Source organism: Myotis myotis, unplaced genomic scaffold (genome assembly GCF_014108235.1).
Source record: "Myotis myotis isolate mMyoMyo1 unplaced genomic scaffold, mMyoMyo1.p scaffold_m19_p_18, whole genome shotgun sequence".
NCBI classification, from domain to species: Eukaryota; Metazoa; Chordata; class Mammalia; order Chiroptera; family Vespertilionidae; genus Myotis; species Myotis myotis.
The window spans coordinates 27,599,596-27,711,813 of NW_023416322.1; the positions used below are offsets into that span (position 1 = coordinate 27,599,596).

Below are 112,218 nucleotides of genomic sequence, written 5' to 3' on the forward strand. Positions count from 1 at the left end.
GCGAGGATCAAATGAATGAGTAGGTACACTGCCTAAGAGCGCGTCCGGCGGACGGCCAGTGGCATCCTTGTTCATTTTTCGGGATCAGCCGTCTTGCATTTCCGCTCGGCAACCCCCGCCCTCCCTCCTCCTCGAGTAACTGGCGGGTCGGCCTCGGATGCGCTGCCAGGACCCCCCGGGATCCCCTGCGTGGCCACCTTCCCACTAACCAGCCTGAGTTTTCCCGCGTTTCTCACTGGCTCTCCTTACCCCGTGGGAGCACCCCACGTTCCCTTAGGACTAGCAAGCACCCCGTTCATTGTTCCCCCCCCCCCCCCCCGCCGTGTGTTTCCATTCTGTGTGTCACGTCTGTGTGACACCTGCAAGACGCCAACCTCTGTGTGCTGAATGCTGTTCAGAGTTCATCCATGTTCTCTATGCCTGGGAAATAACTGTTTTCAGGAAAAATTCCGCTTAGCCCAGAAAAAAAACCTTTCTGATGAGTTGATGAGAAAGGTTTCTGCTTACTCACCACAGCCGGGAATGGGAACCTAAATCCTGAGAGTTGTGAAGGGCTCGCTTTGCGGGCCCTGGGTGGAAGTTTTAGATGTAAATGGTAGGGGGTGTATAGTTTGGAGAGAGGAGGGAAACGAGCATAGGTTTGTTGGTTTGGTTAGAACCACTGGCTCGTCTCCGTTGAGGGCCCTGGGGTGAGTGGTGTGTCCCGCATTTACCCCTGGCATTAGTGGCGGTAGCCAGTTGGGCCCCCTATTAAAATACATACACAGCCCTGACCAGTTTGGCTCAGTGGATAGAGCGTCGGCCTGGGGACTCAGGGGTCCCAGGTTCGATTCCGGGCAGGGGCATGTGCCTTGGTTGCTGGACACATCCCCAGCAGGGGGTGTGCGGGAGGCAGCTGATCGATGTTTCTAACTTCTCTATCCTTCTCCCTTCCTCTCTGTAAATAATCGACAAAATATATATTTAAAAAAATAAATAAAGCCGAAACCGGTTTGGCTCAGTGGATAGAGCGTCGGCCTGCGAATGAAGGGTCCCGGGTTCGATTCCGGTCAAGGGCATGTACCTGGGTTGCGGGCATATCCCCAGTGGGAGATGTGCAGGAGGCAGCTGATCGATGTTTCTCTCTCATTGATATTTCTAACTCTCTATCTCTCTCCCTTCCTCTCTGTAAAAAAATCAATAAAATATATTAATAAATAGTAAATTGGGGGGGGGGTGTTTGTTGTTGTTGTTTTAAATATGTTTTTATTCATTTCAGAGAGTGGGGGGGAGAGGGAGAGAGAGAAACATGGGAGAGAATCATTGATCAGCTGCCTCCTGCACGCCCTCCCACTGGGGATCAAGCCCGCAACCCAGGCATGTGCCTTTGACCGGAATCGAACCCTGGACCCTTCAGTCCGCAGGCCAACGCTCTATCTACTGAGCCAAACCAGTTAGGGCTGTTGTTGTTTTTTAAATAGATTTTTGTTATTGATTTCAGAGAGGAAGGGAGAGGGGGAGAGAGAGAGAAACATCAATGATGAGAGTCATTGATCGGCTGCCTCCTGCATGCCCCCTGCTGGGGATCAAGCCCAGAACCTGGGCATGTGGCCTTGACCCGGATGTGACCAGGGCCCTTCGGTCACAGACTGATGTTCTATCCACTGAGCCAAACTGGCTAGGGTGAGGCATTACTATATCCAAACATGGAATGACTATATCTTGCAAACTGTGTTCTCATTCCACAGGACACCTGGGGGTGGGGGCACGATCAATAATTGTAAGGAGTGTGATTCTCCTTATCCAAGCAGGAAAATATGAACCCTCAAACTCTTTCCCTTTGTACATAAAGCAGTGATTGCTGCTTTTTTGGGGTCACTAGCCTTTTGAGAATCCAGTGAAAGCTATAGATCCTTTTCCCAGACAAAAGTACATTATCTCCCATTTTCTCATATACTCTCAGGGATTTCCCTTTCCTACTGAGGCCCACTCATGGATCTCAGTTATGAATCCTAGCTGTAAATACATGAATGTTTGGTTAGAGGGAAAGTGGTGGCATGATTCCAAAGTTGAAGCATGGGTTGTTTCTTAGTATACCAGGAGTTGAAGTACAATTAAAAAACTATTTTTAAAATTTATTTATTGATTTTAGAGAGGAAGGGGGAGAGAGAGAGAGAGGAACATTGTTGTTCCACTTATTCATTCATTCATTAGCTGATTCTTGTATGTGCCCTTCCTGGATCTTTGATATATTGGGACCACGGTCTAGGCCAGTGGTCGGCAAACTCATTAGTCAACAGAGCCAAATATCAACAGCACAACGATTGAAATTTCTTTTGAGAGCCAAATTTTTTAAACTTAAACTATATAGGTAGGTACATTGTTATTAACTTAATTAGGGTACTCCTAAGCTGGCCTTTGCTAAAAACGTCCTCAGCCTGATTGAGGTACGTTTGCTGAGGTCGACCCCTTCCAACTCTCCCATCCGCACTCGTCTTGTATACTTGTTTCGTCTCCTTTCGTTCATCCTCTCTATATGTCCAAACCATCTCAACATACCTTTCTCAATCCTCAACACTACATCTTCTTTCACTTCAAAGTGTTCCCTAAAATTAGCTTAATAAACTTTACTTTTGTCACCCGCGCTCGATTTGCGGACTAGCACCAACCACTGCACAATGAGACTGCTGACTGACTGGCTCACTCAACTCGTGCATGAATAGCGTGCGCTGCTATCCCGCGGCCCGCCTGTGCCGCGTCTCCCGTTGCCCGACCGACTGACACCCCCCACTTCTTCTAACTCCTCTTCTTCAAAATAGACTTGCCCAGGCTGAAAACTGACTTCTGTGCATGGGCCACGAAGCTTCAATCATACTGCATGTGCGTGCCCACACGTGGTATTTTGTGGAAGAGCCACACTCAAGGGACCAAAGGGCCACATGTGGTTCGTGAGCCACGGTTTGCCGACCACTGGTCTAGGCAAATACGCTTCCCGGCCAGTTGCTTTCATCTACATATACACCCATGAAACGTGTGTGTTTTTCTTTCCAATGGTGGGGGAATCCATAGCTTATATGCAATGGTACAATCATGAGCTGTTGTCTTTTGTTTTACCTATATTAGGCCAGAATGTAAAGCGTGAATCTGGAAGAAAAGTTCAATCTGGAAACATCAATGCCGCCAAGGTAGCATATCTTTGAAGTTGTTTTAAGTGTAATAATTTTTCCTCAGCTGCCTTCCCTAGTATTTCTGTATCTGTTTGCAGTTAGGGAGAAGGAAGCCCTCCATCTCTGAATTAGGTCTAATAGCCTTCTGATTGTAACTTTTGCACAATTCCATTGCTGCATATTGTTTTATATTCTACTAGAGGCCCAGTGCATGAAATTCGTGCAAGGGGCTCGGCCCTCACAGCCCTGGCTTTGTCCAGAAGGCCATCCAGGTGGTGGTTCTGCTCTTTGGTCTAATTAGCTCTTTATTATATAGGATTTGTGTTTGTCTCTTACTAGACTGAGTTACTTGAGGGGAAGGGCTGTATTAATTCCCTTTTGTATTCCTAATGCCATGGTAGATCCTGGATAGGTATTTAATATCTTTTGAATGAAATAGCTCTAGGTCTGATTTAGCATGGTGTGAAGGCCACTTTCATGGAAAGAAATATTAAGACATGTATTTCCATTTACCTGGACTACTGGGAAACGGAAGCTCTGGAAGGCATGTCCCCATTTTTCTTGTGAAAAGTCATTTCTTTCTACATCTACCCTGAAAGTATTCCCAAAAGGGAAAAACAAAGGACAGAATTTAGCCACAGTCATGCTATATCTAAAGAGGCTGCCAGCCCTACTTTAGAGGTGATGTGGGTTACTGATGCCCCCTTTCTTAGCACACACGCTGACATCATCCTCTGATTTGTACTTACATCTTTTTCCTTTTCTTCCTAATAGACTATTGCAGATATCATCCGAACATGTTTGGGACCCAAGTCTATGATGAAGGTAAGGTTATTTCTTATTGAAACTCATCGACTACAGATTTTCTCTTATCTGGAACACTGAAATATAACTTTTGCTTTTGTCCTAGATGCTTTTGGATCCAATGGGAGGCATTGTGATGACTAATGATGGCAATGCCATTCTTCGAGAGGTGTGACTTTTCATTATGCTTTCTAACAGTTTAATAAAATACTCAAAAAGCTATGTGTAGATGATGATGAGTAGTTTCTTAGGGCTGCTGGAACAAATTAACACAACCTGTGTGACTTAAGTAACAAAAACTTACTCTTTCATAGCCTGGCAGCTAGAAATCTGAAATCATGGTGTCATGCTCCTAAAGACTCTAGGCAAGAATCCTTCTTTGCCTTTGACCACATCCGTGGCATTCCGTGGCTTGTAAACTCGGTCTCCTTAGTTGTCATATGGCATTCTCCTGTGGCTCTTACTATAAGTACACCAGTGGTTGGGTTTAGAACCTACCGTAATATTTGTATGACCTCATCTTAAATTGTTTATTACATTTGCAATGACTCTATTTCCAAATATAGTCACATTTACAGTTGCAAGAGGGAAGGATTTCAACATGTCCTTTTGGAGGACATAATTCAACCATAACAGTGGTGCTCCCAGTAAATAAGCTATAAGTTATTGTTCTGTTCTCAAAAAACTTCAGTAGTTCAGTTGACATAATACATTTTTTCCCTAAAAAGAAAGGGACTTGGAAAGGTGATTTACTTAGATATTTTGGGGGCCACTTTTCATCTTTCAAGCTATGGTAAAACAGAGAAAAAGGGAGTAAGTATGGAAGCAAGAAGCTTAAGAATTAGGGTCAAGAAGAGTGGATGAGAAGATCTTTGAGTAGTGTTGTTTTTAGTGGCAGTCTGCATTTTTCTTTTCAGATTCAAGTTCAGCATCCAGCAGCCAAGTCCATGATTGAAATTAGCCGGACACAGGATGAAGAGGTTGGAGATGGGACCACATCAGTAATTATTCTTGGTAAGAGAAGAATGGAAGTTTGATAAGGAAAATAGGATTGAAACAGGAGATTTTTGCCAGAAATAATATCTGTCTTATTTTAAGAAGGAAATTGTTACCCATCTACTAATTACAAATATTTAAATAACATGTTGTTAATTATCCATGTATTCTCTCCAATTGAGTATAAAAGATTCATAAGTAGTATAGCATGAGCTGTGTAAATCTGGTTGAATTAAAATACAGGCGATTCTCATAAGTCACAGTAAATTATATTCTAAAAGTCACCACAAACTAAATTAGCAAATACTAAACCGTTACTCCTGGGGGAAATATGGGGTTAGGTACCTGTCAGCCTCTGGTCACATTCAACTGATAAATATATATACCTTATTTTATGTGTTTTTAATTTTGTTTTAAAGACATTTTATCTAATATTGATTTATTAACACTGAGCTCATGGCCAATAGCATTATAATTCATGCCTAAACAAAGGTAATATGTTTTTTCTATAAAGCACATCACAGTCTTCTTGCATTTAAAAACTAGACAGCACTTTAGTGCTTATATTTGGGGGCCGTTCTAAACAGTGAAATCAACAAAATGAACAAAAACATTGTACTAAATATATGACATAAAGGGAACTTGCTTACACTGAGAGCTAAAACAAGGCAGAAGATTGTCTTCTTCAACCTCACCTGGGAATGTATTCATTGAGTGATTCAAATTTCTCATCTCTGCACATGTCTGTGATTGACCATGAAAGTGATATAAATACCTATTTTGGCATTACAAATTTTAGTGAGTAGTCAAATTGAAAATGAGTCTTGATTGTTACGTTTTACTGACTAATCGTTCCACTTATAGGATCATAAAGGATCACTTCTTAAAACTTGGTATATTGCTTTTACTTATTGTATAAGTTTTAGGTTGGTGAAATTTTTATAACAGAAACATTCATTTGTATTTTATTTAAAAAATTTTTGTAATTGATTTTTAGAGAGACAGAGAGAGGAACATTGATGTGAGAGAGAAACATCAATCGGCTGCCTCCTGCACGCTCCCTTGACTGGGGATTAAACCCAAAACCTGGGTATGTGTCTTGACCGGGAATCAAACCACCACCATTTGCTGTAAGGGATGATGCTCCAACCAACTGAGCCACATCGGCCAGGGCCAGAGCATTTTTTAAAAAAATACATAATTTTATTGATTTCAGTGAAGAAGGGAGAGAGAGGGAGAGATAGAAACATCAATGATGAGAATGAATCATTGAACGGCTGCCCCCTGCATGCCCCACAATGGGGATCGAGCTTGCAATCCAGCATATGCCCTGACCAAATCAAACCATGTGACCTCCTGGTTTATAGGTCTACACTCAATCACTGAGCCATGCCGGCCAGGCCAAAAGCATTCATTTTTAAAAATCTGATTGCAGCAGCAGTGTTAGGCAATGAGGAAAGAACTATATTTTAGTGATTCCAATTTCTGGTGTTGGCTCACATGCCTAAATAATAGAGTCCTACCTGGCCACTGGACTCTATTAAAAAAATTATTATATGAACTTTTTATTTTTTTAAATATACTTTTATTGATTTCAGAGATGAAAGGAGAGGAAGAGAGAGATAGCAATATTGATGAGAAAGAATCATTGATCAGCTGCATGCCCTACCCTGCATGCCCTACCCTGAGGATTGAGCCCACAACCTGGGTGTATGCACTGACCGGGAATGGAACCCTGGCCTCCTGCTCCATAGGTGGACACTCTACCACTGAGCCACACCAGCCGGGCTATTATATGAACTTTTTAAAAGGGGACATTTTAAATTATTTCTAAATTGCCTTTGTGTACTGCATTTTGAGAATAGTGATTTGGGTGGGAAATTTACTTGTGTCACCACCAACTGATCACATCTTTAGATTAAATTCTGTTGGGGATTGGGAATTACATATGACCAGTTCTGTACTCTAAAGAAAAACTTGGAGGATGAAACAGGAAAGACTTCAGATGCTTTCTCATTTTTGGGGGTAGATGATGATCTTTAGATATCAGGCAGAATTTTCTAGCTAATAAATCTTAGTTGAATCTCCTGGAGATAATAGGTAAGTTAAGTATTCATGAATCTAGGTATCTCAGATATATGTCGCTTTAAAAAAGAAAAAAAAAGCGGCTAGCGCCATTTTGGGGCTCAGCCCATCTGGTTTTCCAGATGATCTAATCCTATATAATAAAAGCCTAATATGCTAAGTGTCCGACCATTCATTCGACCAGACGCTATGATGTGCACTGACCACCAGGGGACAGACATTCCAACCAGTAGGTTAGCTTGCTGTTGGGGTCCGGCCGATTGATACTGAGCAAGACTGGCCAAACACACCCTGGAGCCCTCCCATGGTCTCTCCCCAGCCCCAGTTGTGCACCGGTGGGGTCCCTCAGCCTAGCCTGTGGGGTTTGGGCCCAACCAGCTCTCTGACATCCCCTGAGGGGGTCCCGGATTGTGAGAGGGCACAGGCCAGGCCAAGGGACCCCACCGGTGCACGAATCTGTGCACCGGGCCTCTAGTAAAGTCATAATTCTTTTTTTTTTTTTAAATATATGTTTTATTGGTTTTTTACAGAGAGGAAGGGAGAGGGATAGAGAGTTAGAAACATTGATGAGAGAGAAACATCGATCAGCTGCCTCCTGCACACCCCCTACTGGGGATATGCCCGCAACCAAGGTACATGCCCTTGACCGGAATCGAACCTGGGACCCTTCAGTCCGCAGGCCTACGCTCTATCCACTGAGCCAAACCGGTTAGGGCAAAGTCATAATTCTTTACGAAAGGAAGGGAGAGAGGGAATTTTGCCATCACTAAAGACATCTTCTATGTTACTGTTCTATTTAATGGCATATCCTTTTTTTTTTTTAATTCTTTATTAAGGTATTACAAATGTGTCCTCATCCCCCCCTTTGGCATATCCTTTTTAAGTTAACCTTTTTTTTTGTTAATCCTCACCTGAGGATGAGGATATTTTTTCAATTGATTTTTTAATGCTTTATTTTATTTATTTATTTATTTATTAATATATTTTATTGATATTTTACAGAGAGGAAGGGAGAGAAATAGAGAGTTAGAAACATCGATGAGAGAGAAACATCGATCAGCTGCCTCCTGCACATCTCCCACCGGGGATGTGCCCGCAACCCAGGTACATGCCCTTGACCGGAATCGAACCTGGGACCTTTCAGTCCGCAAGCCGACGCTCTATCCACTGAGCCAAACCGGTTTCGGCTCAATTGATTTTTTAGAGTTGAAAGAATGGGGGGTTGGGAGGAGAAACATTGATGTGAGAGAGACTTCAATTGGTTACCTCCGGTACCTACCCTGACCAGGGCCAGGGATCAAACCTGCAACCCAAGTACGTGCCCTTGACTGGGAATCGAGCTCTGGACTCTGGTGTGCGGACTGGCACTCTAATCACCAAGACACACTGGCCAGGGCTCTAAGCTAACTTATTTGAGCATCTTGTTAAAATATTTGATTATCTTTCAGTATACATGGTGGTCACTTAGAAATTGGTACAAAGTATTAAATTCAAACATTTGAGTACATGATAAGGAGTATGCATGCAAACTTGGGCATATTTGTGTAAATTTAAAAAATTGATGCCTGTGGGCAGGTAGTATAAGCAACTTGTGAAAAACCAAATACGTTTACATTTCTCTTGTTAAATTACTTTTTTAGAAACAAGCTTTTGTATTATTTTGTGTGTGTATTAATTACAAAGTAAAGACAAATTTGAAAAGAAAGGGACATTTTACTAATAATTCCTCTTCCAGAGGGTAAATTTTGTACATTTTTTGGGTATTCTTCCAGGTGTAAGGTTTTGTGTTCTGTTTTTGTTCTTAGTACCAGCAATTTGCATCCAAGGTGTTGAAATAAGTCAATTTTCTGTTATGTGTTTTTCTTTGTTTTAGAGTTTTTGGAAAAATGTTTGCCTTTTGTTTGGAAAAAGTGATAACATATATAGTTAGATCAAGAAAATAAACCATAGGATCAATTTTTGATCATTTTATAATATGTACAATGAAGGTATTTTCTTTATTAGTTGCCTTGTACAAAGTGTACAATTTGGCATAGTATTTACAGCCAAATGGACTATTTTAGGACGAAAGGTAAGATATCTCTAGAAGCATAATGAAGTTGCCTTTATATCCAGGTACTTTTTAAAACATTATGGTGTCTGTATCCTTTTTCAGCGGGAGAGATGCTCTCTGTGGCTGAGCACTTCCTAGAGCAGCAGATGCACCCAACGGTGGTGATCAGTGCTTATCGAAAGGCATTGGATGATATGATCAACACCCTTAAGAAAATCAGGTACTACGGGAGGACCAGAAGTGGGTAGGATCAACTATGGGAGGCCTGGAAGAACGATCTGTTCTTGGGTGAAACGAAGTCCAGGTATATCACACACTGTGGTTTAACCCTTTGTATCATTTTGTGAGGAGGAACAAAGGGGAGAACAAAATGTAAAGGATAAGTGAAATAAAAGTTTTAGAAAATGGCAAAGAATACAAAGAAGCCAAATAAAAAGGAACTAGGTTTAATTCTTTGTTACATTTTGGTTACATGTTATCTTCTGGTTCCCATGTTAGGCACTATGGTGGGAAATGTGTAGTAAGTAAAGTAGACCTACCTTCTAAAAGCTTAGATTCTTTTTAAAAATATATATATATTTTTATTGATTTCAGAGAGAAAGGGAGAGAGAGAGAGAAACATCAGTGATGCGTAATGAGAGAGAATCATTGATCAGCTGCCTCGTGCATGAGCTGGCAACTCGGGCATGTGCCCTTGACCGAATTGAACCCGGGACCCTTTAGTCCACAGGCCGAGGTGCTATCCACTGAGCAAGACCAGCTAGGGTTTTGTTGCTTTTTAAAGACAGGAGTTTAACCACCTCATTCTATTTTTAATATATACATATATATATATACGTATGTATATATGTATGTGTGTGTGTGTGTGTGTGTGTGTGTGTATTTTTTTTTTTTTTTTCAGAGAGAAAGGGAGAGGAGGATAGAAACATCAATGATGAGAGAGACTCATTGATTGGCTGCCTCCTGCACACCCCCTATTGGGGATTGAGCCCACAACCCGGGCATATGCCTTGACCAGGAATTGAACTGTGACTTGGTTCATGCGGTCGACGCTCAACCACTGAGCCATACCTGCTGGGCCGAGGTTATGCATATTGATCTTAGAGAAAGAGAGAGAACCATTGAGTGACTGCTTCCTATATGCACCTCAACCGGGGACTGAACTCACAACCTAAGCATGTACCCTGACAGGGAAGCGAACCCATGACCTTGCAGTGAATGGGACTACGTTCCAAACAACTGCGCCACACCGGCCAGGGCATAGTTTAGATTCCTATGGGGAGAATAAGGAGTTAGATAACTGTAATAACAAGTTTTAAAATATCCTACCATATGCATGATTATAACTAATTCAGCCAGTATTCTAATAAAATGCTGTGGCCCTAGCCGTTTTGGCTCAGTGGCTAGCATCGGCCTGTGGACTGAAGAGTCCCAGGTTCGATTCCGGCCAAGGGCACATGCCCAGGTTTCGGACTTGATCGCTAGTAGGAGGCGTTCAAGAGGCAGCCAATCAATGATTCTCTCTTATCATCATTGATGTTTCTATCTCTCCCTCTCTGAAATCAATAAAGAGATATATTTTAAAAATAATAATAAAATAAAATGCTGTGAAAGATGGTAACTGGGACTGAAAATGCTATTTAAATCCCATGTAGTAATCAAAGAACTTGTTAATCTTTTTGCTGAGTGCTAATAGGGTAATGAAAGGAATATAGAAACTCATGAATTCTAACTTCAGGGAATGTTATACCCTGACCTGTGTGGTTCAGTTGAGGTCACTGGTTCAATTCCCAGTCAGAGCACATGCCGGGGGTGTAGGTTCAGTCCCCAGTAGGGGGTGTGCAGGAGGCAGCTGATTGATGTTTCTTTCTCATCCATGTTTCTATCTATCTCATCGATATTTCTATTTCCCGCTTCCTTCCTATTTTTCTAAAATCAATAAAAATACATTTTCACACATATGTAATACTCTTTGTAATACTTTAAACAATAAATAATAAATAAGTAAATAAATGTTAAAAATAAAAAAAAAAACATTTTCAAAAAAAATAATTAACTTAGGGAATGTTAGTTAAATCACAACATGCAGAATGCAAAATTCTTTTTTTTTTTTCTTTTCAAAATTGCCAGTACTGATATGCAAAATTCTTTTGATTAAAAATAAATTGTTTTAAGAGTAAAATCTATAATGTTCATATAAAATGTTCATATAAAATGTTCATATAAAATGGTTGGATCATTGGGTACATAAGTACCTAGTAATTTGGTAAGCTTTGTACCCGTATTGTACTGCCTGCTATTATAAAGTATATGATAATCTATCTGGCACTCTTAGGGGATGAAGAGTTTGATTTAAATTATTTTTATGAAATAAACTTTATAAGAATGTAGAGCCGCCCTAGCCGGTTTTGCTCAGTGGACAGAGTGTCGGCCTGTGGACCTAAGGGTCGCAGGTTAGATTCCAGTTAAGGGCACATACCTCAGTTGCAGGCTCCTCCCTGACCCGGGCCCTGGTCAGGGCTGGTGCAGGAGGCAACCAATCGATGTTTTTCTCTCTCATTGATATTTTTCTCTGACTTGCCCTCTCTCTTCAGCTCTCTCTAAAAATCAATGGGAAAATATCCTCAAGTGAGGATTAAAAAAATAATAATAATTTTTAAAAAAAGAATGTAGAAATACCCAAAGGATATGAGTGTGTGGAGCTGAATCATTAGAAAGCTTTTCTTTTTATCAAGCAATAATTGCATATATATCTTTGATAATACTTTTGGAGCTATTGCTTCTTCCCTAAAATGCATACTTCAACAATATTTAGTGATTGTATATTATGTGCCTTACACTGTTTTTATAAGAGTTAAGTAATATGTGAAAATTTGGACAAGATGATATCAAAGAACACTTACAATTTCATTTTATGGTTCTAAATGTTCTTTTTTTTTTTTTTAATATATTTTATTGATTTTTTACAGAGAGAAGGGAGAGAGATAGAGAGTTAGAAACATCGATGAGAGAGAAACATCGATCAGCTGCCTCCTGCACATCCCCCACCGGGGAAGTGCCCGCAACCCAGGTACATGCCCTTGACCGGAATCGAACCTGGGACCCTTCAGTCCGCAGGCCGACGCTCTATCCACTGAGCCAAACCGGCTTTGGCGGTTCTAAGTGTTCTTACCATGTACAGATTTTCTTAGGGGAGACAGACATGTAAAAACAATAAACTCTATGTGGTGCCCCATGCATTAAGGTGCTACATAGAATAGAACCAGGTGTTCAAGTGGATAGTACAGACCAACGCTGGTTATTTTGTAGTTAATCCTCACCTGGCGATATTGTTTTCATTGATTTTTTTTTTTTTTTTTTTAAGAAAAATGGAAAAGAGGGAGGGGGGGAGAGAGAAACATTGATGTGAGAGACACATCGATTGGTTGCCTCCCTCATGTGCCCCGAGTGGAGTGGGAATTGAACCTGCAATCTAGGTATGTACCCTTGACAGGGAATCAAGCCCATGACTCTTTGGTGCATGGCCTGACACTAACCACTGAGACACTGGCCAGGGCTGAGGCTGATAATTAAGAGGAACTCAGAATTTGCTAGGGGTCAGGTTTCAAAAACCAAACATTTTTTGACCCAAGTTGTAAAAGTTTTAGAATTTTTATTTGGTTGAAGCAGAAGGTGAAGAACAAATTCTTTTACTGAAAGTCTATATGTAAGTGTAGAAGAGTTGTCAAACATGGGAACAGATTACTTGGAGGATTTGATATACCTTTCAGGGATGGGTTAGTTGTAATCTTGCTGAAAAGGGAGAAGGATGGACAAGATTACTTGATGTCACTTTTAGTTTCCTACAAAGGAACAGATTCCCTAATTCTGCCTTTTGACCCATTATTAGCATCATTGAGATATAGATGAGGGACTTTCTTAAATATACAAGACTCCTGTTGAGCATATTACCTGTTTTTCTTTTCCCCAGTACTCCCGTCGACACCACTAACCGAGATATGATGCTGAACATTATCAACAGCTCCATTACTACCAAAGCAATCAGTCGGTGGTCCTCTTTGGCTTGCAGCATTGCCCTGGATGCTGTCAAAACTGTACAGTTTGAGGAGAACGGTCGGAAGGAGATTGATATCAAGAAATACGCAAAGGTGGAAAAGGTAAACTTCCAATTAATACTTTGGAGACAAATTGTTTCCTAGCATGAGTCATCCCACTTGTGGATGAAATAGGTTTAAATCAGAGCAATATATCTTTATAGTTATAACTAGGAAGAAGAATATTTGCTGCCTGGGAAACAAAAACTTGATAAAGGGTATTCCTGGAATAATTCTATTACCTTCACTGCTGTCCGTACACAAAGTTTATAGGGGCTAAAGAAAGGTTTATTGGTGTCTCCATGTTTGTGTATTTGTGTACATATCAGCCACTTGGTTGGTATATAAAGAAAGGCTCTACAATATACTGTTAATAATCCCCAGAATGCTTTCTGCATCTCCCTATTAATTTAAGATCAAAAAGTAGCATTAATAGACCAGCTAGTGTGGTTCAGTGGTTGAACATTGACCTATGAACCAGGAGGTCACGGTTCGATTCCAGGCCAGAGCACATGCCCGAGTTGCGGGCTCAATTCCCATTGTGGGAAATGCAGGAGGCAGCTGATCAATCATTCTTTCTCATCATTGATGTTTCTATCTCTCCCTCTCCTCCAAAATCAATAAAAGCATATATTTTTTAAAGTAGCATTCATATCTTGTGGCCAGTAGATGGAGCCCTGAGCCTAAAATTCTGTGGGAATATCTTTCAGGAAGTAGAAATCTGAGCCCCTTGTGATTAAATATTTGTCAGTCTCTGTTTCTGAGTCTCACCTGATCTTCAAATTAGGTGTTATGGTCCAAGATTGATGTGCCTACTAGAGGGAAAAAAATGTGATTGTAAGAGTATTTGTTTTTGAGGTTCATGGAAGAATGATACTTTGGAAACTCAAAATAGTGACCCTTTGGGAAAGATGAACATTTGGGAAGAGAGTTGAGAAATTGTCTCCTCCTGGTTGTGGATTAAAGTGGATCTTTTGCGCAGATACCTGGGGGTATTATTGAAGACTCATGTGTTTTACGAGGAGTCATGATTAACAAAGATGTGACCCATCCACGAATGCGGCGCTACATCAAGAACCCTCGCATAGTGCTGCTGGATTCTTCTCTGGAATACAAGAAAGGAGAAAGCCAGGTAAGGTTCCTGGTTCTATTCCTTAAACTTCATATAGGAATCTAACTATTAATATGTACATGGGAAATAAAAGATATGTTTGTTACATGCCTACTAAGTGTCAGTTACTGACCTTTATATGTAATTTCTGATTCTTAACAACAACCCTTTAAGGCAGTTGGTTTTGACTTCCATTTTACAGATGAGGAATCTAAAGATCAGAAAAGTTGGATTAAGGAACACAGCTGATTACTGGTCAAATCAGGGTTTGAAGCCAGCTCTGTTTGGCCTCAACTCCACACTACCATGTCACTTTTTCTAATGCATCAGTAGAACATAGAATAGTAGTTAATTTAGTTTTGAAGTGCTAAAGGAAAATAAAACAAAGTAGTTGGAGGTTATTAAATAAGGATTGTGAATAAGAATCAATTTATTATGACTTTCCACCCACAGACTGACATTGAGATCACACGAGAGGAAGACTTTACCCGAATCCTCCAAATGGAAGAAGAATACATCCAGCAGCTCTGTGAGGACATTATCCATATGAAGCCCGACGTGGTCATCACTGAAAAGGGCATCTCAGGTAGGATTCCACTCTTTAAAAGTATTTTTATTGATTTCAGAGAGGAAGGGAGAGAGAGAGAAACATCAATGATAAGAATCATTGATCAGCTGGCTCCTGCATGCCCCCTACTAAGGATCGTGCCCAAAACCCAGGCATTTTCCCTGACCAGGAATTGAACCAGGACCTCCTGGTTCATAGGTTGATGCTCAACCACTGAGCCACGCCGGCTGGGCTGGACTCTACTCATTTTTTTTAGTCTACTGTTGAGGTAGAAGAGAGTGGGTGATTGCCCCTCTCCCCATGTTGGCATAGATTGAATATAATAAACATGTGATGGTTAGGGTACATTGAGGATCTGAGGATAAACCAGTTCAGAACCCAGGAGTTCTGGTTTTGAGCTTACTTCTGCTCTTGGGTTTGCAGATTTAGCTCAGCACTACCTCATGCGGGCCAATATCACAGCCATCCGCAGAGTCCGGAAGACAGACAATAATCGCATCGCTAGGTGAGTAGGCCAGGTAAAAATAAGATTCTTCCTTTCCAAGTATTTCTATTTCGTAGCTTCATAATGCAGTTGTCATTACCTGAAAAGGTCTAACATAGGATACAATCAGCCAAATCAGTTATAGGCCTTGGGTGTAGCTCTCTGCCCTTTTCAGAAGTCCTTTAATCCAACAGTTGTCTAATGTATGAGTCTCTTCTGTACTGCTCCTAACCAGTAGTGACCAGCTTCTACTTAGATATCTCTGGTCGCTACCTTGGTGTAGGGGTCTATTACAGAGTAGCATGTTTTTAACTAGCTCAGAATATAGCAGAACCATCAGCTTCCTTGATTGGTCCTCAGTTGCTGTTAATGAAACTTTAGATTTCACTCACTACTTCTGCACTGATGCCTGTGTTCAGATACCAGTAATTTTTAATGCGAACTTATATACATAAAATATAAGCCTGCCTCAACATTACAGAGTATATCATAGATCCAAATCGATTTTTATACTTGAGCTTGCTCTGAAATGGCTCTGGGCATATGCACATATACTTAGTTGATTGTCTACACGTCCATGAGTGGGGGAAAAGAATGACAAATAAAATGTTAGTCCTGCATTTATTAAAATTGGGTCAGACATATGCTTAGGTACTTATTCACCTTCCTCCTTACTTGCCTTTGCATCATCTTTAGTAGAGTCCTATTATTGGCTTTGAAACTAACTAGGTATACAGAATGAATTCTTCTAGAAATGACTGTTGTGTGGTATGTTCATGTTAGATATGTGTAAGAGCTCATTTGTCCAAACTGTACCTGGTTATAGTAGTTGCCTTAGCTGGGCACACTTTTATTTATAAAGCTGAATTAGTTTAGGGAAACTTACTTCACTTACACATGTTTGAAAACCTATTTCACCAGGCAGCCAAGACCTCTTGAATTTTAGGTAGCAATGTTTCTAGCAGTCCACTTTTGCCCTTATCCCCAGCCACAGACTCTAGGGACTAGGAAGATGAGTAAAAATAACTGAAATCATCTAGTTCCTCCTCCTCCCTCATCTAATCAATAGAGCCTGTGGGGCCCGGATAGTCAGCCGACCAGAGGAACTGAGAGAAGACGATGTTGGAACAGGAGCAGGCCTGTTGGAAATCAAGAAAATTGGAGATGAGTACTTTACATTTATCACTGAGTGTAAAGACCCCAAAGCCTGTACCATTCTTCTCCGGGGGGCCAGCAAAGAGATTCTCTCGGTGAGTCAGCCTTGAAAGTGTGACTGAATTTCTTGAGTTTCCCAGAGGGCTTAAAATCACCCTGTTGTTCATGTATAGCTGTTTAATTTTGATCTGTAGCCACACATATCTGTCTCTCCTGCTTTCTTCAAAAAAAAGAAAAGGTTTTTATTGATTATTATTTTTTTTTTTAGGAAGAGGAAGGAAAGGAATAGAGTTAGAAACATCAGTGAGAAAGAAATATTATCGATTTGGCTGCCTCTTGCACACCCCCTCCTGAGTGTCAAGCCTGAAACCCAGGCATGTGCCCAGACCATGACCTGGAATTGAACCAGTGACCTTTTGGTTCCTGGGTTGACGCTCAACTGCTGAGCCACACCTGTCAGGCCTGCTTACTTTTTTTTTTTTTTTTAATATATATTATTGATTTTTTTACAGAGAGGAAGGGAGAAGGATAGAGAGTTAGAAACATCGATGAGAGAGAAACATCGGTCAGCTGCCTCCTGCACACTCCCCACTGGGGATGTGCCCGCAACCAAGGTACATGCCCTTGACCAGAATCGAACCTGGGACCCTTGAGTTCGCAGGCCAACACTCTATCCACTGAGCCAAACCAGTTAGGGCAGGCCTGCTTACTTTTTAAGTATATTCACATTCTTGTAAAACAGGTCTCCAGAACTTTTTCTGGTTCGCATCTTGCAAAACTGAGACAGTATCCATTGAATAGTGATTCATCATCCCCCAACACCTGGTAATCAGTCATTGCTTCCTTATTTTTTAAGTTGAAATTACTTTTTTTCCTTTGTTAATCTTCACCCAAGGATATTTTATCCATTGATTTTTAAAGAGTGGAAGGGGGGGAGAGAGAAACATCAGTGTGAGAGAGACAGATCGATTGGTTGCCTCCCACATATGCACCAACTGGGGCTGGGGATTGGACCTGCAACCCTGCGGAACACAGGCAGACGATCTAACCACTGAGCTACTGGCCAGGGCATAAATACTGCTTTTTTCCCACCTCAATGAGGTTAAGTAACTTACCCAAAGGCACATAGCTAGTAAGAAACCTAACTCCACAGAATAACACCTCCGTCCCATCCCCAGCCCTTTTGCAGTTGCAGTTACTGTGTTTGCCCAAGGTAACTAGCATCTGCCTTGTCCAGTAGGGATTCCAAGGACCTTTCTTAGTTGCCCTTGTTGGTGGGTTGCTGAACTTGGCCGTCAGGAAGTCCTTTGGTGCCTCTGATTTGTCCCTGAGTCATCGAGCTTTTGCTTCATACTATCTGTTTGCTTTCCCCAGGAAGTAGAACGCAACCTCCAGGATGCCATGCAAGTGTGCCGCAACGTTCTCCTGGACCCTCAGCTGGTGCCAGGGGGTGGGGCCTGTGAGATGGCTGTGGCCCATGCCTTGACAGAAAAATCCAAGGCCATGACTGGTGTGGAGCAGTGGCCATACAGGGCTGTTGCTCAGGCCCTGGAGGTCATCCCTCGTACCCTTATCCAGAACTGTGGAGCCAGCACCATTCGTCTACTTACCTCTCTTCGGGTGAGTTCCTTTTCATGCTGTTCTCTTGATGGGGTAGAGAAAGCTGTGTTTGGCTTGAGGATGGATGACATCTGTCTATCCAGGTTCTCTTTTATAGGTTGCTTCCTTAATATCTCTGCTCCTAATTTTTGACTTGTTTGTTGTCATTGCCATTTCTTCTTATCTTGTCCTTCCCAATCCAGTGTGTTTGGTTTAGTTTTTTACCTAATGTTCCCTGCTAGCTTACTTATTCCCAGTGTTTCCCCCTTTAACTGTTTATGCTTGTTCCAACTACAGGCCAAGCATACCCAGGAGAACTGTGAGACCTGGGGTGTAAATGGTGAAACAGGTACTTTGGTGGACATGAAAGAACTAGGCATCTGGGAGCCATTGGCTGTAAAACTGCAAATATATAAGACGGCAGTGGAGGTGAGGCACCCCAAGGCAAATGCTATACTGTTTATTCCCAGATAACCAGAAACCAGTATGTTCAGTCCCGTCTTGAAGGGAGGGGGTATGGAAGGCAGAGTATTCCCACAAAGATCCGCAAGGAATTCCATTCCCCCACTTACCTTTAGCTCATATAAAAAGGCAAGGTGCCCTGGCTGGTGTGCTCAGTGGTTAGAACATTGGCCCGAGCACCAAAGTGGCAGGCTCAAGGGCACATACCTGGGTTGCAGGTTCAATACAATCGGGGCACACACAGGAGGCAACCAATTGATGTGTCTCTTTCATGCCAATGTTTTTCTCCCCTTTCCCTTCCACTCTCTTTTTTTTAAAAAATCAATGGAAAAAATATCCTCTGGTGAGGATTAATAAAAAAGCAAGGTGTACAAGCTACATTCCTGGCTTAGGAAGAGCTGCATTTTAATTTAACACTCTGAAAGGATAGCTTTCAGATAAAATGGTAATTGTGGAGGAGGAGCCGGGTGATAATGTCCCTCCCTTCTCTGCTGACCTCGTTGGGCCTGTGGTTTTTCTCCTAGACGGCAGTGCTGCTGCTGCGGATTGATGACATCGTCTCAGGCCACAAAAAGAAGGGCGATGACCACAGCCAGCCGTGCGGGGCTCCTGATGCTGGCCAGGAGTGAGTGGTGGGCAAGGTGACCTCAACACACAGAGCCAACAGTCTCCTCCTCGCCTGAGCCAGACGGCCAGGGACACTGTGGATGTCTTTGTTTGGAAAGGATCAGGTTGAGGGGCAGCCCCAGTCCCTTTCTGTCCCGGCTCAGTTTGCAAAAGGCACTGACATGTAATTCTTCTCTATTGTAAGCTTTCCATTTAGTTTGCTTCCGATGATTAAATCTAAGTCATTTGAGACAGTTGTTATGTGTTTTTCAACCTTGGGTTATTTCTCTGCCTCCTGGCAAAGAAGGAAGAGGCAGAATTTTTCACTGGGGAGGAAGGGAGATGGGAATAGGGTCATTAAATGTTTTTATTTGCCTTGTTGAAGGGGTATTCTTCAGACTTCTCAGTAGATGCTGGTTGGAAAGAATCAAAGTTCAAAGGATGATACTGTAAAATTTAAAGAAGCGTCACCTTGCATTCACCGCCCAAAGAACAGGAGGAACCTGTCCAAACCATGGATGTTTCTCATCTGTGGTTGTATGTAGAGCAACACCCAATTCATGCTAGGGCTCAGACATGTGTCCTAAAGCACATAGAATGTCTGTTTCTGATATTGTAGCCTGTAGCTTTTAGAATCCTTCCTGTCTTACCTGGAATTCTTTTTCTCTGCCTTCTCCCAATGTTCTTCCTGATTCTGATCTATATTTTGACTTGTTGGCTTATTGTCAGGGCATGCTTTGTCAAGGTAGGACTACTTGCCCTCCCTGCTAGCAGAAACAAAATAGCTTAAAACTCATTTCGTGCTTTGTTTTTATTTAAGATTTTTAAATTGACTTTTAAGGAGAGAGAGAAAGAGAGAGAGAGAGAGAGAGAGAGAGAGAGAGAGAGAGAGAGAGAGAGAGAGAGAGAGAGAGAAACATTGATGTGAGAGCGAAATATCAATAGGCTGCCTCCTTCAGTCCCTTACCAGGGATTGAGCCCACAACCTGGGCATGTGTCCTGACAGGAAATTGAACTGGCAACTTTTTGGCGCACAGGATGACGCCCAACCAACAGCACATCAGCCAGGGCTGTGCTTTGTTTTTATCAAGGAAAAGACTTGAGTAATGGCCCTGGGATGTGGGAGGCTAGGTAAGCCTAGCCTTTGATTTTTTCAATTCCTTCCTCTTGGCTATTGGGCCTTCCACCCTTCGGCCTTATAATGCATATAATTAGACTTTATCTCATACTTCCTGACCACAGGATTTACTTTTATATTAAGTTGAATATTAGGTAGAATAATAGTCTGTCCTGGGTAATAGACATGCTCTAGTCACTTCGCATATATTAACTAATCCTCACGTGGATCCTATAGGATAGGTACTATCCCCCTTATTATGATGGGGAATCTAAAGCCATGGATAAAGAAGCTTGTCCAAGGGTCACAAAGCTGATAAGTGGCAGACCTAGGCTTTCTATGTAGGTAGTCTGGCTGTAGAAGCCATGCTATTACAGCTAGCTGTGCTGGCTGGATTGAGGTACAAGGTGGAAAATGGCTTGTAAGAAGGCTTCTGGAGACTTTCTGCTCTGTTTATACCTAGTATGAGCTTCCTGCCTCACCCAGTCTAAAGTCCTCACTGAGCCTTTCCTCATCTAGCCTACCTAACCGTTTGTTGAAATCCCTGCCTCTTGTGGTGTTAATAATTCCCTCGAGAGTTTTAAGACCTTAGGTCAATTCTCAAATAACTAAAAAAGATCTTGAAGAAATAGTACTCATAAGACCTGCTAAATTAATAGAGGAAGGAAGCTAGTCACACTGTGTGGATTCTTTTTTTCCCATTTGTCCCTTACTCTTGTAGGTCTATTCTGGTTTCAACTCTTAATGGTTAAGCACTTGGATAACTGTACATGGCAATCTTCCCTTTAAGCGTCGCCTGAACCTATGGAAATCCCTTCTGGTATGTTAGATCAGTCTGTACTCTTCTATCTGTCAAAGCCCCCTCCTGCTGTTCAAAGCCTAAATTTAACATAGTGATTAATTTTTGCCATCTCTTTGTTCATGATTCTTCCTACTGTCAAACTCCTAGATTCAGTAAATTCTATTTCCCTTATATAAAAGCAGTATCTTTTGGGTGGTGGAGAGACTTGAATTCCTGACTACTAGATCCTCGGTCTTAAGCCCAGACTTGTTTTTACTCTCCCTTATCAGGTCCTAGAGTTGATATCTCAGGATACAAGTACTACCTTTTCCCCAAGAAAAATGAAAGTTTTTGAGGAAATGAGTTCATCTTAGATTAGCCATTTGGGGGGATGAAATGAAATTGGATCCCTACTTTATTCATTACAGCAAAATTAATTCTGGGCTGCTGAAATACTTAAATATAAGAAAATGAAACTAGAAGAATACTAGAAGAAAACATGATTTTTAAATGTACCAGAGTGCCCGGCCAGTGGTTGAGTGTCAACCTATAAACCAGGAGGTCACAGTTTGATTTCCGGTCAAGGCACATTCCTGGGTTGTAGGCTTGATCCCCAGTAGAGGGCGTGCAGGAGGCAGCCGATCAATGACTGTCTCATCATTGATGTGTCTGTCTCCCTTTCTGAAGTCAATAAAAATATATTTAAAAAATTTTTGTATAGCAAAAGACAAATGGGAGAGGGAGGATGTTTCAACAATACAAGAGTTGATTTCCTGGAAGAGCTTTTAGGACTTGGAAGTCCTGTGTGGTTCATTGGTTGGGCTCGTCCTATGCACCTGTGCGCTAAGTTCGTTCAATTTCTGGTCAGGGCACATGCCCAGGTTGTGGGTTCAATCCCCGCTAGGTGGCATGCAGCAGGCAGCCAATTGATATTTTGCTTTCACATTGATGTTTTCTCCTCCTCCCATCTCTCTAAAAAATCAATAAAAATAAAAAAGATAGAACCTGTAGAAAAATAGGCAAAAGGTGTAATTAGCTCCAGAAAAGCAAAAATAAATTACTGTAAAACATGATATGCTCAACCTTATTTATAAGGGAAGTGCAAATTAAGTTTGATAAACACTTGCAAGGATGTGGGGAAATGGGCCTTCAACTCATGGTTTGAGCAGCAATTGATAAGCCTCATAGGGCAGTTTGACCTGGCAATTCCATTCCTCGGTGTTTACCATATGGATTTGGTTGCAAATATATATATGAAATGCTGCCCTGGCCGGGTGCTCAGTTGGTTAGAGCATCATCCCAAAACGCCAAGGTTGCAGGTTTGATCCCTGATCAGGACACATACAAGAATCAAAGATCCCTGGCTGGTTTGGTTTAGTGGTTAGAGCAGTGATGGCAAACATTTTGAGCTCGGCGTGTCAGCATTTTGAAAAACCCTTAACTCTGGTGCCGTGTCACATATAGACATTTTTTTATATTTGCAACCATAGTATGAAAAAGATATTTTTGATATTTATTTTATATATTTAAATGCCATTTAACAAAGAAAAATCAACCAAAAAAATGAGTTTGCGTGTCACCTCTGACATGCGTGTCATAGGTTTGCCATCACTGGATTAGAGCATCAGACTATGGACTGAGGGTCCTGGGTTTGATTCCAGTTATGCCCCCCAGGAGGGGGCATAAAGGAGGCGGTTGATCAATGATTCTTATCATTGATGTTTCTATCTCCCCTCTCCCTTCCTCTCTGAAATCAATAAAAGTATATTTTAAAAAGAATCAACCAAAGAATGCATCAGTAAGTGGAATAATAAATCGTTTTTTTCAAATCAATAAACTTAAAAATAATATTAAAAATATATATGAAACATTACATACAGAGATATTCCTTTCAGCATTGTTTACCATTGCAAAATGTTGGAACTATGAAGGTTCTGGCTGAGTATATCCATGCAACATTCTCCTGCAGTGAAATACTTCTATGGAGAGTAAGACAGCTCCAAGTGCACTGACACTGAACAGTATTCAATGTACAAGTGAAAACTGCAGAACGGTGGATGCCATTGTATGGTATTTTACACGTGTACCTAATGTATTATATACTCAAGTACGCATAGACTATCTTTGGAAGGACACAAACTGGTAATAGTTGTCTCAGGGAAGAAACCAAGTTGCTAGGGAATAGGGGTGATACCCTGTGGTACCTTGAGAATTTTGTACCATATGCATTTATTATTAGTGAAAATAATTGTAAGATTAAGCAAAAAACAAAACCCAAGCACAACACAAAGTACATTCGTTCAGCTGGACATGACAATGTTTTGCTCTCATATCCTATTTTCAGAGTTATCTTTTTTTCTTTAATTCCACCTGGGTGCTCAATAAATAGTAATTGACAAAAAGAACCTTCTAGAGCAGTGATGGCGAACCTTTTGAGCTTGGCGTGTCAGCATTTTGAAAAACCCTAACTTAACTCTGGTGCCGTGTCACATATAGAAATTTTTTGATATTTGCAACCATAGTAAAGACTTTTATTTTTGATATTTACTTTATATATTTAAATGCCATTTAACAAAGAAAAATCAACCAAAAAAATGAGTTCGCGTGTCAGAGGTGACACTGTTCTAGAGTGTGCTGTCTTACCCACGGAATTCTTTCAAATTCCTCTCTGTGCCTTCTATACTAGAGTCATTTTGGGGGATCTCATTTGGATCTTGAATCTAGACATCATGCCCACTTTTAGGTAACTGTTCAGTGGGACCAGTTGGGTAGGAGAGGTCAGGAATATGTCGACCTATCTGTCTAGTCTGAGGTGTCTTTCTTGCCAACCCAGTTGGGAATAAACTTCTAACCATTCTGAGGCTATGATCCAGTGGTTCTCAACCTTCTGGCCCTTTAAATACAGTTCCTCATGTTGTGACCCAACCATAAAATTATCATCGTTGCTACTTCATAACTGTCATGTTGCTACTGTTATGAATCGTAATGTAAATATCTGATATGCAGGATGGTCCTAGGCGACCCCTGTGAAAGGGTCGTTCGACCCCCATAGGGTCGCGACCCACAGGTTGAGAACCGCTGGCTCACCCAAGCCTAGAGCTGGGTTAAGTACAGCGGTCTCTTTAAGAACTGGTGTGATGGCTCCGCCCTTTAAAGAGATCAGCTGAGTCTCAGTCACGTGACTCGTGTCTTCCGTCCTCTGAAGCTGGGGCTGCATGTGCAGCTGTGAGGAGCCCCGCTGGGGTTGGGGGCATTGTGCCCCCGGCCCCATTCTCCTCCTGGGTCTTCTGTTGGCAGCTCCGTTTGGCCTGCTGGGGGAGGAGACCCGCCAGGTGAGGGGCTAGAGCCGTAGGGGTTTCAGGAAATGCTAGGCTTGAAGGGCGGTTGGAATCCGGGGCACTCAAGGGGGGGAGGGTGGACGGGGGAGGGTGGTTGCTTAGAGAAGAGTTCTTTAACTTGGGGTTGGGGCCAGCCGTGGAGCTGGGCGGGTATAAGGGCTTCCTGTCTTCTTGGGAAGTCTGGATCCTGACTCAGCCCTGAGTAACCCCGGTCCAGGCAATGTTATTTTTTTCTTCCTCCTCTTAGATCTATGCGCTGATCTCTTAACCAGTCAGAGCAGTTCTGGCTCTTCCGCCCTCTCCTTTACCCCTCCTCTGCCCCTCCACCAAGATTCCCATACCTCCCACACGAACTTCTCTCCTGGGCCCCACCCTGTCCCCCAGCATTTTCCAAGTCCCCAAGCTTCTCCTTTGCCCTGTGTCTCTCCCTAACCCTGCTGTCTTGACCCTCCATTACTCCATGTTCCAGGTGACTCTGGAGGTCATCCCTGACTCGATGGGGCTCCCCCAGAACCTGCTTCATATCCGAGCAGTGGGCACCAATTCCACGCTGCACTATGTGTGGAGCAGCCTCGGGCCTCCAGCGGTGCTGCTGGTGGCCACCAATACCCCCCACAGCGACCTGAGTGTCAACTGGAGCCGCTTGCTCTCCCCTGAGCCTGATGGGGCCCTGATGGTGCTTCCCAAAGACAGCATCCAGTTCTCTTCTGCCCTTGTCTTTACCAGGGTGAGGAGGTTGGGGGAGAACCAAGGGAAAGAGGAGAGGGCTTATCAAGTTAGAGGAAGAAATTGAAGCCTGGGTGGGTGAAGTAGAGTCAGGTGTGAGAGCCTGAGCATGGGGTCCAGTGAGGTGGGGGGGGGGGATTCAGGAGAAAGGTGGACTCAGGCAAGCCCAGTCCTGTCCCACCCCACCCACCAGCTGTTTGAGTTTGACAGCACCAACACGTCCGATGTGGCAGCAGAGCCTCCAGGAAAACCGTACCCCCCGTACTCCTTGGCCGAGTTCTCCTGGAACAACATCACTGACTCACTGGATCCTGCCACCTTGAGTGCCACATTTCGAGGCCACCCCAATCAGGACCCCACCCGGGCTTTTGCCAATGGCAGCCTGGCCTTCAGGGTAAGGGCATGGGAACCAGAAGAACTCAAAAGGCTGAGTTATGAGGGTGGGAGTTAATGATGGGGGCGGCCTTCAAGGACAGGCATCCATCTGCTTCCCACACCCCCCCATGCTTCCTCCATCCCAGGTGCAGGCCTTCTCCAGATCCGGCCGACCAGCCCAACCACCTCGCCTCCTGCACACGATGGACACCTGCCAGCTAGAGGTGGCCCTGGTTGGGGCCTCTCCCCGAGGAAACCGCTCCCTTTTTGGGCTGGAGGTAGCCACCTTGGGCCAGGGCCCTGACTGCCCCTCAATGCAGGAGCAGCACTCCATCGACGATGAATATGCACCTGCTGTCTTCCAGGTCAGGCTTCCAGTGGAGAGACAGATGAGTGGGTGAATGTAGATGGAACCCCTATTAGGACCTCAGACAATCATTCAACCATTTACTATTTAGCAACACTTTATTCAGCTCCGTTAAGAACTGGGCACCATGCTAATGAATTTGGCCCAGTCTCTGCCCTCAGTGGAGAAGACAGAAGACAGGCAGTGCAGTGTGACTCAGTGCTCTGGCAAGGGGGATGTGCAAGGCCTAAGGGCGCAGAGGAGGGAGCTGAGTGCAGGCTTGCAAAGAGCCAGTGTTCATCCAGTCCACCTCCCCTCTCTATAGAGTGAGATTGAGGTCCCAGTGCAAACAGCTTGTGAGTTCTAGAACCAGGCCTAGGACTCAGGACGACTAGTGACAGATGAAGTCTGAGAAAGGCTGGGGGTAACAGAAGGGTCAGGTGGAGGTCGGTCCTCTTCACTCTGCACTGTCTGCCTTTCTCCCCAGTTGGACCAGCTGCTATGGGGCTCTCTCCCATCAGGCTTTGTGCAGTGGCGGCCAGTGGCTTTCTCCCAGAAGCAGGGGGGCCGAGAATCCGCCCTTCCCTGCCAAGCTTCCCCTCTTCATCCCACCCTGGCGTACCCTCTCCCCCAGTCACCCATTGTCCGAGCCTTCTTTGGATCCCACAACAACTTCTGTGCCTTCAATCTGACATTTGGGGCTTCTACAGGCCCTGGCTACTGGGACCAACACTACCTCAGCTGGTGAGTCAGGTCCTGGGCCAAGGGACCGGGAAGTTGAAGTGGAGGAGGCCTGGGCCTCTTAGCCTGCTTACCTCTCTTTTTCACTCTGCTTGCTCTAGGTCGATGCTCCTTGGTGTGGGTACCCCTCCAGTGGATGCCTTGTCCCCCCTAGTCCTAGGCATCATGGCAGTGGCCCTGGGTGCGCCAGGATTCATGCTGCTTGCAGGAGGCCTGTTTCTGCTGCTGGGCCCCAAGAGGTACTCAGAATATCAGCCCATAAATTGAGGCCCGCTCTCTAGACGGAAGGACATTACTGGACCTGCCGTGCTGTGTCTCAAACCTCTGCAGGTCTGAGGGTCAGTGTTCCCAGCCAGCTATCCTTTCTCCCATCTTGCTTTTCTGAAGAACATGAGACTAGCCTCAACTCCTGGGAACCACCTTCATACTCTGGAGAGGGACCAGGACCAGGGTTATTGCTAGAGGGAGGGTGCCCTTCTTTGGAGCCTACCCACCCCGCCAGCCCCCATTTCTCTTGGATAGAACTCAGAAGCGAAAACGAAAGGCTGGCTGACTGGTTGCTGCTTTGCGGGCTTGAAATAGACTTATTTTTTTCCACAGGACTTGTCTCTCTGTGTGAATGTTGTTGGGTTGGTTCCAGGGAATGAGAGGGCTAAGCGATGGACGTGGAAGGCAGGTGTCTGTGAATGGCCCCATTTTCTCACCAGGTCTGGTTCTCTCTCGAGGTTCCTGCCAGCCACTCTCCATCATGTGGAGCAGGGAGGTTTCTGATTCAGTATGACTCAAACAAGGAAGGGACACTCAGAATAGGGTGCAAACACGAAGAAAGAGCCCAGTAAGACTGTGGTAGTCATTTATTGTTTCACCCCCCCACCCACCCACCCACACACACACGGGGTTAACACCAGCCATTGTGCCTTCCAACCACGCCCCAGCCGCCACATGCATGGACATGGATGGACACACACACACACACACACACACACACACACACACATCTCATGGGAGGCAGGCTTCCCTGTCTGCTCCTCTCTTCTGGGCAGTTTGGAAGTGGGAAGTTACAGGGGCCTAATTGGTCGGAAGACAGGAGGCAGCAGCTCTGTGCTGGGGCAGCTGTAATAGTCTTGACTGAGTCTAAAGGGCTTGTGAGGGCCCGGCATGGAGGGTTCTCAACACAGGCCCCAGGATGGTTTTACCCAGCGTGCAAGTCCCATTTGATCTGATGCCCAGCCTTTATCTCTAGGCAGGAGCAGTATTTCCAGTCTCCTTGAGGCCCTGTGCTTAGACAGCTGGCACAGAAATGGTCAGCGTTTGGGCTGTGGCTCTGCCCACTGCCTCACAGGAGGCCAGAGAGTGGACGAGTTCAGCAGTGGTGGGTGCTAGTGGCTGTGGAGGGAGGCAGGCCACTCAGGGAGGCTGCCCCTGGTCTTGGCCCTGTTCCCTCAGCATCCTTAAGGAACATAACTGTCCACCTCTCCCTGCAAGAAAACACCTGGTCTACCTCCCTCCCCCATGCCTATCCTGGCTTCGAAGGTGAAGGCCAGCCCCGCCACGGGGAGAGCTGAAGGGGCGGGGGTCAGTCAATCCAAGCTCTGATTGGATGGGACCCTGTCGGGTCAGAGCAGGATTCATCTCACCAAGGTACCCAGGCTGGGGCAAGAGGTCAGAACTGTTTCAGCCCCAGGGGCGGGGCCTGTAGTCCGAGCGGGCATAGTCGGGGTAGTCCAGGCGGCTCTCGGTGGCAGTGAACATGCGCTCGGGCTCCACCACGAACATGTAGTAGAGGTTCCACACTAGCATGGACAGCAGGGGCAGGAATGTCAGGCCGTAGCCAAAGCCGCGGAAGGAGCGGCCGATGGCAAAGGTCAGCCAGTATATCAGCCTGCCAGGGCGAGAAGAGAGAACAGACAGTGAGGGAGGCAGATGGGTTGGTGGGTGTGACTGATGCTTCTAAAGACAGTAAATGTTTATGTACAATGTGCCGGCGCAATGCTAGTTACTCAAGGGGCACTATTCCCGATAGCTCTATGAGGTGAGTTTATTATTTCCCTCCCTCTTTTGTTTTCCAAATTTTAATTAAAAATTTTTGAGTAGGCAGTATACAGTCACATGGTTCAAAATTCAAAGGTACTAATGCATGTATTAAATATCTTCCTCCCTCTACTGATCCCTGCCACCCTTTTTGTTCTCTTTCCTCCCCTCCCTAACCCCACCCTTACCCCCGGCATCCAATATTATGGTTTTTTGTGTAAAAAGTGATTTTTTTAATGCATGTATGAACAAAAAGATCTGTTTTCCTCCCCACCCCCTTTTGCAGTTTGGGAGCATACTATTTAGACTGTTCTGCACATTGACTTTTCCCCCGATTTACATATCTTGGCAATTATTTTGATCAGTATATAGACAGTTTCCTCATTATTTTACTACGGTACCTTCCATTGTATTTATTTCCCCATTTGCAGATGAAGAAACTAAGATTCCAAAGGGGTTAAGGAAGACTGATCCAAGGTCAAGGTCACATATGTGGGAAATAGTAAAACTGTGATTTGATCCCAAGCCTGTTCATTACCCTTCCTCCCGCCATCTCAGAGCCAGAGGAAGAGTAAGGAAGGCAGCTTCCAGAGGGTGAAGCCCAGAGGATGGATAAGCCACAACCAAAGTTCTCCTGGAATATCCACTAAAAATACATACCCCTCCACAGGGGAGGAGAGCGGCTTCCTCTTAATATATAAAGGACAACTTACTATCAAGTTGATGTGCCTCCATGTTTAAACCTGTTAAACAGAGGGAAGAGTAACCACTGCTTCTCTACTGCACCAGGAGGCAACTTGTTATAATAGTAAAAGTTCACATTTAGCAAGCCCTTGCCAAGTGCCAGGCTACTGTACACACTCTACGTGAATTAACTTATTTAATCCTCACAACAACTTTATCTTATAGATGAAATGGATGATGAAAGTAGATACAGCCTGGCCAGTGTGGCTCAATGGTTGATCATCAACCTATGAACCAGGAGGTCATGGTTCAATTCCTGGTCAGGGGACATGCCTGGGTTGCAGGCTCAGCCCCTCGTAGGGGGCATGCAGGAGGCAGCCAATCAATGATTCTCATCATTGATGTTTCTATTTCTCCCTCTCCCTTCCTCTCTGAAATCAATTTTAAATATATATATGATTTTGTTTTTTTTCTCCCCCAAGAAAATAAAGAAGCTGAGAATAGCCCTGGCTGGATGGGTCCGTTGGTTGGAGCTTCATCCCCCCTGCACCAAAAGGCTGTGGGTTCGATTCCTGGTCAGGGCACATGTCTTTGTTGCATGTTTGATCCCCAGCTGGAGCACCTACAGGAGGCAACAGATCAATGTTTCTCTCTCACATTGATGTCTGTCTGTCGCACCCCCCTCTCCCGTCCTTCCTCTCTCTAAAGTCAATAAAAACATATCCTCAGGTGAAGATTAAAAATAAAAATGCTTAAGTTACTTGCCTATGGAAGAGAAGAAAGAACCTTGGATGAGGGAGGGAAGGGACCTGGATTCTAGTCCTGACACTTGCGCTGACCTGAGCGACTGTTCTCCCCCAGTCTGTCGTGATTTCCTCTGTATAAAATGGGTCAGGTGGACCAGACAATCACCGATTCTTCTTTAGCTCCCTGATGATTCTTATTGCTTAAACCAACTTGTAATGAAACCAGCATTCCCCGAGGGAGACGGGAAGTGGCGTTATATGGGCGGGAACGTTTATCTTGGGAAACATCTACTGGGGGAAAATGCAGGGCTATGTGATGGGAGGCTGGTGGGACAGGACCACTAGACGACGTCAGAAGTAACAGGAAGACAACTTTTAGCTCAATAGGAAGAGTGTTTTAGCAATTAAGTCAATCTGGATTCGTATATTGAAAGTGACAAACCGAAATGTGTTAGAGAAAAAAATGTAAAGACAGATTCAAAGGTACCTTCTGGGTTTACAGTAGTTCACATGAAAGCACCTTTAAGGATTTCAGGTGGCTGTAAATTATAAATGAGAGTACTGAGGCTGCCATGAGAACTAAGGTGGCCTTGGTTGGTATGAACAGAACAATACCCTTGACCAGGCCTCCCCACTCCATAGGACAAGTGAATTTCCTACCCAGGGGGAAGGACTCAGGACAGTGAAGAAATCAGGGTCACTCAGCAAGTAAACACTAGGGGAGCAGGCTGTTATCAGATATCCAGATTTATCCCAGGCAATTCCAGAGGTCAGAGCCAGGGTGGCAGTTTTGAGCACAATATAAGGAACTTTGTAATAATTAGGACCTTTGAAAAACGAAGCAGACTGCCTTACAGAGCACGGAGCCCTTGGTTATAGGGGGTGTTCAACTAGAGGCCAACGGCTCCCTGCCCGGAGCGTCACAGGAGTGGCTGCAGTGCGTGGAGGTTGGTGTCTGTGACACCGGGAGCCCATTCCGTCTTCGATGGCATAAGCGCCTCTGAAATCAACTTCTTGTGAGAAGACATATGAGCTGCTCCCCCAGGTGAGGCAAGTTGCAAGGGAGAAAGTGGACTCACCTTTCCAGGGCACACATTTGGGCTGGTGCAGGATCCAGAAAGCTCCCTGTCCCTGACTGGCTCTCCAGACATTCAGACCTGGGTCCCTCTAGCACCATCACCTGCCCTGTGCCCTGCCCCAACTCACCGGGAGACGGCGAAGAGGCCAGTGAGCAGAGGGAGCAGCTTGAGGGTGTCTTGGGGCAGGTAGGTGGACAGCACAGCCAGGTTGAAGAAGTAGAGGATGAAGAGCTGGACCGACTGGGCCACGTACTGCCGGTGGATCTCCACCTCCCGCCGAGGCTCCTCGAAGGGTCGCAGGGAGGAGAAGCACAGCAGGCTCAGCCCGTACACCAGGAGCCCTGGGCAGGGGGGCGGGGGCGGGGGCGGGTGGAGAACACGGGGTCAGGACCCAACGGGAGACAGGGAGCAGGGCAGGGTTTGTAGTGGAGAGCTCAAGGTCACGGGCTCTCCAGAGGGGGACTCAGGGGGTCCTGGGAGGGGACAGGCACACAGGGTGGCAGGGTGTGCAAGGCCTGAGGGTCCAGGCTGAGTGAAGGAAAACCGCTGCTCCCCAAGCCGGGCAGGCCCTGACCTCAAGTGCATTCCCAGACGCCCCCTCCTTCTCACACGGCCCCGGCTCACCCAGCACGATGGGGAAGGTGGCGAAGACTCCGCAGCGCAGTGTGTAGACAAGGCGGGAACTCATGGTGGGCAGCCGGGGGGCATCGAAGGGCAGGAAGGTGTAGGCGCCATACAGCAGGCAGGGGAAGAGGAGGAGAGCGGCTCCCACCGAGGCCACGGCCTTCAAGCCCTCATGGCCCTCACAGCTCCCGCAGCTCCCACAGGGGTGGCCAGGCGGCCTCGCCACGGCCTCGGCCCACTTGCGCTCACAGGGCTCCGGCTGGATGGTGCGGGTGGGCAGGAAGGCCCGGCGGCGCTCGCCCTCGCCCGCCTCACAGCGCACAGCAAGGTCCTCCTGGGGCCGCCGCTCAATGCACTGTAGGTCGATGGGCACGAAGGCCCGGGCTGCCTTCTCAGGCAGCAGGTTGGCATCATCTTCAGGCAGCTCTTCTAGTTTGCTGAGTGGCTCCAACTCGAGGGGCTCGGGCTCAATGTCCCGCCAACCAGGGGGATCGGGGAACAGGGCACTGGGCGGGGGGCCAGTCCCCCAGGGCAGGGTGGCCGCCTCGCTTACTGTGCTGTCTAGACCGTCTCCAGTCCCCTCTTCAGCTGCGGGAGACCCAGCTGAAGACTCCGCTCTCGAGGACTCAGCACCAGGGGACTGCGCCCCACCTTCCCCTTCGGGCTGCCTGCCATTGGGGACCAAGGCCTGGGGTGGGCTCTTCTCCGGGGCCTCGGGACTCTTCACTTCCAGCAGCTTCAGGGTTTCGGGTTCCGTCATCCTGGGGCCTCAGTTCTGGCGTCTACCGGAGGTCATGTCACGGTGGAGGGCAGCAGGAGAGCTCTGTCAGAAGCTCTGTCCTCTGGCCTTAGGACGGGTTGATAGAACTGGAACGCTCCAGGGCAGCTGGCCTCATGGGCTTTAGCCCCTTCGGGGACCTTAAGAAGAACATGGTACAGAGGAAAGTGTTGAAAGAGAGGGAGGCAGGAGGGAAGTGAGCAGCTGAAATGGAAGAACCCTTTTGACATTAAATCCAATCCAGCAGGAAAGGGTGAGTCAGGGGGCACAGGCCCTGTCAGCTCTGGCCTCAGCCAGTCCCCACCCATGCCTTCTACCGCCTCCACCAAAACCCCCGGGGTCATTGCCACCCTAATGCAGGAATGGGAGGAAGAGGAGGTGCCTAGAATTTTGTTAAGAGTTCCCTTCCCACTAAGGGTCTCCTTGTGTACAGAAAGACCGCCCCTTCACTTTCAAACCTCCCCTTCTCCTGTAGATACCCACTTGGAACTCTCCTGGCAACTGAGACCAGGGATTTGCCAACAAATCTGTCCCAAGGAACTGGCAGTAGCAGCGCTCCCTATTCTTTAGTCTCCAGTCTGGGCACTTGGACAATTTCTAAACTCCTCACTAGCGTACCTCATCCATCGTACGTCTGTGCATTCTGATTTCTAGGTCCAATCATGGCTGTTCTCTATGCCTCTTCCGTCTTTCTCCTCTCCCTGCCATCCGTCCTCTATCTCACTGCTTCTTGGTGAGGCTGATCCCCTCCCTCTACCTCCTCGAGGGCCTCCTACCCCTTGCCATTTGGACCCATGACACCCTCTTACTTTCAACCTGGAGAGACGTGGAGGGTCCCCAGCTTCTGAGAAAGAGCTGCCCAGCTCCCTGCTGGCTCTGCAAGTATTCCTTTCCCTCCCTCCCTTTACCTGTGTCTCCAAACCAGTCTGACCAGAGCAGGTGGGGCCCAGATTAAAGGGGCAGGCCCCGCCCCGTTGAATCGGCCGACAGAAAAAGCATTAGAGGAGCATGTCATTCTTTCTGAAGGTGGGGGTGCAGCTGGGCATAGAAATAAGAGTGTGTTCCAGGCAAACAGGACATGTAGGAGCTCCCAGCTCAGCAAAGCAGAGGGGGACCATTGGGTATGTGCATCAAAGGGTGCTTGGAGTAGGGAACACCCAGAAAAGAGGTGGAATTTGTACACTTATTCATTCAATATTTATTGAGCACCTATTACTAACGACACTATTCTAGGCACAGACAGGTAAGAGAACAAGATGACAGGCAAGGTCTCTGGTCTTGAGGAGCTTGTTCTACTGGGGTAGCAGATAATAAAGAAGCCCAGCAACTAAGTCAGTAAGACAATCTCATTAGGGAAAACCTCTTTGCCAAGGTGCCATGTGAGCCGAGACCTGAAGGGAACTAAGAAGTATGAATGTTCCAGGCAGAGGAACAGAAAGTGAAAGACCAATGAGTGGGAAAGACTTAGGCTGTTTCAGGAACAGAAAGAAGGTCAATGATTGGAACAGGATCATATTGGTCCAGGGGAAATTTGTTCCCATAACAACATGTACACAGCTTTCTCCCCACCCCTCCATCCCAATCCCTTGTTTTTTTTTTAGCTTAGGTTTAAGGTCAAGAAAGCAATAGGAATCCAACGTGGTCTTTCCAGTGGAAGACCAGGGGGCAGAATCATGGGGGAGTGGCCTATCCCACCTGTGGAACCTCACCTCTAAAGCCATTTGAGCTTTGGGAGGAAGGGTGTCTGGGTTGCCCATCTTTGTGTCTCCAGACCCGGCTTTGTGGCTGGAAAACGGCGGGTGTGCAATAAATGTTTGGGCTGGAAACGTTTGGGAGGGAGAGGTGGAGGGCCGAGGCACTTACAGAAGGTTCATGTCTTGGAGAGCCTTACTCTTATGTTCGGCTCTTTACAAGAACACTTTCACATACACTTCTGTTGTTTGTTTAAATAACAGAAAAAAGGGAGATTTGGAATCACTCTACCCAGTAATCTGAAAGAGACTTGGTTCAACTGGTCGCGGGTGGGTGGAGGAGCAGAAGGATGGACTAAATAACCTCTGTAGGGACGAGGCAAAGTCAGCTCTAGCTCCTAGCATGAGCCCATCCGGTTTGGTTTCAGCCCACTGGCTGGGTCCACTGTCCGTTTTCTGGTAGCTTTGTCAATAAAGTTTTTCTTCAGGGCTTGAAGAAGCCGGAAAAAGGTTAAGCTGCCGCTGCCCAGAGTTAGTTCGGGCAACTTCCCGGGAGGGAAAACGAGTTTCGCGAGATTTGGCAGCCGTCGGTCACTGGCCCGCAAAGGTGCAGCCGATATCGCGAGATTTGCCAGGCGGAGGAGGAGCTGTCGCGGGCAGCCGCCTTACAGCGATGGCGGCCGAGCAGGGCCGGCCGTGGTGGCGGCTACGGTCGGAGACTGCAGTTGTGGCTGTAGCGGTGGGCGGCGGGAGCCTGTGACCGGGAACCATCTCCGGATCCGGGCACCATGAGCCAAGGCCCCGCCGCAGGGGAGAGCAGCGAACCCGAAGCAAAAGTCCTTCACACTAAGCGGCTTTACCGGTGAGAGGGGCCGGGGCGTGCGTGCACCTGCGGAGGGAAGTAGGGGACAGCGAGGGGTGGGGCCTCGGGCGGGTAGTCCCGGGGTGCGGGCGGTAGAGGAGGGTGCAATTTTTGAGGGCGCGGGGGGCGGGGGCGGGGACGGGGCCCTGTAGCCCGGGATGGAGCTGGAAGCGGGAATTGGGTGGGTGGGAGGTTTGGATGGAAGCACGTGGAGGAATCCCCTACGCGGGGCGCGGTGAGCCCGGGGCGGGCTCCGAGCCTTGCGGATTTGGGCTAAGAAGGTGGGAATTGAGGGGTTGGGAAGGTGAAGGGTGGAGTCAGCGGTGGAGGGAAACCCGGCGGAGAATGGCGCTAAGAACTCCGCAGGTAGGGCTTCCTGGGAAGAGCCCTGAGCTGAGATGAGAGCCGGTTCAGGTGCCTGCCTGCCCGCCTCGCACTGTGTGACCTTGGGCCCGCGCTTCCTCACCCTTAAAAGGGAAGGTTTGGACTTGACACATTCTGCAGCCTCTCATGGCTCTAGTTTTTGGGAATCTGAACGAAAAGAAAGGCCCGGAGACGGTGTGTTGGCCTGGAAGGGCCGTAAAGGACTTGGAGTCCAGAGCGTTCTTGGTCATGGGAGCCCGTTTCAGGGCACCTGGGGACTCCTGGGTCTTGCCTTCCTCCAGCCTCATGGCCAGGCAGCCACTCGCGCCCAGCCCAGCGCCTTCAGCCCTCTGTGGGGAACAGGCCGGCAGGAGCTCTTCCCACCCGGGTCGGGGATTTTCTGTGCGGGGGGCAGCTGGAGCTTGGGCTGTCGAACCGGATCGGAAGAGAATGAACATAGAGATCAGGTTGAGTTCTCTGCTTTCTGGTAGGGAGGGCTCAGGCTCTCCTGAACGGAACTGTTCGCCTGAGAAGGCTGCCCTCCGAGCCCTTGGCCCCCTCTTGACAGCCAAAGAGCCAGAGCATGTTGCCTTTCCTCCCGTGAGTAGGCGCACTGCCCGCCCTGGCTTTATACGCCAGGAGACGGGGAGTAGAGGCTGCTCCCAGAATAGAAAAGTGACCCAATGCCTCAGTGCCCGGGCTCCCACTGCGGCCGCCCCGCGAGGCGCTGGCTGGGGGGGGGGGGGGGGCACCTGTGCCTTGGGTGCTGCTGTCAGTGCTGCCTGTCAGACAGCCTGGGCAGTGGCTGCCGGCTTCCGTGTCTTCTGCTTTTGGTAATGGCTCTGGTCACCCTTTTGTCATTCTCAGATGTAGTTCTTTCTCAAGTCACTACCTGGCTGAGTTAAGCTGATGTGCCTGCGTGTGTGGCTCACATGGGTGCACCTGGGTGTCTCTCTGCTTGTAATTGTGTGTGGTTGGCCCTGATGGGGTGGAACGGGGAGGCAGCAGGCCTCTGTGTTTGTTCTTTATCACAGCAGTGGTGATTGGCGGAAGGAACTGGAAGAGGGGAGATCTGATTTCTCTGCCCAGGATAAGTGTATCATTGGCCTATCTCACTCTGAGCTTTCGTAAATTTGGGTCATTCCCATAGTGTAACTGTTTACAGAAATGAAATTCTGAAATGTTTTAAGCCCTTCAGAAGAAAAGGCAACTGGAGTAGGGATGCTGGAAGGGATATAAGCACCAATTAGTTAATTAGGCCAATTAACTTCTAAAAAATACATTTTTTAAAAAATATATTTTATTGGTTTTTTACAGAGAGGAAGGGAGAGAGAGAGAGAGTTAGAAACATCGATGAGAGAGAAACATCGATCAGCCGCCTCCTGCACATCTCCCACTGGGGATGTGCCCGCAACCCAGGTACATGCCCTTGACCGGAATTGAACCTGGGACCTTTCAGTCCGCAGGCTGACGTTCTATCCACTGAGCCAAACCGGTTTCGGCTTTTTTTTTTTTTTTTTTTTTTTTTTAATATTTTTATATTTTAACACTGTGCTTGGCCTGGGATTATAGTAGAGAATGAGGCACAGGACAGTTTTTGTGGAGGAGTTTATGGTCTGATGGGGAATGGAGAAGAAAGTCCTGAGTCCTCTCAGGTTTAAGAATTTGCAGTTAGAACTTAGAGTAGTGGCTGTTAGCATTTTTTTTGATTGAGAATCTACGGAGAGCTCTGGAGCCTGCCCATAAAAATACACACACGTGTACGCACTCCTTACATCTACCCCTGCCCTGAGGGCTAAGCTGGTATAGAGTAAGTCACTGACGGCTGCACGATGCTGCCCTGGCATCCAGGGCCAGGCTGGCTGAAGGGCAGCCCGGAAGGTGTTTGGAGAAGTGCTCAGCTCTCAAGTTTGCCTGGGAGAAGGCCTTGACTACCATCCCACCCACTCATCAGGGCTCTGGTGCTCGCTTTGCCCTGGAAGGGCAGCTTTCGGTGCTGTACCACCGAAGCCTCCACAGGTGCTCACCTGCTGGGCCCCCTTTCCCGACCCAGGAGCACACGTTTTAGTTTTCGGAAACAATCTTGTATTGTTTTTTTATTTTTTTTAATTTTTTTATTGCTTAAAGTATTACAAAGGGTATTACATATGTGTCCATTTTATCCCCCCGCCCTAGACAGTCCCCTAGCCTCCCCTATCCCCCAATGTCTTAGGTCCATTGGTTATGCTTATATGCATGCATACAAGTCCTTTAGTTGATCTCTTACCCCCCTACCTCCTGCCCCGCAACCCTCCCCGGCCTTCCTGCTGTAGTTTGACAATTTGTTTGAGGCAGCTCTGCCTCTGTATCTATTATTGTTCAAAAGTTTATAATGGTCTCTATTATCCATGAATGAGTGAGATCATGTGGTATTTTTCCTTCATTGACTGGCTTATTTCACTTAGCATAATGCTCTCCAGTTCCATCCATGCCGTTGCAAATGGTAAGAGTTCCTTCCTTTTTAGAGCAGCATAGTATTCCATCGTGTAACAATCTTGTATTGTTTTAGGCACCATCACTCTTTGGTTTTGGTTGCTTTTGTGTCCAGAGCGATGCCTGATTCATTTGTTCTTACAGCTGCTGCCGGTCATCTTCTGGGTTTTCCTCATCCAGAGATGACACCTAGCCCTCCAGAACGTTTCCTTGGCCTTCTGTTAGTGCCTGGGGGCTCCTCAGCCTTACAGCAAGAAGGGTGGGGATTTCTCCTTACGGAACACTTAACTGTGTGTGAGGCCCTGTTACGAGTGCTTCTTATATTAACTGATTTAATCCTCACAAAATAGGTGATCATGTTATTCCCAATTTATAGATGGGAGAACTGAGACATAAGGAAGTTAGGTATTTTCCCCAAGACCACATAGCTGGTAACAATTGGAACCAAGATTTGAACCCAGGCAGTCTGGTTCCATAACCTAGACTCTGTATTAAACAATTCCTTCAGCAGAATCCAGGAGACCTTAAGATAAGGCAGCTCAGGAACCCCCCACCCTACTTTCCCATACTCCACTATTCCAAGGCAGAATTTTATACTAGGAATGCCTTTCCTTTCTGTCAGAAATAGTAAGCCCTTGCATAATAAGAATTTATTAATTCCACCATTATTTATTGGGTGCCCACCATGTGCCAGTGTTGTATATAAATTATTTTATTTCATTCTCCCAATAGTACTCTGGTAGCTGCTATTATTTTCTTTATTTTTATGGCTGTGGTAACTAAGGCTTAAAGAGGTCAGGTAATTTGCTGCCCAAAGTTAGAGTTAGTAAGGCACAGCCAGGGTTCAAACCCTGTATTTTCCACCTGGGATCACAGCCTATGCTCTTTCCATTGGAAGAGTCCACTTTCCCTATCACAGGGTTTCTCTTCCTTGACACTTGACATTTGGGCGGGATAATTATTATGGTGGACTGTCCTGTGTATTATGAGGTGTCTAGCAACACCTAAGAAATGATAGTGGCAGCTCATCTCCATACCCCCAGTTGTGACCATCAGAAATGTCTCTGTCATTGCCAGCTGTCCCCCGGGGGTGCAGCTCTATCTAGATGGAGACTTCATTTTGTTTTGTACCGAGCGCAACCTGCAACATTCTCATTTCTGCCCCCTAATTCTTTAGCTTGTCCTTTAGGGTCAGTGCCCTAGCATCCTAGGGGGACCATACCATGGCTGAGGGCCGTTTGCCTGTATTCCCTTGCAGGGCTGTCGTGGAGGCTGTGCATCGACTGGACCTCATCCTTTGCAACAAAACCGCTTATCAAGAAGTGTTCAAACCAGAGAACATTAGCCTGAGGAACAAGTAAGCTGGAGAGAGGTTCTTCTCTCTCTCTTCGTCTAAAACCCTGTCACACATAGACACATGTTCTTACCTTCTGTCCCCATGGCACAGTAATGGCTGTGAAGGCTCTGTCCCTCCTAAGAGAGGAGACGGGGATCCTCACTCTGTTTTCAGCTTCTGCATCTAATAGACTGGTGCCAGAGAGTGGCATTTGAGTTGGGGGAATTGGCCATACCATACTCACAATGAAAGGAAAACGGGGGGACAAATAGGCAGGGAAGAAAGGAGAGAAGTGTGCAGGGGAAAAAAATGAAGTTTATTCAAATTCTTACTGCTCCCATGTATCTTTTGGGGTTCCTACTGCCTTCTAGCATTACTCTTGTCCTGGGTCATACTGACTGAGCCTGGATGTCGATTGGGGGGCCCAGAGATTTGTGGGTAGGGTGTTGACAAATGCTTCCTTGCCCTCGGTTCTTGTGTCCTTCACTAAGGAGTGGGCAGTCTCTCTCATGCTCCTCTGCACCCTTCCAGGCTGCGTGAGCTCTGCGTCAAGCTTATGTTCCTGCACCCAGTGGACTATGGGAGGAAGGCTGAGGAGCTGCTGTGGAGAAAGGTATACTATGAAGTTATCCAGCTTATCAAGACTAACAAAAAGGTAAGGGGAGATCTAGGTCTTGGGGAGAAATGTGTCTAAAGAGGAGAAGCTAAGGAAGGAAGAGACAGCTAGGAATGTGGGCCGGAGCATGGTTGGAGATGGGGGAGCCAAGGAAGAGATGTCAGAAAGGAGGAAGGGCGTTAGATAGAATTAGGAGGGGAAGGAGGGAGCCTGATCCCAGAATGAGGGTGTGGGGTAATTTGTGATTGAGAGGAGATGTGGATAAAGTTCCAGAGCCAAGAAGAGAAGTTTATTTCCTCAGTGAGATGAAAAGCTTATGGAGGGGGGAGCAGTACTCGGAGCTTGTTGCTTAGCCACCCCCCTCCCTTTCCAACTCTCTAGCATATCCACAGCCGGAGCACCTTGGAATGTGCCTACAGAACACACCTGGTGGCTGGCATTGGCTTCTACCAGCATCTTCTTCTCTATATCCAGTCCCACTACCAGCTTGAACTGCAATGCTGCATCGACTGGACCCATGTCACCGACCCCCTCATAGGTTAGTGAAGTCTGAAGGCGGACTTGAGGAACAAGCTCATAGGCCTCTATCTCTGGTCTTATCCCAAAGGGTTCATGTCACCTGTGACCCAGCCAAGACCTACAAATGGTTCATGAAGTTTGAATTTATCCAAGCAAGCATATGGGTTAGGGTGAAGATGTTAAGAAAGACAGAGACCTCTGTTGGTCTGGGATTGTGGGCTGATGCGGAGTGAGGAGGAGCAGGGATGGAATGATCTAGAGTAGGCCTGGCACTGGAAGATGGTATTAATAGAATTTGCTTTCTTCTCCCCGTTGAATTTGGCTGGCACTGTTTCTTTGAACTTTAGAGATTGTTTGCCAGTATTTGAAAGTATTGAACATTTTAGAAATGTTGGGGATATTATGGACATTCTTTCATCATAATGCAAATCTCTTTGCAGCCATCTCAGGCACTGGCCGCTGTAGTTTATACCTTCTTTTTTAGTTGGTAATTTTCTCTTCAATTTGGCCACCCTTTAGTGCTCCTTCCCTCTTTCTCCGACTCCCTTTGTTCTTTATACTCCCTTCTCTCCCCAGCCCTATGCCCCTGCCCTCACCAGGTCATAGGCATGCTGTGTCAGAGGTGAAGGTTGTGTGTGTGCTACCACACGGAAGCATTTTCTGGTCAGAAGCACAGCATAGCACTGTATTTTGTGCATTCAAAACCATCGTTTAAAAACAAAATAACATTCCTCTGAGACAGCATGCATAGGTTTTAAACGAGATGGCTAGAAGGTTCATAGCCTAAAAGAGATGACGAACCCTTACCTCAAAAAGTTGGTTCCCCAGTCCACTTTAGTTTTTCTTTTTATTGATGTTTTCCCCATTCAGCTGACTCAGAGGTGTCTCTGTAGAAAACATTAGAAAGAGCTTTTCAGAATGGGGAGCTGCACACCCAGGAGAGTGGTTGCAGGTGGAGTAGACAAGAGGATGCTCCGGAGCCAGCCTGCCCTTTGAGTCTTGGCTCTGCCACTTACCACTGTGTGACTGATTTCCTCAGCTACCACCTCATGGGGCCGCTGTGAACTCAGCTAAATTCATATTGTAAGACACTTAGACCAGTGCCCAGCACAGGAGAAACTGCCTCTCCACCAGTCAGGCTTTCTGAACTGAAGTTACAGGCGGCGAGAGCGGCCACACCGTCCTCAGGCAAGGCCAGCACCTTGTCTCCCTCAGGGGCAGACTGCCGTCTGCTGCCGTGTCCTCTGTGGGCTCCTCTCCCAGGGGAAGCCGGGAGTATTTACCTTGGTCTCATCGCATTCCTTCCCTCTTGGGCAGGTTTCCCTTCTTTACCCGAACTTTGGCCTTTATGTGGGGATCTTCCACCCAGGGCACCCACAGCTGTCCTCACACTTGAGCCTCACCTCTTCTTCCTTTTGAAAGAAGCCTTCCTATGATGACCTTTCATGTGACCTTCCCCCAGGGAGCTATCCTAAATTGAGGACCCTAGCCCTTCTCTCCCGTTTCTTCCTATCCCGTGAATGCGTCCTCCCTGCAAACCTGTGTCTCTGCCTATGTCCTGGATGAGTGTCTTCTCCGTCCTATGAGACAGTGTTCCAAGACTAACCCTGGATTCTTGTTCCTTTCCCCACCTAGGAAAGGTATGCCCCATAGGTAGGGGAAGAGGGATGGGCTCATAATTTCTCTCCTTTCTCTCTCAGGATGCAAGAAGCCAGTGTCTGCTTCAGGGAAGGAGATGGACTGGGCACAGATGGCATGCCACCGATGTCTAGTGTACCTGGGCGATTTGTGTAAGAAGATGCACCTTTCATTTTCTCTGTTTAGGCTCAGGACAGGCTCAAGCTGCTTCAGTTTGACATGCTTGCTCTAAGAGCAGAAATAGTTTGGGCCTGATCACTTTTTCCTTTTCATCTGTTTACAGTGTTCCCTTCTTTTCACTGCTCTTCTGTGAGTTGGAGAGGATCAGTGAATATGGGAAGAAGGAAAATGTTTTTGAATTTTGCGAAAGTCAGGGTGATAACTCTGTTTCAGTGGTGTGTCTGGAAGCTTTACATGTCTCCTTTTAAAAAAAAATCTCTATGGACTCTTAGAGGGATTGAAGTCAGGCCTCAGGAAGGACGTACTTGCCTGACAAATATTTCTTAGAATGGAAAAGTACTCTCTTTATGGCTCCTGGGTCTCTAGTCCTAATAGACAAAGGATGCTCATTAGGCAGCCTGTGTGTGGCTGTTGGGTGCATTATCTTTTGTTGACTTGAGGCTGCTTCTCTTCCTGCCCTAAGCCCACTCCTGGAACCCTCAGAGGCAGGGTGCACAGAGAGAATCGGCTGTTTCTCATTGGACAGAGCAAGGATCAGTAATGTCTCCTCTAGAACTAAGCAGTTGCATTACAGAACCAAGTTATCATAGGTCTTTCCAATTAATTATATATGCGGTAGCTTACCTTCATTGGCAAGAGATAGACAAGAAGAGCCTGTTTACTTTACACATACTAAATAAATAGTCTTTACATTTTGAACTTACCATTGAGGAGGAGAAAATTGAATAATTTGCCCTTAGTCATGCACATTTAAGATTGCCAGAAAGTCCTGGCCGGTGTAGCTCAGTTGGTTGAGCATTGTCCCTTGCACCGAAGGGTGGCAGGTTTGATTCCTGGTCAGGGTGCTTATGGGAGGCAACTGATCCATGTTTCTGTCTCTCATCTTTCTTTCTTTCTCTTTCCCTAATATAAATTTAAAAAAAAAAAAAAAATGGCTGAGCCAGAGAGCCCTGGTGGAGCATTATCCTGAAATGCCAAGGTGGGTTCGATCTCCAGCCAGGGTGTATAAAAGAGACAACCAGTGAGTAAATGGGTAGAACAATAAATCAATCCCTCTCTCTCTCTCTCTCTGTCTCTCTCATCAGTAAGAGAGAGAGAGAGAGAGGGAGAGATCCGAGGAGCCTGCCTCCTAGCTCAGGTGTCTTCCTTCCAGGCTCTTATTACAGCTCCTCAAAATGGACTCCCAGATGAGGGGAGGTTTTTCTGAAATATGGAGTCATCGTGTTTCTCTTCCCCCTCTCCTACAGCACGATATCAGAATGAATTAGCTGGCGTAGACACCGAGCTGCTCGCTGAGAGATTTTACTACCAAGCCCTGTCAGTAGCTCCCCAGATTGGTAAGTGAACCCTTGCTTGGGCCTCCCAGCCAGCATCATTTCCCAAGAGGAAGACAATGTTGAGATGGCAGGTAGGCCATACTCACTTTCCCCTGGGTCCTTACCTCACTCAGTTCTCTTGTACTTCACCTTGGTTATGCATTCTCCCCCTTGTACGGCACACTCAGAAGATGGTGGAAGAGGAAGAGAAATGGGAAAGTCTTGAACTAAGAAGGAGGGAGGCAGAAAAGGAGGAAGAGAGAAGAGGGCTTTCCTGTCCCTGAAGTCTGCGTAGAAAGCGGAGACTGTACTTCATCTGCCCCCACAGGAGACAATAAGAGAAGGGATTAGGCTCCATCACAGGGAGAGATGGGGATTAGAGGAAGGAGATATCAGAGGTGAGAAACTGGGGTAGGGGAGAAGGCTCCATGGAGTTCTGTCAACCTTGGAAGAGTCACAGCTACCGCTGAAGGAATGGGACCCATCAGTGCTGAAATCCTTGGCCGCCCAGGCAGGAATAGGCTAATAGGAAGTGAGTCTATAATCAATAACCCCCTGGAGAAATAAGATTAAGCTGCTAATGACCTCGACCCCTGCAAGCCCAACTCTTCCCCCCAAGAGTTCTCTGGTGCTTACTTTGGTTGGGCCTGGCAGCTTTGGGTGAGTATTGTGGCTACAGGCTGTGTGACTTCTCTCTCCCCAGGAATGCCCTTCAACCAGCTGGGCACCCTTGCGGGCAGCAAGTACTATAATGTGGAAGCCATGTACTGCTACCTGCGCTGGTGAGTATTTGCCACTCTTTCCCCAGCCCTGTTTCCTTGGCCATACCATCCCTGCTTCTTTTTCTCTTTTCCCTTCCTCCCTTCTCTAGCTCCCGCCTGAAGTAGGGGAATCCTAAGATTGAGGGGGCCCTCCTGTCAGGGCCCCTTGACACTCCTGCTGCTTTTTATACAGCCACCTGGATTTGTAGGCACTTGGGCAGCTAAATGGCTGTCCACTATATTATGCAAAATATAGGATTGCTGTTTTAAAGAAGGAAATAAATTTGGCAGAGTTGATGAAATGTTACCAAAGTATCCTCAGACAAGAACCTCAGAATTGTAGAGCTTCAGTGTTTTGAGGTGACAGTGATGATATATAGGGGACCAGCTTCCCTGGATCTGACACAGCTGTTACAATAAAAGTTGGTGTATGGGCGTGGTTTTTTTAGGAGAGAGAGCTTTCACCCTGAGTATATATGGAAGGGGAGGCTGGGGCAGCCTTTATTTACTAGAAACATTGTATTGTAAATCCTTGGCAGAGTGACATTTCCCTCTTCACCCCTCCCCACCTTACTCCACCCCATCCCTTCCGTGTCCCTGCCAAGACTCAATAGTTTGCCTCTGTGTCTCCTTCAGCATCCAATCAGAAGTGTCCTTTGAGGGGGCCTATGGGAACCTCAAGAGGCTGTTTGACAAGGCAGCCAAAATGTACCACCAGCTGAAGAAGTGTGAGACTCGGAAACTCTCCCCCAGCAAGAAGCGGTGAGCGCCGCCTGTGGGAAGGAGGGGCTCTTTCTGCATTGGGTGCAGTAGGCCACAGGGACTCTGGAGCCACTCACCATTTACCCGGGGCTCCTCTCATTTCAGATGTAAAGACATTAAGAGGTTGCTGGTGAACTTTATGTATCTGCAAAGCCTCCTGCAGCCCAAAAGCAGGTGAGTGGGGGAGAGCATGAGCAGGAACTGTCCTGTGCGCCCCCCATGGCAGCTTTTACGGAGGATGCTTGAAGAGGAGGGGTGGGCTGCTGAGTTCTGCCTCTTAGGTGGAAGTTCTCTAGCTAGTTAGCCTTTTCTTGGCATCCCTCACTGTTTGCCCATTCTCTGGGCAGCTCTTCCTCTGGCTCAAAATGGGCTCTTGTTGGATGTTGAAGGAGCAACTGAATGGAAAGCCCACTCACATCGCTTCCACTTTGCGCCTGTCCTTCCCTGTTATTTTGTCTGCTTTAGAGATCAGCTCAGCATTGAGTCCCCTGTTGTGCTCTGAAGTTCCCCTGCAGGATTCCTTAGTCTTTTGTCGGAATCCTACATTCCCAACTCTTTTTTTTCCTGCCCCATCCTCCATCACTAACCTCCCTTATTCCTCTTGCCCTCCCATAGCTCCGTGGACTCAGAGCTGACAGCGCTTTGCCAGTCAGTCTTGGAGGACTTCAACCTCTGCCTCTTCTACCTGCCCTCCTCACCCAACCTCAGCCTGGCCAGTGAGGATGAGGAGGAGTATGAGAGCGGATATGCTTTCCTCCCGGACCTTCTAATCTTTCAAATGGTCATCATCTGCCTTATGGGTGTGCATAGCTTGAAGAGAGCAGGTAACTTCCTGGGTCCCTCTTTTCCCCTCCACTGGCTTCTGGGATCCTCACTACCCTTTTCTGCAGCTTCTTATTTATCAACTTCCTTCCACAAGCAGCCCTTTCACTACTGTGTCACTGCTTAGCTGTGGGAGAGTAAGGGACAAGGTGCCTTACCCTAAGGGACCTGCTGATGAATGAACAAGGCATAGCACATCCCTTTCCCCTCCTCCTCACTCCCTCTCACAAACACACACCCCTAGCCAGGACCCAGGCAGACACAAGGGTCAGTTCTGCAAACTTTCCTGGTAGAGGAGGTGTATGTAGAACAAGGTTGGAAGGAAGGTAAGGAGAAGCAGGGCTGGATGTGAAGGTGCTTGGGGTTGGGGGAGGAGCCTGTGTGAAGGCATCAAAGCCAGGGAGAATGAGATGGGACAAGAGGATACGCTTACGTGAGGAAGCGCTGGGTGAGCTGGCACCTTCTAGATTACAGGATAATAGTGCAGAGACCTGAGAAATTTTTTTACCTTAGAAGAAGCTTTGAGAGGTAGTTTGATCCTTGGAAGGATTGAGAATAGGTGATATGGGGTTGGAATTGATGGTTCCCCCTCCTCCTCAGGGCCCTGGGTCCCTAATGCCTGGCTTTCCTGGCTTTAGGATCCAAACAGTACAGTGCAGCCATTGCCTTTACCCTGGCCCTCTTCTCTCACCTCGTCAATCATGTCAACATACGGCTGCAGGCTGAGCTGGAAGAGGGGGAAAGTCCCGTCCCGGCGTTCCAGAGTGATGGCACAGGTACAGGCCTGGGGAGGGTGTGCCTGGAAATGTGAGCACGTGGATCCAGGAAGGGGAATACCGGGTTGGCGGGTGATGGTGTGTAGGGTACCTTCCAGATTTCAGCTTCCAGTTTGTCCCTAGGCCCGACCTGACCAGCCTCTTTCCACAGATGAACCAGAGTCCAAGGAACCCTTGGAGAAGGAGGAAGAGCCTTCTCCCATAGCACCTCAAGTGGGCGAGGTCCGGAAGAATCGGAAGTTCTCCCGCCTCTCTTGCCTTCGCCGTCGCCGCCGCCACCGCCACCTGCCCAAAGCTGGTGATGATAGTGACCTGAGTGAGGGCTTTGAATCTGACTCAAGCCATGATTCGGCCCGGGCCAGTGAGGGCTCGGACAGTGGCTCCGACAAGAGTCTTGAAGGTGGGGAGACAGCCTTTGATGCTGAGACAGACTCGGAAATGAACAGCCAAGAGTCCCGATCAGACCTGGAAGACATGGAGGATGAGGAAGGGACACGGTCCCCAGCCCTGGAACCCCCTCGGGCTAAGTCGGAGGCTCCTGAATCCCTCAATGGCCCTCTGGGCCCCAGTGAGGCCAGCATTGCCAGCAATCTACAAGCCATGTCCACCCAGATGTTCCAGACCAAGCGCTGCTTCCGACTGGCCCCCACCTTCAGCAACCTGCTCCCCCAGCCCACCGCTGACCCTCACACCTTGGCCAGCCACAGGCCCTGTGTCAATGGGGATGTGGATAAGCCCTCAGAGCCAGGTACTTGGGCCTCTTGTCTGCACCTCCGTGCCATCAGCATTCACCTGAGAGGCCCCTGTGCTGTCTGTGTGAGCACCTCTCACCCCACCTTTGCTGCCTTACCTTGGGTCCTCTCCATAGCCAGGAGTTGTTTCCTGAGAACCCTTCTCTTGCTCACTTCCTCATTCCCAGCTCCCAGCCTCCTTCCTGGTTTTACACCTTTTCCCCTTCATGCTGCCCTGTGAGTTTGGGGTTTGCCTCTCCACCTGACAAGTGCAGCTACGTTTCTTTCCCTGGTGCCTTCCCAGGTCCTGCCAGGGCTCCTGGAAGTTAGAACAACCAGTGGATTAGAGTGAGACTTATCTTCTGAGTGTCTTCCCTGCAGAGGGAACACCCAGTCAGCAGCAGTGAGCACTGCTTGAGTCTCCTCTGTGCCAAGCACTAGGCTGGACTTTCTGCAGGTATTGTCTTACTTAACTTTTACAGCAACCTGCTGGAATAGTTACTGTCCCTCCTCTAAACGCTTTACCTCCAGGTTGCTGTGCATGGTGCTCCTTCGGTCTGCAGCATATTTTTTCTCTCTTGTCCTAGCCTGTTGCGTGGCTAATTTTTACTTGCTGTATAGATTTTAGCTTGAAAGTTACTTGGTTTGGGACTTCACGGTTAGGTTAGGTTTTCTTTCTGTGGGTTCTTCTAGCCTCTGCACTTAGGACACTTCTGGCCCTTTCCCCCTCAAGTGAAATTATCTGTCGATTTGTCTGTCTCTCCCACCAGCCTGTGAGCCTCCCGAGAGCAGGAGAGTGTGTGTTATCCCTAGTGCCTAACACAGGGCCTGGTGTGTGGGTGGGACTAGGACATAGTGACCGAATAAGAGAAATGAGGAAACGTGCTCGGCGCTCTAACCTACAAAGTTGGAGCTGCCAGTAGTTGTTTTAATTTTGTGCCTGTTCTCCCTCCCTGTAGCCTCTGTATCCGCCCTGCCTTCTCGCAGAGTATGCTCTTCGTAAACATTGCTTTGGGTATAGTTGTAGACCCGTCTCACAAATTAGCTTGAGGCTAAAGGAATCATTTAAAAAGACACCAGGCTCATGCTTTAGAAGCAGCCAGTTAATGCCCAGCCGATGTGGCTCAGTTGGTTGAGCATTGTCCCATGCACCGAAAGGTTGCCTGTTCAATTTCTGGTGGGGGCACATGCCTGGGTTGTGGGCTCGATTCCTGGTAGGGGGTGTGCAGGAGGCAGCTGATCGATGTTACCCTCTCGCATCAATGTTTCTCTCTCCTCTCCTCTCGAAAACAAAAAATAAAAAATTATGGGCCTACAAAAACGAGGCAGGAGTCTAAGTAATTCCCTGTCTTTCATATCAAAATTCTTCAAGAGTCCAGGCGGGTGCCCCCACAGAGCTAAAGCCTGTGTCACATACCTGTTAGTCAGCCCAGTTCTTTCCGTCCACCCCAGCCTCTGAGGAGGGCTCTGAGTCGGAGGCGAGTGAGTCCAGTGGGCACTCCTGTCGGAATGAGCGCAGCATCCAGGAGAAGCTGCAGGTCCTGATGGCTGAAGGCCTGCTTCCTGCTGTGAAAGTCTTCCTGGACTGGCTACGGACCAACCCCGACCTCATCATCGTGTGTGCTCAGGTGTGTCACTCCTCGGTCTTGTCAGGTCTCAGGGCGTTGGGGGAGGGGGTCAGGACGCGGCCTAGGAATCCCACCCAGTGGTCTGGTAAGAATTGTTGCCAAGCACCCCTTCTCTGCTGGGCTCTTAGACTTTCTATAGGAGAAGGATTAGGCCTGACCTTTGGCCTGGAGGACTGTGATCTGGAATACAAATTGTGTGGAGGGAGAGAGAGAGCTGCTCACTCTGCTTTGTATCTCCAGTGCCAGAGGTGGTGCCTGCCATTAAGAATAATGTTGGTGAGAGTATGTGTTCAGAGACTCGAGAAAGGAGAGCATACTGAATAGGGATGGAAGCGATGGGAATGGTGGGAGTTCCAGACAAGGGTAGGGCAGCAGCTTAGGGAATCGCTTAGTCGTGCAGCTGGAATGGTGTCAGGGACTGATGGCTCAGGGCTGGCTGGGGCAATGGCAGCCTTCTTCTCAGGTTCAGAATCTTGGTCTTGACCAGAGCCTCTAGTGCCCGGGGGCTTTTATCCAACATCGTACGAGCACACCTGCCCTGTGTGGGTCCCTTTTCCCTGCAGGTTGCCCTAGATGAGAGTGGTCAGGGCCAGGCACACCCTTGGGTGTGTGCTTATGTCTGATAACAGCTTCGTTACTTAGAAACTGTTTGTCATTGAGGGAGGTGAGGTAAGATGGAGATGTGAGGTCACATCCCTCAGCAGTGTCCCATGTGGGCATGGTGAGGGTTCATGCTGGGCAGGGAGAAGTGCTCAAATGCTCTGGCTCCCCCCACCACGGTCCAGAGAGGCCTTCCTGGCCTCCTGCCTTCTCTGTGAAACCTTCCGTTGGAGGTGAAGTTCAGCAAGGCTCCATGGGCTCCCTGTTTCCAGGTCTTCCACAGACCCCCTTGGCCGCAGGCCTCTCAAGGGTGTGCTTTTCTTGCGCCTGCCATCCCCCACACTGCCCTGGCTGAGGGCCTCCTCTGCCCTCTCTCCCCAGAGCTCTCAAAGTCTGTGGAACCGCCTCTCTGTGTTGTTGAATCTGTTGCCAGCTGCTGGCGAACTCCAAGAGTCTGGTAAGTGAGTCCCTGGCACTACTCTCCTTTCCCCTCTCCCTCATTGGCCCCTCGAAGCCCATCCCCCTTCCTGGTAACCTGGCCCTTGGGGTAAGGAGGTTAATGGTATTCACTGCCAAGCCTCCCTCACACATAGCAGTCATTGTGGCCTTGGCCGCTCTGGTTTCTCACCCCAACACTGCCCCACTGTGGGCAGGTGGCCTGGTCTGCCAGGGAGTGTGCTCCCTGGGGAGGCAGTGGAGTGGGCAAGAGCAGAGTGAGGGGAGCCTGGAGGCCAGCCCCAGTCGCTGGTGCCACACTGGTGCCTTGGTCATTGAGAACTGACCTTGACCTCCAGAGTTCATCTGTCTGGGTTGTTTCCTCCTACCACCGTCTAATTGGAAATCTCCACCTTCTCCTACCACTGGACTCACCCAAAGGTTATTCCTTCCCCCAGAGCCCCTCCTCTCTCTTTCAACCTAATGGAAGTAATTGCCCTGTGGTCAGGGAGCCTTACCCTGAGGCCTCCTGGTTCTCCCACCTGCTCTGTTCCCCCAGCCCTTCCAGCTCTGGGCTTCTAGAGCTCTGCCTGACAGTCCCATGTGTTTGTCTCTCTCCTTTCCTCCCGCCATCTCTGCCCCCATCTCTCCCCCCATTCTGCCCTAGGGGTGTGTCCTATCATTAGCCTGGGAATTTCCAAACAAGGCGATGTCCCTCTGCCTAGGGCTCCCACAGGGTGAGTGGTCTCACGTGTCCTCTTTTCCCCAGGCCTAGCCCTGTGTCCCGAGGTCCATGGGCTTCTTGAAGGTTGTGAACTGCCTGACCTCCCCTCTAGCCTGCTGCTTCCAGAGGACATGGCACTTCGCAACCTGCCTCCCCTCCGGGCTGCCCACAGACGCTTTAACTTTGACACGGATCGGCCCCTGCTCAGCACCTTAGAGGAGGTGAGGACATTATTTCTCAGGCCACAAGCTGTGTTGTCAGTCAGACACAGCAGCAAAGCAGGGGCTCAAAATTGGAGGGGGCAGGGAAGCACCCCCCGCCCCCCTGTCCCCATTAGGCAGGGCGAGTGTCCTTGGGGTTACAGGCTGAGTCCTTTATTCAGTGAGTTGTCTGAGTGTCTTTCCTTCTTGGCAGATCGTCCTTGCACAGGTCTGGTGGGGTGGTCTCCTGTTGTGGAACAAGCCTTCCTCCCTTTTCCATCTTTTTTCCTGTGTAGAGGACAGAACAAGTGAATTCTGGGGCTTTGAAATCTTATCGGTCTCTTTCTGCTGTGCGCCATCCTCTGATTGAACGTCAAGCAATCAAGAGAGTTAGAGCTGAAGGGCATATGCTGTCCACTTAGTGCGGTGACTTTTGCCCTTGAATCCGTGTCACTACATGGGCCATCTGGGGGCAGCAGAGGGAAGCCAAGCAGACGGCCTCCCAGGCTTCCGACATCTTTTGGTTGCTCCTGCTGTAGCCAGGGCAATTTAGTCTGTTTCATGCTTTAAGGTTCCAGATAAGATTTTTGTTTGACGGGGAAGAAGGGTTCTGCTGACAAAAAAAGACGTTGGAAATGTTGATGTAGTTCAGTCCCTCAGTTTACACCTGAGGAGCTGAAACTCAGAGGAGAGAGGTGGCATTAGAGCCAGGTCTCCTCACTCCCAGCTCAGTGCCGGCTCTTTCTTCTGAGCCCGAGCCCTGGTTTCCGGGTCCTGTGAGTCTCCTTGCCCTTCTTGCTCATGCCTCGTCTGGCAGTTGGAGGCTTTGGGCTTCAGTGCTCCTCTTTCCCACCCCACAGACCGTGAGCCTTTCCAAGGAGCACTTGTTGCTGAGGTGGCTGGCACAGTCGGGAGGCGGGGGGGGGGGGGGAGCCCTTGGGAGCAGCTCTGCTCAGCTGGGCTGGGCTCCCGTGTGTCTCCTCACAGTCGGTCGTGCGCATCTGCTGCATCCGCAGCTTTGGCCACTTCGTCGCCCGCCTACAAGGCAGCAGCCTGCAGTTCAGCTCGGAGGTCGGCATCTTCGTCAGCACGGCGCAGTCTGAGCAGGAGGGCCTGCTGCAGCAGGCCCAAGCCCAGTTCCGCATGGTGAGCCAGCCCCGCCCCGGGCCCCACGGCTCTCCGAGAAGCCAGAGGGAGAGCCTCACACTGGCGGCCCTTGACCGAAGAATGTGGTGCTGGGGCTGGGGAAACCGAGCCTAGAGAAGGGACCTGCGGGACGGCTGATGGGCAGGAATGAGAGTTGCTTTGAGCAGAGGCAGCATGGCCCTGGCCCAGTATCCGGACTGCCTGCGGGTTGAGGGCCATCTTTGTCACCTCTGTGTCTGTGAATTGAGCAAGTCACTGGGAATAGTAGAATCAGCGTTAGGGGATTGTTGTGAAGATGGAATGATAGTACCTGTGAGGCACCGGGCACGTTATCACAGCAAATGCTCCTTCCTTTCCCTTCCCTTTCCGAGGGATGAAGACTGAGGAATGGAAAGGTATAGCGCAGCGGTTGGGAACGTCTAGCCCGAAGGACATATAATACCCTCAAAATCATTTGGTCTGGCCCTGCCAAGGCAGTAGGGGTGAGTTAATTAAATGTTTTGCCAAATATAGCAGGCTAATATATATATATTTTTAAATATATTTTATTAATTTTTCACAGAGAGGAAGGGAGAGGGATAGAGAGTCAGAAACATCGACGAGAGAGAAACATCGATCAGCTGCCTCCTGCACACCCCCCACTGGGGATGTGCTCGCAACCAAGGTACATGCCCTTCACCGGAATCGAACCTGGGACCTTTCAGCCCTCAAGCCGACGCTCTCTCCACTGAGCCAAACCGGTTATGGCTAATACTTTTTAAAATATTTTTTTTTATTGATTTCAGAGAGGAAGGGAGAGAGAGTTCAGCCACTGAACTACACCAGCTGGCTTAGCTGGCTTTTTCTTTTTTTTAATCCTCACCCGAGGATATTTTTTCATTGATTTTTAGAGTGAGGGAGAGACAGAGAGAAACATCGATGTGAGAGAAACACATCAATTAGTTGCTTCCTGCACAAGCCCTGACCAGGGCCCAGGCCGGGGAGGAGCCTGCAACCAGGTAATTGCCCTTGACTGGAATCGAACCTGGAACCCTTTGGTCTGCAGGCTGATGCTCTATCCACTGTACCAAACTTAGCAGGGCTAGCAGGCTAATTTTTAAGTTGATAATTTTGTATGCCCCTCGAATGATGTCATAAATATCTGAGTGGCCCTTCGCAGAAAAACGGTTCCCCGCCCTGGAATAGAGGGATCTTGGTATCACACACCATGCAGAAAGCCTCCCATCCCAGGCTTGATCCCATCCACAGAGTCCCAACCCGGAGGAAGTGGCCTGTGTTACCTCTTTTCCATTCAGTAATTCATCCCATAAATATTTATTGAGAGTCTGCTCTGTGTCAGACTTGTCAGTATTCTGGTCACTGACAAGCCCCGAACAAGGCAGACTTTTTTTGTGAACAACAGTCTGGGTTCCACAGTGGGGCCTGCACAGCCCTGGGCTGTGTCCTCCCTGAGCCGAGTGGGGTCATGGTGTCTGGCACGGGAGCATGGCCACGGGCTCGGCAGGCCCATGTTCTCCCTTCCGTCCTTCGCCCAGACTTTCCTACCTCCTCTCAGCACACCCTTCCTGTGGATGGTCTGCTTGTCTGGGAAGGGGTACAGGCTCCCCAGAAACTCCCTTCCTTGTTGTCTTAAAAGCAAGGACATTTTGCTAAAAACAAACCCTTTGTGTTAAGGCTTTCATTGCTGTTCCATAGGGGAAAACATGGGGTTACAAAAATAACTATGGGGAAGTTGCACAGCTTCAAAAAATGTTCAGGTTTTTGCAGGCATTTCCTTTAGCCTGCAGTTCTTGAAGACTCATCCTGGGGGGCAGGGAATATCTGAGAGCCCCTCTCGTGTGGTTTTGGACACAGACCAAGCTGGGCATGGGCCACATTCCCTGCTGGGGCTGCCTCCTGCTCTGCCTGAGTCTCAGGCTTGCACCCAGGGGTTTATTCCCTCGCAGCGGCGGTGTGGTCATTGTCGTGTTGCCATGGCACCTGTCATTTCTCCAGAGCTTTCTGTGTGCAAAGCTGGGCTTGCATGTGACATCTCGTTTAACCCTCTCAGCAGTCCTGTGAGGTGGGTGCTGCATCCTCATTCTATAGATGAGGACGTGCCAAGGCTCTGGAATTGGATAATCTGAAATTGTTCTTATTGTAAGCTGGAGTGGTGCTCAGCTTTTTAAAAAATATATATATATATATATATTTTATTGATTTCATAGAGGAGGGGGGGAGGAGAGAGGGAAAGAAAGAAACATCAATGATGACAGAGAGTCATTGATTGGCTATCTCCTGCATGCCCCCTACTGGGGATCGAGCCGCCATGTGCCCTTGACCAGCATCGAACCTGGGACCCTTCAGTTCGCAGGCTGACAGCTCTATCCACTGAGCAAAACCAGCTAGGGCCGCACTCACATTTTAAAGCACCACTGTGCTGATGCCCTTTAGAGTCTTCAGTGGCTCCCCATAACTTTTAGGGTAAGTTCCTATCCATAGCCTCATCTTTTATACCATACTAGAGGCCTGGTGCCCTAAATTCTTGCATGAGTAGGGTCCCTAGGCCTGGCTGGTGATTATGGTCGATAGGGGCCTTCCTTTGTTCCGCGCTGCCCCCTGCTGGTCAGCGCACGTCATAGTGAGCGATCAAACTCCTGATCTCCCAGTCGAACTCCCGATATATACAGATTAAGTAATTTTTTAAAATATATTTTATTGATTTTTTACAGAGAGGAAGGGAGAGGGATAGAGAGTCAGAAACATCGATGAGAGAGAAACATCGATCAGCTGCCTCCTGCACACCTCCTACCGGGGATGTGCCTGCAACCAAGGTACATGCCCTTGACTGGAATCGAACCTGGGACCTTTCAGTCCACAGGCCGACGCTCTATCCACTGAGCCAAACTGGTTAGGGCCAGATTAAGTAATTTTTACTTCACCCAGAAGCCAAAGGAAAACCATCAAAGGACTTTCAGTCAAAACCATCCATGATGGGATATCAGCTGGTTTTTGGAAGATGCCTTGGTTACAGGCAGAAACAATGGATTGGATTAGAGGCAGACACCAGTAAGGAGGTGTTTATAATAGTCAAGGGTGATGCCAGAACCGGTTTGGCTCGGTGGATGGAGTGTCGGCCTGCGGACTCAGGGGTCCCGGGTTCGATTCCGGTAGGGGGCATGTGCCTTGGTTGCGGGCACATCCTCAGTGGGGAGTGTGCGGGAGGCGGCTGATCGGTGTTTCTCTCTCGTTGATGTTTCTGGCTTTCTGTCCCTCTCCCTTCCTCTCTGTAGAAAATCAATAAAACATATTTAAAAAAAAAAAATAGTCAAGGGTGGGAGGTGCTGGCTTAGAGTAGGAGATGGAGGGATGCAGAAGGATTTGAATGAATGAATATATATATATATATTAAACATTTTTATTGATTTCAGAGAGGAAGGGAGAGGGAGAGAGAGTTAGAAACATTAATGATGAGAGAGACTCATCGATTGGCTGCCTTCTGCACACCCCCCGATGGGGATTGAGCCCGCAACCCAGGTATGTGCCCATACCGGGAACCAAACTGGCCTGGTTCATAGGTTGATGCTCAACCACTGAGTCACGCCAGTCGGGCCTTGAATGATATTTTAGAAGGTACAATTAACAGGACTGGGAAGCCAGTAACTGCTGGGGCTGAGAGAAGGAAAAGTCAGCCACCTCAGCTTTCTGACTTGGTTTACGTACCAAGTTGGGGAATACTAAAAAGAGGAGCAGGCTCTGACCGGTTTGGCTCAGTGGATAGAGTGTCGGCCTGCGGACTGAAGGGTCCCAGGTTCGATTCCAGTCAAGGGCATGTACCTTGGTTGCGGGCACATCCCCAGTAGGGAGTGTGCAGGAGGCAGCTGACTGATGTTTCTCTCTCATCGATGTTTCTAACTCTTTATCCCTCTCCCTTTCTCTTTGTAAAAAATCAATAAAATATTAATTAAAAAAAAAAAAAAAAAAAGAGGAGCAGGTTTTTGAGTAGATGGGGCTGCCAAGTAGGCAGTTGGATATGTGGTTCAGAGTTGTAGGTCTAGGCTGAAACAAGATTTGAAAGAAATTGGCAAGTGGCCTGGCCAGTGTGGCTCAGTGGTTGAGTGTCGACCTATGAATCAGGATGTCATGGTAAGATTCCGGGTCAGGGCACATTTCTGGGTTTAGGGCTTGATCCCCAGTGGAAGCAGTGATTCTCACTCATCATTGATGTTTCTGTCTTTCTCTCCCTCTCCATTCCTCTCTGAAATCAGAAAAAATGTATTAAAAAGAACTGGGCAAATGGATGGTGATAGAGGCAGGGAAATGGGGTGCATGGGTAGTATTTATCCCGGGGAGGGAGAAGGCAGAGGGCAGAGCTCAGACGCTGAGGCACAGCCAGGTGCTGTCCTGTGCCCTGAGTGCTGCTGTCTGCTGCCTCCCTCCTGGCGTTGGAACAGTGAGCGATGTTTTCTCCCGTGCTTCTCTTCTTCTCACTTAGCGGGGTCGGTAGAGAGCCATACCTGCTTCAGACCCCAGCACTCTTCTTGGTCTTGGCCGCTGGGGGAAGGAGTGCAGCCTCAGCGCCTCGTCCCAGCTTAGCACTTGGTGTTTCCCTTGTAGGCGCAGGAAGAAGCTCGGCGGAACAGACTTATGAGAGACATGGCCCAGCTGCGACTCCAGGTGCTGCTTCTCCTCCTCTTTCTCCTCCTCCTCCTCCTCCTCCTCCTCCTCCTCCTCCTCCTCCTCCTCCTCCTCCTCCTCCTCCTCCTCCTCCTCTTCCTCCTCCTCCTCCTCCTCCTCCTCCTCCTCCTCCTGGTTATCGCCCACAGCCCATTGGCAGGTCCTCACCCTCCAGCTGCAGCCCCCTGCCCTCCTGGGGCCCCTCTTTGCCCAGATTACTCCCTTCCTGGCCTCCCAGATCGCCTCCCGAAGCCCATTCTTCACAGGGCCTTGCCGTCTGGCAGCTTTCATTCTGCCTCTTTCCCTTCTCTTTCTCTTTACTTTAACCCTTGTTTCTGTCTACCTTGCCTCCAAGGTCATTGGTAGAAGGAGTCCCCTGTCCCTGGGGCAGCAGGTGGAGCCCTCTAAGAGCCCCTTTGAGAACCATTTCCCCTGCCCGGCTGCGGAGCCCACACAGCTCCACCCACTGTGCCTTCTCTCACCAGCTCGAGGTCTCTCAGCTGGAAGGGAGCCTACAGCAGCCCAAGGCCCAGTCAGCAATGTCACCCTACCTCGTCCCTGACACCCAGGCCCTCTGCCACCACCTCCCCATCATCCGCCAGCTGGCCACCAGTGGCCGCTTCATTGTCATCATCCCAAGGACAGGTGAGCATGCTGGGAGGTGGGAGGACAGATAGAAGGTGGCTAAAATAGACTCTGGGCTTGGGATTGAGAGACCTTTATTTGGAGCCCAGTTTATACACAGTGGCCTTGGTCAAGTGCTTTCAACTCTGAACTTCAGTGAGTTCATCTGTGAAATGGGCATGATCTCTTAAATCCTGACTCACAAGATCGTTGGGAGAAACAGAGGAGAATATCTAAATGAAAGCAATTGGTAAATTGCCAAGTCCATGACTGGCAGGAGGTCATACTTTTGAGGGACTTCAGGAGCCCTGTCGGAGTCACGGCCCATCCCTTCCTTTCCTGCAGTGTGTGCTGGAGGAGCTCAGCTACTTCCTGCAGAGCCCCTGCCACACACTCTGAGTTCATCTGCTTTGTCTTTCCCCACCCCCACCTTGCCCACTAGTGATTGATGGCCTGGATTTGCTGAAGAAGGAACACCCAGGGGCCCGGGATGGGATCCGATACCTAGAGGCAGAGTTTAAAAAAGGAAACAGGTGAGTGCAGGCCCACTGGACCGGTGCTGATCCCGTATGTCTCCCAGACAACAAATGCTTGTGTGTTACTTGTGGATAAAACACACACTTGCAGTCCCTGCGCACAGTTTGCTCACTGCTGGGGAGGGAAAACCGAAGACCTAACAAGTCAAGGTCTTAGGTGCTGAAATAGTGATTAGAGGGGCCAGGAGCTGTGGGGGGAAGCACTGACCTGCTGTCCATTTGCCTCTGGGGCGAACATGAGATCAGCATCTCTGGGGAGAAGGGAGCAAACCCCAGCTCCAGGCTGTGGGCACTGTTGCAAGCGTTTCTCCTGCTTACAGGGTTGGGACTGACCAGAGTTGCTAGGGTGGCAGTGCCTCCTTGGGACCGCCTGGGGCTTCCCACCTCCCCATGACCCGCGATGGTCAGACCACAGCATGTAGGTGCCCGGCCCACACAGGCCTTTCCTTCTGGCCTCCCTGCCAGCTGACACCCCCAAACCCCACCCCACATCTGCCAGGAAGCTGTACAAAGCCTGCTTGTTTGGACCTTGTCTCCAGAAGCCCTGACTTGAAAAGCGTCTGCTATTTCTCCCCTCCCAACTCCCCCCACTGGGAGGGACCGAGCGATTGATGTTATCAGGAAGAAAGTGAGCCAGCGGCCAGGAAACTTCGAAATGGCTCCCAGCAGACCTGTGATGGGAGAGAGGTGCCCCCTCCCTGCTCCGGAGAGCTAGGCCCCGGAGCCACAATGGTCGGCTGTGTGTGCAGTGCCCTTGCTCCTGTGCCCCCCACCTCCACTCTCCTGTGTTCTTCGCAGGTACATTCGCTGCCAGAAAGAGGTGGGGAAGAGCTTTGAGCGACATAAGCTGAAGAGACAGGATGCAGATGCCTGGTAAAGTTTCAGCCCCTCCCCCTAGAACCTCAGGTAGCCTGCCTGCTTCGCTCCTCTGCCACTCCCTGGGGGAGAGGACAGGGCCAAGGAACTCGGGCACAGGTGGCAGGACCCGCTGGGCCTCCTGCCAGTCCCCTTGGAGGAAGGAGTTGCTCTAGCACCCGATTCCCTGGGGCCTTGAGATGCTAAGGCTTGATGTCCTCAGTGCGCCTTTGCCCACTCCCCATGGCACATCCTCCAATGCCAGCTTCCTCCTGCCTTGGCTGCCTGGTTGCTGTTGCTCCCTACTGGTGCCCTCCCCTCCCTAGCTTCCCCTGTGCCCTGGAAATCCTGGGGTTTAGGCTGTGCTAATGCCTGGGCTTGGCCTACCTTCCTCTCCTCCCCACCAGGACCCTCTATAAGATCCTGGACAGCTGCAAACAACTGACTCTAGCCCAGGGGGCAGGTGAGGAGGACCCAGGTGGCATGGTGACCATCATCACAGGCCTTCCACTGGACAGCCCCAGCGTGCTCTCGGGCCCTATGCAGGTGGGTGAGCGGGTGAGGAGCGGGGCCTGGAATGGGGGAGAAGTACCGGACGAGGCTCCTCCTCAGACCCTCCGGGCGGTGGCCCTTTTCCTCTTCCATCACCCCTTCCCCTCAGCGACTTGTCCCGGAGTTCAGGAGTCAGACTCTCACCCATCTCTCTTGCTCCCCTCCACAGGCAGCCCTGCAGGCCGCAGCACATGCCAGTGTGGACATCAAGAATGTCCTGGACTTCTACAAGCAGTGGAAGGAGATTGGTTGAGACTGATTCCCAAGCCCTGCAGTGGGGCTGACTCCAGATCTCTCCTGCCCTCTCTGGCTGCTGGGACCACCACCTGTAGTCACCCCACCACAGACTCCCGCACGCACTCAGGAAGGAAGCCCAGCTGCACACAGGCTGAGGGAGGGCCCAGGAGCCAGCTGGGAGGGTGGGCACCCCCTGTTGCCAAGACGATGTCAGGAAGTGAGGAAAGTATTTGGAGCAGGAGAGGCCTGTGGGCCCCTAGTCAGCCTTCCTGCCTCAACCCTCCTGCTGTCCCCAGAGGCGGGTGGCAGGCGTGGGTGTCTGAGTTTCACTGGCGTGATTCCTGGACCTCTGAGGGGAAGGGATGCAGAAGAGGCCCTTCCTCACCTAAGATGGGGGGTGGTTGGGCTAGGAGTTTGGACCCTCCAGTCCTGGGGAAGAGGAGGTAGCACCAGGTATCTGGGTGGTTTTCCACAGACCCTGCCCTCCTCGGAGACCACCCGTTCTCATTTCCCCTTGTGGGGCTTGGGCAGCTCTGGAGCTTTGGGGACTCTTCAAGAAGAGGGGCCTGGGGCTGGCTGCACTGGCAGGGGAGCCGGGCTTGCATCCCTCCCGTGCTGCTGGGGCTGCACACCCAGTTCCCCACTTCTGCTCTCCCTCTGCCTAGCTTCCAGGGCAGGGAGCAGGCCTCACCAGCTGTGGGCAGTCTGGCCTGTGTGCCAGTGGGGGTTCTTGTGCCCACCAGTCCCACAGTCACCGTGCTTTGTGCTCTTGGTTGCTGTGCTGCAACAGTGGGATGCCAGTAAGAAGAGGGGGATGCAGTCTGAGGCCACCACCCCCTTGACTAGAGAAAGGAGAGGCCTCCTGAAGCTGCCCAGTCAGGGCCCTAATCCTGATGGGCTTCCTGCTTCGCCCTTCCCCAGGACCGAAGGCCTGGTGGGGCTGAGCATGGGGCTAGCTCTTGGGATGTGGAGGTGACTGTGGAAGCAGAGATCATGAATAGCTCAGGACAGTGAAGGGAGCAGCAAGAGTGGGGCTGTGGGTGGGTGACTGGCCAGGATTGCCTTGGCCCCTCCCCCAGGGGTTGAGGGTGGGGATCTCAGCTCTGCTTTCCCTCACCCCAGCACTAGCCTAGCTTCCTGGGCTGTTCTCAGAGGAGAGCAGACATCCTGCCTCCTTCCTCCAAGATAGCAAGTCTGGGACAGCCTGGGAGATAGGGTCACCCCCCTCCCAATCTCTGACAGACTGAGGCTACAGCATCATTTAATAAAGACCCCTGAAGCCCACTCCCCGTCTCCAGGTGCCTTTCTGCAGTTTTATTGGGATGTGGGAGATGGCGTGCTAAAAAATGGCATTTTGGAAAGATTTCTTCAAGGTGAATGAATGCATTGAAGCAAGAAGTTTGGAATTTCAGCAAAAGCTCCAGACATAGTGACATTGTCAAGTTCCTTGATCCTGTAAACAGCTGGTGCCTTTGTAAGGGTGATGGGTGAAAACAGGATTTTGAAGGCCTTGTTTGCTGGATCCTATGAATCGGGAGATTTCCTCAAGGGAGCAGGGGATGAACCTTGAAGCCAGATTCAGTCCCTATCCCTCTGCAAGGACTGGTACCTTAAGTGCGTCTTTGGGGAGTAAGCTTGGCAAATCCCTTGTTGAACCATTTGCTAAAGGCATTTGCTCTGGAGTCAGCCCAGCACCAGGTGCTCAGAGGCAATGAAGTAGAGTGAGAGATGGTTTCTGATTCCAAGACCAGGATTTGGGATTCTCTGCTTGGCCTGTGGCAGCGCCCACCTTCAGCTCCTGGGAGGACTGGAATGGTGGCGCAGCCAGATCTGGGAGCCTGCACCACACTGGCTGCATCCTGGCTAGGGCTGTTCCGGCCAGTCCTGATCGCAGTGGGTCTGAGTCAGGCTGGAGGGGTTGGCTGTGTGTTGAAGGCCCAGTGAGCTGCCTGCTAATGGGGTTGGGCCACCCTGCGCTGCTCCCAGAGGCTGGACAAGGCTGGGATTGTTTTCTGGCTCCTTTGTCTCCCATCCCCTGGCCTGCCGGCCTGCCACTCTCCTCCCTCCCGTTGGCCTGGCTGGCAGGAGCACCCGGGCCTGCTGACCCACCTGCTTAGGAGCTCCAGTCAAGCTCTGGGTAAGGAAGCTCACCTGGGGCTGTCACCATTCTGGGAAATTAGGGCCAGCTCCAGCCCCCTCCCTCATCTCCAAGGCTACAGCACACTACATAGACTTTTAAACCCTATGGTAAAGGAAGGACCCCTAGGGCAGCTAGAGCTCAGCCAGCATCCTGCTTTCCCACCCCTCCCCCAGGCCACTGGGCAGCACTCAGGATGGGTCAGACCACCCCCATCCTACTCCTGGGCAAGGAATACCTTTGAGGCCTCTATCATAAAGCTCAGCCAGGGTGCAGGGACTAGGGACCAGGTCTGTCTTGTGCCCAGCCCAGTCCCTAGGTCAGGGGCAGGGAGCCCCCACTGTTGGGGGACAGATTGGTGGTGTGAGGCTGGTGGCAGGAAGAGGGGCGGGGTTAGGTTGTGGAGTTGCTGGAAAGTTTTGGCCCTGGGAGATGGGGGAGTGTCCTCTTCTCCCTCCTCCTAGGGTGGTTCCATCCGCCTAGCTGGCCCAGCCCCACCAATTGTGCCAAGGAATGTGCCTGGGAGAGGCGGCCTGAGGCCGGCGGGCAGCAGAGCCACGGCCACCCGGAGGCATTGCACAGGTCTGGGGCTGAGGGGCAGGGGGCTCGGGGACAAAGACCCTGAATGTCCAGGGGCACAAGTGTCCTCGGAGAAGAACCAGGCATCCCCCTAATTCCCTGCCCTGGCATCTGGCCTCTCCAGGAATTCTGGGGGCTCAGCCTGCACACTGGGCCAAGGGCTTTTGGTGGTGGTGGGTGGCTTGGGGCCTCTGCACTGACCTCCACGAGTTAGGCTTCTCCTGAGATGGAACTGGAGGGCTGGGGGATGGGACCCGGGGTCGGGGTTACCGAGACAGTATTCCAGCTGGGGAGGAGGCCCCTCCACTTTGTGCTGGGTTAAGGGGAAAATGAATGCCCCCAGGCTAGGATGGGGAGGGGTCAGGGAAGCTGGGCCCGCCTCCTGGCCTGAAGGAAGCCGCTTGAGGCCAGCTACCCTGGCACTCAGTGACCAGGCCCAGCCTGGACCTGGGTGCTAAGGAGTCTGTGGACGGGGGCAGATACCTGATTTCCTCCCCCAACCCTCTGTCTCTAGGTCAACGTGGAGGTGCGGGCCACCATGCTCAGTCTCAAGCTGCCCCAACTCCTTCAAGTCCACCAGGTCCCCCGGGTGAGGGGCTACACTGGCCAACTCCTACCCCCAGGGGACTGCTGGGACTGAGGTTCTCTCTCCGCGATCGGGGACGTCCCTCCTGCAAGCTAGCTCTTACCCCTCCCATCCCAGCGGGAGACCCCTCCTGTTCTCTAAGGAGCAGGCTCGTTTAGAGTCCCCTCCCCCAGAGCACCCTGTCTGTGCCCGGCGACTCTCCCATCCTATCTTGTCCCCTTTCCGGCTCTTCTGTCTCATCTGCTTTCTGGGTATTGGAACCTGTGATGAGAGGGAAGTCAGATTTAGCTTGGCTTTGGGGTCATGGTGACCCCCAGCGCTTTCTCTTCAATCCTGCAAGTTCTCCCCTGGAGAGAGAGGGTCCAGCATAGTGACCCCGCCCCCCACCCAGGTGTTCTGGGAAGACGGCATCGTGTCTGGCTACCGCCGCCCCACCAGCTCGGCCTTGGACTGTGTCCTCAGCTCCTTCCAGATGACCAACGAGACTGTCAACATCTGGACTCACTTCCTGCCCACCTGGTGAGGGCGGCTGTCCCGGGCTCTGCGCTCAGGGGGAGGGTGCTCGGGCGGCTGTGGGCGGAAGGCGGAAGTTGCGGGACTGCGCGGCCCCCTGAGCACGTGCCGCGGCAGGTATTTCCTGTGGCGTCTGCTCGTGCTCGCGGGAGGCCCGGGCTTCCGGGCGGAGCCCTACCACTGGCCGCTGCTCGTTTTCCTGTTGCCCACCTGCCTCTACCCTTTCGCGTCGTGCTGTGCGCACACCTTCAGCTCCATGTCGCCCCGCGCGCGGCACATCTGCTACTTCCTGGACTACGGCGCGCTCAGCCTCTACAGCCTGGGTGAGCCCGCGGGAGGCGGGAGGCGGGGGCAGGGGTGGGACTACAGAGTTGGGGTGTGTGTGGGGGGGAGGGGGGAGAGGCGGCGCGCGGTATTCCGCCCGAGCACGCCCTGCGGGCCTCAGCTGCTGCCCTGCGTCCCCCAGGCTGCGCCTTCCCCTACGCCGCCTACTCCATGCCGGCCTCCTGGCTGCACGGCCGCCTGCACCAGCTCTTTGTGCCCGCCGCCGCGCTCAATTCCTTCCTGTGCACCGGCCTCTCCTGTTACTCTCGGTGGGTTCTCGGCCAGTGTTGAAGCGGGAGGCGGAGGGACAGGACCGGGCGCCGCAGGCACACTCACACCTGGGATCACTCTTGAACATCATTAAGAGCCACGGGACCATTGATTGAGAATTGCTGTGTCGGAGCCTGTGCGCTAGCACCATACCTGCCGTTTCCTTTATCCTCCCACCCACCCATTTCACAGATGTGGTCATTTACAGAGGGGTCATGTGTCACTAAGCTGCATTGACATTCCATCTTGGTCAGAGCCTCCTGCCCCTCTGACTCCCACCCTAGCCCCAGGATGGTGACCAGCCTTTCCCTCCTGCCTCCCAGGTTCCGTGAGCTGGAAAGCCCTGGGCTCAGTAAGATCCTCCGTACGGGCGCTTTCGCCTACCCCTTCCTGTTTGACAACCTCCCACTCTTCTATCGGGTAAGGGGGCTTAGGGCTCCTGGTCAGGCCCGTTTTCCTGTCCTCTCAGTGCCCCTTCCGGTCCTGCCCTCCATTTCACCTCAGCCCTGCTGCCTCCCCTCCAGGCCCAGCACCCAGCCTGGCTCTGCCCCCCCCCCCTCCCGATTCCAGACACATGTGGGTTCTCTCTCCAATCCCTCCTGCTCAGCCCTGCTTTTCCTTTGCCAGCTGGGACTGTGCTGGGGCAGGGGCCACAGCTGTGGGCAAGAGGCGCTCAGCACCAATCATGGCTACCACCTGCTGTGCGCGCTGCTCACTGGTTTTCTCTTCGCCTCTCACCTGCCTGAGCGGCTGGCACCAGGACGCTTTGACTACATTGGTGAGAGCAGGCCCAGCCTGGTGAGGAAAGGGCCAGGGAGACAGCTTCCCAGAACCCAGAGACTGAGCTGAGTAAATGGCGCATGCAGCCAGGAGACAGTGCACTGGAGGGTCCTCGGAGTCCAGGCCCACCCCCCGCTTCCCCGATAGCAGCAAAACTAGTCGTATGTATGCTGGGGATCGTGTTTTATGCATATCTGCTCATTCACTCCTTCCAGGAACTCTTGGAATCAGGTTTCCTATTCCTAAGTTTAGGGTAGTAGCAGGCCCAGGTGATGGGGTGACCTGCCATGGGTCAGAGGGTGAGTTGGGGCAGCCCTGGGAATGGGTATGTGCCCTGACCTGCCTACCTTCCCCGCAGGCCACAGCCACCAGCTCTTCCACATCTGTGCAGTGCTGGGCACCCACTTCCAGCTGGAAGCGGTGCTGGCTGATATGGAGTCTCGCCAAGCCTGGCTGGCCACACAGGCCACCCCCCTGGGCCTGGCAGGCACAGTGGCCACGCTGGGCTTGGCAGTGGCGGGGAACCTGCTCATCATTGCTGCCTTCACAGCCTCCCTATTTCGGGCCCCTAGTACATGCCCCCTGCTGCAGGGTGGTCCGCCGGAGGGGGGTACTAACGCCAAACAACAGTAAGGCCTTGTTGCTGGGGGGAGCCCAGACCCAGACCTGAAAGGGTGTGGGGCACATAGGAGCCTGGAAGCAGAAGTGACTGAGAGAGTGCAGAGGAGAAAAGGCAGAGGAGAGGAGCCGGTGGGGCTGGCAGAGAGCAGGAGGGTCAGTGAGCGAGCTCTTGATGGGGCTGGGGAAGTGCTGAGGGTCTGAGAGGGGAGGTGTGTGTGTCCAGGCTGGAGAGCCTCCCCTTCCCGGGCAGAGGCTGGGATGGGGAGGTGTTAGGGCCCTTTCATCTAGTCCCATTTCTGGTGCTCCTGGAAGTCTCTGCTTAGCCCAAGGAAGAACTAACATGACTAACCTAGGCCTACCCTGAATGCTGTTCACCAGGTCAGGAGGCCCACTCTTGCCCTCACCCCCCAAACCAGGCAGTGCTGTCCGCTGGCAGCCCTTGGCCTGTGGTGACGAGTCTGTTCTGGTCACAGTCGTGTACTCAAGATGTTCAGCTCGGGGCGTCTGGTCTATGTGGGTGGGTCAGGGATGGTGCACTGGGTTGGGGTGGCGGGGAGGGTGCTGGGCCAAAGGGGGAACCCTGGTTCGACTTTAGGAAGCCACCTTCAGTGCTTCTGGAATGAGGCAGACACAAATAAATAAAGTCAACTGACTGGGAAGCACTTTTTGGGACTGAAGGAGGTGAAACACCCCTGCCTCTCCCCACCCTCCCAGCACCTCCCCCGCCCTCCATAGATAAAGTCAGACGCCACCAATTCCTCTTCTGGAGTTTATTCTGGCGCTGCTGGGCAGATGGTGACCCCACACTTGTAGGGCAGGGAGGTCAGGGCAAGGGCAGGGGAAGGGGTTCTGGAGAGGAGCCAGAGCAGGGGGCCGCCGGCAGGGCTGCAGGGCGGCAGGCTCTAGTCTAGGCTATGCCATAGAAGCGCCGGTAGGCCTCCTGGAAGCCGATGTGGTCAGCCAGTTCGTCGCAGTCCGGGTTGAGCTCACACACCTCCCTCTTGGGCTCCAGGGGATCTGGGTAGGGGGCTGGGGCTGGGGCTCTGACAGCCCAACACAGTGGCATCAGCCTCCACACAAACTGCCCCCTCCCCTCCCACGTCACCAGGGCCCTCCTTGTCCTCCCAGACTCCTTTTCTCACCCCAGCCCGGGATCCAGGTAGCGCCGCAGTCTCTTCACCACCTCACTGCCCTCCTGCTTGGACACAAAGGCTGTGGAGCAGAGGGGCAGGGATCAGGTGGCTGAGAGTTTGGGGGGATAAGATGGGGAGCAGGCTGGCCTTCTTAACAGCCAGAGAGGAGCCAGTAGAAGGGGGAAAATGGGACTGAGGGGGCCAGGGTGAGGGACCGCTGGGCAGCTGGGTGATGTGGCACAAAGCCCCTATCAGGCCTGCCTCCTACCTGCTCCTCTGTCAGACTCTGCACCACTGGGCTTTGCATCTGCAAAAGAAAGGACCCCAGTTTACCCCTAAGCCCCCTCCTCCCCTGCCTCTCTGGCAGTTTGCTCTCTCTCCTCTCCTTCCACAAGGACAGAGGCAGGGCAAATGGATGGCCCCGGCCCTCCTGGAGGAGGGGGTTAGACAGCCAGAGGGACTGCCAGTGGAGGGGTGAGGAGTGCGTGCTCCCCTCCTCACTGGCTGGGGCAAAGTGGGGGACTCACCTGTCTGGCTAGCGAGGCAGACTGCGGCCAGGGCCAGCAGGGTGAGCATGCGGGCCCTCATGGTGTGTCTCTGAGGTGGCTTTGGTCTGCTCAGACTCCGGTGTTTCCACCAGCCTCCAGCACCATTTATACTCTGGGCCCTGCCCTGGAGGCCAGGGTGGGCCGCCCGATCATGGGCAGGCGGGTCGCAGGGGACTCTGCCAGGGCTATTTGGGGTCATCCGCCCCAGATCTATAGGCCAAACCCCAAAGGATGTTGTGGTTGGAACCAGGGCAGCCTGGGCAGGCCCCTGGAGTGGAGGAGGAGGGTGGGTGGTAATCTGAGACTGCCAGCCTCTGGATGCCCCCTGCCCCTCCCTAAAGGGGCCACTGAGGTCCCCTAGCCCCTACTCTCTCTTGGAGACCCAACCTCAGCTAAACAGGCCAGGAGGGTGTGGGGGGACCCAGAGAGGAAGGGGCCCAGAGGTCCAAAATAGATCGGAGCAGAACTGGCTGCAGCGCTCGATGATTGTGATTTCCACTGTCAGCCGTGGGCAGGAGCCAAACCCCAGGGAGGGAGTGCCCAGTGATGGCCTCATTCACCCTTCGAGACGCCAAAGGCAGGCCTGGTGTGGGGGTGGCTAGACTTTAGTCAGGCCCTGTGGGTCAGGACAGGAGAATGGTCAGGTAGCACAAGGCCAGGAGCCAAAAGCCAACACAGGAGGGGCTGGGCGTGCGGTTAAGGATGGGTCCCTGTGGAAGGTAAGGACCCCTTCCCTGTGCCCTCACAGGGCCTTTGAGGAGCAGGGAGATGGAGAGCCCTGGGCTCCTGACCCTCTGCTTCTCTTCCTGCCCTTGCAGGCTCCTCGTATGAAAACCCCCATCCCACCCCGAGCTCTGCTTCTGCCTCAGCCCAACCTGGAGGCGGGGGGTGACCTCACTCACCTGACAGCACACTGCCCCCCCCCCCCCCGCCCCAGGCCTATGGCTGAGTAGAAGGGGATGGGGGGGCAACTGGATGGTTGAATGCTGCAGCTCCAGGTGGAGAGAAGAGCCATGTGCTTGATTTGAGGGGTGGCAAGCAGAGGCCACCTGATGTCTTCCTGAGTGTCCCAGTGCTCCTAGGCCAGTGATGGCGAACCTTTTGAGCTCGGCGTGTCAGCATTTTGAAAAACCCTAACTTAACTCTGGTGCCGTGTCACATGTAGAAATTTTTTGATATTTGCAACCATAGTAAAACAAAGACATATTTTTGATATTTTATATATTTAAATGCCATTTAACAAAGAAAAATCAACCAAAAAAATGAGTTCGCGTGTCACCTCTGACACGCGTGTCATAGGTTCGCCATCACTGTCCTAGGCAGACCAGCCAAGCCTCTCCAGAGAGTTAGGGTGAGACCCCCCTCTTGCCCCCTGGTTTGGAGGAGGCACCCATCTTGCCTTGCTGAGCCCCTCCTGATGCTCTGCGGGCCCTGGGTGAGCGAAGCCTGAGAAACGAGGACTATGCGTCCAGCTGTTTGGAGGGCCACGGTGAGTGCTTTGGCCCGCCCGCAGGCACCTGTTCCTTTGTCAGAATTAACCCAAACCTAGGGAGAGTGGACTGGGTTGGTCAGTGACACTGTGAAAGCTTGTCCTGGCCTCAAGGAACCCAGGGTCCTGGTTCTGTGATAAGGAGCTTCACTGCCCCTCTGCACGTGAAGGTCAGACGCCCCCCTGCCAACCCACCTGAGACTGGAGGCTCTCGGTGAACTCCAGCTGAGGCCTCCAGGGGTCAGAACTCAGGAGCCCCGGAGGGGGTCTTGGCCCACAAGTGTCCCAGACAGCGGAAGCACCGCACAGATTACAGTGCAGGGAGGACGTTTATTTACGGATGTGGAGGGAACATGGCATGGGCCTTCAGCTGGCCAGCAAAGGGGCAATCAGTGGAGACTGAAAACAGATTTCTAAACCAGGTCCTAGGGAGGGGTAAGGAAGTAGCAGGCTTGTGAGGGGGTGGGGGGTGGGAGGGAGGCGACGGCCGGCATGGATCTGGCCAAGAATCCTCAAGTTAGAAGGAAACAGGGAGGAATCGGAAGGTAGTGTGTGTGACTTGAGGGCTCCCCAAGGCACAGTGGCAGTGGGGACTGCTCACACCTCGTCCCCCAGCGAATTCCATCATTGCTCAGGGACTAGGCAACATTGCAGCTGTACAGGGCTCTTGACCACCTTCTGCTCCTGGGCCAGCCATCTCCCCCTTACTCAGGCTCCCTCAGCATGGCCACCAGGTCCTTCTGTCCTCTGTGTAGAGCCTGCCATCAATGGGAGAGAAGGAAATTGGGAGAGGAAAACATCCAAATCCTTTCCATCGACTGTTCTTGCCTTCAGGCTTGGGTTCCCCGAGAATGATGTGGGTCTGTGGCTCATGTTAGGGCCCCGCAGGGCATGTAAGGAGTTCCCTCCCCCTGACACTCAGCAGGCATTTATGTCAGGCTGGTGCTTTGGCCACCTAGACTGGGCCTCCCCAGAGCAGAGTCCATCTCCAATAAGGGCCCCAAAGTGTCCCCCACATCTTCTGATCTCTCTCGGTCTGTTTTCTCTGCTGCAGCAGGGGAACAGGTGCCTGAGGGCAGGGCCAAAACACTTACCTGCCAAGCCTGCCACTGAGCCTGGCCCTGCAGCTGCAGCTCTTCCACCTGCCTGCGCCCGGCCAGGACGGCATCTGCTAGCTGCCTATTCTCAGCCTCCTGTCTCTGCACCCGGCGCCGCAGGGCATCCCGCTGCTGTAGGAAGTAGGGCACCATGGTGCTGCGCAGGTCTTTCTCTGGGATCCCACTAGGGCGCCTGGAGAGTGGCAAGGAGCCCAGCGTAAGAAGGCGGAGGACATGGGATGAGGGCTCCTCTTCAGCTCTAATCAGTGATGTTCCCACCTCCCATCTCAAAGTGGACTGGCTTTTAAGGTCTCTTCTGGGGTCCTTCCCACCTTCTAGGACCCAGTCGCATGACTACTCCTGATGGAAATGCTAACCTGTCCCTCAGCTTTGGTGCCCAGGAATCTACCTCCCCCTTCTCACACCCTGTATCTTAGCCTTCCCAGCAGTATCCCACACTCTCCTCTTGCCCACATACAGTCCCCCATCTCGAACACTCCAGAGCCAGAGGTGACTTTTCAGCCTTTGCCTCTGTGCTGCTGACCATGTGCCCTAATGGTGCACCCACTCTAGACTGAGCTGGAGATGTGGGGATGGTAGTGGCAGGATGAGTCCTCCCAGATGGACTGGCTGCCTGAGAATGGGCCCAGATCTGGAGAGGCCCTGGTATTCGATAACAAGGGAAGATTATAGGGGGTTCTGGATGCCCAGAATGAGGAGATAGGTCAGTTCTGATAGGCACTGGGGTGGAAGCCACTATAGATTCTTTTTAAATTTCTTTTTCAGTTATAAAACTTCATTCTTTTAAGTACTAAGATCACAAAGCATAAAAACAATTCGAAAGCACAAAAAGGATATTTACTTCCTTGGACTAGGAATCCTATTCAGGCCGGAGAGGGTGGAGGGAGGCAGGCGCTCAGGCCATCCTGCTCTTAGTGGCCTCAACTCTCCACTCCTTATCCCAGGCCCTCTTCTCTATCCTGCACAGGACACCAGGCAGCAGGGCTGCCCACTGAGATGTCAGCTCCAGGAGAACCAGGTCTTTCGTGTCCTGTTCATTGTGGAATCTCTGGCACCTACTGGGTGTACAGTCCATGTTCCCTAAAATTGGTTGAATGAACAAATGAAGAGATTCCAAACCTATAACTCTGCCTCCTCCACTCCCCCATCCTCTCACGGCTAGACAGATTCCGAAATGAGCTCCCAGGAAGGTTTCCCTCAGCCGCCTCAAACCCCTAGACAGCATGTACTTGCCCTTGGACTCTCTTCCCCAGAGGGGGCTATACTTGTCACTGATGGGAGTTCTTGTTTGGTGTCTGTCCTCTCCACCTGTCCCTGTCACAGGGTCCTCTCTTGTGAGCCCAGAGTCTCATACCTATGGGTCCATCATAAAAGCTCCCTCAAGCCCTGGCTGATGTTGCTCAATGGCTAAGCATCAGCATGGGCACATAAGAGTCATGGGTTTGATTCCAGTGTGTGCGGGAGGCAATCAATCATTGTCTCTCTCACATCAATGTTTCTCTCCCTCTCCCTCCCTCCCTCCCATTCTCTCTCAAAATCAATGGAGCCCTAACCGGTTTGGCTCAGTGGGTACAGCATCGGCCTGTGGACTGAAGGGTCCCAGGTTTGATTCTGGTCAAGGGCATATACCTTGGTTACGGGCACATCCCCAGTAGGGGGTGTGCAGAAGGCAGCTGATCAATATTTCTCTTATTGATGTTTCTAACTCTTCCTTCCTCTCTGTAAAAAATCAATGGAAAAAATATCCTCGGATGAGGATAAAGAACAATAAAAAAGCTCCTTCAAGATGCTGAAGTGCTGCCCCTTTCTCTGTGAGCCCTCCTGTGGTCCTCACCAGGCTGGCTCCTTTCGGTCTTTGCCTTCTTCCACAATTGTATCCAAGGCAGTCAGGACAGCTTCCAGGTTTCCCTCTGCTTTGATTTCAGAGATTTCCTCCTAAAGAGAAAGGAAGAAAGAGCTATAATGATACTAGACAAGCTTATATTAGAAATATGCTAAACTGCTAACTGCATTTAGTAAGATTTGGGCTAAATTCTGTTGTTTCTTTACACAGACATTCTAGTTTTTCTACATGTGACTTTTACATTAAGGAAATAAAGATAGGCTCTGGCCGGATAGGTCAGTTGGTTATACATTATCCTGATACACCAAGGTTGTGGTTGATAAATGCAAAATATAAATAAGTGGAAAAACAAATCAATGTTTTTCTCTAAAATAAATCAGTAAATAAAAGGAAGGATAAAATGGAAAACATTTAAAAACAGCCTGCAGCAAGCCTCTCTCCTGCCCATCTGAGCGCTGCAGGCCTTGCCGTCATCCCCACAAACACTTGGATGCTTAAGAGGCCCATCCTGAGGTGTAACCACAGGACCGGTTCATTCTCTAGAGCAGTGGTTCTCAACCTTCCTAACGCTGCGGCCCTTTAATACATTTCCTCATGTTGTGGTGACCCCCAATTTCATTGTTACAAATTGAACATAATTAAAGCACAGTGATTAATTACAAAAACAATATGTAATTATATATGTGTTTTCCGATGGTCTTAGGCGACCCCAGTGAAAGGGTCGTTCGACCTCCAAAGGGGTCGCGACCCACAGGTTGCTCTAGAGCAGCCGTGGGCAAACTACGGCCCGCGGGCCGGATCTGGCCCGTTTGAAATGAATAAAACTAAAAAAAAAAAAAAGACCGTACCCTTTTATGTAATGATGTTTACTTTGAATTTATATTAGTTCACACAAACACTCCATCCATGCTTTTGTTCCGGCCCTCTGGTCCAGTTTAAGAACCCATTGTGGCCCTCGAGTCAAAAAGTTTGCCCACCCCTGCTCTAGAGATGGGATTCTGTCCTTCTTTGTGTTCCCTCTAGTATGCAGTTCCAACAATTTGTTAGATGCTGCCTCTGTGCCAGGCATTGCACCAGGTGCTGGAGAAACAAAGAATAAGACCCAGACGTGCTCTCACTGAACTCACAGGTCTAGTGGGCAGACAGCATATAAACACAATTATAATACAGGACAGTGACAGGAGGGGCATTTAAGATACCCGCACTGTGTGAAGGGAGGGAAACTGCCACTGCAGCCTGGCAGCACGAAAGACACTGTAGGGCAGTGGTTCTCAACCTTCGGGTTGCGACCCCTTTGGGGGTCAAACGACCCTTTCACAGGGGTCGCCTAAGACCATCGGACAACACATATATAATTACATATTGTTTTTGTGATTAATCACTATGTTTTAATTATGTTCAATTTGTAACAATGAAATTGGGGGTCACCACAACATGAAGAACTGTATTAAAGGGTCGCGGCATTAGGAAGGTTGAAAACCACTGCTGTAGGGAGTGAGGACAGTGGAGGGGAGGGTCCCTGCCTCCAGGAGGTGAGAGTCTGGAGGCAGGACCCAAGCCAACAAACAGTAGCTGCTGGGCTTCTTGTCACTCACCCTGATGGATGCCTGCAACTGTGTTAGAAACTTGTCATAGATTCGCTGAGTCATCTCAGGTTGCAACTGGTAGAAGCGCTTATAACAGTCAGTGAACCTCTGGTAGCTGGTGGAGAAGAGAGAAGGCAAAGGTGGGGAGGGTCAGACACCAGTCATCAGTCGTCGGCTTTTGCCTGGGCACCCCTTCTGTTTTTTAAACTTTACTAAGCATCAGATCACCAGGAGGACTTTTTAAAATTCAGATCGCAGGCCCTGACTGGGTCGCTCAGTTGATTAAAGTGTCATCCTGGTATACCAAGGTTGCAGGCTTGATCTCTTGTCAGGGCACATACAAGAATCAACTGGCCCTGGCCAGTGTGGCTCAGTTGGAGTGTCATCCTGTGCATTGATTCTGGTCAGGGCATATATGCAGGTTGTGGGCTCAACCCACAGTCAGGTTGCGTACAAGAGGCAACTGATCGATATAGCTCTCACACTGGTGTTTCCCTCCCTCTCTAAAATTTTAGGCTACATTTATCATCAATGAAAATCGTTTTTTAAATGGTATTTACCAAGTTTTGAAACAAATGACTATATTAACTGATTTTTAAAAAAGAATCAGTGAGTGCATAACTGAGTGGGTGCAACAAATCAATGATTCTCTCTCCCCCGTCTTGCTCAAATCAATTTTTTAAAAAACCACTCAGATCGTTGCCCTCCCCCACCAACTTCTAACAAGCTCCCAAGTGATGCTTATCCTGCTGGTCTGGGCACCACACTGAGAACCTTGGTCATTCCAGTCCCCTCTCAGGGCTGGGCTAGGGCAGGGCATGTGGCCTCTGAGAACTGTCCTCATTCCTATAGAGAACACCACAGGAAGGAGCGGATGCCTTTCCTGAAGGACATGGCTATGTCCAGGTGATGCCTGCAGCTCTCAGCAGCTGTGGGGGCAGAGTTTATCCCGAAGAAGGCAGAGCAGAAAGAGGAAGAACTGGGGTCTCTAAACACCAACCTGGAGCCGCCCTATCTTGGAGCTTCTTGTTGGTGAGGTAATGGATTTCTCTTATTGTTCAAGCCATTTAAAGTCAGGTCTCTGTCACTGGCCGCTGAGAGCACCTCACTGATACATCCTTTGTATCAAAAGGTACCCAGTATCGTTCCAGTGGCTATTCCTCTTGTACAAAGAAATCAAGTTAAATGAACTCTCTTGGCTGTCTTCTCTCCCTTCTCCCTACTCCCAGGCCCTTCCCGTCTACAAAACATTCAGAGTGCCGCTGTGTGCTGGTCGCCCACCAGGCACTGGGTGGTGTGGCCCCTGGAGCTTCCAATGGAGATGGCGGCAAACAGAAGCCCACACGGGAATGTGGTGATGGCCGCTTGCAGAGAGTGCCTCTGGGATCCCAGGCCGAGAGAGTCTATCATGGGAATCATCTTTAAGTTGCGGGGGTGCCCTAGCCAGTTTGGCTCAGTGGATAGAGAGTCTGCCCATGGACTGTGAAGGATCCTGGGTTCCATTCCAGTCAAGGGCATGTATCTCGATTGCAGGCTTGATTCCTGGCCCTGGTAGGGGATGTACAGGATGCACCATTAGGAGTATTTACACCTCAGAGACTGACAAACACTGAAATCCAGGGTTTTATTTTGAGAGCTGGTTGTAAGCATCCAATAGTTCACCTCTTGGTAAGGGTGACGAATCTCTTACCTTTCTGGCGGTACACATTTGATGTTCGTACACCTTGGAGGCTAAACCTGGGTAACAAAAGGACAATACAAAGAACAGATGATGGGCGTCCTTTCGACCCTAAGCAGAATCCCAGACATCTTGTGTTTTTGTTAATTGATTTTTTTAGAGAGAGAGGGAGGGAGAGAGAAACATCGATTGGTTGATTGGTTACCTCCCATACATGCCCCAACTTGGGACCGAACCTACAACCTGAGTTAGTACCCTGACAGGGAATCGAACCTGCAGCCTTTTGGTGTACAGGACAATGTTCCAACTGAGCCACACAGCCTGGGTGAAATCTTGTTGTTTTGCTGCTGGCCCTACTCGCCACGCAGTCTGGCCACATGAAGGAATGTGGAGAGACACATGTCTGACCAAGTGGGACTGGAATCGAAACCAGGTAATTGTGGCTTGAAACGGGTTTGGCTTGGACATGGGAGATCTTGTTCCTCCCAGCCCACTCGATAGGCAGAGGGTTTGAACTAGACACATCTCTCCTTGGTTCCAGCAGCTGGCAGGAGAGAGGGCCCAGAGCAGGGATGAGGCACATTCTGCCCACCAGTGCTGCTCATGAACTCTTCCTGTGTGCTCATGGGGTCTGAGAATTCAGTGAAAGTGAAGGACCCCAGGAAGGTGTGCATTCATATAAGATGGGGAATAGACACTGCAAACATGAGGAGGAAGGCAGACAAATTAGAGGCCAATGTCAGTAAGTACAGGAGGAAAAGGATTCTTTTTTTTTCAGCTTTAAGATATAATTGACATACAGTACTGTATAATATACAGAATAATGATCTGACATGTATTATGAAACAACACAGTTAACACCTTTCATCTTTTGTTGATACAAAAAAAAAGAAAATAAAGTAAAAACTTGTGGTGTGAACTCTTAGGATTTACTCTTTGTTTTGTTAATCCTCACCTGAGGGTATTTTTTCCATGGATTTCTAGAGAGAGTGGAAGGAAGGGGGGAAGACAGAGAAATATCGATGTGAGAGAGACACAATGATTGGTTGCCTCCTGCACGAGCCCCAACTAGCGCTGGAGATTGAGCCTGCAACCAAGGTATGTGCCCTTGATCGGAATCAAACCCGTGACCCTTCAGTTCGAGGGCTGATGTTCTATCCACTGAGCCAAACCAGCTAGAGCAGGATCTGCTCTTAACAGCTTTCAAATACACCATTTAGCTGTGTTAACCAATGTCATCATGTTGTACATCAGATTCCTTGAACTTACTTATGATGGGAAGCTTGTACATTTTGACCACCTTCATTCAATTTCCCCTCCTCCCATCCCCCACAGCAATTCCTTTTTTGAGAGCCAGCTCACACTTGGGAATGATTTGAATGCTGGTACGAACTTCCTGAAAAAATATACTTGGGGATCTCCAGGGTGCCCAGAACAGTGCTGGATAGGTAGTAGCACACAAGACCCAGCAGCTGCCTGGCCCCAGACTGATCCCACTCCCACCCTGGCAATCCCTCCCCGCCCCCAACCCCCACCCCCACCTGAACCCCAGGATACCAAGGCTTGGGTTGAAGAATTCTCCCACAACAGCATCCCCAGAGTCCTCTCTGCCAAGCCCCTCTTTGCCCTCTGCTGGAATGGTCTCCCAGCCTTGGCCTCCCAAAAGTACACAAGGGCCACCCAGCTATGTGCTGGGTAAGGGCACTGGCTCTGAAGACAGGCTGCCTGGTTTCAAATCCTTCCTCCACCACTCACCAGCTGAGTGCTCTCAGACACCTTATTTACCTCTACAAGCCTCAGTTCCTTCTCTGTCAAGTGGGGATAATAACTGTGTCTATACCTCATAAAATTACTGTGAGAATTAAATAGTTACATATATAAGTAGCACAGTTCACAGCACACCGAAATGCTCCACATTAGCTACAAAAGAACAGTCCTCACGCCCTCTCCTCTCCTTGGAAGAAGAACATAATGACTCTACTTCCCAGAGTTGAGAAGTCTCCTCCCCTGCAGAGGACAAGTGCTTAGTAAAATACAACCTGATTACAACCGTATGTGCAGAAACCAACCCAGCTGCAGGAAGAACAGACTGGCCCCCACTAGAGAGAAAAGGTTAAACTGTGGCCTCCCTAAAAGTGCTACATTTATCATCAATGAAAGTAACTTAAAAACCGGTATTTACCATATTTCAAAACAGAAATGACTATATTAACTGATTTTAACATTTCTTATTTTTTCTCTTAAATACTTATGTAATATTTGAGACATGTCTGTTTTTTAACTCACCTTGTCAGCATTTCATTTACTGCATTTTTTAAGGAGTTTTTTGTTTTGTTTTTAAAATATATTTTATTTATTTTTTTACAGAGAGGAAGGGAGAGGGATAGAGAGTTAGAAACATCGATCAGCTGCCTCCTGCACACCTCCTACTGGGGATGTGCCTGCAACCAAGGTACATGCCCTTGACTGGAATCGAACCTGGGACCCTTCAGTCTGCAGGCCGACGCTCTATCCACTGAGCCAAACTGGTCAGGGCCATTTACTGCATTTTTTAAAAACTCACCATAAATTGAGTTTTCACATAAGTTTAACTTTAAAAAAGTGACTTCAAAATATTTAAGCCCAGAATCAAGCTCTGGTGATTTGTCCATGTCAGTTAACATGCAGATAGATTGTGCAGGAACAGGAAGATGAGAGGCACACAAGTAAACATGCGCTCCTGCAGTCTATGCTCAGGGAGCCCTGGCTTGCACTTCCTTCCCATAGTTAACTTGTTGCCCAACTGAAGGCCTGTTTCACAGACTGTCCACCAGAGGGCAGGGAGGGACTGGCGCGTCAAGCTCGGACGATAGAAGGGATCCTTGTGACAGAAATCCATACTCCACCCCCTGCACAGCTGCTCTTTTCATTTAATGTTTCTCTTCTTTTTCCCTCTCCCCTTCCTCATCCTGTGTACAGTAGGCAGCCCCAGGGCTGAGAAAGAAAAAGGGGGAAAAACCAACAAATGTCCCTTGGTGAAAATAAGAGGTCAGTGATTTATGATGAAGACTGTATTTAAAAATGTCTTTTGGGAACCAAGATGGTGGCATAGGTAAACGCCTGTACTTACTGCCTCCCACAACCACATCAAAATTGTTTCAGGATTTCAGAGCAGGAGAAATAGAGAAACTGAGACAGGAAAGTTAAAACAAAGCCAAACAGTGTGGGCAGTTTGCAGCTAACAAGCCATTATCTTCCCCAGCTGAGGACACAGAGCAAATGGAAACACCTCCCCTAATGAGAGAATGCAGAAAGGCAAGGGGAAAGGGGAAGGAAAAAAAGGGCCATTTTACTCTCTAAGCAGAGAAGCCAGCAGTCTCAAGGCTTGGCAAGATAAAATTGCCAGGTGCTTTTCATGAATTCTGGGAAGGCCACAACACAGTAAAAAAAAAAAAAAAAAGAGGGGGGGTGGGCTGAGAATTCATCTACCGAAATAGTCAGCAGAGGAATTCTGAAGCCTACAGGCAGGAGGGTATAAAGCGCCTCAGACCCCCATCCAACTTGCTCTTCAGTGAGCTGAGGGCCCATCTGTGCTTCAAGTCAGACACATGTATTTGCTTGCTTTGCTTCTCCTTTTTTCAATAAGGATGCATGCTTTAATAAGCTGGCTTTCACAACACAGTCAAGGTCTCCTATAAACTCATTTATATGAGAAGACAAGGATCAAGGTTGGGGACAGCCTGCTCCCACTGGCTCAGGAGGCTGTCTTGTCCGCTAACACCTCTCTGGTGTCAGTGAGAGGTGTCTATAACAGAATTACAACTGAAATACAGACCGACCATCATTCAGAACCGCCTGAAAGCTGGTTGAGTGGAAGTCCTACAACTAGAAGTAAAGAAAGCACCTTGAGGCTGGTGGGAAGGGTGAGGCACAGAGCAGGCTAGTCCGACACCCACGTCAGGAGGGAGATCGTCTCTGCAGAGGCCGTCCAAGAGGAGCAAGGGTCCCAGCTCCACACCAGACCCCAAGCTCAGGTTCCCAGAGCTGGGAAGCAAAGTCCCCACAACTACGGGGATTGTGGCTGAGTGATTCGAGGCCTCTGGAGACCCAGGTGTTCCATTTAAAGGGCCAGTGCACAAACATAGCACTTACTTGGACTCCCAGCACCGGGCAGCTTTGAGGGACACGGGGTCATTATTCCTGTGCTGGGACTGCCCGTGTTGCAGGGCTGACTGGCAGCCATATCTGAGTCTCCACAAGCCTGGAGCACACTGTCTGCCTGCCCTGGTGATCCCGAGACCACGCCCCATCCAGTTTCCAGCCCCACTCAGTTGTTTGCAGCAGCTTTTCCATATGAAGGGCCTGTCCTGGCTCAAGCCTCAGACTGCTAACATCTCTCAAACAAGCTGTAGCTGGTGACAGCATGCCCCAAACCTATCAATAAAAGGCCCAAGACCAGGCTCAGGTGACTGGGAAAGCTGAGCCAGTGGGCCCTACTACACAAGGCCACTCTACCAATTTCAGGCTGCGTAGCTAAAGAGTAGTGGGCATGCCCACGGCCCATGTGTGAAGATGTACAAACAGGAAATAGTTATTGAGCACTGGCTAGAGCTAGGCATTATTCTAAGGACTCTACAAAGAGTAACTAATTTATTTTTAAAATAATTTTTCCCTTTAAAATTTTGTTTATATTGATAGAGAAAAGGGAGAGGCATCAATGTGCATGCACTCCCCACCCCCCAACATGCACCCCGACGAGATCAAGCCCACAACCTGGGCATGTGCCCTGACCAGAATCAAACTGGTAACCTTTCAGTGCACAGGACGACGCTCAACCAAATGAGCCACACCTGCCAGGGCTGGAGCAACTAATTTAAACCTCACAGTAACTATGAGACAGGTTCTATTATCATCATCCCATTTTCAGAAGAGAAAGCTGAGGCAGAGAAGCTTGCCCAAGGTCATGCAGCTGGGACGTGGTGGAGCCATCTGGCTCTGGACCAGGTGCCCTTTGCCTCCATGCCACACAGCCTGCAGGCTGGTGAGGTAAGCAGGGAAGGGCCAGACATAGTCTGGACTGTATCATGACGGAAGGAGCTAGAAAAGGGTTCTAAGTACAGATGGAACTTCAGATGCATACTTTAGAAAGCTCCCTCAGACTGCTGTGTGAGGATGGATTCAAGAGGCACCAGTGACAGTGATGGCAAACTCAGCAAAGCAGACACAGTGGGAGTAGAGAGAGGTAGACTGGAAACATGAAGAACAGAATCGGCATGATGGAGCTGAAGCCGCAAACCACAGTCTGATGAGTCATACCCACTTCAGAAACGAATCACTGACAGCACGCATCATCTGCACATTCAAAGAAAGATATTTCTGAGACATATACTTAGAATAATTTATATATTTAACCACTTTTTCCTGTGAAGAACTGTTTCCTGTGAACACCAATAATCTTTGCCACTAGTTTAAAACTACCAATTGGGGTGTGGGGGTGGTGGTGGTGAGAGATCGACCAAGGACTTGTATGCATGCATATAAGCATAACCAGTGGACAGACAATAGGGGGGTGAGGGCATGTGCCGGGGGGTGGGAGCAGCCAGGGAGAGGTCAATGAGGGAAAAAGGAGACCTATGTAATACTTTAAACAATAAAGAATTTAAATTAAAAAAAATGAAACTACCAGTTCATGGACAAATGCAGTTAGCTTTTTCCTTGCTGTCAGACATGAGCTTTAATCAATTTATTATGCAAAAATCACACAGTGCACAGCACATCCCAGGCTGGAATTCTGGACCAGGACAGGCACTGGTCACAGTCTGGCATCTAAGAACATAAGAACTGTCAATCACCTCTCCTCTCAGCACCATGGACTGACACCACATGTGGCACAGCTACTGGGGTGCCAATGGTTACCTGTAGCAGACCCAGCTTTCTTCTGAAGTGCTAACTGGTCTTCAACCAGGGCCCCACCAATACCACCCCAAACCAACAGCCTCTTTTGGAGGGTCCTGATTTATAACGAAATGTAGAAAGGGGATAGCCTCATCTGCTGGCTTTAGCTAAACAGGAATAGCTGTTTCTCAGAAGGTCTGGGAGTCTGTGCGGACAGAAAAGAAACCCTCATTTTTGGAGGACAAGGCAGAGGTCACAAATCATAAGCTTTAGTAGGGCCACATTTCTATGTTCTTAAGTCTGAGAGAGGACAGGTGCAGAAATCTTTGCCCCAACAGGTCCAATGAAAAGAAGATGCCCTATTAAGATGCCTTACTGATTAAGACGGCAAGGGCAGGGTCTGTGGGAACTGAGAGCCCAGCCATCTTCCAGTTACTCTTGGGTGCATCATACAAATTGCCCTTCTAGTCAAGCTAATATTTTCATGAAATATATGCCGTTGCCCTGGCTGGTGTGCTCAATGGTTAGAGCATCAGCCTACACACCTAAGGGTTGTAGGTTTTATTCCCAGTCAAGGGCATGCACCTGGGTTTCAGGTTCAATCGCTGGCCCCTGTCTGGGCACTTGGATGTTCCCCCCACCTTTTCCCTCTCTAAAAATCAATGGAAAAAAATATCCTCGAGTGAGGATTAACAAAAACCAAAAAAAAAAAAGACTAAGTTGTGGAGAAAGTCAATCCAGGGTTTAAAATATCTCTTTGGATCACTGATGAGAATAAATTCGCTTTTATTATGGGGAGACTTTTGGGTATAAGTACTGGTTCTTGGAGATTGAGGACTTTTAATGACTTGGGAGAGGGTCAAGTATTTGCATATATGTTAAAAGTCTATAGTCATACATGTCATATATTGAGCCCTTTCTATGTAGAAACCAGCCATGAGGAAGTTCTATTTAACCAAATGAGGAGAAGGATGTTCTAGGAAGGAAAAGCTGTAAGTGGAAGAAGCAGGTGGCATGGATGGGGATAGCGGCAGCACTCAATGCAGAAAAGCTATGTGCATGTGTGTGTGCAGTGCATGCAAGTGTGCATGTGTCGTATGCCCATCGCCCTGACCACAGCTGGAGAGATGGAGGAGCCGAGGAGTGAATGGTCTTGTATGCTGAGCTAAGGAGCTTACATATGATTCTGGAAGCAACCCTGAACCAATTAAACATTTTAAGCAGAAGGACCTGCTCAAATATGAGCTGTAGACTTGAGGGAGGGGGTAAGACTGAGGCTGGAAGGCCTATGTGGAGGCTGGTACAGCAATCCAGTGAGATAGATGATGAGGGTATGAACTAAAGCACTGGCCCAGGATGGAAAGGAGATTGAGGAGAGAGGCGGGAATCAATAGGGCTTTGTGGTTGACTGGAAGTGAAAAGGAAGGAGGGGTCAATGAGAACTCCCAAACCTCTGGCCTAGAGAATGGGTAGTCCAGGGGTGGGCAAACTTTTTGACTCGAGGGCCACAATGGGTTCTTAAACTGAACTGGAGGGCCGGAACAAAAGCATGGATGGAGTGTTTGTGTGAACTAATATAAATTCAAAGTAAACATCATTACATAGAAGGGTACGGTCTTTTTTTTTTTTTTAGTTTTATTCATTTCAAACGGGCCGTAGTTTGCCCACGGCTGGGGTAGACAGTGGTATTTTCAACTAAGTTAGAGGCGACAGAGGGAGGACAAATCCTGCTTCCATCGCACTGAGCTTGATTGGTTCTGTGGGACACCATGTGGAGGTTTCTAGTATTAAACTACTGGAGACAGAGATCTGAAGCTCAGCAGAGAGATGTGACTTGGGAATCTTCATTTATTCCAAAACTACTATTGAGTGTGTGTGACAGGCACCGCGATAAGCAATGAGTAGCTGGCTCAGTGGTGCGGAAGAGACCCAGGAGCACATTAGGCAGAGGGACTTGCCATATGGCAAAGGGAGCTCCATAGAGCAGTGGGGACGGATAAACTGTTCAGTTGACATGATTGGGAAAACTAGAAAAACGAGACTGGCTGAGACCACCACCCTACACCTTAATCCAGACAGATTAAAGATTTTAAGTAGAGAGTAAAATGATAAGATGGGTAACAGAAGAAAACATTGGAGATTATCTTTGTGACCTAGGTGTGAGTATAACCTCTAAACAAGACTCCAAAAACACAAAACCATAAGAGGGGAAATGTAATCACATGAAAGTTAAGGGTTTAAAAAACAGATTAATCAAAACTTAATTTATTATGACTGTTTGAGGGATGCTGAGTTAGTTTGGAGGCTGAGAAAGGAGTCATGAGGATCCATACAGCTTGTGAGGGGTCACCCGGGATTACTGCATTTCTCTTTCTGCTTCATCCTCCTGGATAAAGTACAAACTATAATCTGTGGGGCTTTTTATTTGATTAAAGATTTCTATTCCTCAAAGGACATTACAAAGGTAGTACCTAACAGACAGAAAAAATATTTCCTTCTTCAGTTTAAAACTGACAAGAGATTTTTTTTTTTTTTAATCCTCACCGGAGAATATTTTTTCATTCATTTTTAGAAGACAGTGGGAGAGGGAAAGACAGAGAGAAACACATGGATTGGTTGTCTCCTGCACGTGCCCTGACCACAGCCCGGGCTGGGGAGGAGCCTGCAACTGAGTTCCCTTGACCAGAATCGAACCTGGACCCTTTAGTTCCCAGGTCCACTGAGCTAAACCGGTCAGGGCAAGAGATTGATTTCTATATTATACCAGGAACTCCAGAAAAACAAGATAAAAAACCCCAATTAAAAAATAAAAAAAGGGTTCTGGAAAAATAAAAAAGCAGTTTGCAGGCCAAAACCGGTTTGGCTCAGTGGATAGAGCGTCGGCCTGCGGACTGAAAGGTCCCAGGTTCGATTCCGGTCAAGGGCATGTACCTTGGTTGCGGGCACATCCCCAGTGGGGGGTGTGCAGGAGGCAGCTGATCGATGTTTCTCTCTCATCGATGTTTCTAACTTTCTATCTCTTTCCCTTCCACTCTGTAAAAAAATCAATAAAATATATATATATATAAAAAAGCAGTTCGCAGAAGAGAAGCCAAAATGACTAACAATTATATGAGGAAAGGCCCAAACCTATGAGGAAATAAATGACATGCAGATTCAAACAATAATAAAATATCTCTTTCACAATTTCAGAATAGCAAATGTTAGAATGGTGGACACCCAGTGATGGTGAGGATGTAGGAGACAGGAACAACATTTCTGGAAAGAAATTTGACAAAACACAGGTGGGTGTAAATCCTGCGACCCAGTGATTCCCCTCCATTATAGACCTCAGAAATGCTAGCACTGCTCCATGTGGGGATGTACAAGGACATTCACCCTGGTGTAATTTGTGGAGGCAGGAGTTCGAGGCAAAGTGTCCATAAGAGGCAACGAATAAGAACTGGAATGACAAGCAGCACTGAAAAGCTCTGAACCATATGCACTTACAGGACATGGTTAGATCATTTTAAAAAATGGTGTTGACTGCTGGTGGGAATGTAGACTGGTGTAGCCATTATGGAAAACAGTATGGAGCGTCCTGAAAAAATTAAATATGGAACTGCCATTTGACCCAGTGATCCCACTTCTAGGACTATATCCTAAGAAACCCAAAACACCATCAGAAAGAATGTATGCACCCCTATGTTCATGCAGCACAATTTACAATAGCTAAGATCTGGAAACAGCCCAAGTGCCCATCAGTAGATGAGTGGGTAAAAAAGCTATAGTACATTTATACCATAGAATACTATGCAACAGTAAAAAAGAAGAATCTGTTACTCTTTGAGACAGCATGGAGGGACCTGGAGAGTATCAGGATAAGTGAAATAGTCAGAGAAAGACAAGTATCACATGATCTCACTCATATGTGGAATCTAATTAACAAAATAACTGATGAACAGAGTGGATCCAGAGACATGGAAGCATGGAACAGAGTGTAAAATCTTGGAGGAAAGGTGGGGGAAGGTGGGTGGGTGGAAGTGATCAACCAAAGACCTTGTATGCATATATGCACAACCCATGGACACAGATAACAATGGTGAAGGCCTGGGGTGGGGGGCAGGGGCAGGCTGGAGAGGGCCAATAGGGGAAAAAGGGGGACATATGTAATACTTTCAACAATATATTTTTTTAAATAAATAATTTTTTAAATGGTGTTGACCCCACAGTGCCCTTCAAATTAGATGTGTGTTTACTATGTGTTATATAATTTGTGGTTCCTTTTACCCAACATGCCTACTCCAACTTTTTTTCTCTAATCAAGCACATCCTGGGATCTAATGTATAAATCCAGTATTGCATGTCTGGTGCATAATAATTCTAAAAGATAGTATTTTGTATATTATACGTATCAGAATAGTGTACACTGCCATTTAATATAAAGAGAGTCTACAAATGAATGCAGCCAACTATGCAAGTTCACACCAACTAAAACACCAAATAGCCCTAGCCAGCTTGGCTCAGTGGATAAAACGTCAGCCTGCGGACTGAAGGGTCCCAGGTTCAATTCCGGCCAAAGGCGCATGCCTGGGTTGCGGGCTCGATCCCCAGTAGGGAGTGTGCAGGAGGCAGCCAATCAATGATTCTCTCTCATCATTGATGTTTCTATCTCTCTCCGCCCTTCCTCTCTGAAATCAATAAAGAAATATATTTTAAAATAAATAAAACACCAAATAAACCTTGCAGTGAAAAAAAGGTGTTAAGTGAAAAGATATGTAGCACAATTATCATTCATATAAACTTAAAACATATACACACAAAACAACATATTGTACAAGAAAACAAACATAATCAAATGTCACTTCACTGCACTCACACTAACACAGACCTCTTTCCCCACTTCTATTCCTTTACCCTGATTATTTTTCTTTACGGCACTAGAATGTCTATTCCATGAGAGCAACAACTATTCTGTCTTGATCACTGTTATATCTCCAGCTTTTAGAACAGAGCCTGGGACATTGTAGGTGGTTGATAAATATTTGTACATGAATAAATGGAGGGCATACAGGCAAGAGAAAAGAATGCAGGGCCTATGGGGAGGGGAGAGGACAAAAATGAGTAGGGAAAAATCAATCAATCAAAGGAGGGATCTTGCCTGCACATATAATGGTGTGTCATAAATGGCCCATAAAAATAACAATTATTTTATCAAATTCAATACTACTGAAATTAGACCCTAGGTCAGGGGTCCTCAAACTACGGCCCGCGGGCCACATGCGGCCCGCCGAAAACATTTATGCGGCCCCTTCGGGTGTTTTTGCCGCCGCTACCTGTCCTCCTTAGCAGCCCACTCGTCCGGGGCCCGCAGTGCGCATGTGTGGAATGTCTGAGGGACAGTGAACTGGCCCCCCGTTTAAAAAGTTTGAGGACCTCTGCCCTAGATGATAAGGATGTCACCTGTCTGTCCAGCCTTCTGATTTTTTTTTAAATATTTTTTATTGATTTTTTTACAGAGAGGAAGGGAGAGGGATAGAGAGTTAGAAACATCGATGAGAGAGAAACATCGATCAGCTGCCTCCTGCACACCCCCCACTGGGGATGTGCCCGAAACCAAGGTACATGCCCCCGACCGGAATCGAACCTGGGACCTTTCAGTCCGCAGGCCGACGCTCTATCCACTGAGCCAAACCGGTTTGGCAGCCTTCTGATTTCAATCCCCCTCTGATCATGATGTTGTAGCCAAGCAGGCCTCTGCCAGTTCCCAGAATGCCCTGACTACCTTGGGGCCTTTGCACAAGCTGTACCCTTTGCCCATGCACTTTCTCTAGTTCTCTCTCGCACTGTTCAAGTTTCTGTTTAATGTCACTTCCTCAGAGCGGGCGCCCCTAACCAGCCTAGCTCGTGTGTTCCTTTCCCCCCAAGCTGCTCCTATCACCTCACCTGTTCACTACCTGACCCAGCTGTGATTGCTTTGTTTACTGAGTGTCTCTACCCACCGAATGTAAGCTCCAATAAGGGGCCCTGTCTGCTTCCCCAGCACCGGACACAATGCCTGGCGGAAGCGGCGCTCAGACATTTCTCAGGGGCCGGCCGGTGGTCAGTGGTTGAGTCGACCTATGAACCAGGAGGTCACGGTTCAATTCCTGGTCGGGGCACATGCCCTGGTTGCCGAAGATTTTAAAATGGATTTTGAGAGAGAAAGGGAAAGGGTGAGGGTTAGATCCGCTGCCTCCTGCCCGTCCTCACCGGGAATCAAACCCACAAGCCCTTCCCTGCAGGGGAGGCCGCCCAAGCGACCGCATCGCACCTGCCAGGGCCAGAGCACAGGTGTGGGGCCTCGGGGCGGAGAGAGAGCGGGCTTTATCGAGCCGCCTCCACTAACAGCGTTTCACCAACATGCTGGGTGGTGGGATCCCGGGCAAAACGCGTCAGTGTCCAACAACGTTACAGTACTGTTCGTGGAAAATAAAAATCAGACAGGAAAAAAGTTTCTATGGTAACACACAACCACCCAGTGAAGGCAGTATTATTCCCGTAATAATACAGTTCTAATGCTTTATATGTGGCGGGCACTAAGCGCCTTTCGTGTACTTAATTCTCAAAACTACCCGCTGAGAAAGGTCCTACTGTTGCCATTTCACTGATGAGAGACGGAGGCACAGGGCGGTCAGGTCTTGGTTCTGGTTCCGGAGCCGCTATCTTTCCCCTCCGCCACCTGAAGTTTTGGTCCAAACCCGACCGGCTGGAGGCGCGGGGCCACCGCCCGCTCGGACCGCCGGTCCACACGCCTCCCACCCGGGCCCACGTGACTGCCGTTTGCCTTGGCCCGAGCTGGTCTCGCGGGATTCACGTTCTGGCGGCCCAAACTCGCTCCTCTTTCCTCTCACGCGCCAACCTATTGAGATTTGCCCTCACCCCACTTCCTTCACCTTACCTCCCAGCGGCGACCAGCTTCTGGAGAAAAGTATCTACTGTGGTGTCGAGAAGCTTCATCCTCGAAATGGTAGTGTCAGGGGACACGGGTTCGGGGGACGACCCCTCCCGCCCTTTTTCCTCACAGCCGCTGCCAACACTGGCGTTGCTAGCTTCGGCCATCTTAAAATGGAACCGCCAAATCTAACGGGCCAGGATGTCCCGCCCACCGGAGCTCCCGATTGGCCGCTCCCGGCATTGGGCGCGTCCGATTGGAAGCAGCGGAATGTCCGTCACCGAGTCGCCCACGGGGGAGGGGAAACTGCTGGAGGACGAGGCCTGTGCACAGGTGAGTAGCGTGTAGTGCACTTTAGTACTTAATCCACAGGCCGGCAAAACAGGCGCCAGCCAAAAGCTCAGGGCTCAATACAAACTTTTAATTACACTTCAAAGACTTCGTACAGTGCAACAGTGAACGAGTGTTCGCAGTTAGTATTCACAAGAGTCCACTTTATCAAATGTTAACCGCGCCTATTTCATTCCCGGTCCCTCAATACGCCCATCAGCTTTCCCGTCTGCCTGGCCTCCGAATTTCTTCCAGTTTGGGCTCTGGACCGGCACATGGGAACTGCCAGCTGGTCCGCTCCATGGTCCTGGGAAAACGGAAGCCCACTGTCCCAGTCCCACCAAGACATGTTTTATTCGAACCCAATTAGATAGGGAAGTAGGGGCAGGGGTTCCTTTCACTAAAACAAACAAAAAAACTCATCATCCTTTGAAACGTGTGTGTGTGTGTGAGAGAGAGAGAGAGAATGAGAATATGGGCAAATGGCTATGAAATACTGTACCATAAAATAAATCAGAAGGAAAGGAGTCTGGGAAGGAGAACCATCTAAGGCGTGAGGCAGGACGACCCCTGTCGGTGATACTTCACCCACGCTGCCCAGTGGGGACAAGCTTCAGGGAGGGGAAGGTGTGGGCTGACAAACAATCTCCAAAAGGGTCACTAGAGTGAGTTGAAAGAGAGAAGGCTGCCCTGGCTGGCGTGCTCAGTGGTTAGTGACAGCCTGTGCACCAGAGGGTCTGGAGTTTATTCCCATCAAAGACAGGTACCTGGGTTGCAGGTTCAATCTCTGCCCCTGTTGGGGTGGGTGTGGGAGGCAGCCAACTGATGTCTCATCAATGTCTCTCTCTCTCTCTCCCTTCTCCACCCTTCCACTCTTAAAAAAAAAAAAAATCAATGGCCCTGACCGCTTTGGCTCAGTGGATAGAGCATCGGCCTGCGGACTGAAAGGCCCCAGGTTCGATTCCAGTCAAGGGCATGTACCTTGGTTGCGGGCACATCCCCAGTGGGGGGGTGGGGGTTGCGGGAGGCAGCTGATCGATGTTTCTAACTCTCTATCCCTCTCTCTTCCTCTCTGTAAAAAATCAATAAAATACATATATTTTTAAAAATCAAAGGAACAAAGACAGAGAAAGAAGGCTGGCTTCTGTTATGTTAGTGGTTCTTAAGGTAAAGGGGTGACTGAGGGGCAGGAAGATTCAGAATGATCTGTGGGCCTAACCCTTTGGATGACCGTTTGTGGGTGGGAAGGAATCTTGACAAAGTGCAAGAAAAAGCAAACCAAAATAAGGGAAAATAACCCTCAAAGATAAAAGACCAAGATGGGCAGTGTCAGTGGTGAAGGTAGAAAAATGTGTCTTTCAGATTCTGATCTGGCCAGGGCGATAGAATGTGGGGCAGCTGTAAGAAACAGCAAGGCTTCAAAAGGTAGCTAGCACCTTTCAAACTGGCACCATGGCCCTTCCCAGGGGGCGGGACCAATAAGAAGGTTTGAAGGATCATCCTGGCCACATGTCTTAAGTACAAGTGCAGGGTTTGATATGCCTTCTTCTCATCCTTTTTGCTGCACCTCTCTCACCTGCAACACGGGCTTGGTAGACAAGGTAGGACGAGGCAGGGAAGGAACGCTCCTCACTTAGCTCCCGGGAGCATCAACAGGTAACCTCGGCAGTGTCAGGCTGGTGTGTAGTGGTCCTGGTGTTGGGTGACTTCCTGGCCCGCTCTCTTCCAAGCATCCCCCTCGAGCAGCGGTCGCCAGCCTTTCGGGCCTCACAGACCTCACGGACCAGCAGTGATCCGAGGACCACTGGTTGGCGACCGCTGCACGAGAGGGTGCCATGACCGGGATGACTTCACATTGGGGAGAAGAAAACACAGACAGTTCCACGTGTCAGAGACAACATTCGTTTCCGTGAGTCCAAGTGATTGGGATATATCTGTGTGACAACTGCCCTCTCCTAGGCCTGGCTCAGCTGGGCTGGGAGAGGGGCTGGGGCACACCCCCCCTTGGCCTATCCAAGCCAGCTACTCTCTCAATCTGACTTTTCAGGGTAGTGCTCCAAGTCCCGTGTGCCCCAGGCCGCCTGGTCTACTTAGACTTGTGCCTACCACTGTAGTCGTCTGGGCCCGGGGAAGCCAGCAGCTTTAAGTCCTGGGACTGCAGGGACATGGAAGGGATAGGGAACTGATATTGAAGGAAACGCTACATTGTATTTTTCGGAGGAAGGGTGGGCTCTGACTGCAGGATTGGATAGGTGCTTTAGCAGGACAAAGACAGTAACCTGGTTCACAGATGTTAAAACAATATAAACACACAAAATAAAATATTAACATTTCTCCCAATCTAATAACTCCGAAGAGAGGATGAGCACTCTGAAGCTTTTGCTGTGCCTACTCCCTGTGCAAAAGTGCTTGGCACCTTGCCCCCAGTGGCAGGAAAAAGCAGAGTAGTCTGGTGGGCAAATCAGTCCCAAAATAAAAATAAGCCTAAGAGACGAAGCAGGAAAAGGCTGATGGCAAACTGCTTGGAATCTGGGCTGGCGGCCCAAGTGGAAGAACCAGTGGCAGTAAGCAAGCTCTATGTACAGCTCTTCTCAGGATCTCAGGGACACAGATGGAAAGGGAAACCAGAAGGGTTAGCGGGAGGCAGAGTGGGACTAGTGGGGAGGGTGGGCTCCTTAGGGCAGGATGGAGTACAGGGCTGAGTGAGGGAGCCCGCTGGGCAGGAAAACTAAATAACGGGCAGGAGCTGCAGGTGTGGAGCCTCTTCGGCAAGAGCAGTTCAAGGTCTCAGTCCCTGTCCCTCCAGGGCACCTGGCCCCGGGCAGGGCTAGGGATGTGGGGGGGCCGTAGAGCGGGTGCTGTCTCCCTGCTCTGTCCCCTCCCCAGAGTCGTGTGGGAAACAGGCTTCTCTCCCACACTGTTACCAGTGTCTCGAGTCCACCAGCTCAGGTCTGAGGCTCAGTTTCTTGAGGCTCTCGTAGCCGACCACAATGACAATGGTGGAGGGCGTGGCTGAGATGATTCTGGCCGAGAGGCCCTTCATGAAGCCCCAAGGCCCCTCTTCTGCCATCAGCTGTCTGAAGGTCAGGATAATGGAGTTCTTGCCCTCAACCTGGAAAAGTCAACACAGAGGAGGGTCATGGTCTGCAGTCACAGCTCCTCTGCCTTAGGGAAAACTGAATTTGAATTCTGCTCCCCAATTTACTAACAGCATAACCTCAGTAATTTAACTCACTCTTTGCACTTCAGTTTCCGTGAATACAAAACAGTGATAGCCCTATGCCACGTGGTTCTGAGCGGTAAACAAAAGACTTGTAAAAGTTGAGAACAGGACCTGGCAGACAGTAAGTGTTCAATAAGCATTAGTCATTACTGTCATTAGATAAACTACAGGCGATGAGCTTTGGACTGGGTGCTTTTCTCTGGTCTCTGGGCGGCTGATTCAATCACCTCTAAGGCCCTCTGCAGCTCTGCCCATCTGGGATTCTGACTCTGATCATCTCAATCCCTCTGAACCCCCATGGCTGGGGTCCCCCCCTGACTCTGTTGTTTCCCAGGCACCTATCTTCCCTATCACACTGGAAGCCTGGCTAAGGCAGGAATCTTTTCTTTCTCAACAGTCCTGCCCCCTCCGTCTCCCCATAAATCCGGCCACCAAATTGTATCTTTAGATACCACCCACTCAGACCCTCAGTCAAGGCAGGACAGGTGCACTCCTTGTTACACCTCCTCCTGTACTGTATGACCTTCACAAGGTGGTCCCACCTGTGGCTAAGAACATCTACCCACTCGTCCTGCCTCCTTTAACACTCTTCTCCACACTCCCGTCTTCCTCTCAGTCCTCTCATCTGACCACCTAACCCTCACACTTATCCTCGGCCACGTCAAGGGCTTTTTAGCTATACCTCTAGCCCTCATGTGCACTTTGTCTCCTCTGGCCTGGAAGCACCTCTGAGTAGAGACCTATCCTTTCCCTGGATCTCCTTGCAGAACACCCAGGACAAGGCTCAGGAGAGAATGAAGATGGAACCTCTGTACTTTATTATTTACAAACTAATCAGATGCCAGCTTACTAGTACTCATTTTCAAATGTGTGTGGTGGGGGGAGGGCATTCTTTCTTGAGATAAAAATATCTAGATTTTCCCAGACAAGGATAAAGGAGTTCATCACAAAGGCAAAGAAGGACCCAGCAATTCTACTTCTGGGTATTTATTGGAAGAAACCCAAAACACTAATTCGAAAAGACACATGCATCCCTGTTAACTGAAGCATTATTTACAATAGCCAAGATATGGAAGCAACCTAAGCGTCCATCGATTGACGAATGGATAAAGAAGACGTGGTACATATATACAATGGACTATTACTCAACTTTTAAAAAGAATGGAATCTTGCCATTTGCAACAACATGAATAGACCGAGAGGGCATTATGCTAAATGAATCAAGTCAGAGAGAGAAAGACAAATACCATAAGATTTCACTTCTATGTGAAATCTAAAACACTAAATGAACAAAACAGAAACAGACTCATAGATACAGAGAACATTTTTTTCTTTTAATCTTCACCCAAGGATATTTTTCCCATTGATTTTTAGACAGAGTGGAAGGGAGGGGGAGAGACAGAGAGAGAAACATTGATGTGAGAGAGACACATGGATTGGTTGCCTCTTGCACTTGCCCTGACCAGGGCCAGGGATCGAGCCTGCAACTGAGATACGTGCCCTTGGCTGGAATTGAACCCAGTACTGTTCAGTCCGAGGGCTGACAATCCAACCACTAAGCCAAACTGGCTAGGGCTACGGGAACGTTTTGATGGTTGCCAGATGAGAGGGGGTTTGGGTGAAAAAGGGGAAGGGATTAAGATGTACAAATTGCCAGTTAGAAAAACAGTGCCAGGATGTAAAGTACAGCAGGGAATATGGTAAAAACTATGGATGGTGTCAGGTGGGTACTAGACTTAGCGGGATAATCACTTTGTAATTTATATAAATGTCTAATCATTATGTTGTACACATGAAACTAATACAGTATTGTATGTCAGCTGTAATTGAAAAATAAAAAAATGATTAAAAAAAAGTAAACCTAGATTTACCAGCCACCTCCATCCCAACATCCTGGTGTTAGGGAAGCTGACTGCACTCCCAAGCTGTTACTGTTATTTTTCTTCTCTCCCCTCCTCAGCTTCCTCTGAAGCTATCCAAATCAGACAGTAAAGCCCTCCATTCTCTTGACCTAAAGCTTTATACAGCAAAACCTGCCATTTATATTTTATATGTCATCATTCAAATTTTATTTCCTTGAACTAGGTACCCTGAAATTGTTTTTGAGCTGAATGAAGACAAGAACTATAACTTCAGCACAGCACTACCAAGGGCTTTGTCGGTGTTTTTGCTGAGTCCACACAGTACAATCTGTGAAACCTATTCAAGAACAGTCAGTCTCACCCTGGCTGGTGTGGCTGAGCTGGTTGGAGTGTCGTTCCGCACATAAAAAGGTTGCGGGTTCAATTCCCAGTTAGGGCACATATCCAGGTTGCAGGTTCAATCTCCGGTCAGGGCATATACGGGAGGCAACTGATCAATGTTTCTCTCTCACATCAGCATTTTTCACTCCCTTCTTCTCTCTCGCCCTTCCTCTCTCTCTAAAATCAATAAAAACATATCCTCTGGTGGGCACAAAAGGGAAAAAAAAAGAACAATTTCACTGCCTGTAGAGAGCTCACAGAGAGAAACCAAACAGACCTAGGAAATGAACTGAAATTGATATTTCTAAATGCAGGTAAGGAAAAGGTGGTTATAGGCTATGCTAATAGGATAAAAGGCTGTAAGAAGAAACCAGCAAGAATTTCCTAGAGGCATGGGCAAGTAAAGGAACAGAAGCATGCAAGCTAGCAGACAGGATGAAAAAAACATTCTAGGTGCTTCAAACCGCTCAGCTGGTTTCTGTAAATGCTAGGTCATAACCACAAGAAAGGGGCTTGGATGACCAAGAGATGCTGGCTGACCTACACAGCCGTGACACAAAGAGGTCAGGGAAGGCTGGAAGGCCTAAAGATCACACTTCTAATGGGTAACGCGGGAGGAGGGTTGGGGTGGAGGCTGGCCTTACCTGCACTCGGGTTCGGATGACGTCCATGGGATTGGTGAGGATGGAAGCCGTAGCTGCAGCCAGGGGCCCTGAGATGGCTTGAAACACAATGTGAGGGCATTCCTTAGGACAGAGAGACGAGAGCTGCTCTGGAATGGAGGGAAAGACAGTTCCTTAAGACATGAGGTACCACCCTGTCTGCCCTCACACTTTCTACCAGTTGGGCCAATGATGACAAACCTTCCATCCTTAGCCACCTCAGAGCCCCCAATTCACATAACTCCCATCTTTATTTCTCTTTGCTTCCTTCTGAACCAACAAAAAATTATAAATCTGAGGCTCCATCCAGAAGTCATCTTGGTTACATCTCTGGAGAGGGAAATTTCAAAACCTCTTTGCTTGCTGACTCCTTTCATCTGATGGACAGAATTCCTTCCTGTTATAACAATCTTATGCTTGTGTTCTGCTTCGCCCAACCCATAGGCTAGAAAAGCACACGCTACATATTTTCTGTTATATGCACGGAATAACTGGTTGGATACATTAAAAGCTGGTAACACTGCCCAGCCAGCGTGGCTTAGTGATTGAGCATCGACCTATGAACCAGGAGGTTACAGTTTGACTCCTGGTTAGGGCACATGTCAGGATTGCAGGCTCAATCCCGTGTGGGTCATGCAGGAGGCAGCCAATCAGTAATTCTCTCTTATCACTGATGTTTCTCTCTCTCCCTCTCCTTTCCTCTCTGAAATAAATTTAAAAAATATTTTTTTAAAAAAAACATTAAAAAAAATTGGTAACACTGATTGTCTTTAAAGCAGGGAGTTGTATGACTGTGGTGGATGGGGGCTTTTTCACAGTATACCCTTCTTTCCTACCTTTTGAATTTTTTAAGAAGTTTTTAAAAAAATGATTTTAGAGATGGAGGAAGAGAGAGGGAGAAAGAAACATCGATGTGAGAGATACATCAATCAGTTGCCTCTCGCACACGCCCCCAGGGATCGAACCCACAACTGTAGCATGTACCCTGACCTGGAATCAAAGCCTTGACCTTCTGGTACACAGGATAACACTCCAACCAACTGAGCCACACTGGCCAGGGCCCTACCTTCTGAATTTTGAATCATGTGTTTTTACAAACAACAAAATTACAATTAAAAGAGAAAGTCATATCCTACAGCCTATATTAAGAAACAAAAATTTATTTTTCAAAATGCTGATGAAGAAGACTGAATAATAGCCCTGGCTGGTGTGCTCAGTGATTAGAATGTTGCCCGTGCACCTAAGGGTTGGAGGTTTGATTCCTGGTCAAGGGCACGTACCTTGGTTGCAGGTTAGATCCCCATCCCAAGTTGGTTGCATTCAGGAGGTAACCAATCGATCTGTCTTCTCACATCTATGTGTCTCTTTCTCTTTCTCTCTCTCTCCCCCCCCCCACCCCCCCACTCTAAAAAATCAATGGAAAAAATATCCTCAGGTAAGGATTAACAAACAAAACAAAAGAAGACTGAATAATACCCAGAGTCACCCATTCCCAGTATCACTGAGTTCACCTACAATTGAATTTTTTGCTTTACTCTCTCTAGAAGTGAAAGACAAGAGCTCATTAATTTATTCAACAAAAATGTATTGAATGGCTACCATGAACCAGTCCCTGTGGGTTCTGAGGATATAACAGTGTATAAGAGAGCCTCAAAATCCTTGCCCTTGTGACATTTACATTCTAACTGCCTGAAGAAACAAATAAAAAGCAAAATATATAGTTATGTCAGAAGGTGATATGTGCTAGCTAGATAAAAATAAAGCAGGGCCCTAACCGGTTTGGCTCAGTGGATAGAGCGTCGGCCTGCAGACTGAAGGGTCCCAGGTTCAATTCCGGTCAAGGGCATGTACCTTGGTTGCGGCACATCCCCAGTAGGGGGTGTGCAGGAGGCAGCTGATCGATGTTTCTCTCATCAATGTTTCTAACTATCTCCCTTCCTCTCTGTAAAAAATCAATAAAATATATCTTTAAAAAATAAATAAATAAATAAAGCAGGAAAGGAGACAGGAAATGAACGCCAAAGGTAGGGTGTGAATGGGCTGCCATTTTAAACAAGGTGGTCATGAAAGCCCTCTTCAGAAGGTGAAGTCTGAGCGAAGTCCTAAAGAAGAGTGCAAGCTATAAGGCTCTGTTGACAGAACTTTCCAAGCAGAAGTCACATCCTATGTAACGGTCCTGAGACACCTTAAATCTTCAAAGGGCAGCAAGGCCAGTATGCCTGGAGCAGAATGAGGGAGAGACCAGGATGAGGTCCAGGAGGGAAGTCATTTAGGACCTTGAAGCCACTGCAAGGACTTTGGCTTTTACTCTGAGACTGGATGTAAAACAGATTTATCATCTTCAAAGATTCCCTCAGTTTTCTCTCTACAATTCAATCACCATAATACCTTTACATTTTTTTCTCATGCTCCTAGTTTGGGTATTTTGTAGCCAGGCAACTAAATATTAGGGAATAAGTAGGATGGTAGGGGTTGGCAGGGCAGAAGTGAGAGCTTCTAGGACCCAGCAGCATGGCAGAATTCCTTAAGCCCTACCAGAACCATCTCCCCTGATTTCTAATCACTTTCTTCCCCAGGGTCAGCATACAAATAGAAACAAAGTGAACTGGTGACTCCTCCTCATGGGTGTCCTGTTTCTCTTGACAAGAAAGCATTTCATAACCATTAAAGGTAGCATCTGGGCTGGCATTGCCAGCCTCCTTGGGCCTGTCTGCACTAGCCCTCAGGCCTGTAAGCTGCAGTGAGATCCAGATGCCAATTCTAGACATGCATACATGCCATTTTCCTGGGGCTTAGGGAGAGATGGAAAAACAAAGGCAAGAGGGTAGGGGAAAGAGCCCCATGTCTTTCCTTCTCCGTTATTCATTCAACAAGTGATTACTGGGCACCTATTATCTGACTTGGTTTAAGTCTCTCCTGGTTAAATAACTTTGGACATGTAATATAAATCATTTTTGTTTAATGCTTACTAGATGCCAAGCACTGAGATAAGCACTAGACATAAAACAGAAATGGACAGGGAAATGCCTTTATGGACCTTACAGTCTAATTAAGAAGCTGGGGCCCTAACCGGTTTGGCTCAGTGGATAGAGCGTCAGCCTGAGGACTCAAGGGTCCCGGGTTCTATTTCGGTCAAGGGCATGTACCTTGGTTGCGGGCACATCCCCAGTAGGGAGTGTGCAGGAGGCAGCTGATCGATGTTTCTCTCTCATTGACGTTTCTAACTCTCTATCCCTCTCCCTTCTTCTTTGTAAAAAATCAATAAAAATATATTAAAAAAAAAAAAAAAGAAGCTGGGGTTGGAGATAAAATAACTGCAAATTATCACAAGTGCTATTATAACAAGTGCTCTGCAGGAAACAAGGTGCTGAAAAAGAAAACGGGAAGCCAAGGCCTGAAGCATGAGAAAGACCCAGCCATACAAAGAACAGGGAGAGGGTATTCCAGGCAGAAAGAACATTATTTGCAAGAGCTTTGAGGTGAGAACGGAGCTTGGTGTGTTAGAAACTGAGAGAAAGGCAGTGAAGATGGACCAGAGTGAGGAAGGGGAGAGTAGCACAAGATGGGGCTGAGGAGGCAGATAGGAGCCAGATCATGTACAGATCATGTAGACCAGTGTTGACCACGGGAAGCATTAGATTTTATTCTAAATGCCCACAAGTCAGCACTGGTAGATTTTAAGCAAAATGGGATAATGAGAACCAGTCTACTCATTCAACAAATATTTACTGAGAACATCAATTCACCAGAGTCTAAGAGACACAGTGGTCACAGAGCCTGGCACATGGTGGATAGTCAACAAATGTTAGTTTCCTCCCCCATCCAAGAACCTTTCCAGTGAATTACTTATCAATATAGCTGGAAAATGTGCATTAAAAATTAAAGAATCGCCGTAACCGGTTTGGCTCAGTGGATAGAGCGTCGGCCTGTGGACTGAAAGGTCCCAGGTTCGATTCCGGTCAAGGGCATGTACCTTGGTTGCGGGCACATCCCCAGTAGGGGGTGTGCAGGAGGCAGCTGATCAATGTTTCTCTCTCATCGATGTTTCTAACTCTCTATCCCTCTCCCTTCCTCTCTGTAAAAAATCAACAAAATATATTTTAAAAAAAAAATTAAAGAATCCACATTGTAGAAGAGATAAGGCACACACAAATAACATCAAGGAAAATGTAATAACAACCTTAAGAAAGATTCAAGCAATATAATGGAGGTTGAAAGGAGGGAAAGGTCACTTCTGGGTTAAGGGCTACATGGAGAGGATGGGATAGGAGGCAATAAGGAGCACATAAGTCATGATTTCACACCGGTAAGTGTCCCTGGAAGGCATTGAAGCAGAGGTGTGATATGAACAAAGCAAAGGTAGGAGAGATGACACATGGTTGAGGAACTGTACGTAGCTGGCTGGTTGCAGCACAAACTATACACAGGGGAGCAGCACGTGGTTTCACTATAGAGGGAGGCTAAAGCCAGGCTGAAGTGTTTGGATTTTACTCAGCAAGCAGTGGATCTACTGAACAACACAGAGTTTAAAAAGTTAATCCATTAGGGAGTGAGTGATAGGAAGGAAGAGGCTTCTAGAGAACAGGCTGATGCTGCTGTCCAGGAAGGTGGTAACAGTGGCATGGTTTCCAGGAAAGGCAGCAGGAATGGAGAGAAAGTTTGGAAAGACATTTTGGGGTCACAAGGACTAGATGTGGAGCCAAGGAAAAGGGTGTGGCCAAGCTCAATCCCCAAGGCTTCAGTCTCAGCAATTTGGAAAATAACATGACCACTGACACATAGAAAGAAGTCAGAAGGGAAAACCAAATTGGGAAGAAGAATAGTTCATAGAGCCCGGAGGGGTCCCAGATTGGAGAGGGTGCAGGCTGGGCTGAGAGACCACCCCCCCCCCCCGTGCACAAATTTCGTGTACTGGGCCTCTAGTATTAAAATATTTCTTCTAATTAATTTCCTTTCAATGTGCATGAATTCATGCACCAGGCCACTAGAATATGTATATATGAAAAAAGAATAGTTCATAGGGTAAAATTTCAGATGTAAATACATGCATCCAAGTTGAGAGGTCAGTCAGAATATTTGTCTGGAGCAGAGCTCTGGAGAGGTTAGTCTGGAAATGGAAATAGAGATTTTGGGACATATTAGAAAAGTACAACTCATTTGTAAATGAAATCAAATGAAGAGAGAAGGGAGATGACAGACTCCAGAGAACATGCTCACATTTCCTAGGAAGTTTTTTTTAACATTAAGATTGCCAGGCTCGCCCTAGCTGGTTTTGCTCAGTGAATAGAGCATCAGCCTGCAGACTGAAGGGTCCCAGGTTCAGTTCCCCGGTCAAGGGCACATGCCTGGGTTGCAGGCTTGATCCCCAGTGGGGGGCATGCAGGAGGCAGCTGATCAATGAGTCTCATCATGGATGTTTCTATCTCTCCCTCTCCCTTTCTCTCTGAAATCAATAAAAATATATTTTAAAAAAAGACAAAGAGATTGCCAGGCTCCATTCCCACAGAATCTGATACAAAAGATCAGAAGAAGAGTCCAGGTATGTGAATTTTACCAGATACTCTTTTTTAAAAAATATATATATTTTATTGATTTTTTTACAGAGAGGTAGGGAGAGGGATAGAGAGTTAGAAACATTGATGAGAGAGAAACATCGATCAGCTGCCTTCTGCACACCCCTAACTGGGGATATGCCCGCAACCAAGGTACATGCCCTTGACCGGAATCAAACCTGGGACCCTTCAATCTGCAGGCCGACGCTCTATCCACTGAGCCAAACTGGTCAGGGCTTACCAGATACTCTTGTGTTAAACGAAGAAGAAAGAAACAGAGAGGAAAAAAAGAAAGTGAGCTAGTTAAGAAGGAGAAAGTGATAGAGGGGGAAAAGGAAGGAGGAAAAAAGGGGAGGGGGAGGAGGAGGAGGAGGAGGAGGAGGAGGAAGAGGTACAATCAGAAAAACAGGAGAACTATAAAAGTACAGTGCCATAGAAACAAAATGATTCTAGGTTAGGAAGTCCTTATAAAATCTGGTTAGAAAAGTTCCAGATGGGATAAGACAGAATGCCCACTGCCAAGGGTTAGAGGCCAGCAGGGTTAGGGAGGTTGTAAGCACAGACTGCCCTAACTGGAATTTGCTAGTTACCCAAAGCTGCCATGTCAAGGGCAGCAGGCACACTCTTGGCAATGTATTCTGCCCTTTCATAAGGAAGTTTGGCAATGTTTATTGAGGCTCTCAAAAATCTTATCTTTTAACACAGTAATCCCATTTCTGGGAAATACTTAAAAAGAAGTAAAACGTGTTATAAACAAAAAATACAGGAGTGCAGAGGTTCATGGTTATATCACATCTTGAATTTAACAATGCTGAGGAAAGGCATCCAACTCAAAACCTCACTATTATTCATCAATTTTATCTTCAAATCCCAAATACCCCTTAATTTTGTCCTTTTCTATCTTCCAATTATCTGCCAATATTCCACTAACCCTAGTTGATTGCAATGCACAAAGAATACATTCTATGATCTGTAGGGAGCGGCTATAGGGTCAAGCCTCTGACTGACCTGTGGCAGGGCCACAAAAAAGTCCTAGCTTGGAGGGCAGAGCCCTCTTAGCATAATTCAACTTAACCTTCTAGCCTCTCCCTAGTTCCTTCCTAGGCAGCTAATGGGCTGTGGGAGGTGCAGCAAGTGCTGCCAAAACAAGGTGAAACTCACAACACTGCAACCATGTTGACTACTTCCTTGTTTTGCTTTGACTATAAAATAAAACCTGGGCCCTAACTGGTTTGGCTCAGTGGATAGAGCTTCAGCCTGTGGACTAAAGGGTCCCAGGTTCGATTCTAGTCAAGGGCATGTACCTTAGTTGCGGGCACATCCCCAGTAGGGGGTGTGCAGGAGGCAGCTGACTGATGTTTCTCATCGATGTTTCTAACTCTCTATCCCTCTCCCTTCCTCTCTGTAAAAAAATCAATAAAATATGTATTTTTTAAAAATAATTAAAAAATAAATAAAGCCTGGGCTTGGAGGCTGGACCTTTCTGTGTCCTCATCCAGGAATGGAAGATCCACCCAGCCCCAACTGTATTCTCTTTGTCTGTCTTCTTTAATCCTTCACTGTCCCTCATCAGGTTCACCCTTGGCCGTGCTGGCATGGCACAATGGTCTACAATAATCTACTCTACTTGTCTGATTCCCCCCACTTTAATATAAGCTCCCTGAAGGAAAGAACTATGTATTATTCATCTTTGAATCCTCTTGAATCAAATGTTTGCTGAATGAATGGCCCATTCTCCCATTAAATCTCCCTCTGTCACATGTACAGAACAAGGGTATCTTAGCCACATTAGTAAACCCACACCCCACTCTCCTGGGTCCCTGCTTACCTGCGTAGAAGTGATAGAAGGGCCACCAGACAGCACTGTTGGGGATGTAGGTAAGCAGTGAAGCCACATAGCCTCGGTAGAAGCCTCGAAGCCCATCGACCCGCAGGATCTGCCTGATGATGTCCTTGGTTTGGCCAAAGGCAATTACTCCTTGTCCCTCTGGGTTCCCTCGCACTTGGAAGCGGCCCACTTTCTCACCCTTACGCTGCATCATCAGGTGCTGAGAGACCACATCAATGGGCACTGTGATGCTCTGGGCCACGAGAGAGGCCGAGCCACCAGCCACAAGTGATTTGACTGTGTTGCTCTGGCTGTAATCAGATACAAACTTCCGGGTGAGCTCATAAGTGGTGACATAGCACTGGCCCGAGATGAGGGTGAAGGTGTTGACCAGGAACCCCCGGTAGAGGCCAGTCACACCATCTGCTCGCAGGATCTTAATGAAAGCATCAAAGGTCCCATGGTAGAGGCTCTTGCCTTTCTGAACCTGCAACCGAGTACGGATGAGGGTGAATGGGTAGACGCTGACCCGGATCATCATTGTCATTGCCACACCAAACACGTAGAACTTCTTCTTGTCCAGGTGTTCCCACTCAATGATCTGGATGTTGCGTTTGTCTTCCATTGTGCCCGAAGTCCTGGGGATTTTAGCAGGGTGGAGGGATGTGAGGAAGGACCTCAGAACTTCACACATTCCCCTCCTGGCTAGACTCTGAAACCCCATTCTCAGGCTTCATCTTCCGAGGTACTTAACTCAGTCTGGCTCTGGATGTTCCTTCACAGATTAGGAGACTGCCCCCTTCTCTCTCCTTTATCAATCGTTCCCAAGTCCAGAAACCTTTCCTTAGCTCAGTAACTTCCCTGGTTTCACTCCCATGTCAGCTCCCTACCCCCAGTTTATCATCTATTCTGGTTTCTCTGCCTCTGCCTGGGCCCTGGTGTCATGGCCCATTCTCCTCCTCCTTCTCTGGCTCACCCAAGCAGAGCTCAGGGTGCTATGGACAAACCAACCACCTGACAGGATGTAAGGCCTTTCAGCGGGCTAATAGGATGCCAGTATGTGACATTTAGGAGGTTCCTAAAGGCAGGGGGAAGTGCTCCATTTTTGAGCACTAGGTCCACTGAAGAGGCACTGCCTTTGACCTCGCATCCCCAGCACAGTGCCTCTTTCATCACCCTTTCCCAGCTGACTCACCTGACTTCATTTATGGTTTCTGTGCTGGCCCCTCTGAGCTCCCCTGGCCCACCCTCACTACACTTATATTTTCTCCAGTCTGCATTAGAAGAAAGTGTGGGGGAGAAGCTAAGTGGGGCTTTCATACCACAGGGCACCCCCTCACACACACCTCCCCACTCTCCAATGAGAGCAGAACATTAGGAACAGGCAAAGATCAGAGTCCTCTCTGGTTATTAGATAACTCGCTCTAGAGAAAGAAAAGAACCACCTGAAGAGCCTTGAGAACTACAGGGTAAAGAACATGTTTGGCCCCTTTCATCCCTAAGCATATAAATCATTGCCTCAGTCCCAGGTACAATGAAGGGAGATTCAAGTAACAGAAGACTCTGCCTTCAAGAAACTCACAGTGTGTTAAAAAAAAAAAAGACACAGTATCTCTCTGGGGAATGATGTCAGATACAGCCCTGGCCAAGTAGCTCAGTTGGTTAGAGTGTCATCCATTCTATTCCCGGGCACACAGAATCAACCAATGCATCAAAGCAATTAAAGCAATGTCTCTCTCTCTCTCTCGCTCTCTCTCAAAATCAATCAATAAAAAATTTTTAAAAAGGAATACAGGGCAGGCTTGCTGGTTTGCTCAGTGGATAGAGCATCGGTCTGCGGACTGAAGGGTCCCAGGTTCGATTCCGGCCAAGCGCACATGCCCGGGTTGCGGGCTTGGTCCCCAGTGGGGGGCATGCAGGAGACAGCCAATCAATGATTCTCTCTCATCATTGATGTTTCTATCTCTCTCTCCCTCTCCCTTCCTCTCTGAAATCAATAAAGAAATATATATATATTTTTAAAAAGGAATACAGGGCAAATCAATGTACACAAGACCCTCATGTTAAGTGTATCCATTGCTTAAAATTTCAAACAAAACTAAAAAGCCTACTAATGTAGTAATTACATAAAATCAGGACCTTCCAACTGAAGAACTGTCAAATGAACTGTCACATGAAAGGGCGTCATAGAGTGGACACATTCTTAGTAACAATGTAATGTGCTCCTGTGTAGGACATGGGCATGTCCAGAGGGTTGAAAAGTTCTACACAAGTAGTCCTGATGCTAATGCCTTGGCAAAACTCATGTCAAGTGGTTAACCAGAGTCCATCTTCAACCTCTTTCCCCAGGTCAAGGCCCTAACTGGCCTAAGTCGTTTCTTGGTTTTCCATGGAAGTCAGTGGGGAAGCAAGGTTAGCTTTTCAGTATTCCCTGAGCTGGACTGTGTCACTTTCATGAAAGTACAGGATTCCTGCAGTGCACGCTGAGTGCCTGGGAACTGAGGGACAACCTCCCTTCAAGGTGAGGCCTAGGTGAGGTACACGTAACCAACACAGGCTTCCTGGGGAGGACAAAGCAGTTTGAATGAAGGAGGAATACGTGTAGACAGTGAAAGGGAAAGAACAATAGCTTGGAACAACTAGATTGGCCAGAATGGAGACTCTAGACCAGGGGTCCTCAAACTGCGGCCCGCCGAAAACATTTATCCGGCCCGCCGGGTGTTTTTGCCGCCGCTGCCTGTCCTGCTTAGCAGCCGACTTGTCCCGGGCCCGCAGTGCGCATGTGTGGAATGTCTGAGGGACAGTGAACTGGCCCCCTGTTTAAAAAGTTCGAGGACCTCTGCTCTAGACTGGAAAATAAGTTAGAGGTGGGGTTCTAGGAGAACCCCTGAGACACTGATGTGCCATTTGCTGTGGGCAAAAGTGGCCCCTCCTCCCCACCAAGTCCAGCAGGGCAATCTTTTCTTTTGAGGCCCTTCGAGAGAAGGTGGTCACTGTTTCCCCTGCCCCCGGGTATTTGTCATCCAGGGTCCCAAGGTCATGTTTCCATTACCATTGAGAGTTGAAGAGAGACACTAGGATTTACTGAATACCTATTACCCCATGCAACCTTACAACCTAATCTGTGCACAGCTGGCTACTTCTGCTAAGGAAATAGAGGGTCAGCTATATTAAAAGGAACAGACCCAAGGTCACGTAGCTGGTCAGTGGTAAAAGCAGGATATGAGCCAAGATTTGTTCTCTACCGCACCATGCCTTTTTCTCCCCTGGGAGCTGAAGAGCTCAGCCACAAATCACTCTGTTCGGTCTAAAGCCAAGTCATTCCCACTGTGGGAGCAGGATGAATGCCCTCAGGACTGCCAGGCACCCAAGGGTTAAGCACAAGCTCCTGGCCCTGCAGCTGCCTATGGATTTCTTAGCTTTGTGCTAGAGAGACCAAGAGCTGCCTCTGCTTTCTCGGTGAGCTTGTGGAATGACTGAGCGGAGTGACTGAGCAGTCACATTGCTGTCACAGGACAAATGCAGCAGGGCTCAAGCAGGAGGGACTCCTACAGGGATCATGCAAACTGTATGCTCAGCAGGGCAGAGAAGCAGAGCAACAAAGGATTCTGTTCCAGGACCTGGTTTTGTGGGCACCATCTCAATTTTTCAGCTGAATCACAAAGTACCAACATCTCCTGATGAGAAATCCTAAGGCAGGACCCAGTGCCTGCTTTCCTCCATCTGACATGTGCCAGTCTATTTTATTTCTTTTTATTTTGTGTATTTATTTAGCGCGTGTGTGTGTGTGTGTGTGTGTGTGTGTGTGAGATGCACGTGCGTGCACAGGCCAGTCTATTTTAAATTCTCAGAAGGAAAAGGGACTCTCCAAGGCTGAAGCAGGTAATTCTAATTTATTATTGCCATGGTGACAGAAGAAACTACTAAGAGTCATGCCTCAGAGAGAGAAGCCTCTACAGTTGAAGAAGGAGAGACTCATTACATCTACCCCTGTTCCCTTCAAAAAGTAGGACTGCTCCTAAAAGGTGGGATCTCAACCTGCTCTTTTCCTATATAATAAAAGGCTAATATGCAAACTGTCCCCTACTGGGAGTTCAACCAGGAGGCAGGGCCAGCTGACCAACCAACCGCCTGTGGCCCCTCCCCCTGGCTGGCCCACCCCAGATCGGCCCCCCCACCCTGATCAGGGGTGGGGCAGGCCAGCCAACCTCCGGCAGCCCCTCCCCCAGCCAGCCCAGGCTGCTCCACCCATGCACGAATTTGTGCACCAGGCCTTTAGTATTATATAAATGCCAAATTTCCTGCTCAAATAACAAAACCAGTACCTCTTGTTTTACCCTCTGGAAAATCCTCCTTGCAGATACCAGTATGCAAACTTCCTTTAGCCTTCCCAACTCAATCAGCCCAACATCATTATGGCTCTTCCCAGACCCTTATTTTGTGTACATGGCTCCAATTCTGAATTTCCCCCATCTTTTAACACTGCTTGGATACGAAGGCTGAAGTGTTTCCTATGAAGTCATCAAATGAGATGCCAGAGGCAGAACCCTCACTACCAAGCCCAGCAGTGGAAAGGAACAAACTGGTGGATTCAGTACACATCCTCTCCACTTCCACTTTCCTTTGTAGAAAAATCACACTTGACTGTTCACTAGGTTCTGAGATGAGATTACGGTTCAGGACAAGGCAATGTCACCTGGAAGGCAAGGCCATGCTGTGGAAAGAACACTAGGAGTCAGGAGGGCCACGTTTGAGCTCCTCTTCCATCATAGAGTTAATTTACACAAAACTAGATTGTGTAGCCGACTACTGGTAGCTGTGTGGTACAGTCTGTTGCTCCTAGACTACAAACATTTACCATATTGTACTGAATACTGTGGGCAACTGTAACACAACGATAAATATTTGTGAATCTAAACATAGAAAAGGTACAGTCTAAATACAGTATAAAAAATAAAAAATGGTACACCTGTATAGGGCACTTACTATGGAGTTTGCAGGACTGAAGTTGCTCTGGGTGAGTGAGTGAGGAGTGAGTGAATGTGAAGGCCTAGGACATCACTGTACACTATTGTAGACTTTACAAACACTGTACACTTAGGCTGCACTAAATTTATAAAACACTAAATCAAGCGCAAGCAAAAATAATGCAATCAAGAGATTTGGCAAACATGAAACAGGTGGGGCTGCTGTCAGTATAACACAGCATACTGATCATAGCAAACTTTTTTTTATTAATCCTCACAAGGATATGATTTTTTACTGATTTTTACAAAGAAAGAGAGAAACATGGACCTGTTGCCTCTTGTACATGCCCTGACCAGGAATCAAACCCACAACCTCTTGGTGTACAGGAAGACACTCCAATCAACTGAGCCACCCAGCCAGGGTGCAAAGTTGTTGTTGTTTTTTTTAAGTAGAAAGAGTACACTCTAAAATAATGATTAAAAGTATAGTATAGCAAGCCCTGCCAGTAGGCTCAATGGTTAGAGCATACATACATGCACGGAAAGGTCGAGGGTTTGATTCCCAGCCCGGTTGGGGCACATGCAGGAGGCAACCGATCCATCTGTCTTTCTCACATTGATGTTTCTCTCTCTCTCCTCCCCCATCCCTTCCACTGACTCTAAAAAATTAATGAAAAAAATATCCAAGGATGAAGATTAATAAAACAAAAAAAGTATAGCGTACAAATACCTAAACCAATAACACAACTGTTCATTATCGAATATTATGGACATAATTGTATGTGCTTTACTTTTTAAAAAATATTTTTATTGATTTCAGAGAGGAAGGGAGAGGGAGAGATAGATAGAAACATCAGTGATTAGAGAGAATCATTGATCGGCTGCCTCCTGCATGCCCCCTACTGGGGATCGAGCCTGAAACCCAGGCATGTGCCCTTGATTGGAATAAAACCTGGGACCCCTCAGTCCATAGGCCCATGCTCTATCCACGGAGCCAAACCAGCTAGGGCGTCTGTGCTTTACTTTTATACAACTGGCAGTGCTGTTTTGTTTACGCTAGCATCACCACAAATGTGTTGTGCTAAAACATTACATTGCGATGACCACAACGTCACTAGGCAATAGAAAATTTTCAGCTCCATTATATATTATGGGATTACTGTTGTATATGTGGTCTGGCATTGACTGAAATGTTGTTATGTGATACATGACTGTATAACAGTGTGATGTAACTCATATGAGCTAATATCATTTCTATCATTACAGAAAGCTGTACTGAACAATGTTGCTCTAAATCATTGCTGTTTAAAGTGGTACACAGACCAGGCAGCATGGACCTCAGTGGGAGCTTGTGAGAAATACAGAATTTCAGAATGCACCCTAGATCTGTTGAATAACCAACATTTTAACAAGATCTGGAATGATTAATATGTCAGAATTTTAGAGACATTACTTTAAATATTAAGGATTACCAGCAATATAAAAATGATTACAAGACTCCAAAAGTCCAGGATCCTTATGACTAGGTTAGGAGCCCTTACTCCCTCCAGACTTGTTACCAGAACTTGGCTCAATGTCTACTACTGCCCGGCCCAGCCTGGCTCAGTGGTTGAGCATCAACCTATGAGGTTCGATTCCCAATCAGGGTATGTACATGCCTGGATTGTGGACTCCATCCCCAGTAGGGGGCGTGCAGGAGGCAGCTGGTCAATGATTCTCTCTCATCGTTGATGTTTCTCTCTCTCTCTCTCAAATCAATAAAAATGTATTTTTTTTAAAATGTTTACTAGACTCATTCAGATCTTTTCAGCCAACCACCCCCATCAAATTAAATCACCTTCTATAACTCCTGACAAGACGCCCATGGGGTTTGATCCCCACTTCCCAACTGGAAATAAGATCTTTGCTCCCTCCTTCTGTCCCCTACTGCATCTGCTTCAACGCTCTGGATCGTGGGAGCTAGCTACATGAACGTGAATATGTTTACATGCTGGACCACTTGTCTTATTAACGATGGAGGAAGATGTACACCGAATGCAAGCATTTCCTTAGAGGACGTCCTTGGTGATATCTCTGGCCCCTCCCTTCCGATTATCTTCCTAGGATTAGGTGAGATACCCACCCAGGCTTTTGGTCTTCAAGAGGTACCCACGTGATCCCTCAGCACAGACACCACGTGACAATTCTCGCCACCTCCTCTATGTGACACCCCCTTTCTACACTTGGCCTCCGCACAGCCACCTCTGGGTCCTCGGACAGGCTCCTCGCCATGCTTCTGTGGCTGTCGGCGAACCTCATCCTCTTCCGACAGGAAAAGATGCCCCTTTGGAGTCGTCCTTCATGCCCAAAACAGCATGCGGGCTCCCACGGAACTGCAGCCGGGCACCACAGACACCCGTTGCCTCCTTGACAGGTCCAGGCCCTTAGGCGCTCCAAGCCGGCGGTTCCTTACCTTCTCAGACCAGGGAGGTCCCGCCGCGCCTGAGGCGAACTCCACGCCCAGACCGCTAGGCCGCAGTTCCCAATCTATCCGCGGTACCCGGCGACTGCCAGCCTCGGTGTACATCTTCCTCCATCTCGACCCGGCTCCTGGTACTAACCGGAACCGGAAATTGGGACGCTGTCATCCCGCCCCCCGGGGAGCGGGGATGAGTGGTAGGCAGCTCCACCAATGGTGTCTGGAGTCCGGGGCGAGGGCGGGCTGTCCCGGCGGCCATCTTGAATTCGGGCAGAAGCCACACTTTTATTAGCTTCGCTATGCCCTCAGCTCTACGGCGCGTGCGTGTCCTTTCTCATTCGTGCAAATCGAGGCACCCGCTGCTTCTGGAAGATCCCGGTCTAAATGTGTCACCTGCGTTTGGGATCTATTAGAATCCTTAAATTAAAATCTCATCTGTAATTTTTGTGTAGCTTTTCTCATCCTTGGAGTCAGAACAGTAGAGGCCAGTGTGCAGCAGGAAGGACGAAAGGTAGACAACCAATTTTGAAGCTTGGGGACTCAAAAAATGCAGGAATAAGGGACATCCTAGAGGTGGATTAAATGACATTAAGGGTCGCTTCAACTCTGAAACGATTTGCCTACGCATGGATTTAAAACAAGAGGAAGAGCTCTTTAAATGAGGGGCTGGGAGGCCTGGAGTGGAGAGTCAATTCATTTCAAAATAGACATTTCTATAATTCAACAACAAAATGACAACAACCCAATTAAAAAATGGGCAAAGGACTTGAATAGATATTTCTCCAAAGATATACAAATAGCCAACAAGCACATGAAAAGGTTCTCAATATCATTAATTATTAGGGAAATATGAGTCAAAACCATGAGATCCTTTTTTAAAAAATACATATTTTTTTATTGATTTTTTACAGAGAGGAAGAGAGAGGGATAGAGAGCTAGAAACATCAATGAGAAAGAAATATCAATCAGCTGCCTCCTGCACACCTACTGGGGATGTGCCCGCAATCAAGGCACACGCCCCTGACCAGAATCGAACCTGGGACCCTCCAGTCCGCAGGCTGACGCTCTATCCACTGAGCCAAACTGGTCAGGGCAAAACCATGAGATCCTATTTCACACCCACTAGGATGGCTATAATTGACATACAAACAAATAAAAACCCAGAAAGTAACAAGTGTTAGCAAGGATATGGAGAAGTTGGATGCCGGAAGCCGGTCCATCCTTGCTGCTTGACACAGTCGCTGCAGGAAAGAAACATCTGCACAGCATATGTTTCAAGGCACCTGGCGTATATGGCATACTGTTCTTAATATGTTTGCTCCCCCTTTAGCGCTATGTGTTTTAAACAAGACCACCTCCCCGAGAAAGGTTGTTTCCCCAGGTGAGGATTTTTTCCCTGGAGTTAGGGATTAACAGGATTAAGGAAGAGAATAAATCAGTAAATCCCCCTAGTGTTACAGAAATACCATGTACTACTTATTAAGAACTTGGAATAAGACTGTTGACAATAAATTTGGGACTTGTTGGGCCCACATCCCCAGGGGTCTGCCCACCAGGGAAGCACTAAAGCCTATACCCCTGGAGACCCACCGACACAGGGCAGTCCCAGGGAAGGCAAGCAGCGAGGCTGGGAGGACATAAGAATTGTTCTTTCAAAAAAATCTGAGATTTCAAACTTAGTGTGATAGCTTTATGTCAATTTGGCTAGGCTATCGTACTGACTTACTCAAACACTAATACTGTTGCTGTGATTGTATTTTTTTAATAATAATATTTATTTGTTTATTTTTATTTTTTTAGAAAGAAAAGAAGGGAGAGAGAGACATTGATGTGAAGGAGAAACATCAACTAGTTGTCTCTTGCAAACACCCTGAAATCTAGGTATGAGTCCTGACCAGGAATTGAACCCTTGGCCTTTTGGTTTATGAGACAGCCGTTCCAACCAACTCAGCCTTACTGGCCATGGCTGTGATGGAATTTTGTAGGTGTGGTTAACATCTACAATAAATTGGCTTTCGAAGAGATTACCTTGATAATGTAGGTGGGCCTCATCTAATTAGTTAAAAGACCTTTAGGGCAAAACGGGGGAAGTCCAGTCCAGCCAGCGTAGCTCAGAGCCCACTGCCTCTTTGCCAGGGTTTGCAAAATGCCAGAGAAAACACCAACGCTTTCTTGGAGCTTAAATTCTTGGAGTGGGGGAGATGGTGTGGGGGGAAGGGAGGGAAGGGGGTTAAATAACTAAATAAATAAAGACGATTTTGAACAGTGACACAATGAGTGCTGTGCAGAAGCTGAGACAGGGTGCTGGGGTGAACGTGATTGGAGCAAAGAGCTTTTCTGATACGGTGGTTGGGAAAGGCCTCTCTGAGTGGGTGGCAATTTAAAATATGATGTAAAAAGTGTAAAGGAGCCAGCACTGTGAACCACCCGCCCGGGGCCCTTGGGCTGGCATCGAATCCCAGGTCAGGAAGCCCCAGCAGACAAGCAGGGCGGCACGTTGGCTGCTGTCCTCTTAGCTCACATGCAAGTGTGAAGGTCACTGAAGGGCATGAGACAGAACAGGGAAACTTGAGAACCTTAATGGGACTTGGCAAACCTGCCGGTAAATGGAAGGAACCGGCTTCTCTAGAGGGGCGGAAGTGCGCAAAAGGGAATGGAATGTCATGTCTTATTTGAACAAATAAAATAAAGATACTTATTGAGCATTTACTGCATACCAGGCCGATGCTGCCCCCTAGAGATACAGAAAAAAAGCGTTCCGCTCCACAGAGAAATCATGTTCTCCAGCGGGAAGTGTGAATGAGGGTGTGTGTAGATCAAAGAGATGCACAGCACTGTGTGAAACACTAACTCAACCCATCTGAGGAAGCATCTCAGGGCTCTCAGATTAAAATTGCTCAATGTCCATTAAAAAACAACAACCAGTCCAGCCAGCGTAGCTCCGTGGTTGAGTGCTGACCTATGAACCAGGAGGTCAAGGTTCGATTCCCAATCAGAGCATATGCCCGGAGTTGCGGGCTCGATCCCCATTGTGGGGCGTGCGGGAGGGAGGCAGCCGATCAATGATTCTCTCTCATCATTGATGTTACTATCTCTCTCTCCCTTCCTCTCTGAAATCAATATATATATTTAAAAAAACAAAGAGCAGCCGAAACTGGTTTGGCTCAGTGGATAGAGCGTCGGCCTGCGGACTGAAAGGTCCCAGGTTCGATTCCGGTCAAGGGCATGTACCTGAGTTGTGGGCACATCCCCAGTGGGAGATGTGGGGCAGCTGATCGATGTTTCTCTCTCATCGATGTTTCTAACTCACTATCTCTCTCCCTTCCTCTCTGTAAAAAATCAATAAAATATATTAAAAAATAAAAATAAAAATAAAAAAACAAAGAGCAGATGAAG

General features: G+C 48.6%; 8 protein-coding genes across 18 annotated transcripts in view; 4 read left to right on the top strand and 4 right to left on the bottom strand.

The window, feature by feature from the left end:
• Positions 1-19,413, top strand: part of CCT3 (chaperonin containing TCP1 subunit 3) — a 19,918-nt gene extending 505 nt beyond the window's left edge. Inside the window, exons 2-14 of the mRNA XM_036343597.1 lie at positions 3,103-3,164; positions 3,921-3,971; positions 4,057-4,119; positions 4,868-4,964; positions 9,187-9,304; positions 13,055-13,241; positions 14,161-14,310; positions 14,743-14,875; positions 15,281-15,362; positions 16,411-16,591; positions 17,871-18,116; positions 18,393-18,524; positions 19,082-19,413. Of these exons, the coding sequence (XP_036199490.1) occupies positions 3,103-3,164; positions 3,921-3,971; positions 4,057-4,119; positions 4,868-4,964; positions 9,187-9,304; positions 13,055-13,241; positions 14,161-14,310; positions 14,743-14,875; positions 15,281-15,362; positions 16,411-16,591; positions 17,871-18,116; positions 18,393-18,524; positions 19,082-19,186 (1,607 nt within the window). The 3' untranslated portion in view covers positions 19,187-19,413. The remainder of the gene's footprint in view (positions 1-3,102; positions 3,165-3,920; positions 3,972-4,056; positions 4,120-4,867; positions 4,965-9,186; positions 9,305-13,054; positions 13,242-14,160; positions 14,311-14,742; positions 14,876-15,280; positions 15,363-16,410; positions 16,592-17,870; positions 18,117-18,392; positions 18,525-19,081) is intronic.
• A 4,819-nt stretch (positions 19,414-24,232) lies between these two features.
• LOC118673080 (glycosylated lysosomal membrane protein) lies at positions 24,233-29,844 on the top strand. Of its 2 annotated transcripts, XM_036343515.1 has the most exons (7): positions 24,233-24,393; positions 24,869-25,126; positions 25,319-25,519; positions 25,647-25,865; positions 26,334-26,590; positions 26,689-26,826; positions 29,785-29,844. In XM_036343515.1, exons 1-7 carry the CDS (start codon positions 24,277-24,279, stop codon positions 29,789-29,791), a joined length of 1,197 nt encoding a protein of 398 aa, XP_036199408.1. In that variant the 5' UTR covers positions 24,233-24,276; the 3' UTR covers positions 29,792-29,844. The 2 variants fall into 2 exon arrangements, with proteins under 2 accessions (XP_036199408.1, XP_036199407.1); XM_036343514.1 differs by lacking the exon at positions 29,785-29,844 and having other exon boundaries at positions 24,234-24,393; positions 26,689-27,189.
• Positions 27,466-33,452, bottom strand: TMEM79 (transmembrane protein 79). Of its 2 annotated transcripts, none has more exons than XM_036343517.1 (4): positions 33,339-33,452; positions 31,752-32,669; positions 31,255-31,468; positions 27,466-28,469 (listed from the first exon to the last, which is right to left on the bottom strand). In XM_036343517.1, exons 2-4 carry the CDS (start codon positions 32,509-32,511, stop codon positions 28,262-28,264), a joined length of 1,182 nt encoding a protein of 393 aa, XP_036199410.1. In that variant the 5' UTR covers positions 32,512-32,669; positions 33,339-33,452; the 3' UTR covers positions 27,466-28,261. The 2 variants fall into 2 exon arrangements, with proteins under 2 accessions (XP_036199410.1, XP_036199411.1); XM_036343518.1 differs by lacking the exon at positions 33,339-33,452 and adding an exon at positions 33,148-33,302.
• A 1,393-nt stretch (positions 33,453-34,845) lies between these two features.
• Positions 34,846-60,851, top strand: SMG5 (SMG5 nonsense mediated mRNA decay factor). Of its 5 annotated transcripts, XM_036343749.1 has the most exons (22): positions 34,846-35,082; positions 39,176-39,274; positions 39,785-39,908; positions 40,251-40,407; positions 42,089-42,178; positions 43,454-43,543; positions 44,226-44,304; positions 44,920-45,045; positions 45,151-45,219; positions 45,661-45,869; positions 46,506-46,643; positions 46,795-47,391; positions 48,827-49,002; positions 49,984-50,059; positions 50,807-50,982; positions 51,949-52,107; positions 56,704-56,763; positions 57,249-57,408; positions 57,830-57,920; positions 58,722-58,796; positions 59,186-59,324; positions 59,500-60,851. In XM_036343749.1, the coding sequence occupies exons 1-22, from the start codon at positions 35,009-35,011 to the stop codon at positions 59,581-59,583; spliced, it is 3,048 nt and encodes a 1,015-aa protein (XP_036199642.1). In that variant the 5' UTR covers positions 34,846-35,008; the 3' UTR covers positions 59,584-60,851. The 5 variants fall into 5 exon arrangements, with proteins under 5 accessions (XP_036199642.1, XP_036199644.1, XP_036199645.1 ...); XM_036343751.1 differs by lacking the exon at positions 51,949-52,107; XM_036343750.1 differs by lacking the exons at positions 34,846-35,082; positions 51,949-52,107 and adding an exon at positions 38,156-38,176.
• Positions 60,852-62,797: 1,946 nt separating this feature from the next.
• PAQR6 (progestin and adipoQ receptor family member 6) lies at positions 62,798-66,039 on the top strand. The gene is made up of 7 exons (XM_036343754.1): positions 62,798-62,872; positions 63,261-63,388; positions 63,500-63,705; positions 63,849-63,975; positions 64,300-64,396; positions 64,604-64,754; positions 65,115-66,039. Exons 1-7 carry the CDS (start codon positions 62,822-62,824, stop codon positions 65,387-65,389), a joined length of 1,035 nt encoding a protein of 344 aa, XP_036199647.1. The 5' UTR covers positions 62,798-62,821; the 3' UTR covers positions 65,390-66,039.
• Positions 66,040-66,138: 99 nt separating this feature from the next.
• Positions 66,139-68,232, bottom strand: LOC118673203 (bone gamma-carboxyglutamate protein). Its single transcript, XM_036343759.1, is given in 6 exon segments — positions 66,139-66,420; positions 66,520-66,589; positions 66,779-66,817; positions 67,038-67,108; positions 67,110-67,172; positions 67,174-68,232. Coding segments are annotated over 6 exon segments (417 nt in total). The 5' UTR covers positions 67,212-68,232; the 3' UTR covers positions 66,139-66,284.
• Positions 68,233-68,857: 625 nt separating this feature from the next.
• On the bottom strand, positions 68,858-87,749 carry PMF1 (polyamine modulated factor 1). The gene is made up of 5 exons (XM_036343758.1): positions 87,566-87,749; positions 73,104-73,209; positions 71,500-71,600; positions 69,642-69,837; positions 68,858-69,305 (listed from the first exon to the last, which is right to left on the bottom strand). The coding sequence occupies exons 1-5, from the start codon at positions 87,724-87,726 to the stop codon at positions 69,252-69,254; spliced, it is 618 nt and encodes a 205-aa protein (XP_036199651.1). The 5' UTR covers positions 87,727-87,749; the 3' UTR covers positions 68,858-69,251.
• A 210-nt stretch (positions 87,750-87,959) lies between these two features.
• SLC25A44 (solute carrier family 25 member 44) lies at positions 87,960-108,973 on the bottom strand. 5 transcript variants are annotated; one of them, XR_004973330.1, is made up of 5 exons: positions 108,817-108,973; positions 101,398-102,035; positions 94,000-94,127; positions 89,466-91,001; positions 87,960-88,196 (listed from the first exon to the last, which is right to left on the bottom strand). XR_004973330.1 is itself a non-coding variant. In XM_036343757.1 (5 exons), exons 2-4 carry the CDS (start codon positions 102,020-102,022, stop codon positions 91,167-91,169), a joined length of 810 nt encoding a protein of 269 aa, XP_036199650.1. In that variant the 5' UTR covers positions 102,023-102,035; positions 108,817-108,973; the 3' UTR covers positions 90,864-91,001; positions 91,125-91,166. The 5 variants fall into 5 exon arrangements, 2 of the variants coding, with proteins under 2 accessions (XP_036199648.1, XP_036199650.1); XM_036343757.1 differs by lacking the exon at positions 87,960-88,196 and adding an exon at positions 91,125-91,223 and having other exon boundaries at positions 90,864-91,001; XM_036343755.1 differs by lacking the exons at positions 87,960-88,196; positions 108,817-108,973 and adding an exon at positions 108,487-108,788 and having other exon boundaries at positions 90,173-91,001.
• Positions 108,974-112,218: the final 3,245 nt, after the last annotated feature.

Excerpts from the sequence above, each read along its gene's own strand:
- PMF1 (XM_036343758.1), bottom strand. The coding sequence starts at position 87,726 with ATGGCCGAAGCTAGCAACGCCAGTGTTGGCAGCGGCTGTGAGGAAAAA. Across the intron at positions 73,210-87,565 it reads AAGCTGGTCGCCGCTGGGAG|CTACCAGAGGTTCACTGACT; the intron begins GTAAGGTGAAGG and ends CTTCTCCACCAG. Across the intron at positions 71,601-73,103 it reads AGTTGCAGGCATCCATCAGG|GAGGAAATCTCTGAAATCAA; the intron begins GTGAGTGACAAG and ends CTTTCTCTTTAG.
- TMEM79 (XM_036343517.1), bottom strand. The coding sequence starts at position 32,511 with ATGACGGAACCCGAAACCCTGAAGCTGCTGGAAGTGAAGAGTCCCGAG. Across the intron at positions 31,469-31,751 it reads CACCTTCCCCATCGTGCTGG|GGCTCCTGGTGTACGGGCTG; the intron begins GTGAGCCGGGGC and ends CCCCCTGCCCAG. Across the intron at positions 28,470-31,254 it reads GGCCTCTTCGCCGTCTCCCG|GCTGATATACTGGCTGACCT; the intron begins GTGAGTTGGGGC and ends TCGCCCTGGCAG.
- LOC118673080 (XM_036343514.1), top strand. The coding sequence starts at position 24,277 with ATGTGCAGCTGTGAGGAGCCCCGCTGGGGTTGGGGGCATTGTGCCCCC. Across the intron at positions 24,394-24,868 it reads TGGGGGAGGAGACCCGCCAG|GTGACTCTGGAGGTCATCCC; the intron begins GTGAGGGGCTAG and ends TCCATGTTCCAG. Across the intron at positions 25,520-25,646 it reads ATGGCAGCCTGGCCTTCAGG|GTGCAGGCCTTCTCCAGATC; the intron begins GTAAGGGCATGG and ends CCTCCATCCCAG.
- SMG5 (XM_036343749.1), top strand. The coding sequence starts at position 35,009 with ATGAGCCAAGGCCCCGCCGCAGGGGAGAGCAGCGAACCCGAAGCAAAA. Across the intron at positions 50,983-51,948 it reads TGCTCAGCACCTTAGAGGAG|TCGGTCGTGCGCATCTGCTG; the intron begins GTGAGGACATTA and ends GTCTCCTCACAG. Across the intron at positions 56,764-57,248 it reads TGGCCCAGCTGCGACTCCAG|CTCGAGGTCTCTCAGCTGGA; the intron begins GTGCTGCTTCTC and ends TTCTCTCACCAG.
- SLC25A44 (XM_036343755.1), bottom strand. The coding sequence starts at position 102,022 with ATGGAAGACAAACGCAACATCCAGATCATTGAGTGGGAACACCTGGAC. Across the intron at positions 94,128-101,397 it reads CTTCTATCACTTCTACGCAG|AGCAGCTCTCGTCTCTCTGT; the intron begins GTAAGCAGGGAC and ends CCTCCATTCCAG. Across the intron at positions 91,002-93,999 it reads TCATCCGAACCCGAGTGCAG|GTTGAGGGCAAGAACTCCAT; the intron begins GTAAGGCCAGCC and ends TGACTTTTCCAG.
- PAQR6 (XM_036343754.1), top strand. The coding sequence starts at position 62,822 with ATGCTCAGTCTCAAGCTGCCCCAACTCCTTCAAGTCCACCAGGTCCCC. Across the intron at positions 62,873-63,260 it reads AAGTCCACCAGGTCCCCCGG|GTGTTCTGGGAAGACGGCAT; the intron begins GTGAGGGGCTAC and ends CCCCCCACCCAG. Across the intron at positions 63,389-63,499 it reads ACTCACTTCCTGCCCACCTG|GTATTTCCTGTGGCGTCTGC; the intron begins GTGAGGGCGGCT and ends GTGCCGCGGCAG.